The sequence below is a fragment of the Symphalangus syndactylus genome, chromosome 8 (assembly GCF_028878055.3).
Source record: "Symphalangus syndactylus isolate Jambi chromosome 8, NHGRI_mSymSyn1-v2.1_pri, whole genome shotgun sequence".
NCBI lineage: Eukaryota > Metazoa > Chordata > Mammalia > Primates > Hylobatidae > Symphalangus > Symphalangus syndactylus.
Window position 1 is genome coordinate 132,497,921 of NC_072430.2, and position 141,837 is coordinate 132,639,757.

The window sequence follows — 141,837 nt, forward strand, 5'->3', positions numbered from 1 at the left end:
CTGAGGGTGAGTACAAGAAGCATTCAGTGGGTAGGAGCCAGGGTTGCTAAACTCACTAGAATGCAACGGATGGTTCTGCACAATGAAGAATTGTCCCGCCCCAAATGCCAATCACGCCACCATTGAGCAATACTGGATGAAGAGGAGTGTATGCAAGTGGGGGCAGGGGTGGAGTAGCTGCAGATTAAGTAAAACTGTTACCTCAACTACTTGAGGTGGTTTGGGCTTGACCATGGAGCCCTTGGGAAACCACTGTAAAGGTCAAAATACATGTTGTTTCTGCACGGCAGAGGAAAGGGAGGTGGGGTGGATGGAAAGCAGAGGTACCAGCGACAGCTGCAATGAGGAGGCTGAGAAATGGTGAACCTCAGTCACAGCCACGGCAAAAAAAAAAAAAAAAAGAAAGGCAGTAGAGGTGGGATTGTGAAGCCTGGGACTTATCCCAGACACCCCTTCTCTCCTCCCCATCAGTCACTGTTGGAACAGCACAGCCAAAGCAAGGCATTGCCGGGCGGCAGCAGATTTGTCTCGTTGCTGGAAGGCCTCAGCAGGTAGGGCTTGTAGAGACAGGAAAGGAGAAAATTTTGTTAGCACTCTGAAGCTGTCTGAATCTTTTGAGGCCAGGACGACTAATAAGTATTAAGTGAGTTTCTGAAGACTGAAATCTCCAGGCTGGAATGCCAATTTATTAATCAACAATGAAAGCATCCAAGTGTCAAGTATATGGACATGAGCACATGGCTAGATTAGGGAAGCAAGCTACCTGAGCAGTCAAATTGGAATCACAAAGCTGGTTTGTTAAAGCTGGGATCATAGGGCAGGGCCTCAGCTATGTAATTTGAATATTTAATGCTCTAGTTTTCACTGGATTAAATATGATCTTGGATTAGGGATGCCACTCCCAATTCACAGCTCTCTCTCTCTCTCTTTTTTTTTTTCATTTTGGAAAAAAGCCTTTCTATTTATTGTTTAATTGAAGTATAATTTATATGCAGTAAGATACACAAATCTTTTTTTTTTTTTTGAGATGGACTCTTGCTCTGCCACCCAGGCTGAAGTGCAGTGGCATGATCTTGACTCACTGCACTGCACCTTCTGCCTCCTGGGTTCAAGCAATTCTCCTGCCTCAGCCTCCTGAGTAGCTGGGATTACAGGCATCCACCACCATGCCTGGCTAACTTTTGTATTTTTAGTAGAGACAGGGTTTCTCCATGTTGGTCAGGCTGGTCTCGAACTCATGACCTCATGATCTGCCCAACTCGGCCTCCCAAAGTGTTGGCACTACAGGTGTGAGCCCCTGCACCTGGCCCAGATACACAATTCCTAATTGTGCAGCTTAATAAATTTTTGCATATGCATCTACCTGTGAAACAACCCTGCCTCCTTCAAGACAGTAAATGTTTTCAACACAGCAGAGGAAGGCGCTCTCATGTTCCCGTCCATTTGTACAACCCAAGGGTAGCAGCTGTTCTGGCCTGTTTCACAATAGATTAATTTGCCTTTTCTTGATTTCATGTATATGGAACTATCCAGCATGTACTTTTTGGTTTTTGACTTCTTTTAATAGAATCTTCTGTCTCTGAACTTATTTTTAATGCCATGTATAGTACATGAATTCACTCTCATTCTTAGGTTCAAGCAATAGTGATATGGTGAAGGTCTCCTTTAAACTTTCATCAAGCCCCTTGACTCTCCGAGGTGACACCACAGGATGCCTTTGCTCTCCCCTGGGCTAAGTAGCCCTTTCTGTTTGTACAGTCTTCTTGAGAACCACTGCTAGTTTATGTAAGAGTCTAGTCCTGTCTCCTAAATACACTCTAACTATCTGAATGATTCTGAGGTTTTTGGTCATATATTTTCCAAAAGTCTCTTGTGTAAGACTGCTGATGTCTGGCCATAGCCATAGGCCCTATGTGTGGATTTGACTTGCTGTATTCTCAGAGTTGTCTCTAAGTTCTTCGGTGCCTCCCTGGTCCTTTCCATTAGTGTCATCTTAAGAGGTAAGTAAGATAAGGATGGAATAATATCTTGCCCCTGGCAATCTGTAGGTCATTGGTAACTGTAGGAGTATTCAGTGAGGTAGTGTAGGAGAGAGAATCCCAATGACAGTGGGTTGAAGAATGAATGGTGACAAGTAGTTTGGCAACGAAGGTAAGAGGAAATAAAAGCTAGAAGGGGAGCCTTTTATCTTTAGATGGAAAAGTCTTGAAAGAGTCAGGGAGAGGAGAGAGAGAGAGAGAGAGAGAATGAGAGAGAGATTGAAGATATTATAAAGAGTTGAAGATTCTGAAAGAGTAACAAATGGTACCTCAACTTCTCTCAAAAGGCAGGTTTCCAGAACACAGTTCAGTTGAGTCATCTCTTCCTTTGGAACAAAGTTCACTCAAGAAAGAGTGGGAGTAGGTGGGGAGAATTTTGCAATTTGGGATGAAGTTGACAGACTTTGAATCTGGTGGTCTTGCTTTTCTTGGTGAAAGACTAGTCACCTTTTGAGAGTGATGAGTGAGCTTTGACATGAAAGGATAAGCTTTGAGATAGTCAGTAGAGGACACAGGGTACACTCAAAGTTGTTCCACAGTGTTGGGGTTCACTGAGGTTGGAGATAACTAAGCTGCTGTGATTTCCATTGGCACACACCAGGTGGCCTGCTGCAGTTTGGGTGTAAGAATAGACAGTGGTGACTAGTTGGACTAATTTAGGGTCAGGCTTTGCACCTAGGCACAGTACAAGGACAAGAGGGCAAGAGAGTCAATGATAGAGGTACAGAGAGGGGTTAAAGTGCTGAACCATGCAGTCTAGACTAGAGACAGGAGATGAGGTCCAAAGGTATCTGAGACACTGAGAGAATATGGGGAGGCCCTCAGATAAAAGACCTCAATGTGGTCAAAGAGCAGGAGAATGGGAGGGCCGGAGGGGCTGGAGCAGCTCCAGGAGCCAAAGTCCAAGTGTGTGACTATGGGTGTGCAACTCAAGTGGTGGGGTAGCAGGGTGATGATTGGAAGGCTACCAGGATGGATGAGTCATTCCCATTGATTTTCCCTCTACTTTTTCCTTTAAAAAAAAAAAAATAGAGATGGGGTCTCACTATGTTGCCCAGGCTGGTCTTGAACTCCTGGGCTCAAGCATCCTCCTGCCTCAGCCTCCCAAAGAGCTGGGATTACAGGCATGAGCCACCATGCCCTGCTTCCCTCCACTTTTTATTATGGAAAATACAAAAGTGGAGAGAATCATATCAAAAGCCCCCATGTATCCATCATCTGGATTCAACTGACTAATGGCCAATCTTGTTACATCTACACCACCCAATGCACTTCTTCCCATCTATCCCCCTGGATTACTTTGAAGCAATTTCTAGATATTAAATTATTTTGTTTATAAGTATTTCTCCCTCTCTCTCTATATATGTACATATATATACATATATATATGAACTTTAAAAAACATACAGTTTCACTCATATGGATTTAAAAATCAACACTAATTCTCTAATATCACCCAATGTCCAGTCAGTGTTCAAATTTCCCTGCTTGCTTTAAAAAAAAATTGTTTTAAAAAACATTATTTGCATCCATCTTTTCTTTAAATGAAGATATAAAGATGTAGATGAAGGTGTAAATGAAGATCCAAAAGAGGTCCACACACTTCATTTGTTTGGCTTGTTTTTTTTTTTTACTTTTAATCTGAGAGCTCCTCACCACCACCCCCCATCTCCTTTCCTTTTCCTTTGCAATTTATGCTTTGGAGAAACCAAGACATTTGTTCTGTGGTTTCCCACCTTGTGGGTTTTGTTAATTGCATTCCTGTGGTGTTTAGCATGTTCTTTGGCCCTACTTAGAAATAGAGGCTGGGTTGGATTGGAATTTACTATGCAAGGGCACTGATGTCATCAACAGGAATGAAAGGGAACACTGAGCTGAAGAACTGATCAAGGCCATTAACTGACAGCCAGCGGGAGGGGAAGTGGATGGTCTAATGACATCCATATGCTTCAAAGAAGATGACGGGAAAGGTGTGTAGGAATGAGAAAGTGCCATAATGGAAGCACAAGAATACTGGTCTCTACCCATTCCTGGCCATGTGGTGGGAGAGGAGTGAGAGAGGAGCCCCTTCATCTTGAGAAGACCCCAGGGAGAAGTAGTGTTCTTGCCATAAAATCAGATTTCAGATGAAGCTGGGAGATGGAGAAGTGGAAGATGGAAGGACAGAGAAGTTGCTTTACAACAGAAAAAAGTTTCCATTGAAGGTCATGGGGGGCATTGTGGAGTTGAGTTGGAGGCACAAAGGAGAATTGGGATGGAAGCACTAGCAGTACGAGAAAGAAAAGATGAATGCAGAGATTTGGGTAGTAATCATGTTATTAATAATATTTAGATTATTTAAGCATTTGTATGTTAATATTACCTGCTAAGATTGCCAATGTACCTCATTGGAATATGAGCTCTGAACTCTATTTTTATGCCTGTTCTTGGATAAAGAAACCAAGGCTCAGGAGAATTAAGAAACTTACTCAAGGTCACACAGTCTTTAGAGATACAACGGAGTCTAGAGTTGGTCTCAGGGCTCCCTCCTGGCCTCTGGCAAAAGATATTTTTGTGTCAAGGAGACAGCAGCACTTCCGGTGCCTGATGCTCAGCCTTGGGGCTGTTTATTTGCAATCTTCTTGTACATCGGTTTGCTCTGCTGTTCTAGAAGGTACCATCAAAGTATTAGAGCATTTTAGACTTTTTTTTTTTTTTTGGATCAAAAAGGCTTCCAAATAAAAAGTTTGTTTTTCCAAGGAGTAAACTTCAATTGTGATGTGGACACCTTCTTCCCTAGCAGTGCCAGACATATATCATGCTGTGGTACTTCTTTTTCTTGCTACATCTCTTCACAGTTTATTGGATAAAAGTAATGTTTTCCACTCATTCACTCATTTATTCATTCAACCAAGAGATGTTTATTGAACACTTACTATGTGCCAGGTGCTGCGGCGGTCACTGGGGATAAACAAGACAACCTTGCTGCTTTCATGTGCCTCATGGTTTAGAAGTGGGGACACACAACACATACCACCAAATAAATGTATGAAATGTGAGGACAATAAAGTTGGGAAAAGGGACAGAGAGTGGGGATGGAGAACTTCATATCTGTGTAGAGCCTGACACAATTTCCTGCCTTTCTCTCAGAAACAAAGCCTCCATCTTCCCCTTGGCTTACAAAGGACTCTGGATAGGGTAAGGAAGACAGGTCTGATTAAACCTGTCCAAGAGTGTAGTCTTTATTTATTTATTTATTTATTTTTTGAGATAGAGTCTCGCTCCATCAGCCAGGCTGGAGTGCAGTTTCCAATCACTTTGTTATTTTTTTATTTTCCTTTACTGGTTTGACCTCTTTTGCCTGACCTTTAAACACCAAGCATCTTTACACTTCAAGTCTAAAGATTCTTCTCCTCTCACCTTACATTCTTTCCCTATATAAATTCTCAGTGCCATGGCTTTTGTGTTGTTGTTGTTGAGACAGAGTCTCCCTCTGTCACCCAGGCTGGAGTGCAGTGGTGCGATCTTGGCTCACTGCAACCTCCACTTCCCAGGTTCAAACGATTCTCCTGCCTCAGCCTCCCCAGCAGCTGGGATTACAGGCACGCATCACCACGTCTGGCTAATTTTTGTATTTTTAGTAGAAATGGGATTTCACCACGTTGGCCAGACTGGTCTCGAACTCCTGACCTCAAGTGATCCATCTGCCATGGCCTCCCAAAGTGCTGGAATTATAGGTGTGAGCCACCGTGCCCGGCCCAAGAGTGTAGTCTTAGTTTTTGGAGACAACATAGGTCTGTGGAAGACTGTTGCACTAGGCCTTGCTCTACTCTGACTAAAAGGGTAGCTCATAAGTTAGAACCCCTAAGATTATAAAATTTTCTTCACTGAGCTTACCCAGTGTCAAGACTCCAGCCGGGGCCAACTCAAGTTAGGAAAACTTGAATATGCATTCAAACTGTGATTTGGGGATTGCATTAGCACACAGCATCATTGACATTCCTCGAGTCTGGTGATTCTTCGAATTTGTGTTCTTTCTGTGGCTCTGACTCAATTAAAACAAATAAACTATGTCTAGGAATAAATACGATACAATGATGTAGTTACAGAAAATCCTGCCCATTCTCCAGAATAGTACAACACAATGTGTATTCCTTTCGTTGTTGACATCAAGGCACTTCTAGCAAGAAATGCTCACAAGTTGGAAAAGCTGGTGTACATTTTTTTTTCATTTTTCTTGTTTCTGGCCCCCCTCCCTTCACCTGAAAAAACAATAATTTTAAGCGATTGTTAAAATTCAATAATCTAAAATCTTAAATTTAGGTGAATTAAAGTTTAAATTCTTAATTTGAAGAAATTCACCTAAGTTCCAGGTGATGAGGAAAGTATTGAATGTAGATTCATTCAGACTCAGGCCACAATGGGCTTAGTGCTTCACAGGCTTAAATCCAGGGAGGAAAAGACCTGCTTAGTACTGAGAGTTGAAATTTAGAAGCAGATCCATGTACACAAAGGACCTAAAGACTAAGGAGCCATGAAGAGCAAATGGGGGCTCATGCTGGGTCCTTTGGGATTTATTGCATGTATTCATACACTATTTTTTTTTGGAGATGGAGTCTCCGTCTGCTGCCCAGGCTAGAGTATAGTGGCACGATCTCAGCTCACTGCAACCTCTGCCTCCCAGGTTCAAGCGATTCTCTTGCCTCAGCTTCCCGAGTAGCTGGGATCACAGGCATGTGCCACCCTGCCCGGCTAATTTTTGTATTTTTAGTAGAGATGGGATTTTGCCATGTTGGCCAGGCTGGTCTTGAACTCCTGACCTCAAGTGATCCACCTGCCTCGGCCTCCCAAAATGGTGGGATTACGGCCACGGGCCACCTCGCCCGGCCAATTTATTTCTAACATTGTTCACCAAAACCATGTTTTTACACATTTCTCTCTTTTCTTATGTGAATTACTCCAGAAATTTTTCCACATCAATCTTAGCCCAATTTTGGGGGTAGAACTGTTTATCAAGTCGCGTAGTCCTGGAAAAACTTCTGAATTAATGAACATCCCATCTCACCTGAATTATTTGGCAGCAATTGCTTCACATCTCAAGCCAAAGGGTGACGCACGTCTTTCTCCCTGAAAAACACACAGGGCATCCCTGTGTCCCCCTGCACCGCCCTCTGTAACAGCAGAGGCTCTTTGTCCTGTTTTGCAGCAGTTCTGTGGCATTCCCTGGGCATGTTGTCAAACGCAAGTAGAAAGGGCACGTGGTGTCTGTCTCCTTCAATGCAGCCAAGTCTGAGGAGGTCACAGTGCTTGCCTCCACCCTCTTTTGTCACCTCGTTTCTTGGCTCCCTGGGTTTGGCATGTTGGGTGCAGTCCCATTTGGCCCGGATGCTGTTTCACTTGTTGAAATGATACCATTTCCTCAGTTTCCACCCTCAGGGCTCCCAGGGCAGGGCTTGCCCTTGCCACTTGCCTCTTCCTGCCACCACCATTCTGCTCAGCTTGGCAGAGCTGATTCGTCTAGGCCTGACTTGACTTGCCCCTCCTCCCTGCCCTACCATAAAAATCAGCCGCACTTTCTGTTTGGTGAAACCTGCCTGCCAATGATCCAGTGTGGGTGAAAACATCAGCTTGAAAAAATGGGTGTTTTCTGTTTTGTCTCTCTCCCCCATCCGTCCGTCCTTCCTTCCTTCCTTCCTTCCTTCCTTCCTTCCTTCCTTCCTTCCCTCCCTCCTTCCTTCCTTCCTTCCTTCTACCTTCCTTTCCTTTTTCTTTTCTTGTCTTTTCTCCTTCCTCTCACTCTCCCTCCCTTCCTTCTCCCTCTCTCTCTTTCTAGACAAACTATGAGTATTTCCTCCCCAAACCTCTCCCTGAGGTTGAGACTCCTCTGTCTGTCTGTCTCTCTCTCTGTCTGTTGTCTGCCAGTCCATCTGTCTCTCTCCACTTACCAATGATTCAGGTTCGAAACCACAAAGTCATCTGGCTCCGTCCTCACCCTTAGTCTTCCACCCCCACCACTGGTCAGGCCCTCACCTGGCTGGCTACGGTTGGCAACAGTTTTCCTCCCTACTCTTTGTTTCCATTCTCACTGCCCTCATCTTTCTGTGGCTTTCACCTCTGAAGAGGTTTTCTAGCCTTTTCTCTCTTCTTATTTGAACATGTCTTGCCAAATTTATGCCACAATATTGATTTTATCATTCTCAGGATTCTAAATTGCTTCTGGATACCCATTATCTATCAAGTCCTCAGCTTGGGGTGCAGGGCCTTCCATGATCCAGTTCTCATCCTGCCTCTTAGAGTGATTTATGTGTTTCACATACTCCAGGCAAGCTGGCTTCTTTACCATGGCGTGGGCATACTTTGGCATTTTCTGTCCACACATCTTCATACATAACTTCACCAAGAATGCTGCCCAATCTCCATCTAGATTAAGGTCCAGCTTGAGTGGTTGTGCTCCTACATGGACCACTTCTGTATCAGCCAAAGCTCCTCCCTCATCCATCTGAGCGTCGGTAGCATGTTGCATTTCTCCCACTGATGGAGCACGTACCTTCTCCCGTGCACTGTACTTCCTCCATGAGCTTTCTTTCCACAATGCTGTGGTTTTCTTTGGGTGAAGAACATTGCATAGCTTCTACCTCTTTGCATTTCTGGCAGTGCCTAACATGAAGCCTTGCAGCTAGAAGGTGCTTTTGGGATGATTTGGAATGGCTAGAAAAACTACTTGATAATTCCCAGGGGAAACCAGTGCTCTTATACACAATTGGTAGAAGTATAATTCAGTAGGAATTTTCTAAAGACACATTTTCAGGATGCATCAAAAGCCTTAAAAATATGTATCTATTTCACAGTATAGTATTTCTATTTCCTGTGAATTCATTCTAAGGAAATAATTGCATAAGAGCATAAATATGTGTGGATAAAGATGCTCATAGCAGGGCCGGGCATGGTGGCTCACACCTGTAATCCCAGCACTTTGGGAGGCCAAGGTGGGTGGATCACCTGAGGTCAGGAGTTCGAGACCAGTCTGGCCAACATGGTGAAAACCTGTTTCTACTAAAAATACAAAAATTAGCCAGGTTTGGTGGTGGTCTCCTGTAATCCCAGCTACTGGGGAGGCTGAAGCAGGAGAAATGCTTGAACCTGGGAGGAGGAGGTTGCAGTGAGCCAAGATCGTGCCATTGCACTCAAGTTTTGGCGACAAGAGCAAAGCTCCATCTCAAAAAAAATAAATGAATAAATAAATAAATACATAAAATAAAATAGTACTATCTAAAATTTTGATGTAATATCTAGACTTAGTAAAATTCTAGGATGCCTAAAGAAATATTTTTAAATCTAAGAGGACAGGAATGTTTCAATCTCAGAGAAAACTGAAGCACCAGGGACAGTTTTAACAAGGTACGTACCACATGCCATTTCTCTTTCTTCATATCCTTTAATTAAAAAAAAAATTTAGGCTTATCCTGGTGGCATTAAAAGAAATTAGATGACTACCATTTCTATTAGCACCTTGGGAGAAAAATGTCTCCTATGTTTCACAAGCCACCTGGCTTCATCTCTTAATTAGATTTTGTCCGGGACTATGATCCTGAAATAGTGTTTCTCCATATTGCTTGTTAAAAATAAAAATTTCTGAAGATTCTGACTTAGTAGGCATAGAGTCCAAGAATCTGTACTTCTACAAGTGCCAGACTGATTCTCATGGTTAGGTGAGTTTGCTTTCTGGTCAAAGTTCATGAGACAGGAAACAGGCCTGCTTATCTCTGTGAAGGTTAGGATCAGCCTGAAGAGGTCCTCTCTGGATGGATCCTTGAAGCTGGAAAGTTGATTAAGAGGGAGTTTGCAGGGAAAATGTTGTTTTTTTCCTTCAAAAACTGGCCTTCCTCATCTGAAGGACATGGGTGAGCTTTCTCTCTCTACACCATGGGACCAGGTCATTTCCCATTCCAACATGGTGCTGTGTTGATAGACATGCCCACCCTGGGGACCAGGAGGAGGGGAGAGACAGTAGGTGGAACAAGCACCCAGGCTAACATGTTCAGCAAGAGGTGAGGTCCAGGTCTAAGTACAGGTCAACTTGGCTGTAAAGTCCATGCCTTAAGAATTCCGAGCAGAATGAGATAATCAGACCATTGGTAGCATTTCAGGTACACTGTAATATGCCCAGAATGTAAGCTCCCTGATAACAGAGACCCTGCTCACCACTGAATCCCAGGCTGGACAGAGTGTCTGTCACATGCTAGAAACCCTGTAAATATCTGATAAGTTAATGATCTTGAGGTCACTTGCCCAAATACAACACAATACGTTTGATTTTCTTTATGTATTTCAAGTCGCTAAATTAAGTTTTTCTTTTCTTCTATGAGCTCACTAGTCCTTATAGACAATCACTGCAAATAAAGACTAGTGAGAACTGGTAGTATCGGGTCCACCTTTTACCCTAAACTCTGAGATCCTGATATACTACTTATCAAATGCAGAGTCTCTATGAAATTATTAACCATGAACTTGCTTCTGAACAGACCCAGATGGGTTTCAAAATGTATCTCATGTGCATTTATTAAATACTAATGTCAATTCTCCACCTTGAAAATCAGGTCAGAACATTTCTGACATTCAGTCTTACAATTTTCAAACAACTCAATGTCATTGATACCCAGAAGAGAGGTGAGGAATTGAAAGCAATCTGGGCACAGCTGTGGTCCACTTCTGCAATCAACAGAAAGCAGCACTCCCTCAGCGTTCTTGTCAGAGTCAGAATATTAGGAGTGGATGGGCATTCATTCTCGATTATTTCTCAGGCTTTTAAAGGTGATGTTGGAGGAAACTTTGCCCCTCTGCCTTCATTTTCTGATTCAAGTACCTTGTACACATTTCCACAAACACTTGCCTCTTTCAAAATTACAGATTTTTGTTACTTTTTCATTATTTTGCTTTTCTTGTTCATCTTTGATCAACTCTCCAACTGTTTGCACGTTAGTGCAGGATCAACAGAAGGGATTAGGTTAGGGAACACCTCAAGGTAAGATTTCAGGAAAAATTAAAGAATGATTAAGTAGGATAGTGAACACAGATTGGCATTTATTTGAAAAGAGCTCTATATGCCCCATTAAATACAGTGTTTATTGTTCAACCAGCGACTGACTAAAAGATACAGGTGAAAGGCCTCCGAATTCACTTTTTTTCAATGTCTTTTCTTTCTTTCTTTCTTTTTTTTCCTTTTTTTTTTTTTTTTTTGTTTTGTTTTTTTAGGCGTAGTCTCACTCTGTCACCCAGGCTGGAGTGCAGTGGCATGATCTTAGCTCACTGCAACCTCTGCCTCCCGGGTTCAAGTGATTCCTCCCTCTGTCTCCCAAGTAGCTGGGATTACAAGCACTCACCACCACACTCAGCTAATTTTTATATTTTTAGTAGAGACAGGGTTTCACCAGGTTGGCCAGCTGGCCTTTAGCTCCTCACCTCAGGCGATCTGCCCACCTTGGCCTCCCAAAGTGGTGGGATTACAGGCTTGAGCCATCAGGCCTGGCCCAATGTCTTTATTTTCGGACTATGCCTTCCACTGTAGGTTTTGAGTGGAATGTGTTTTGAGTTACTAAAAATATCTTTAAAGAGCTTAGTTGTATATCACATACTATTATAAGTTCACTATATATTTTGTAAAGCAAAATGTGTATTTTTAAGTCACAGTTTAATCTGTGAATTTACTTTGTTATGTAGTTTTGAAAGAAGTGATTTCATTTTTTTCTGCAAAGGTGGCTTTCCTTAGTAGACTGTCCCTGCCAGGCTAATAAATTACTGCAGATAATAATTTGTAATCTGTAGGAGAGGAAAGTTGGGAAATAACAAAATGTCAGCCTTGAGAGTCTTGCATCAGATTGGGTTTCATGACGTCTATGAGACTTGACACCTTTAAGTCTTACATATGAGTCCACGCCCTTCCGTGCTAGGTAGGTTGCATCGTTATCACCTGGGGATTTAAAAATGTATTCCAGACTCCACCTTGAGAGGATCTTATCCTATAGGTCTGGGGTGGAGTCAGGAAATCAATTTTTTTTCTAAGTGTCCAAGGGTGGTTTGATATTCCAGGTTTTGGTATCCTTGCCTAAGTGTAAGTTCCTGTCATTTCAAAATATTATTATTATTACTGTTATTATTATTATTTTGAGACGGAGTTTCACTCTTGTTGCCCTAGTTGGAGTGCAATGGCACGATCTCGGGTCACTGCAACCTCCGCCTGCCGGGTTCAAGTGATTCTTCTGCCTCAGCCTCCCAAGTAGCTGAGATTACAGGCATCTATCACCACGCCTGGCTAATTATTGTATTTTTAGTAGAGATGGGGTTTCATCATGTTGGCCAGGCTGGTCTCGAGCTCCTACTTCAGGTGATCTGCCTGCCTTGGCCTCCCAAAGTGCTGGGGTTACAGGCATGAGCCACCATGCCTGGCCCAAAATATTATTTTTTTAAGATATTTATTTCTTAGATTCATAGAGCTTTATCAGAGTTCAGAGTGGAAAATGAAAATCACTGCAAGTAATTTAATCAAGAAGGGATTTAATACAGGAAATCTGGCCATAGAAAATTACTGGAAGGGCTGAAAGGATTGGTTCATAATTGGTCCTCTGGGAATAATTATAGAAACAGAAAGAAGTGACCCACCATGAGAGCTATGCTGGAATTAAGAATATTGATTGGAGTCGGCCAGGCGTGGTGTCTCACGCCTATAATCCCAGCACTTTGGGAGGCCAAGGCAGGTGGAGCACCAGGTCAGGAGTTTGAGACCATCCTGGTCAACATGGTGAAACCCCGTCTCTACTAAAAATACAAAGAATTAGCCGGCCATGGTGGCGCGTGCCTCTAATCCCAGCTACTTGGGAGGCTGAGGCAGGAGAATCGCTTGAACCCAGGAGGCAGAGGTTGCAGTGAACCGAGATTGCACCACTGCACTCCAGCCTGGGCGACAGTGTGAGACTCCGTCTCAAAAAAAATATTGATTGGAGTCACCAACTGCTGGGCTGACAATGTGACCACCACTTCACCCACACCTAGACTACTAAGAAACTAGAGACTGGACCCCCTATAGCTACAATCCGGGGATTAGAAAGCCTCATCAAGAAGCCCCGACAGCTTGTTACCCTTGAAGTTGGTGAAGGATATGCAATGCTTGCAGAAACACTTCATGATCTATGAATTTTCCACATAGCAAAGACCAGAAAAAATAGATGTAAAGATGACCCTAGCCTGGCATAGTGGCTTATGCCTGTAATGATAGCACTTTGAGAGGGTGAGGCAGGGGGATTGCTTGAGGCTAGGAGTTTGAGACCAGCCTGGGCAACATAGGAAGACCCTGTCTCTACAAAAAATTTAAAAAATTAGGCTGGGTGCAGTGGCTCATGCCTGTAATCCCAGCACTTTGGGAAGCCAAGGCAGGTGGATTGCTTGAGCTCAGAAATTTGAGACCAGCCTGGGTAATGTGGGGAAATCCCATGTCTACATAAAATACAAAACTTAGCTGGGTATGGTGGTGCATACCAGTAGTCCCAGCTATTTGGGAGGCTGAGATGGGAGGATCGCTTGAGCCCGGGAAGTGGAGATTGCAGTGAGCAGAGATCATGTCACTGCACTCCAGCCTAGGCAACAGAGCAAGACACTGTCTCAAAAAATTAAAAAAAAAAAAATTAGCCAGGCATGGTGGTGCATGCCTGTGGTCACAGCTTCTCAAGAGATTCAGATGGGAGGATCGCTTGAGCTTGGAAGTTTGAGGCTGCAATGAGCCATGGTCATGCCATTTCACTCTAGCCTGGGTGACAGAGCAAGATCCTGTCTCAAAAGCAAAAACAAAACAAGACCCTTCCTCATTTCTGCATTACAAATCTTGTACTAGTTCATCTAATAGGCAGACCCCATTCACATCCAGCACTCTAGCTGAAAGGCAGTTTTCAAAAACGTTGCTTTTAACTTTCTAACCTCTCCAGTTAGAAAAAAAAGGTTAACTGGAAGCTGAGTGAGCCAATCTATGATATCCATCACACTGAGAGAAAAAAGAAAGCTTTGGTACAAAAGGCATTTTTATGGGTCAGGCGCAGTGGCTCACGCCTGTAATCCTAGCACTTTGGGACGCTGAGGAGGGTGGATCACTTGAGGTCAGGAGATCAAGACCAGCCTGGCCAACATGGTGAAACCCCATCTCTACTAAAAGCACAAAAATTAGCCGGGTGTGGTGGCACATGCCTGTAATCCCAGCTACTCAGGAGGCTGACGCAGGAGAATCGCTTGAACCCAGGAGGGGGAGATTGCAGTGAGCCGAGATTGTGCCACCACTGCACTCCAGCCTGGGCAACAGAGCAAAAAAAAAAAAAAAAAAGGACATTTTTATGAAGAAGAACAAGTCATTTGTTTGGCTGTTGTGGGTAATGTGAATAGGAGTGTGTCAGGAGTCTTCCAATGGAAGTTAGGATTTGATCCTAAGCCACTGAAAGAAGAATAACATGATCAGATCTTTTTTTTGAAAACTAATTTTGGCAGCAAGTCATAGGATAGATTAGAAAAGACTAGTACTAGAAGTCAGATACCCTTGTGTTACTCATGGTGAACAGAACCATGGTTTTGTTTACTTTATTCAAATATTTAATAATTTTATTTTAAATTCATTTTGATTTGATATTGCCCTGTTTTCAAAACACACTCTCTGTTATGAGCTTATAAAAGATGATCTTATTCATTACTCTCCTTTTTGTTAAAACATTTTATTATAAAAGATTTTCAAACATACAAATAAATTGAAAGGCTAGTACGATGAGCCTTTACTAGTTACCCACCCACTAGTTTCAACAGTTGTTTTACCATATTGTTCTCTTGCTCTTGCTCAGTCTCTCTCTGTCTGAACTTTTGAGCTGAAGTATTCAAAGTAAGTTGCAGACACAATGCGATCTCACTTCTAAGAATTTAGCATGGGTCTCCTACAGAAACTCTCCTCCATCATCAATGTCAATATCACACCTAATAAAGTTACCAATCATTCTTTAATACATCTGTTGTCCAATCCATATTACAATTCCTTGAATTGTGTTCCACATGTCTTTTTTGGCTGTTCTTTCTCCCTTCCAAATTAGGTTCTAATAAAAGATTTTTAAATTTAATTAATTAAAATTAATTTAATTAATTATTTTTTTTTTGTAGAGATGGGGTTTCATCATGTTACCCAGGCTGGTCTCAAACTCCTGGGCTCAAGCAATCCTCCCTCCTTTGCCTCCCAAAGTGCTGGGATTACAGGCGTGAGCCACTGAGCCACTGTGCCTGGCCAGTTATACCTCTTTTAATCTAGAAATTTCACCAGATTTCTCCAGTTAACTTTTTTTTTTTTTTTTTGAGACCAAGTTGAGGTCTGTCATCCAGGCTGGAGTGTAGTGGCATGATCTTAGCTCACTGCAGCCTCTGTCTTGTGGGTTCAAGCCATTCTCCTGGCTCAGCCTCCTGAGTAGCTGGGATTACAGGTGAGCACCACCACGCCTTGGTAATTTTTGTATTTTTGGTAGAGACGGGATTTCACCATGTTGGCCAGGTTGGTCTTGAACTCCTGACCTCAAGTGATTCACCTCCCTTGGCCTCCCAAAGTGTTGGAACTTACAGGCACGAATCACCGCGCCCAGCCCACATTGACTTTTTGAAGAGTTATGTGGGCCAGCCATGGTGGCTCACGCCTGTAATCCCAGTACTTTAAGAAGCCAAAGCAGGAGGATTGTTTGAAGCTAGGAGTTCAAGACCAGCCTGAGCAACATAGTGAGATTCCTGTCTGTACAAAAAAAAAAAAGAAAAAAACATTAAAAAAAGAATTATTTGTTACATTTTACATTCTGCATTTGGTGGTTGCTTCCGTTAATTTAATATTTTCTCTGACCTCCACATTTTCTTCAAACTGGAAGTTAAGTCTAAAAGCTGAGTAAATTTGGGTAAAATTGACATAATTTTATAGGTGACGTTTGGATTACATGCTTCACAAGGCAAATAATGGTAGTTTGTTGCATAATTAGTGAAGCGAATTTGATCACTTGGTGATCATCGCAGGATGCCAGCCAGATCTCTCCATTGTAAGGGAGGGTCTTCTCAATGCAAATAATAAGTAATCCATAGGGTGACATTTTGACATCATGCCAATATCCTGTTCCCCGTTATGATTTTGAATAGTAATATTTTTCAATCCATGGATGATCCTTGCCTGAGTCAATTACTTTTTTGATGGTTTTAAAAAATCTCTTATTATTCCTTCTGCATTGATTAGCTATAATTCCTCTGTAAAAATGAGCTTTTCCTCAGTCTCTGAGGATAGAGTTAGAAAAATGTAACAAATTTTCAGAGTAAGGATTTGATGTGACAGACAACTGTCAGTGACAGCAAATGTGTTTCCCTTCCTCTTTCTATATGGTATGGATTTTTATTTATTCAAGGTTCTGCAATCACTTACTGTTGTGAAGACCATGTTACCATGTTACCTCCCCCTTCCTTACACCTTATAGAAAAATTAACTCAAGATGGATTAAGGACTCAAACCTAAGTTAGGGTTAGCACTAAGGTTAGAGTTAGGGTTAGGGTTAGGGTTTGTGGAGCCCATGTTAACCCAAATGTAGCTCCTGTGCCCTTTTGACATGTCCCCACTAGTTTTTGAGCATTTCTGGCTTTCTGTAACAAGATGTCTCAGGCTTGCCTTTGGCCTTCTCTACCTCAGACCTGGAATCAACTATTTCTCCAAGAAGCCATGGCTATGTTGTGGATGGCAGGTGATGGCATATAGAAACCAAAATCTGAATTCTGAGGTACTCATTGCAAACAGGTGTTATAGCTCCTAATTATCCATAAGGGAAGAACTAGGAAATATATTGTGAAAATGTGTTAGTTTATATTGATATTTCCAATAACATTTAATGTTACAGAGTTTTAACGTAATTTCTTGGATTTTAGTTTCACATTTACTGATTTGCATATGTTGAACCAGCCTTGCATCCCAGGGATGAAGCAGACTTGACCATGGTGGATAAGCTTTTTGATGTGCTGCTGGATTCAGTTTGCCAGTATTTTATTGAGGGGTTTTGCATTGATGTTTGTCATGGATATTGGCCTGAAATTTTTTTTATTGTATCTCTGCCAGGTTTTGGTATCAGGATGATGCTGGCCTCAAAAAATGAGGCAGGGAGGATTCCCTCTTTTTCTATTGTCTGGAATAGTTTCAGAAGAAATGGTACCAGTTCCTTTTTGTACCTCTGATAGAATTCGGCTGTGAATCCATCTGGTCATGGGCATTTTTTGGTTGGTATACTATTAATTACTGCCTAAATTTCAGAACTTGTTATTGGTCTAATCAGGGATTCGACTTCTTCCTTGTTTAGTCTTGGGAGAGTGTATGTGTCCAGGAATTTATCCATTTCTTCTAGATTTTCTAGTTTATTTGTGAAGTGTTTATAGTATTCTCTGATGGTAGTTTGTATTTGTGTGGGATCAGTGGTGATATCCCCTTTATCATTTTTTATTGTGTCTATTTGATTCTTCTCTCTTTTCTTCTTTATTAGTCTGGCTAGTAGTGGTCTATCTATTTAGTTAGTGTTTTCAAAAAATCAGCTCCTGAATTCATTGATTTTTTGAAGGGTTTTCTGTGTTTCTATCTCCTTTAGTCCTGCTCTGATCTTAGTTATTTCTTGTCTTCTGCTAGCTTTTGAATTTGTTTGCTCTTGCTTCTCTAGTTCTTTTCATTGTGATGTTAGGGTGTTGATTTTAGATCTTTCACACTTTATCCTATGGGCATTTAGTGCTATAAATTTCTCTCTAAACACTGCTTTAGCTGTGTCCCAGACATTCTGGTACATTGTGTCTTTGTTCTAATTGGTTTCAAATAACTTATTTATTTCTGCCTTAATTTCATTATTTATCCAGTAGTTATTCAGGAGCAGGCTGTTCAGTTTCCATGTAGTTGTGTGGTTTTGAGTGAGTTTCTTAATCCTGAGTTCTAATTTGATTGCACTGTGGTCTGAGAGACTGTTATGATTTCCATTATTTTGCATTTTCTGAGGAGTGTTTTACTTCCAATTATGTGGTCAATTTTAGAATAAGTACGATGTGTTGCCAAGAAGAATTTATATTCTGTTGGTTTGGGGTGGGGAGTTCTGTAGATGTCTATTAGGGTCCGCTTGGTGCAGAGCTGAGTTCAAGTACTGAATATCCTTGTTAATTTTCTGTCTTGTCGATCTGTCTAATATTGACAGTGGGGTGTTAAAGTCTCCCACTATTATTGTGTGGGAGTCTAAGTCTCTTTGTAGGCCTCTAAGAACTTGCTTTATGAATCTTGGTGCTCCTGTATTGGGTGCATATATATTTAGGATAGTTAGCTCTACTTGTTGCATTGATCCCTTTACCATTATGTAATGCCCTTCTTTGTCTGTTTTGACCTTTGTTGGTTTAAAGTCTGTTTTATCAGAGACTAGGATTGCAACCCCTGCTATTTTTTTTGCTTTCCATTTGCTTGGTAAATATTCCTCCATCCCTTTATTTTGAGCCTATGTGTGTTTGCACGTGAGATGGGTCTCCTGAATACAGCATACCAATGGGTATTGACTCTTTATCCAATTTGCCAGTCCATGTCTTTTAATTGGGGCATTTAGCCCATTTACATTTAAGGTTAATATTGTTATGTGGGAATTTGATCCTGTCATTATGATTCTAGATGATTATTTTGCCTGTTAGTTGATGCAGTTTCTTCATAGTCACAATGGTCTTTACAATTTGGTATGTTTTTGCAGTGGCTGGTGCTGGTTTTTCCTTTCTATGTTTTAGTGCTTCTTTAAGGAGCTATTATAAGGCAGGCCTGGTGGTGACAAAATCTCTCAGCATTTGCTTGTCTGTAAATGATTTTATTTCTCCTTTGCTTATGGAGCTTAGTTTGGCTGGATATGAAATTCTGGGTTGGAAATTCTTTTCTTTAACAATGTTGCATATTGGCCCCCACTCTCTTCTGGCTTGTAGGGTTTTTGCAGAGAGGTCCACTGTTAGTCTCATGGGCTTCCCTTTGTGGGTAACCTGACCTTTCTCTCTGGCTGCCCTTAACATTTTTTCCTTCATTTCAACCTTGGTGCATCTGAGAATTATGTGTCTTGGGGTTGCTCTTCTCAAGGAGTATCTCTGTGGTGTTCTCTGTATTTCCTGAATTTGAATATTGGCCTGTTTTGCTAGGCTGAGGAAATTATCATGGATAATATCCTTAAGAGTGTTTTCCAACTGGGTTCCATTCTCCCAGTCACTGTCAGGTACACCAATCAAACATAGGTTTGGTCTTTTCACATAGTCCCATATTTCTTGGAGGCTTTGTTTGTTCCTTTTCATTCTTTTTTCTCTAATCTTGTCTTCATGCTTTATTTCATTAAGTTGATCTTCAATCTCTGATATACTTTATTTTGCTTGATTGATTCAGCTATTGATACTTGTATATGCTTCACGAAGTTCTTGTGCTGTGTTTTTCAGCTCCATCAGGTCGTTTATGTTCTTCTCTAAACTGGTTATTCTAGTTTGCAATTCCTATTACCTTTTTTCAAGGTTCTTAACTTCTTTACATTGGGGTAGAACATGCCCCTTTAGCTTGGAGGAGTTTGTTATTACTCACCTTCTGAAGCCTACTGCTGTCAATTCATCAGTCTCCTTCTCTGTCCAATTTTGTTCCCTTGCTGGCGAGGAGTTGTGATCCTTTGGAGAAGAAGAGGCATTCTGGTTTTTGGAATTTTCAGCCTTTCTGCGCTGGTTTTTCCTCATCTTCTTGGATTTATCTACCTTTGGTCTTTGATGTTGGTGACCTTTGGATGGGGATTTTGAGTGAACATCCTTTTTGTTGATGTTGATGCTATTCCTTTCTGTTTGTTAGTTTTCCTTCTAACAGTCAGGCCCCTCTGCTGCAGGTCTGCTGGGGTTTGCTGGAGGTCCACTCCAGACCCTGTTTGCCAAGGTATCACCAGCAGAGGCTGCAGAACAGCAAAGATTGCTGTCTGTTCCTTCCTCTGGAAACTTCTTCCCAGAATGGCACCCACCAGATGCCAACCAGAGCTCTCCTGTATGAGTTGTCTGTCAACTCCTGCTGGGAGGTGTCTCCCAGTCAGGAGGCATGGGGGTCAGGGACCCACTTGAGGAGACAGGCTATCCCTTATTAGAGCTCAAGCGCTGTGCCAGAAGATCCACTGCTCTCTTCAGAGCCAGCAGGCAGGAACATTTAAGTCTGCTGAAGCTGCACCCACAGGTGCCCCTTCTCCCAGGTGCTCTGTCCCAGGGAGATAGGAGTTTTATCTACGAGCCCCTGACTGGGGCTGCTGCCTTTCTTTCAGAGATGCCCTGCTCAGAGAGGAGGAATCTAGAGAGGTAGTCTGGCTACAGAGGCTTTGCGGAGCTGTGGTGGGCTCTGCCCAGTTTGAACTTCCCAGAAGCTTTGTTTTCACTGTGAGGGGAAAACTGCCTACTCAAGCCTCAGTAATGGTGCACGCCCCTCCCCCCACCAAGCTCGAGTGTCCCAGGTTGACTTCAGACTGCTGTGCTGGCAGCAAGAATTTCAAGCCAGTGGATCTTAGCTTGCTGGGCTCTGTGGTGCTGGGATCCACTGAGCAAGACCACTTGGCTCCCTGGCTTCAGCCCCTTCTCCAGGGGAGTAAATGGTTCTGTCTCGCTGGCATTCCAGGCACAACTGGGGTATGAAAACAAACCCCTACAGCTAGCTTGGTGTCTGCCCAAAGGGCCGCCCAATTTTGTGCTTGAAACCCAGGGCCCTGGTGGTGTAGGCATCCAAGGGAATCTCCTGGTCTGCAGGTTGCGAAGGCTGTGGGAAAAGCGTAGTATCTGGGCCGGAATGTACCATTTCTCACGGCATAGTCCTCAGGGCTTCCCTTGATAAGGAGAGGGAGTTCCCTGACCCCTTGCACTTCCTGGGTGAGGCAATGCCCCACCCTGGTTTGGCTTGCCCTCTGTGGGCTACACCCACTGTCTAACCAGTCCCGATGAGATGAGCTGGGTACCGTAGTTGGAAATGCAGAAATCACCCACCTTCTGTGTTGATCTCACTGGGAGCTGCAGACTGGAGCTGTTCCTATTCGGCCATCTTGCTGTCCACCCTATCCCACTAAGTTATTACAAAGCATTGTGTTAAAAAAAGGACTTTAAGTAACTTTTTTTCTCTATGGTATAGTATCATCTTGACAAATAATCAGGTTCATTTCTTTCCTTTTCACTTTAATTTTTGATTTGTTTTCCTAACATTTTATTGTACACATTTTAAAACATATAGAAATATTGAAACAGCTGTATAGTGAACACGCCCCCCCAACTAACCAGACACTGTGATTAATATGTGTAATTCCAATTCACTTCATCTCCTAATTCTATCCATCATCAACCCAACATATTTTTTGAAACAGTTCAAAATAAGTTGCAGATATAGTGTTCTCTACCTCTCTCTATTTCAAACTTCCTATCATTAACTATGGTTCAATATTTGTTTATCACGCTTAAGGTAATCAACATAAAATGTAATGCATAAATCTTAAGTGTACCATTCCATAAATTTTGACAAATGCATACACTTGTCAAAGTGCAAATCCAAACCCCAAAGATACATAGTGTTATCGTCACCCTAGAAAGTTCTCTCACACCTTTTTTCGTCAATAGTTAACATCAACCCCAAAAGCAAACATTGTTATTAATTTTTCCACCATAGATTAGTTCTAAAACTTGATATAAATGGAATCACACAGTGATATGGTTTAGATCTGTGTCCCCACCAAAACTCATGTCAAATTGTAATCCCCAATGTTGGAGGTGGGGCCTGGTGGGAGGTGGTTGAATTATGGGGATGGATTTCTCATGAGTGGCTTAGCACCATCTTCCAGGTGTCGTTCTCATAATAGTGAGTGAATTCTCATGAGATCTGATTATTAAAACATGTGCAGCACCTCCTGCCTTGCTCTCTTTTTCCTGCTCCTGCCACGTAAGATGTGCCTTTTCCCCCTTCACCTTCTGCCATGACTATAAGTTTCCTGAAGTCTCCTCAGAAGCTGAGCAGATGTCAGCATCATGGTTCTTATATAGCCTGTGGAACTATAAGCCAAGTAAGCCTCTTTAATTTATAAATTACCTAGTCTCAAGTATTTCTTTACAGCAATGCAAGAACCAACTAAAACATACAGTATGTGATTTCTTTCACTTGGCATGATTTTTAGATTCATCTATGTTGTAACATGTATGTAGCCCATTTTGTTTATTTCTTTTTTTAGCAGTACTACTAATTGAATAGTGTATTTCCTATTTTATTATTGAATAGTGGTTCATTGTATAGATATACCACAGTTTGTTCATTCATTCACCTCTTGATGGACATCCACGCTATTTTCAATTTTGGATTATTATGAATAAAGCTGTTGTTGACCAATAAAAAGCTGAACTTTGTAAAATATTTGAAGAAGTTTATTCTGAACCAAATATGTAGCACTATGGCTCAGAACACAGCCTCAAGAGGTCCTGAGAACATGAGCTCAAGGTATTGGGTTACCACTTGGTTTTATATCTTTCAGGGAGACAGAAGTTACAGGGAAAGATGTAAATCAATACATGTAAGATATACATTGATTTGGCCCAGAAAGGTGGGATATCTTGAAGAGGGTAGCTATGGGTCACAGGTGGAGTCAATGATTTTCTGAGTGACAATTGGTTGAAAAGGTTAAGCTTTGCCTGAAGAGTTAAAGTTAGCAGAAAGAAATGCTTAAGATAAGGGGGAAGCGAAGGTTCTTATTATGTAGGTGAAGCTTCCAGGTAGCAGGCTTCAGAGAAAATAGATGATAACTGTCTCTTATTAGACCTTAAAAGATGTCAGTCTCTTAGTTAAGTCTCTCCTGAATAAGGAAAAGACCTGGAAAGGGAAGGGAATTCTCTACAAAATGCAAATTTTCCCCATAAAAGATGGTTTGGCAGGGCCATTTCAATATATGTCAAAGAAATATATTTTGGGATAAAATACTTTGATTTCCTTCAGGGCCTGCTATACTTCGTGTGATGCTGTATCGGGGGTAGGTTGGAGTACAGTATCTCATTGCTACAAATAGTCTGTTTTGTCAGTCTTAGGATCTCTGTTTTAATATTAATGCTGGTCAATTTTGCTTAAACTTCAACAACATGGGGTATAATGAGGTACGTTTGACCTCCCTTCCCCTCATAGCCTGAAATAGCTTTTAGGTTTTCTTTAGGATCCCCTTGGCCAATCAGGAGAGAGGGTCCATTAAGTCAGATGGGGGGCTTAGAATTTCATTTTTGTCTTACACTGTTATGAACACACTTGTACAAATCTTTTTGTAGACATATATTTTTATTTCTCTTTGGTACATTAGAAGCAGAATTGCTGGGTCGGTGATAAATGTATGTTTAGTTTTATAAGAAAGCGATGGACCTTTTTCCTAAATGGTTGTAACGTTTCAAATTCCCACCAACCATACATAGGTGTTAGAGTTACTCCACGTACTTGCCAACATTTAGTGCTGTTGTTTTTAAATTTTTTAAAGCCATTTTAGTAAATGTGTAGTGGGTTTTTTGTTTAATTCCTTGAATATGTAAAACATTATTGAAACCACCTTTGTAAAAATTATGACAATGAGAAAAGTATGACATAGGACAATTATGACAGTGAAAGAGGTCTGACCTAACTGACCCCATCTTACCTTTAACCTCTAAGCTGCCTTTGTTCATGCCTGGGCATAGGCTGAGCTAACTATAAGAAGAATTTAGTTTATAGTTTAACTTTAAAACAAAGATGAAAATAGTCCTACCCCAAAACAAAGCCCTTTCTTGCTTGGGGACCAGACTGCCTTTGTAAAACTAATAAATTAGCCACAAGTTTAGAAATTACGGCCCAGGAGTCATGCAGCCAGAGGCCACCAGATTCCTAACCTCCTCAATTGCTCCTATAGATAACATTACTATTGTAAGACCTAAGACGATTGGTGTTCAAAGAATTTTTATGACTGCATTCTGATGAACCAGCTGTTGCCACCCAGAATGGTAAACTGGCTCATCTGGTCTTGTGCCCCCAACCCAGGAACTGACTCAAAGCAAGAGGATGGCTTTCTATGATTTCATCCCTGGCCCAACCAATCAGCATTCCACATTCCCTAGCCTCTGTTTGCCAAACTATCTTTAAAAAAAAATCCTAGCCTCTGGTCCATGTGTGGTGGAGAATGTCTGTAGTCCTAACACTTTGGGAGGCCAAAGAGGGGTGGATCACTTGAGCTCAGGAGTTTGAGACAAGCCTGGGCAACATGGTGAAACCCCATGTCTACAAAAAATACAAAAATCAGCCAGGCGTGGTGGCATGCATCTGTAGTCCCAGCTACTTGGGAGGCTGGAGTGGGAGGATTGCTTGAGCCCAGGAGGTTGAGATTGCAGTGAGCCGTGATCATGCCACTGGACTCCCGTCTGGGAGACAGAGCAAGACCCTGTCTAAAAACAAAAAACAAAAACAAAAAAATACAAAAACAGAAACAAAAAAAACCTGGCCCCTGAATTTTCAAGGAGGCTGAACTTAGTAATAATAAAACTCTGGTCTCCTGTTTAGCCGGCTCTGTGTGTATTAAACTCTCTATTGCAATTCTCCTGTCTTGATAAATTGATTCTATCTGGGCAAGAAGAACCCATAGGGCGGTTACATTGTGATCTTTCTCTGATTAAAATAAAAGTTTTACTTTCTCATTACTTCTGGGCCTTAGTATCAATCACTCAATCACATAAACTAAAGCCTGCATGTGATTTTGGATATTATCTAATTTATCTAATTTTACAAGTGAAGAAATTGATGTACAGGGAGCTTGTTCAAGTATACACCAAGAAGGCTATAGCATGGGAAACCTCCTAGCCCCAGCTCATTGCTCTTTCTACTCAACAAAGTCCTTGTCATTTAATGATGTGTTTTCCCCCTTTGCTGATGACAGCCTCTTCTTGCAAAACATCCTTTATTTCTGACTTCAAAAAAAAACATGGCTGACCAAGAAGGCAAATTTAAGATACATATATATATATATTTTTTTTTTTGAATCAGGGTCTTGCACTGTCACACAGACTGGTGTGTGGTGGTGTGATCATGGCTCACTGCAGCCTTGACCACCTGGGCTCAAGCAATCCTCCTACTTTGGTCTCCTGAATAGCTGGGAACACAACCACACACCACCACACCTGGTGGCTAACTTTTCTATTTTTTGTAGATACAGTATCTCTCTATGTTTTCCAGGCTGCTCTTGAACTCCTGGCCTCAAGAAATCCTCTTGCCTCAGCCTCCCAAAATGCTAGGATTACAGGTGTGAGCCACTATGCCCAACCAAATGAGATTTTTTTTTTTTTTTTTTGAGATGGAGTCTCGCTCTGTCACCCAGGCTGGAGTGCAGTGGCATGATCTCAACTCACCTGGGAGGCAACCTCTGCCTCCAAGATTCAAGCAATTCTCCTGCCTCAGCCTCCTGAGTAGCTGGGACTATAGGCGCACACCACCATGACCATGCCCAACTAATTTTAGACACAAGGTTTCACTATGTTGGCCAGGCTGGTTTGCAGTGGCATGATCTCAACTGAACCTGGGAGGCAACCTCTGCCTCTCAGGTTCAAGCAATTCTCCTGCCTCAGCCTCCCAAGTAGCTGGGACTATAGGCGCACACCACCATGACCATGCCCAACTAATTTTAGAGACAAGGTTTCACCATGTTGGCCAGGCTTGTTTTGAACTCCTGACCTCAAGTGATCTACCTGCCTCAGCCTCCCAAAGTGCTGAGATTACAGGTGTGAGCCACATGCCCGGCCTTAAAATGCGATCATTTTGAATACAGTTTTAATCTTTTTTTGTTCTATTGACTGATGACTATAACTCTCTAACAAGGATTTATCCATCATTTAGGAAATGGTTTCATGAAGTTGGCAGGGACTGATAACTGGGTGAGATGAAGCCCCGGGGGGTTCTTTCCTTCCTGTGTGTCAAACATTGTTTTTTGAAGTGTAACAACAATTTACACAGATTTTCTGATGACTAATATTCTCTTTTCTTATAAACTTGTTAAAAATTCTTTATAAAGAGAAATAATTTTCTAATAGACCTGTGTTCTATTTGAAGAACCCTTTCAAATGTACATTGTTTAAGGGAAAAAGTTTTAAAGGCCGAAGAGATTTAAAGATGAGAATTTTAAGCCACCTTATCACAGAGGTGATATTTTTAGTAGAAAGGGATTTCACAGTATTGGCCAGGCTGGTCTTGAACTCCTGACCTCAGGTGATCCACCCACCTCGGCCTCCAGAAGTGCTGGGATTACAGATGTCAGTCACTATGCCTGGCCTATATTGCTATGTTTCTTATGGAAACATAAGCTCACCTTATGGAAACATAGCTCACCTTATTACAGAGACCCTAACCAAATGGCATTAAAAAAAAAAGTAGAGCATTACCTCATACACTCAATTAACATCTGAATTCAGGGAAACATTCACTTGTAGGTGGGGAAATTTTTATTAGTAAAACTTCACTGACATTAAAAAAAAATCCTGGAACATGTGTTTATAAGTTTCAGCTTTCTGTGCATGAAGACCTTCACTTCATCTCATTCCTAGTAAATGATCTCCAGAAAAGTATGAAGACACAGTGCTAGGTGTGTCCAAATGTGTCTTCTTTGACATCTTTTAATAAAAATCCATACATAATGACTTGTAATTTTACAAACTTTACTAGGCATCTATTTATTTATTAGAGGTGAGGGTTTAAGGATATGTTCCATAAGAAACATAGCAATATAGGCCAGGCATAGTGACTGACACCTGTAATCCCAGCACTTCCGGAGGCCGAGGTGGGTGGATTACCTGAGGTCAGGAGTTCAAGACCAGCCTGGCCAATATGGTGAAATCCCGTTTCTACTAAAAATACAAAAAAATTAGCCGGGCGTGGTGGCAAGTGCCTGGAATCCCAGGTACTCAGGGCGCTGAGGCAGGAGAATCGCTTGAACCCGGGAGGTAGAGGTTGCAGGGAGCTGAGACTGCGCCATTGCACTCGAGCCTGGGCAGCAGGAGTGAAACTCCATCTCAAAAAAAAAAAAAAAAAATTTCCAGAGTTGGTGTTGTTCACATGCACTTGACCATAAATCCCCCTAAGATGGATCCTTGGAAAATTTTAGACTTGGACTAAGTCTATAATGATTCATAAACATAAGGGAATTTTATAAAATAAACGAGAGCATCTTCTACATGCCAGTCAGTCCTGTCGCTCCAGGTATATAGAGACGGAAAATACCATCTCTGCCCATCAGTTGAGCAAGGGTTTGGCAAGGCGATGGAGCAAAAGGAATTCCCTACACTGCTGGTGAGAAAGAAAACTGTGGTAACCCCACTGAAAAACAGTTTGTCTTAAAAAATTTTTTTGAAGACAGAGTCTCACTCTTCCCAGGCTGGAGTCCAGCAGTGTGATCACAACTCACTGAAGGCTCAAACTCCTGGGCTCAAATGGTCCTCCTACCTTAGCTTCCCAAGTAGCTGGGACTATAGGCACATGCCACCATGCCTGATTAATTTTTTTATTTTTATAATTTTTAGAGACAGGATCTCACTACGTTGCCAGGCTGGTCTTGAACTCCTGGGCTGAAGCAGTCCTCTCATTTCGGCTTCCCAAAGTGCTGGGATTACAGGTGTGAGCCACTGTGCCTGGCCCAGTGTGGCGTTTTCTACTAAAGCTGAACACATGCATACTCTGTGAGTCAGCAATTCTTTCTCATGCGTGCCCTTGAGTAATGCATGCATACATGTGCCAAGATTCTTGTAAACGAATGTTTTCTGAAGCATTGTTTATTGTGGCTCCAAACTGGGCCATCAACTTTAGAAAGAATAAATAAACTGTGGGGCATCACACACAATGGAAATCTAGACAGAAGAGAGAATAAACCACAGCTGAATGCAATAACATCCTGGAATCTTAAACATGGCATTGATTGAAAGGAAGACAAGAGAGAACACCTACAAGATGACCCTATTTCTATAAAATTCAACACCAGGAAAAATTAAACTTTATGTTTAAGCATGCATACAAAGGTAGTGAAACTATAAAGAAAAGTGAAGTGACTACCAGAAGGGAAAGGACAGTAGTTATTTCCAGGAGCATGTCAGCAGGGTATGGCTGAAACAAGACACATGAGGTTTCAGGGAGTGCTGATTTGCATGCGGGTTCACAGATTTTCAAAAAGTAATGATTCAATATTTTGTATATTTATTTTATGCGTTCTTCTATATGTTGCTATAACTGAAAACATTTTTAAAAGATCAAATTTACAATCCCACCTTGAATTTAGAGTGATAATGAACTTAAATGAGATTTGGCCAACAGGGCTAGGAAGGTGAGAATAAGTCCTCACTTCATGGATAAGTCTTAGAGGAAAAATAGGAAATTAGCAGAGAAGGAAAGAACTGTCTAGGTAGAGGCAAGACTCACGCTAAAGCCTTCTTTGTCTATTTCACCCCTTTGGCACTGCAATTCTTCCCTCTACTCCGGCCCTCCAGGTGAGTGTGAGGGTTTAAGAAATGGGGCCCCCAAGGCAGGTCAGAGGCCAGAATATGTCCTGTTTGTGTTTAGAAGATTTACTGGAGACTTTTTGGAAGCAAGAAAGTTTTTGTTGTGAAGTAAAAAGGAATATCTAAGATATCCCTCTGGCTGGGTGCGGTGGCTCACGCCTGTAATCCCAGCACTTTGGGAGGCCGAGGCGGGCGGATCATGAGGTCAGGAGATTGAGACCATCCTGGCTAACACGGTGAAACCCCGTTTCTACTAAAAATACAAAAAATTAGCTGGGCCAGGTGGCGGGTACCTGTAGTTCCAGCTACTCAGGAGGCTGAGGCAGGAGAATGGCGTGAACCAGGGAGGCGGAGCTTGCAGTGAGCCGAGGTCTTGCCACTGCACTCCAGTCTGGGCGACAGAGCGAGACTCTGTCTCAAAAACAAAACAAAACAAAACAAAAAAAAGATATCCCTCCTTCTCCCTTAAAACGAGGAAATACAAACTAACGGAAAAACCAAGGAAGATGTAAAGAAAAGAAGAGAAAACTAAGGAAAACTTGAGAAAATTGAGGCACAGATACAAAGGGGAAGAGAGAGAAGGGAATGAGTCAGGAGAGAAACAGAGAAAAGAGATTAAAGACATAAACAGATAAAAATATAGGGAAGCATCGCAGTGTGAAAGGGAAGAAATAAGCAAAGGAGACTTTGGAAGCTGCGTTCTTAAGATCTCTCTTAGATGAAAAAGGGGAGAGATAAATGAGAGAAAAGTAAAAACGTTTTAGCAGAAAAAAGAGAAATGATCAGAAATGTTTAACAGAAACATGAAAATTAGAAGTTCATGGGGCAAAAATAAAATGTGGCTTATTTTTATTTCTCTTTCTTAAAAGAGCAAACATTTGCAGGAAATCAAAAGGGCTCAAATTTCAAAGATCAACAAAACCAAGTGATGGGAAAAACCTTTATAAGAGAAAAAAGAATGGCATAAGAGGAATCTTAATAGTTTGATCATTTAAACAGGCTAAGGTAAATACTCACGCGAAAGAACCAAAAACTTTGTAAGAGTTATGATGCCAGAGAAAATAAGGAAGAAGAAAAAAATAAACACTGTTAGGTTTTCTAACTTGCAAGTCTCTTTCCCTCTTACTCTGCTAAGAATAAAAGAAAAGGCGGAAGGAAGAGATGAAAAACACCACAAAGCCACCCCTTTTGGGTCATTGCAACTCATTAAAACAGGGAAAAACCAACTATTGCAGAAAGGAATGGTGAGCCTGGAGGGCTGTTAAAGTTATGAGTTCATTTTCCCTCGCCCCCTCAGGGTACCATACTCACTCGACTGGAAAGGCAAGTTTCACTCCAGCAAACGAAGCAGCAAGGAAGTGACTTCACAAAAATCTTCCTCTGCTCTAGGGTAATTTGGGCCTTTCATGATTTAACTCAGTCTACCACATCCACATCTTGACCTAGTTGAAAACTGGGTCAGACTATTTTTCTTGAACGGAAGCCTAAAAACCACCCTCCCTTAAATGAATTTATATTTTTGCACTATTTTCTATATTCAGTTTCTCTTTTACTTTTTTGGAGATGCTAACAAAAGTTACTCAAGCCAGTTAAAGACCCTGGACTCAGAATCCATAGACAGAGGAAAAGGAATCAGGGATTTCACAGGAAAGTCGGAAGATTTGCTTTCGGACCTTCTCCTGGTGGGGCCCTGGGTGTTAATTTAAGTCACAATCAGCCCATTTCAGTCATGACTTTCCTCCCTCTCTGAGCAATTATTGAGGCACAGAAGAACTCCATTTTGGCTCAAAGAGTTTGTAAACCAAAAATAAAATTTCAAGGCCCTGCCAACCATCTGAATGGACCCCTCTTCTCGGACAAGGGCATTCCAAAGTTGGTTCAAGCCATAATGTGAAGGGAGGGTGGGACATGCCACATTACACCCTCCTCCTTTTTGGAATTCAGGAAAAGCCAACCAGCATTAACATCGACACAGACCTTAAAGTCTGGTAAGAAATATTTACAATCTATTCTCTTGGAAGCCTGCTACTTAGAGGCTTCATCTGATTGATAAAACTTTGGTCTTCAAAACCCCTTATCGTCCTAAACCAGACACTCGTTTCTATTGATTCCAGGTCTTTAGATAATAAGTCTTTCAACCAATTGTCAATCAGAAAAATTTTAAATCTACCTATAACCTGGAAGCCCCACTGCTTCGAGTTATCCCAGCTTTCTGGACTGAATCAATGTACATCTTACATGTATTTGATTAATGTCTCCTGTCTCCCTTGAATTTGTACAACTAGGCTGTGCCTCGACCACCTTGGACACAAGTTCTCAAGATCTCCTGAGGGCTGTGTCACAGACCATTAGTCCCTCATATTTGGCTCAGAGTAAATCTCTTCAGATATTTTAGAGTTTGACTCTTTTCCTCAGCAATTTCTATGAGGCATGGAAGAAAGGCGTCAGGAGTTGAGGAAGAGAGGAGTGAGAAAAAAATGAGGTTTCCCAGTTAGGTTAGGGGCAGGGACTCCCAGGACACATTGAGGAGTTTGGGAGGATGATAAAAAGAGTGGCAATATGATTAAAGCAGATTAGAAGAAACAGGTGTGGCTGGTGGAGGGATGTGAGAGAAAACTGGCCAGAGTGGGAAGCAAATTGATTCTTGATGAGTAAATGCATCCTGGCCAAGACCATAAATACTCCCTAGAGCATGATTACTCATAATCTTTTCCCCATCTGGCTTGTTGGAATAGGTATAATCCCTAAGGAAGCTTGCCAGATAAAATAAAATAGAAGATGTCTCATTAACTTCAAATTTCAGATAAACAACATATTTTTTTAGTGCTATTATGTCCCAGGCAATATTTGGAGCCCACTTAAAAACAAACAAACAAAAAAACCCCATGTGCTGTCTAGCTGAAATTCAAAGCTACTGGGGTGTCCTATATTTGATTTGCTAAGTCTGGCAACTCTATCCCCAGGGCAATCTTGGGAGTCAAGAGAAAGTAGAGACCAAAGATGTTGCTGGGTCTCAGAGCTGCAAGAGAAGTGCACAGGTAGGCTGCCTAGATGTTAGGACTTCCGACTTCCAAAACTATAAACGTATAAATTTGTATTTTAAGCCACTAAAATGTGGTAATGTGTTACAGTGACAATAGGAAACGAATGCATAATCTAACACATTTTTTCCTCTTTCTCTTTCTTTGTCTACCCCATAGATATAGACAATGCTACACTTGGAAAGCAGAACTTTTTCTTCATTTTCAGAAAAGAAAACTGAGGACGTAATCACTATTTCCATTTGTAGAGTAACGCTCAGCATTCTTTCCTTGACACTGTCTACACACTTTCTTATATTTCTCTTTCTCTTCATCTAATTCTCTCCCTCTTCCCAATTCTTTCTAATCCTGTTTCCATTGCTTTTCTTTTCTCTATCAATTACCCAGCCATCATCATCATCCATCCATCCATCCATCCATCATCCTCTTCCCTGCTTTATTTTCGTTACTCTAAAAGAGTACTTTTCAAGTTCACTCATCCCCACTTCCCCAAAATACTTGACACATTTTATCCTTCATCCTTACTTTCATTATGTTATGTCACTAGTTATAGATCCATTTGAGTAAAGAAACTTTCCTTTTAAAAACACAATATTGGCCAGGTGCAGTGGCTCACGCCTGTAATCACAGCACTTTGGGAGGCCAAGGTGAGAGGAACACAAGGTCAAGAGATCAAGACCAACCTGGCCATTATGGTGAAACCTTGTCTCTACTAAAAATACAAAAATTAGCTGGGCATGGTGGTGCGCACCTGTAGTCCCATGTACTCGGGAGGCTGAGGCAGGAGAATCTCGAACCCAGGAGGGGGAGGTTGCAGTGATCTGAGATTGTGCCACTGCACTCCAGCCTGGAGACAGAGTGAGACTCCGTCTCAAACAAACAAACAAACAACAAAAATGCAATACCTCCTGTTTGGGTGTCAAATTTCAGCATGAGTCTGGGGCACTTGTTTAAAAGCCAGTGTTTGGGAGATACTAATTTTGTAGGTCTGTGTGGGGTTCAGGTGTTTGTACATTGGTTAAGCACTTTGAAAAGTGATATGCAGAGATCACCTGTTTGCAAGACTCTGGGATTTCACAGATTGTTTTTTAAAAAGTTGTGGGGGATGAACAGCACAGGGAGGTTGACTAACATACAGTTTCCAGTTCTTTATCAGAGCAAAGTCATTACAAACCAATGAAAAAGTAAATATGCCATCATTTCATTAAAGAAAGGACATTTTAACACCATAAATATGGGAAGAACAATTTTGTTATAATGAAAAACTCATCTTAAGAAAGCCCAGGAGGTAAAATCTTGTTGATATATAAATTTTTAAAGAGACTATATTAAGGAATTCAGACATTTTACCTTACTTGGGCTTATTTTTTGTTTCTTTATACAAGCTTGTCAATTTGCACATATATATTTGGTGCAGTGTGAAATGAAGTGACAATATCCTTCTTCCTGGATTTCATTTTTATCAGTTATTGTTAAAAATCTGTTCCCATATGCATATGTTGGCAGAAATAGAAACAACTTTCTTAAAGCTATTTCCCTCAATCTAAGATATTCTGAATAAAGATGAAGAAGGAACCCCGTGGTTTCAGCCATTTCTCCTGCTTTTCCTCATTCTCAGTAAAGATGAAAGCTGCTCTGGTAGGTGATTTGCCTGATTAGCAAGGAAAAGAGCCAGGGCTGGTCCCCAGGGAGCTTAGAGCTGAACATCTGAGGCTGGAGAAGAGAAGCCTGGCAAGAGAAACCTCACCTTAGATAGATACCACTCCATTGACTTCTGTTAGGGAGCCACTATTTTTTATTATGTTTGGAAAATGTGATGAAAATTTGCCAGCCAGTGGTTCTCTGGAGCACATCAGAATTGAAGCAGGGTTTTTCTCAACCCCTTCGTTGGGCTTGCAAGAGGGGTGACCTGCTCACTCGGCCTGCTGTGCTCAACCTCTTGTGGGAGAAGCACATGAGTGAGTCAGTGTAGGATCCAGCTGGCCACTTTGGGCACTGGAAGGAGCAGACTCCACGCGGGCCATGCAGTGACAGCCAAGTGGGTGTTCCTGCAACCCTAAAGTCCCGGAGGGCATGTTACAGTGCCCTCATCGCTCCACCAGTGAGAGCAAAGGGCCAGTGTGATGGCCTTTTTTGGGTACCTGCACTAGGTGGGTTCCAGGATCTTGTCTGGCATCCAAGGAGAATGAGGTTGCGTGGACACCTGAAGGATGGTGAAGGCAGAGAATTTTATTTAGTGACAGAAATGGGTCTCAGCAGAGAGAGAAGCTGGAGATGGGGCGGGACAGACAATAATCTCCCGAAGTCCAAAGTTAAGCCATCTCTCCTCTGAAGTCCAGGTGTCCCTCTGAAGTCAAGTCACCTTTCTCCAGTCAAGCCACTTCTCTCTTTCTACCAACTGAGTCTGGGGTTTTTATAGGCACAGGATCGGGGGTGGGGCAGGCTGTAGGTAGTTTTGGAAAAGGCAACGTTTGATTGGTAAAAAGACATTATTCAGAAAGAACCCATTGGGAGAGAGCAGGCAAACAGGGATAGAAGTTCTCACTTTGGGTGATGGGTTTCAGGCTTTTTGGCTCAAAGGTGGAGTTTCAGTGGGGTCTTGCCCCTGTCTGCCTAGAATTTATCTGCCTCCTGCCTCTAGCCAAATCACCTGTATTGCTTTTAAAACAGTTACTTGATTCTAACTCAGACCTAAAGGGTCTGAGTTTCTGGGAGGTTTGGCATGGGTATTTTATTTTTCCTAAACCACACAAATGACCTCACCTTTGTTAAGAATCTTGCCATGCATCAGTGGTTCTCACCCCTGGCTGCCTGTTACGTTTACTGGGAGAAGTGCCTGGGCCTTACTTAGGAATGCTTTGAATCGGAATATCTGGTTGGGGATGATGGGGCTGGACATCAGCGGTTTCTAAAAGCTCTCCAGATGACTCTACTTTGCACCTGGGGTAAAGAATTTCAGGGGAAATATGCTTGTATTCACATAATTGTGCATACAGTTTCAGGAGCTCAGTGTAAGGAATCCTGCACATGATAGTTTGAAGCCAGTAGTCAGCCAGTCTTTAGTGTGACTGAATAAATCACGGGGCTTCCTCAGGAGGCAGACCCAGGGCAATCATTGTAATACTAACTAATGCTTCTTGAGGACTTTCTGGGTCCCCAGCCCCATTTGAGGGGTTTTCACTTATTGCTATGTCTCTCAGGGACTTAAGAAGGTCAGCATTTTTATTATCCTCATTTTACAGGAGAGGGAATGAAGGTCAAATCAATTGTCTGGATTCATGCCCCTGAGTAATGACCTAACCTGGCTCAGCACTTATCCCCTTAACCAGAACGCTGGGCAGGAGGAAGAAGAGCTTGGCTGGGAAAGGGTTTGGAGGGGATTGTTGAGAAGGGAAGTTAATGGAAAAGCTCCCAGCATGTTGGCAAGTAAGGGTGAGTCAGCTTTGCTAAGTGCAGAAGCTGTTGGAAAGGCACTTGGGAACATCCCTGGGTGGGAAGGAGAGTTGGTGCATGAAGTTTGTTTGATCAAAGACAAACTTCCTTGTCCTATTTCAAAAACTCCCCAGAGCTTTGTACCCAGAGGAGAGGATGAAGACTGTTTTTCAGTGTGAGGCATGAGGCATGTAAACTGTAAAGTGCTCTTCAGTGGCGAGCTCTTCTTATTACCATGTGGCCACTCAAAGAAAAGTCATTTGAATCGAAGGTATAGTATTACACCTGCAGTCTCTAGAATGAGGGAAGTCATGGCCCCTTTCCTTTGTGTTGTTCCGACCACACCAAGAGAAGGAGCCATGCTTTGAAAGGAGAAAAGAAGATCAGGAAAATGCTCTTACAGGATGGAGTCATAAAGATGAAGGCACTGGAAACTGTGGTGTCAGGAACCAGTGGGGTTTCGAGGTGATCTTGAAGGTCATGTAAAGCTGCTTCCCTGGGCTGTCCTGTAGAAGAGAAGTTAGGTATGCCAGGTACAGTTCCAACGGCCAGACTGGTAGGTAGAGGCAGGAGGTTTTATCTTATTAGAAGAAAGCTACCTGTCTCCAACTGTCTTGAGAAGTGTATTGTTTTTTACCAGAAAGAAACAAGATAGGGTGAACATTGGCTGCAAAGAGAGTGTACCTTTCAAGGTCTTTGTAACTAACATTCAGTAGTTCTATGATGATTCCTCAACCTCACTCAGTTATGGAACAAGAGTTTATTGGTTTATTGGCGTTGTGCTGAGCTTGAGTGATGCAGTGGTGAATTCGTTGACTTGGCAAGTAAAGGAGACAGAGAAATAAACAACTCCATTCCTATACTTACTCCAAGACCTAGGTGTTGAGTTCAGATTCTTTAGCACTGTGTTTCCTACTTATATTTTATTTTATTTTTCTGAGACAGGATCTGGCTCTGTCACCCAGGCTGGAGTGCAATGGCGCTGTCTTGGCTCACTGAAACCCTGCCTCCTGGGCTCAAACGATCCTCCCACCTCAGCCTCCCAAGTAGCTGGGACCACAGATGTGCACCACCACACTCAGTTAATTTTTATGTTTTTTGTAGATATGTGGTTTTTCCATGTTCCCCAGGCTGGTCTCAAGCACCTGGGCTCAAGCAATCCTCCCTCCTCGGCCTCCCAAAGTGCTGGAATTACAGTCATGAGCCACTGTGCTCAGCCTTCTATTTATATTTTAGAGTTCTCTCTCTCTCTTTTATTTTTATGTCCCTTTTTCTTTACATTTAGTATCTTCTTTTCCTCTTCTGAAGCCATCTGTCTCTTAGTTATTTTTTCTTGTATCTCCTATTCTTTCACATATTCCATTCCTATTACCATTAATATATGGGTGTACTCTACTTATACAGGTATATATCTAAATATCTGTTCATTGTTTCTATATTCCTGGTTACAATAGAAAAATCAAATCAGTATAGTCTGCAAATATTTAAGCATCACACATAACTTTCATCAAACCCATGACATATTTCAATAAAAGAGAAAATAATCACTTCTCTCCTCCAAACCAGTTCTCTGAAAGGAGAACTTCCTTCCTCCACCTTAGTCATGGGAAGTACTGAGAAGTTTATACCAGAAAATACATCTAACATTGTATATTTTGTTACTGGATAATGAATAGCTTTCTTGTTCTGCCTAGGGTTATCAGGTGCCAAACATTTCTAGAACAGTAGCCTCAGTAGGACGGCCAACCCTGACAATTCATTGTTTAAAAAGTGGGGGTTTCCACTGTGAAAAGACAATTTGGATTTTTTTCTTTTCATGTCTATAGGTTAAAATCATGCGTGAATTTTGATAATAAGCATTTCAATATAGTTCTGCTTTACCATGAAAGTAGAGAGCATGTAACAACATATTTTAGGAACATTAACTTGAATACAAAAAAAAAAAAAAAAATCCCTGTAGGCAATAACACTTCCTGCTTCAAGAGAGAAATAAATCAAGATAGTAGTGGAAGCAGGAGCCTGCATATGAACACAGCTCTATTACCTGTAAACTATGTGTAGGTACGTTTAACCATATGTTTAAACAGTGATACAGTCCAGAAGTTTTAATATGATATTGGCCCTGTATTCTAAAGGAGGATTTTGCCCAGATAACTTTCTACCTCCAAAAGAAGTCAGACCCCAGTTAGGATAAGATTTTCCCTGGCTTTCTGCCCTGCTAGATAATAGAAATTCTTTTCTTATCATTCCTGTAACATTGCACACTTTTTACTCATTGTATCCCTGAAAAAGATATGGTCCATTGTCTGACTGCCAAAGAGATCATCAATTGTTAAGGGATAGGGAAATGACATTTCATGATTTGTGCCAGGTACTTTACAAGGTGGTTTACACTTATTTCTTGGGATAATTCTTCTAGGTACAGATAAACATTTTACACATGGAGTACTGAGGCTTGGCTCTGAGAAGGTCAGTAAATTGTCCACATTCTCATAGGGATTAGGTAGCAGAGTAGGAATTCGAACTCCCACCTTTCTGATCCTAACGCCTTTTTTTTTTTTTTTTTTTTTTTTTTGTATTTTTAGTAGAGATGGGGTTTTACCATGTTGGCCAGGCTGGTCTCAAACTCCTGATCTCAGGTCATCCGCTCGCCTCGGCCTCCCAGAATGCTGGGATTACACGTGTGAGCCACCACTCCTGGCCTCCTAACACTCTTGAACTTTTCATCACAGCGAAGAACATAGCCCAGATTTGGGTTTAAACACCCTGCTCCCATTCTTTCTCACAGCTCAGAGAGGGCTTGGGTGGGAAGGTCACATAAAAAACTTGAGCTGGAAGGATGCCTCAGAAATGCAATCTTTGGTTTCTCAGCCTCCAGCTTGCAGTGGGGCCAAGTCCAAGGGGGTTGGGATGGAGCTGATGAAGCCAAAGTCCAATTCTTGCCATAGACCAAAGCTTTGACCACTTGACACCCATGCGTCCCCATCTTCTCACACTTAAACTTTCAAACCACAATAGCAACAAAAAATGCTCTCATGATGGCAATAAAACCATCCCTCATGCAAATGAGAATACTTTTTTCCCAAAGCAGGGACCACAAATGTCATCAGTTGCAGCGTTCATCTCTGGGGGTTAGTCCTTTTTTCTTTAGTTTAACCACAGTCCTGTATGGTTTTACTATAACCTATGGACAAAATTATGAAGTTAACACCCACCAAAAAGCCTTATGTAAAATCGTGTTGCAGGACTTTTCCTTAATTCAACTAAAGATGGGGTTCTTCGTCCCACGGCCGTGAAAATTTAGGCTCGCAGACAATTTGAATGGTAAGTAAGACAGGGTTTTATGGCCGGGTGTGGTGGCTCACACCTGTAATCCCAGCACTTTGGGAGGCTGAGGTGGGCAGATCACCTGAGGACAGGAGTTCAAGACCAGCCTGGCCAACAGACTGTCTGTGTCTCTACTGAAAATACAAAAATTAGCTGGGCATGAGGATGAGTGCCTGCAATCCCAGCTACTCAGGAGGCTGAGGCAGGATAATCACTTGAACCTGGGAGGTGGAGGTTGCAGTGAGCCAAGATCGCACCATTACACTCCAGACTGGGCGACAGAACAAGACTCCATCTCAAAAAAAAAACAAACAAACCCAAAAACCCAGAGTTTTAGTAGGTAAAAAAGTTAGAAAAGATGGAAACAGGAACTCTCAGCTAGGCCAGGGTCCCTGTTAGCAGCCTTCCTGCTCAGCCTTTCGAATCCCAGTTTCCACACAGGAAGAGGACGGGCCAGGCTCCTCCCTGCTGCAAACAGCATGAACTTGTGTGGCTCCTCCCAGTGTGCAGGCCGGTTGGAGAGGTGGGAGATTCTCTGGGGACCCTCTCCCATTTGGCTGCCTCAATAGTAGAAAAATGGGAGAGAGAAAAAAGACACAGCGTGGAAAGAAGAAATAAGTTTGCTGTAATGATGAACAGTGTTCATTTCCACAACTGATCGTGAGGTTTATTTGGTATTTATTGTGTCTATTTCCTCCTCCGCTGCCAATTCTGTGTTCTCTTTGCCTTCAGCAGGATAGGGTGTTTACTTAGGGGGGTCATCCAAACCTTCCTCTGTGAATGGCATGAACCCTAGGAACGTCCTTTTCATGTTGGTTCCCATGGTCTTCCACTGACTTTTACCACCTGACATGACAAGATTTCTGGTTTTGAAGAATATTCTCCCATCAACTGCATGATTTAACAGGAACTCCATTTCCCCTTGATAATCATTCTACTCTTCCCAGTCAATGTGGTAAATCCCTCCCTGGCTTTTTTTTTTTTTTTGGCCTGTTTATTCAGGGACAAAAGGAACCTGAAATGGCCAAAGGATAGTTTTTAGCTACGGGAACATGGGTGTGTCTAATGGTGGAACAATTTTGTTCTTGGAATCTCAGACATCTAAACAAGCAGAATCACAGTTGAATAGATCATGATCAGACTTTTTTGAGTAAATTACTGGGTGGAATGTGAAGAGATGCCACTCACATTCCCACCGTTGGCATCCAGAACAACGTGTTCTGACCAAAGGAGAGACAGCACCCAAGATGGTCGGGTGCTGGTTTAGAGCAAAAAAACCACATCAAGAACAACACACCCCACCATGCCCAGCTAATTTTTGTGTTTTCGTAGAGATGGGGTTTCGCAATGTTGATCAGGCTGGTCTCGAACTCCTGACCTTAAGTGATCCACCTGCCTCAGCCTCCCAAAGTGCTGGGATTACAGGCATGAGCCACTGCACCCGGCCAAGTGTTGCTTTTCCACTCGGCCCTGGAGCTGAGTGTTCCATAGGCCAGTGGCTCAGGCAAGGTATGTGGTAAGAGAAGAGAACCATTTGACTGCCTTGATTCTTGTGAGAAACAATATTGTTTGGATACCAGGATGATGGACAAGGCAGATTGTGTTGCAGGAGGGAGCACAGTAGGCAGATATGGAAAATTCTTTTTTTTTTTTTGAGATGGAGTCTTGCTCTGTCGCCCGTGCAGTAACACGATCTCGGCTTGCTGCAAGCTCCGCCTCCCGGGTTCACACCATTCTCCTGCCTCAGCCTCCCGAGTAGCTGGGACTACAGGTGCCCGCCACCATGCCCAGCTAATTTTTTGTATCTTTAGTAGAGACGGAGTTTCACCATATTAGCCAGGATGGTCTCGATCTCCTGACCTTGTGATCCACCCACCTCAGCCTCCCAAAGTGCTGGGATTACAGGCGTGAACCACTGCGCCCGGCCAGATAGGGAAAATTCTTATCTAGCATAAGTCTTTTTCACTGTGGGCAATTTTCTGTCCCCTTAGTGATAAGCAGTTCCAACATAATCAACCTTCTGGTGGGTGTCAGCCTGGTTCTCCAAGGATGGTAAAAGAATGGGCTGCAAGGTTGATTGCTGCTGCAGGCAATTTGGATACATAGCAGTACAATTGGCAAGCCAGCCCAGTGGCAATAGATAGGCCAGCCTTGGTGACAAGGAATCCTCTATGGGACATACCTTACCTTTATCCCAGCCTCTTACACCACTTTATTCATGAGCCCATTGAGCATAAACTGGGGTTGGTGGGGAGGAGGCTGACTGACAGCCAGTGTGGATTTATATATTTATTTATTTATTTTTATGAGACAGGGTCTCATTCTGTCGCTCAGGATGGATTGCAGTGGCACGATCTCGGCTCACTGCAGCCGCTGCCTCCTGGGTTCGAGTGATTCTCCTGCCTCAGCCTTCTGAGCAGCTTGGATTACAGGCACACGCCACCACCCCTGGCTAATTTTTGCATTTTTAGTAGAGACAGGGTTTCGGCATGTTGGTCAGGCTGGTCTTGAACTCCTGACCTCAGGTGATCCATCTGCCTTGGCCTCCTAAAGTGCTGGGATTACAGAGGTGACCCACTGAGCCCAGTTTCTAATCACTTCTTTTACTAATTAATGATTGGGTAGGACTCAGTGGTAGTTTTAACTAAAGTGACCGAAACAGGAAGTACGTTTTTCACATCATTAGTGGGCGAGAACAGATTCTGAGCAGAATTTTCAGGTGGGTCTGCCAAAATAACACTGCAGAGCTGTTCAACTAGGTCTGTAGCTGACTCTGCTGTGATCAGGGAGCAGGGAACTGGGACGCCAGCACACAGCTGATGGCTGTGGGACCACAATCTCGCTGGCATTCTGAATGGCTTGCACTCGGCTTGTCACCATCCATGACGCTAGAGCTCAGCTGCGGAGAGCTCTGTTAGAGCTGCTGCAGAAAGAACAGAGTACCCCCGTGATGACCAGGCCGAGCTTGCCTGCGGCAGCCCTGACTCCACCTGCCAAAGTTGCTTCTGCTTCCAGATGGCACAGGCATCACCTGGGTGTTGCCTGCTTGATGGGAATCAGGCCACACGTGGAACCTCGGCCCTGAAGCTGTCTGCGGTCTCCAGCAGGCACCAGGCCCGCTGGCAGGGGAATGAAACAGAACTGAGTGAGCCAACCCACCAAATCTGCCAATGTGGCCATGTCAGAGTTTTGGAAATAAAAGGACTTAGCTGATTAAACATGAGGAAAAAGGGAAAGGATGTTCAGAAGGGCTTTGAAGAAGAAAGAGATGGTTTAGGAAAAGGAGCAACTACATAGGCGGAGTTGGAGACAGAAACGTGGAACTAAAACATAAGAGAGAAAGAAAGAAAGAAAAAATACAGAAAGGCAGGAAAAAGCGAAAGGAGCTTCAAGACAAAAGGGAGTGCCAACAAAGTCCGAGAAAGAAAGAGGAGGTGGAGAGGATCTGGAATCCCCCTTTGGGAGAGTAGCCAAGGTTTGCGCAGCTACACCTTCCCCTCATTACCTACTACTGTTGCTCTTTTGAGATGCTGGGCCGTCTGTGAGATTTATGTCCTGGGAACAAAGTTAACAGCGGCAGTAACAAGCATAAAACCATAGGCTTTAAAAGTTTTTATCGTTTTAAGTATTTCCTGTATATATTTCCATTGAAAACAAGAAATAAGAACAAGCTGATCTTTCCCTTTCTGCATTAAAATGTCACTTTTCAGCAAGCACATATTCAGTTCAGTTGACACACACAAAGCCAAAATCCTGGCTGAGACACATTCAAGCTATTATCATCTTGGAATTTGTTAGACGTTACAGTAAGTCCTGCAGGGACCGTGTGGTGTTGAGTTGGCACAGACGCACTTCAGAGAAGCAGTAGTATAAACAGTTCTGTATTTGCAAAAGGAAATAAGAAAATAATTTAAAAAGTAAAAAATTTAGACCAAGGCAAGTAAAGTTGGCGAAATAAAGAACTATTTCAAAATGGCCATAAACAGAGAGGGCATATCAAGCTGTGCTCTTCTCTCAAAGCCTCAGTTTGTCATCTGTGAAATGGGAACAATGGTCCTTACTGCATAGAGTTTTTGTGAAGATTGAAGCAGATGATTTGGGTGATACAATTAACCCAGAGCCTGGTACAAAGTATGCATTCAATAAATGTTAATTATTATTATCATTGTTACCATTGCTAGCATGTTTGTGTGTCATGGCAAGGAGTTCTCTCTCTCTCTCTCTCTCTTTCTCGGAGTCTCACTCTGTCGCCCAGGCTGGAGTACAGTGGCGTGCAGTCTTGGCTCACTGCTACCTCTGCCTCCTGGGTTCAAGACATGTTCCTGCCTCAGTCTCCCAAGTAGCTGGGATTATAGGCGCCCCCCACCACACCCAGCTAATTTTTGTATTTTTAGTAGACACGGGGTTTCACCATGTTGCCCAGGCTGGTCTCAAACTCCTGACCTCAAGTGATCTGCCCGCCTCTGCCTCCCAAAATGCTGGGGTTACAGGCGTGAGCCACCGCGCCCAGCCAAGTTATTTCAAAGAGCAGTTTTAGGCAGCTAAAAGGAAGGAGTTTGCTCAATACTTAGGCTCTTTTGTCTGGCCTGGGCACTGGGCTCCCTCCCTCCTTCCCTCCCTTCCTTCATTTCTTCCTTCCTTCCTTTCTCTTTCTTTTCTGAATATTTTGTTTTATTTATTGTTTATTTTATTATAAAAAGTTTTATTTTTATTATTTGTAAAAATTTTTGTGGGTACATAGTAGGTATATATATTTACAGGGTACATGAGATATTTTGACACAGCATGCAATGTGAAATAAGCACATTTCAGATGTCTCTGAGGATTGGAAAAAAAAAGCACATCATGGAGAATGGGTTATCCATCCCCTGAAGCATTTATATTTTGAGTTACAAAAAACCCAATTACATTATTTAAGTTATTTTAAAATACACAATTAAGTTATTATTCACTGTAGTCGCCCTACGGAAAGAATGGAAATGCTCTTATAAAGCAGGAGTACACTGCTGCCCCCTACTGGCAGTGAGCTATTTAGCAGATAAATAACCTTGACGGAATTGCAACAATCCCTCGATGTGATATTTTATTTGGAATAGATGGTTAGATATATTTTGCATATCAACATGTATTCCAGAGTTAAACAATTTAGTTATAGAGGTGGTTAATTTCGTTATGATAATGTTCAAAGAAAAAAGATTTTAGGTGCCTAGAAATTGGGTATACAGCCCACTGTATACATTCACATCATTTGTTTTATACAATAGCCCCATGAGGCAGATAGTATTATTATCCCCGTTTTGATTTGAGGAAATCGAGGCTCTAAAAGGGATCTGCTAGTAAGTGGCAGAACTGGCATTCAAACGTCAAGCTCCTCTGGCTCACATTTGTGTCCTTTCCAGGCCATCAGGCCTCCCTAAAGAGGACGAACTCATCAGCAATATCAAAAGTCTGACTCTTGGCAGGTCTGATGTAATTACACATTACACCATCTTTCCCTCACTTCACTTTCATTGAAAAGCAACTTGCAACCAAGTACACTAGAGGAGAGTATAAGCTCATGAGGGAGTGTGGAGAGGTGAAGGCTTTTTGTGAACAGGGCTAGTCTGAGGGGGCTTACAATGATCAGCTGCCCCCTGGGCACGTGTGCAGGGCTGGGGGGCCCACTGAGCAGTCTGGATAGCTCCCAAAGCCCTGCCAGTGAGTGAGGCAAAGCCTGGCCCTTGCTCAGCTTGGGTCTCCTGGCCGCTGGAATGCCCCCATTAGGCCTGGAGGTCCTGGCAGTGTGAAGGAACACCCTCCAACCCAGAGCTGATGCCTTTCTGTAATCTGCCCCAAGTCATGGCTTGTGCTAGCAGTGGCACCATATAAAGCATGGCAGGATGTCTTTACCTGTCTGCATGAAATTCACAAGGCTATCCAGGGCCTTTTTCTCAGGCAAGGCAGAGGGCACCAGTGATCTGATTCCAGTCAATCCCCAGTGCCACTACCACCAGGATATTTAGAGAATGACTCACTTAACAGGGTAGAAGGGAGAAGGAGGGAGACAATTAGTCACAGTTGGAGGTAGGAGGGCAGGAGAGAACTTCTTTGGAATTTTGGGATCCAAGAAGAAAGATAAATGACGCCAAGCTTCTTTGAGGTGATCCTGGAAATCCAGCAAGCCTCACAAAGCAGCTTTCATGCATTGCAGAAAGGGGTGGGCATTGAGTGGAAATGGCAGCCTGATGCAGGCTGGAGAGAGACGACTAATTTATCTGTCAAACTGGCAAGTTTACGTATTTAGAAGTTCACTGGATCCCAGAGTGTGGCATGGAAGTCACCAAGAACTATAGGTTCTTTAAGGCACCCAGGGCCAAGAGGAGAGACTCCAGAAGTGGCACACAGCAGACTGTCCTCTGGGGGCTGAAACAGGGTGCAGTGACACTTCAGCAAGGTGCTGTAGTGAGGTGGTAGGAGGCGCCCTGACAAGCTGAGGAGGGCATTATAATGCAAATGGAAGCATAGAATCAATGACAACCAAGGCTGATCATTTCAGACCTTTTCTCCAGCAATCTGCAAAGGGCTATTGTATCAGATCCTTCAGGAATTTAGAATAAACCCTATAAAGGAAGAAAAATAAAAAAAACAACACCGAATAGAATGGAGTTTTCAACACAAAATGAATGAACCATCACTAGGGTCCCGTGAGTTTACTTGAAAGTTGCCAGATGCAGTTGTTGACATAGGGATTGGAGGCAGGCATTGTATGGTGGGGACATTTTGGAGTGTGTGATGTGAATTCCACGCCCAGCACATACTGTTGCAGAAAATCAAATTGAGCACGTGGGCAAGGTGTTCTTCGTTGGGTGAGGCTTTAGAACAGCTGACATGAGAGGGCTTACTGGGTGGCAGGAATGACAAGAATCAAAGCCAGAGCAGGAATAAGTGAGTCGTGGTGCGTGAGTGCTGAAAGGAATGAGCAAAAATCATTTGCAGTTTAGTTACTGAGGATTAGGAGGGCAAATGATTTGCTTAAAGGTCATCGATGAAAGGGCAGGATTGGAACTTCTGTCTTCCAATGAGCAACCTGCTGTTTCATACCTTTCCACATTTATCTTTTTGTGAAAACACACAGACACACAGAGAGCACAAGATCATGGAACCATAGAAATGAAAGGAAAATTTTATCTTGTCCTGTCTCTCAGCCGACTTAGTATCGTGTTTTACAATCATCTTGGCAACTGGTCAAATTGCCTCAGTTAGAACACTTCCAGTGCTGGGAAATTCTCATACTTTTGGACACAGCTTAGTCTATTCATCCATTACTGGACAAACTGGCATGGAGCCAACATCTGCCTCCATGAATCTAACTCTCTTAGCCCTGCCCTCTAGTTCCGCACATAATCAATGACTTCCTTTTCTAACTCATAATGAAAGTGACTCACTAATCAAGGACCTATGGTGTGCCAGGCACAAAGGGTGGCATTATGCCCACCCCAGGGTCTCTGGTTCATGTTCCAGATATCCCTGGTCTTTCTGCACCTGTATTGTTCTTCTCTGGACTGTCTCTAACTTGGTAAGGTATAGAATCCATTCTTCCCTTCCAGATCCTCTAGGCCATTTATTTAAGAAGATAAATCTATTTGGGTCCACAGAGAAAGTAGTTATGTTTTTAAAAAATGTAAACTAATTTTAATATTTAAGCCAACTATGCTAATTGACATAATTAGCAAGGTATACTTGTCAAGGATCACACAAAAGATTCCAAATCGCAATTGGAGCAATTGTTGACCTAGATTATCAATTGAAATGGAAATGATATGTACATACCCTTTCCTTAGTTTCAAACAAATTTAGCATAATAATGCATATTATTATCATCACCGTCCCTAATTCTTTTTTTTTTTTTTTTTTGAGAGGGAGTCTCGCTCTGCCGCCCAGGCTGGAGTGCAGTGGTGCGATCTCGGCTCACTGCAAGCTCCGCCTCCTGGGTTCACACCATTCTCCTGCCTCAGCCTCTCCGAGTAGCTGGGACTACAGGCGCCCGCCACCAGGCCCGGCTAATTTTTTGTATTTTTAGTAGAGACGGGGTTTCACCGTGGTCTCGATCTCCTGACCTCGTGATCCGCCCGCCTCGGCCTCCCAAAGTGCTGGGATTACAAGCGTGAGCCACCGCGCCCGGCCCACCGTCCCTAATTCTTACAGAATGTTTCAAGTGAATCAGGCTCATAGTGACAACTCTATGAATTGGATACCATGGTGATTTCTAGCTTTTTGATGAGGAAACTAAAGCCCAGAGAGGTGATAGACCTTGCCCAAGATCCCATGTCTAGAAAACGGTAGGCTTCAAGTCAGGCATTCTGCTGTAATGCTTCAGTGGCAAAGCTGTTTATCAGCCTGCTATGTACTGGCATTGACCCATCAGCGAATGTAAATTTGGTCACACCTAGAGTTCTGTCTCCCACTGACCTACAATCATTTCTTCCTTTCTTTTTTTTTGTTTTGTTTTTTTTTTAGATGGAGTTTCACTCTTGTCACCCATGCTGAAGTACAATGGCGTGATCTCAGTTCACTGCAACCTCTGCCTCCTGGGTTTAAGCAATTCTCCTGCCTCAGCCTCCCAAGTAGCTGGGATTACAGGCACGTGCCACCACGCCTGGCTAATTTTGTATTTTTAGTAGAGACAAGGTTCCACCATGTTGGTCAGCCTGGTCTTGAACTCCTGACCTCAGGTGGTCCACTGCCTTGGCCTCCCAAAGTGATGGGATTACAGGCGTGAGCCACCGCACCTGGCAACTTACAATCATTTCAAACTCACCCGAAGTCTGATTCTTTCTGTGAATAACTCCCTTGCAATATTTTTCAGAATTAGATCTATAAGAGCAGCATGCCTGGTACTAGCAGGTCCTTTATACACATTTATTGAATGATACAAATTAGTGGCCCTAGCCCTGTTAGTTTTCAAGTGCCAGGTAAGATCAGATACTTTTGAGTCCTACTGTGGGGATGGAGGCAGGCAGAGGAAGAGGGTAAATGGCGATGTCTGGTCCATATGCCCCTACCCTGATGCAGTTCCTCTGCTCTGGGAACTGCTGTGACGAGGCCACCTTTAAACCCTGTGCACAGCAGACTGCTCCTGCCTGGCTCTGAGCATCTGTGTCTTCTCTTTCTAGGAGAGGATTTCATCTCTCTTTTTATCTGCTGCTCTCAGTGAGGCTCCAACACCAGTGATGCAGTCATCTCATTGAAGCTGGTTTTCTCCAGAAGCTGAGCCAAATGGAATCCACCCAGCCCAGCCGCAGCCAGAAGCCCTACTCCTCCCTTACCTTGCCCAGCCTCAAAAATACAGAATCTGGATCCCCCAGGCTGACTCCTTCCTCCTTCTCCTCCTCCTCCTCTTTCTCTCTCTCTCTCTGTAAATATAAATATATGTATGTGTAGATATACTACATCCATATATATATATATATTTTGAGACTGGGTCTGGCTCTGTCACCCAGGCTGGAGTGCAGTTGTGTGATCTCAGCTCACTGAACCACTGCCTCCTAGGCTCAAGCCATCCTCCCACCTCAGCCTCCTAAGTAGCTGGGACTACAGGTGAGTGCCATCACACTGGGCTAATTTTTGTATGTTTTGTAGAGACGGGGTTTCTCCCTGTTGCCCAGGCTGGTCTCAAACTCCTGAGCTTGGGCAGTCTTCCTGCCTTGGCCTCCCAAAGCGCTATGATTACAGGCATGAGCCACCAGACCCACCATACGTATTTTGATTTTAGAGACTACCTCCCTCCCCAACTCCCATCCTCCCAGGTACCTTCTGATTCCTCCCACAGCCTGATGTCCACTGTCCTCTCTCAGTGCATTGGAGCATCTGAAACCCAATTAGGTAGAGAATTCCAGCTTCTTCCCATGTTGTTTCTGGGTCTCATTTACATTCGAGGATGTGGCTGAACAACCAGTTTACTGTTCCTGACAATCAGGGAAGACTGCCTGGAATTCACACAAAGACCTGATCATTGGAGATGAAGCCCAGTTTCACTCACTTCGTTCTGTCCAAGCCAGTGTAAGCTATTAAGCTAGCACAGTGGCTCTCAAGCTTCATCATTTGTTAGAATCACCAGGAAAACACATTTAAATGTGAGTTGTTGGACCTCACCATCAGTGTTTCTGATTCAGTAGGTCGGGACTCGGGGGAGGCGAAAGTGTACGTTGCTGATGAATTCCTAAGTGATACTGACCCTGCTGGTCCAGGGACCATGCTTGGAGAACTGAAGTCTAGAGTGTTTTCACTGTATTAGCCTGGATTGGTTTAGGAGATTAAAATTACTGCTACTCATTATTTAGTTTCTGGTTGTTGAAGGCAGGTCCTGGTGGGAATGTCTTAGTTCAGGCTTCCATAACAAGTACCATTGACTGGGTGGCTGACAAACAATAGAAACTTCTTCCTTACAGTTCTGGAGGCTGGAAGTCTGAGATCAGGGTGCCAGCATGCCCTTTTATTTTGAAATAAATCAGTATGCATTTCCTAAGAACAAGGACATTGTCTTACATAACCAGTACAATGATGAAAATCAAGAAACTTAACATTGATAAAACACTATTATCTAAACCACAATCCCTATTAAGAGTTCATCCATTGTCTCAATGATGTCCTGTGTAAGTAATTATTATTCTGGTTCAGGATCTATCATCACTCAGTGCATTTAGTCATCCTCTTTAGATTTATTTAATCTCAAGTATTTCTTCAGACTTTTCTTTCCTTGACTGTCAACAGTTATTTTGTACAATTTCCTCAATTTGGTTTGCTCTGATGTTTCCTTATGATTTGAGTCAAGTAATTCATTTTGGGCAGGAATTCCAGAGAATTGCTGGTTTGTTTGTTTGTTTGTTTGTTTTTGTTTGTTTTTCCAGAGTCTTGCTCTGTCGCCAGGCTGGAGTGCAGTGGCACGATCTCGGCCCACTGCAACCTCCAACTCCCTGGTACAAGCAATTCTCCTGCCTCAGCCTCCCGAGTAGCTGAGATTACAGGCACATGCCACCACGCCCAGCTAATTTTTGTATTTTTAGTAGAGATGCGGTTTCACCATGTTGGCCAGGTTGGTCTCGATCTCCTGACCTCATGATCTGCCCACGTTGGCCTCCCAAAGTGCTAGGATTACAGGCATGAGCCACTGCACCCGGCTTTGCTGTGTTCTCTTCAGTGCATCGTAATACCAGGTAATATATGTCAGTTTGTCCCACTATTAGTGATGTCCTCCCTGACTCAAGTGAGCCTCTCACCTCAGCCTCCTGAGTAGCTGGGACTGTAGGCGCGTGAACCACACCCAGTTAATTAATTTTTTTGTAGAAACTGGATCTTGCCTTGTTGCCCAGGCTGGTCTTGAACTCCTGGGTTCAAGCAATCCTCCTAACTTGGCCTCCCAAAGTGTTGGGATTATAGGTAAGAGCCATCATGCCCCATCCAAAGGTCACGTTTTAAATGGGGGCCCTACCCAAAGATCACATTTTAAATGGCATGAGCACAAGCAATAACATAGGTGACCAAAATCTACCAAAGACTTTCTCATTTCTATAGAACAAACTCTTTGCCCCTCCCTCCATAAGTCCTTCCGGAGTGTCTTAATGGCTAGGAGAAAGTTTGAGCTGGGAGAGAGCTTGGATTTCATATGGTTCCCTGTTTTCCAAGTATGGGATGCTTACTACTGGTGAGAAAAAGACGATTGTTTTTTTTGCACGTTTATATTAGGTTAAATTGTGTCACTTAGTAGCAAAGGCTTTGTCATCTCAAGATCTTTTCAATCTTCTGAACACATCAAGTAGGAAGGCTCAGTTGAGTGCTATTCCATCTTGTAGCCTGTCTTAACAATCTCAAACAGTTGCTAATTTCCTTCCTTCCCTCCTCCCTCCCTCCGTGTCTCCCTCCTTCCTTCCTTTCTTCCTTTGTTTACAAAGAAAGGGATGGTTTTGGGTTCAGAGTCTTTGGCAGTATATAGTAATTAGCATATAGTAATATAGTAATATACAGTAGTATATAGTAATTCAACGCCTTTAGGTGAATATGTTTTCCATTTTTACTGTGCATACACATATATACAATGTATTTTAAAAATTGGCTTTACAATATGTAGTTTTATCACTTGGTTTACAACTAAATACATTGTGAACATTTTCTACAACAGTTAAAGAATTGCATAGCTTGGAGGAAACATAATTTATTAAGCAATCTTGTTGGGGACATTGAGGTATAATTTTTTTTTTTATAAGGAGACTTCATTCTTTTTACAACACCTCCAGGGAAAAAATGGGAGTCCTTGTCTCATATAGCTTTCTACAGATGATGGAAACTTGCCCTTCCATTTAGCCTTTTAACTTGCTTCTCTACACCCACCTAATCACCATCAAGTAACCCATTTTCTGTTTTCCAACCTCTCTCTCCCATTTGCTTCCTCTTTCCTACCCAGTCTCCCTGCATACATGCAGATGACTTCCATTCCTTCAGCCCTCTGATTCCTTCCCTTAAAGAGGCTTTCTTTCCTTTTAAAGAGACGATTTTAATTGATTTTTATCAACTCTACTCAAAACTGTATCCTAAGGTCCACATTAGGATTAGTCTTTAATAATCTGAAGATATAATTCCATTGTTTAAAAGAACATTTTAAGAAGACCTTGGTAGAATTACATGTATCAAGAAACACTGAACTTAGGGACAATGGAGACATGGCTGACTTTCTTTTGAAAAAAAAGTAGTTTTTGTGGCGAGGGTAGGGCAAAGAGGTAAGAAGTAGTTGGTACTATAAGGAAATGTTAGAGACCATTTTGGAAATGTATTCTTTATTTTAAGGCAACTAACAAATGATCATCTTTCAGTTAGGATATTGTAGCAGCAGCCTTTACTGGTCATGAAATTTGCATGATATCTAAAATTGTATTTCTGGAAATAGGTCAATGTCAATTAATAGTAACTTTGTATAGAAAGGCAGATGCCAGCTAGCATATAAAAGTGATGCATGCAGACGGTGGTAGTTCTGGAGTCCTGGGAGTCATGAGGTGCTCATCCATCACAAGGCCATCATAGCCAGGTAGAAATGCCTGAGGAAAGCAGCGGAGCTGGCCGTGCCAGCATTTACATATGGAAGAACACTTCTTGGGCAGCCGGGTGTCATGGGGCACACACCCACAGTTCTCTTTGCGTACGTCGTGCTCACAGTTCTGTCCATAGAAGGAGGGGAGGCAGGCACAAAAGGACCCCAGCATGCAGGTTCCCCCATTCAGGCAGCAGGTTCTGTTTAGCTCCTTACTGTCCTGTATCCCCATGGGGGGGCACAAGCTGGGAAGACCGAGGACGAATTGCAGGCTCCTCCTGGGGCTGAATGCTGTCATCTCTGAAGGCCAGGTCTCCGTCTCCCTGAGATGGACGCACAAGTTCCTGATGGCCCAGCCCTTAACAAGCAATTCAACGCCTTTAAAAAATTGTCTTTACTTTTACAGTTACTGGCTGTTTACTGAAAATTTCATATAATTTTAAATTTAGAAATAAAAACTTCACATATGGAATTAAATTTCATATAATTTTCAGTAAACATCCAGTAACTGTAAACGTAAAGGTAATTCTTAAAATTACATTTTACAAAGTGAAGTAAAATAAGCGAGACAATCTAGAGGCGTTTTAAGAACTTAAAGAAAACTTAGGTATGGATCTCTGGAGGAGGTAACGAGAGATATGGCTCATAGTTGTGCAGATAACACAGGAATTACTGAAGTTTGCGCAATTCCAATTGAGGCCAAATTCCTTAAAGGAAATGGACAAGCTGGCTGGCTGACTCTTTCTCTCCGCAGGCTTTCTGATGGAAACGTGGCAGGCAAACAATGATGCTGGCAAGAAATAGGACAGGCCGCATGAAGGCCTGGAGAGTTTTAAGCACAGGTTGAGAGCACAGGTGTAGGCTTTCTGGTGTAGGTTCCGACGCACCTGCCTTCCATTCCTGCCTCCACTATCCATTCAGGCTGCGACCTCTGGTAGTTCTCCACCTTCTCTAATTCTCAGTTACTTCATCCTTAAGAAGTGGTGCGTAACTCACACCTTGTTAGGCTTGTATGAGTATGTGTGCATACACCGTTTAGTGCAATGTATGGCACAGAGCCAAGAAATGCAGGATACTAAGTCGAGGTCATTTTTCTTTTGGGAGGACAAGGACAGGGCACGGGCTGGGGCCCCGGAGGGGTAACCAGCAGCGGGCTTTTCCTCCCAGCCTTCCTTTTGGGAAACCCAGTGTGCTAAAAAAGTGCATGCAGCCCAGGCTATGGCCTAGGCCGTCGGTTCCCGGCCATGCCTAGCTCCTCTGAGGTCGCCCTTAGTGAGGACACGAGGTGCCCTCACCTCGTTCACTCTAGACACCTCCAGAACACTCGCCCTCCCGCGCGCCGAAACTCCAAGTCACCACCAGCCGCCCGCGGAGCCAGACCTCCCGGCTCTGCGCCCCAGGACCGCTCGGTGCAACCTGCGCATGCGCACCCGCGTCCCGCAGCTGTTTAGCCGTTTCTATGGCTACGAAGCCCATGGGCCGGGGATAGGAGAGCAAGAAAATGAAGCTCAAGAGCCTCCTGCTCCGGTATTACCCGCCAGGTACGCGCCAGCCCCGGCCCCGTCATCCCCACGTGGGACCCTGGGCTCTCAGACTGGGAGGATTTGGGGCGGAGGAGGGCGCGGGGACTGAGGGGCGGCGGGTCCCCAGGTGGGACAGGAAGTCCGGCACTTCCCAACCTGTGCCCCTCATTCCTTCAGCTCCTGGACTCTTCCTTAAAGCATTAACAATTACTCTTTTAGTAATTTAAAGAGTTTAGCTTGACTGTGCATATCAGTCCGTCTGCATTTATTGAGTGCCTACTGCCTACACGCTTTGTGCTCTGTGCTATGGACCTTTAAAGAAGTTCATAGTCCTTGATTTCAATGAGTGAAGTAATTATGAAATAAATTACTTAACTATTACTTAGTAACATAAGCAATACATTAATTACCTAATCCTTGTCTAACTCTAATGTTAGGTGAGGACATGGTCACCTTTAAAGAATAGGTGACACCCATTGATCACCCAGCTTGCTAGGGACAGAAATAGGAGTGGGATTCTTGGGTTCTAATTCAAAACTCATCTTCTGAATTAGAAACATCTGCAAAAAAAAAAAAAGAGAAACATCTGCAAAACATGCCACAAGGCAGAAGATAACCAAATACACTTGCCCAATGAAGTTTGGATAGGAAGTGTCATAAAGATTTCAAAGGAGGGTAAGATACTTTGGACCGGTTTTGTTTAGAATAGCTTTATGAGGGGTGGGAGTTGAATTTAAGGTTGAATATCTCTCTTTTCCCCGCAACACATCCAACTGCTTGGTCAACACCTCCGATGAGGTATCACACAGAGATCTCATGATTTCTTTTTTCCAGTCCCATCCCAATCCTGCTGCTTTCTCAGACTGTGCCCTGCCAGTAGAAGGCATCATCACCCAGCCTGTTTTTTGCCAGAAACCTAGGTGGTCGCTTTTTGTTTCTCTCCTGTGATCATTCACTACCTCCCCTGCACCCCCACCACCTGGCATTCCTTTATCATTCTGCCAGCTCTAAGTCCAAAATATTCTGTGAATCCATCAGATTATCCCTCTTTCCGTAACACAGATTTCTTGGTCTAACATCACTTCCAGCTGCCAACCTAGTCCAAGCCTCCATTCCAGCCACCATTCCCTTTGGCTGGGCCACTCCAGTGGCTTTTTAACTGGATTCCTGGTTTTTACCCTCATCTCCCAAAATCCATCTACCACTAGGAGCCAGTGGGATCTGAATTCAAGATCTCCAATAGCTTCCTATCATGCTTAGAATACAATCCGCACCCTGTGGGATTTGGCTCATCCTGCGCTGTTGACTTCTAAAACTTCACTTGTCTACCCTCACTATATTTCTGACTTCTTTATCTTGTTCTTCTAAGACTTAAGAGAGGGCCTTTCACTCGTTCGTTTTTTGGACCCAGCTTTCCCTAGAGCTAGGAAAAGCTGCTTCCTTTTCTTCATTCAGTTTCAATCAATGTCAACTACCTGAAGAGACTTTCCCACCTATTCAAAGTAGCCTGCGCTGATTTTACTCTATGCCATAAAGTGCTTAAAAATTATATTTGTCATCATCCAAAACTCTACTTGTTTTGTTTCAAATGTCTGCCTCTTTCCCATTTAATGTAAACTTCGTGAGAACTAAGATCTTAGTGTTTTTTGATCATTGTAGCGTCCTCAGCTTCTAGAAGAGATTTGGTGACACAGAAGATCAGGAATGTTTGTTGAATGAATGTATGGATAAATGGATGTGTTTAATGAGAGGTCAGGTATAGCAATTACGGAGAATAAACACTGAAAATCTTAAGGGATGCTGCTTCTGCCTCCCTGGAAGACCGATCCTGGACAGCTACTTTCTCCAATGGGAAGTTGACATTTGTAGAAAAGACACTCATTTTCTCCCTCATAGAATTCCAGTTAAAATAATGTGAGAAAGCTATATACAGAGAGTATCTAGAGAAATGTATTTTATGTAATTAATTAATATAATTTTTGAGACAGAGTCTTGCTCTGTCACCCAGGTTGGAGTGCAGTGGCGCAATCCAACTCCACCTCTTGGATTCAAATGATTCTCATCCCTCAGCCTTCCAGGTAGCTGGAATAACAGGTGTGCACTACCAAGCCCAGCTAATTTTTGTATTTTTAGTAGAGACAGGGTTTCACCATGCTGGCCAGGCTGGTCTTGAATTCCTGACCCCAAGTGATCCACCTGTCTTGGCCTCCCAAAGTGCTGGGATTACAGGTGTGAGCCACTGCACCAGGCTGAGAGTATCTACGAAATTTAAATTAGGCATAGGTATATAGTATATACAAAATTTAAAATTAAGACTAATAGTCTGTTTCCTTTAAGTAATCCATAATTTTCTTTTGGCTCTTTTTGCCCGTAGGCCTGTGCTGGTTCCCATAGGTGTACCAATAAATGAAGCGCTTGCTTTCATCCCTTTGTTGTGGAGTGTAGGTTAAGAATATGGGCTCTGGGTTCAGAATAACTGATTCTCACCATATATGATAATAAAAAAACTTGGACAGTTTGTATTATTCTATCAAAGCATGGGTACATGGTGACAACAGCACCACTTCACAGGTCTACTAGACCCTTCCAGCTGCTTATCTTATTTGATTCTTTCTCTTCAGAGTAAAGAAAGCTTTTTGGAAGAATACTCTCCCCAAGTGCTGTCCTCCCTTCCTATCATGTTTTCACCCTGAAACTGCCCACTTTAAGATCTCCAATGACATTCACATTGCTAATCCACTGGCCAAGCCACAGTCCTTGCCTGCCTTGACCTGACAGCAGCATTCGACCACTCTGCTTTTCTTTGGCTTCCAGGACACATATTCTATTTTCCTTCCTGTCTCACTGTCACTTCTTCTGTGTCCATCTTGTTGGTTCCTCTTCTTCTTTTTGATTATTTAATGTTGGAGTGCCCCAGAGCCCCAACCTTGGACTTCTCCTTTCTGTCTACGCTCATATACTACGCAAGGTCATCCATTCTCGAGGCTTAAAAACTATCCTGAAGCTGGGCGCAGTGGCTCACGTCTATAATCCCAGCACTTTGGGAGGCTGAGGCGGGTGGATCACCTGAGGTCAGGAGTTCGAGACCAGCCTGCCCAACGTGGTGAAACCCCGTCTCTACTAAAAATACAAAACAATTAGCCAGGTGTGGTGGTGCGGGTCTGTAATCCCAGCTACTCAGGAGGCTGAGGCAGGAGAATCGCTTGAATCTGGGAGGTGGAGGTTGCAGTGAGCTGAGATCATGCCAATGCACTCCAGCCTGGGTGCCAGAGTGAGATTGTCTCAAAACAAACAAACAAACAAACAAAACCATCCCGCATAGTCCTGAGTACCTAACTGCCCACCCAACACATTCATTTAAATGTCCACCGTACATCCCATATGGGGGTCTCCCATGGTCTTCCCCATCTCAGCAAATTGCAGCTCCATTTCTCCACTTACTCATGCCCAACATTTTGGACTCTTCATTGTCTCCTCTCTCTCATCTCCACATCCACTAACACATCCTGCTAGTCCTGCCTCCAAAATATATGCAGAATCCAACAATTTGTACTACCTGACCACTACCATTCTTTTTAGCTTGAAAGCTTCCTTCCACCCTTGCCCCTCTTCAGTCTATATGGCAATGGGGTGGCTCTGTTAGAACATAAATATCACCATGTCACTCTTCTGCTCCAGCCCTCCAATGACTTCTCAGCTCGTTTAAAGTAAAAGGGCCATGATCCCCAAGGCCCTGCATAATCTCACCCCCTGTTGCTTCCCTGACCTCACCACTTTCGACTTTTCCCTCCAGCAACACTGCTCTCCTTGGTGTTCCTTGGATGGGGCAGAGGTGTCCCCACCCAGGGTCTGCAGTTGCTGTTCTTTCTGCCTCGAATAATCTACCCATGGACATTTGTATCGCTAGTGCCCCATATTTTTAAAGTCTTTCCTCAAAATTGTGTAAAGTGAAGACTTAGATGCTTCCTTTCTGAGCATTTCTATCTTCTTCCTATGATATTTCACAGCCCCTTTCCCTGGTTTGTCTTTTCTCCTTGGGGCTATCTTAATCCAACTCATCATTATTTTACTCATTTATTTGTTTATTCTTCCCCACGAGAATAAAAGATTGATGAAGGTAGAAACTTTGTCTATTTTGTTTACTCCTTATCTCTAGCACCCAGAGGAGAGCCTGGTGCATAAAATGACGTTAGTGTTTTTGTTGAATAAGTGAGTTTAATGAGATGATGTGTGTTAAGCAGAATGCCTCAAACTCTTCCTGAAATGTGAAAGGGCCAGATAAGTGATATTCAATCTACTTCAGCTCTAAAAGCCTAGGATTCTTTTTTTTTTTGAGATGGAGTCTAGCTCTGTCACCCAGGCTGTAGTGCAGTGGCGTGATCTTGGCTCACTGCAAGCTCCGCCTCCTGGGTTCACGCCATTCTCCTGCCTCAGCCTCTGGAGTAGCTGAGACTACAGGCGCCTGCCACTATGCCTGGCTATTTTTTTTTTTTTTTTTTGTATTTTTAGTAGAGACGGGGTTTCACCGTGTTAGCCAGGATGGTCTTGATCTCCTGACCTCGTGATTCGCCCACCTTGGCCTCCCAAAGTGCTGGGATTACAGGCGTGAGTCACCGCGCCCAGCCAAGCCTAGGATTCTTGTAGTGATCTTAGGCTCACGTGATTCTCTTGACTCATGTTTGCGACTATTGCTTTAATGCTTATCTTATAATGAGGTCATATTACTTAGCATGCTTGACATTTAATTTCTGAATTCCAATCTTTGGTGAGCCAAATCACATGCAAGTTTCCAAGATACTACTGAATAGCAGGTGGGTGTTTCAATAATAGCATTATCAGATAGGAAAAAATTATTCCACTGAATCATTCCCGTGCTACCTTTATCCCTTCTGCATATAGAGCAATTTTGTTTTGCCTCCTAATCCTCTAATTTTTGCCCTCCCACTTTCTTTTGAATAACTATAGGTCAGGGGCATTGTCTTGCTGCTATCTACTGAATTATCCCTCTCCCTACCTACATTCCCAAAGGCTAAATGTACATGTCAGTAACATGGCTAACCAAACATGGGACATTCCTTTTCATCTTGGTCACATTTATTAATTCATAAGCTCTTTGCTTTGGGAAGAGTGGGTGTTGACTATGCGCTTTTCAGCTAACTCAGTTATGACAATTTTTGTATTTCATTTATTGTGTGAAGTCCATAGTTCTTAGACCAGGAGAAGGAATTAAGTCAACATTAACTAAACTAGTTAACATTCTGAGCATTTTAAAGGTTTCTGTTGATTGAATATATAATCTAAGTAAAGAATATTAATATCATTTGAAGCATGCCCTTTTAACATATTGAAGAATTTGAGGCATAGAGGCTTCTTACCTAAGTGTTTTGGGAATTATGTTTATTGAAATGCACAATCAAGAGAAAATCAAGATTATTAAGATACTATGGGAAACCGTCACTGAAGAAAAGCATGTATTTCTGGCAGCATCTTTGTTTATTTATTTTTATTTTTGAGGCATAGTTTTGCTCTGTCAGCCAGGCTGGAGTACAGTGGCACAATCTTGGCTTACTGCAACCTCTGCCTCTGTCTCCCAAGTAGCTGAAGTTACAGGCATGTGCCATCACGCCCAACTAATTTTAGTATTTTTAGTAGATACGTGGTTTTACCATGTTGGCCAGGCTGGTCTCAAACTCCTGACCTCAAGTGATGCACCTGCCTTGGCCTCCAAAAGTGCTGGGATTATAGGCGTGAGCCACTGCTCCCGGACTCTTTGTTTTCTGTTTTTATTCTTCATGGCTCATATTACAGCCTTTTGCTCATATTGGAGCTCAGTCATCATGAGAGGGATGAACACATTGCCTAGATCAATGTTCCACAACCTTTTTGGCACCAGGGACTGGTTTCGTGAAGACAATTTTTCCACAGACCAGGGGGATGGTTTTGGGATGAAACTGTTTCACCTGAGATCATCAGGCATTAGTTAGATTCGCATAAAGAGTGTGCAGCCTAGATCCCTTGTATGCACAGTTCACCATAGGGTTCCTGCTGCTATGGGAATCTAATGCTGCTGCTGATCTGACAGGAAGCTGAATGAGCTCAGGCGGTAATGCTCACTCGCCCGCCGCTCACCTCCTGCTCTGTGGCCCAGGTCCTAACAGACCACAGACTGGTACCGGTCCAGGGCCCAGTGGGGTGGGGGGACCCCTGGCCTAGAGGTTTTGTCACAGCGAAGCCGTCAAATGTACATGTTTCAGTTTTGTACTTTATTTTCCAGATCCATTTGTACAGCATCCCAACGAATTTTTAGTAGTCAGCTTAAAGACTTTGAACTTTTTACTTTATTACAAACAAGTAGTGAATAAAGAAAGCAGACTTTTGTTCACTTATTTGCTAAAATGTTAAAAATGCATTTCCTTAGGGTATTAGATCATACTCTGTGGGCTGCCAAGTGCTAATTCTTTCCAACCTTTCTCTGAGTTACAGATTATTATTATATTGCTTATTCATTGTGTACATCATTTATTTACTCAAGCATTTATTTCCTCAATAATAAATAGCACATAGTAAATACCCTTATATATAATGCAAAAAAATCTAAAATTATAGTACAGAAAGAAACACTCCCTTGATGATAATGACACCTTGCATTGATTCACACTTTGTATGTTTAAAATATGTATCTTTCTTGAATTTTCAAATAGCTTTGTAGGGACCTTCAAGGGTTTATATTCTAATACTGTTGATCAGCTGGGCATGGTGGTCCCTGCCTTTAATCCCAGCACTTTGAGAAGCTGAGGCAGGAGGACGGTTTGAGCCCAAGAGTTGAAGACCAGCCTGAGAAACATAGTGAGATCTTGTTTCTACAAAAAATTAAACAATTAGCTGGGCATAGCGGCATGGGCCTATAGTCCTAGCCACTCAAGAAAATGAGGCAGGAGAATGGCATGGGTCCCCAGGAGTTCGAGACTACAGTGAGTGATGATTGTACAACTGCACTGCAGCCTGCGTAACAGAGCAAGACTCTGTCTCTAACAAAATAAAAAACAAAATATGTCGATCCCTATCATTTTTTCTATTTTCTTATTTTTCTCTTACTTTTTAAATTTAATTTTTTTTTTTTCGCCCAGGCTGGAGTGCAATGGCACAATCTCAGCTCATTGCAACGTCTGCCTCCTGGGTTCAAATGATTCTCGTGCCTTAGCTTCCCAAGTAGCTGGGATTACAGGCATGCCACCACACCTGGCTAATTTTTTCTATTTTTAGTAGAGACAGGGTTTCACCATGTTGGCCAGGCTGGTCTTGAACTCCTGGCCTCAAGTGATCTGCCCAATTCGGCCTCCCAAAGTGCTGGAATTACAGGCATGAGCCACCATGCCTGGCTTCTCTTACTTTTATAAAATATTTATGTATAGCTGAATAATGAAAAATACATCAAGGAATAGCTAAGATGAGCCTCACCCTCCTGAAGATGCGATCATGCCTTGAAAGGAGCCACTTGACACGTGACAGTGCCTGTGTCTTCAAGCTGCTGATGTTGAATATTATCAGTCTTTATAATCTTTGCTAATTTGATGGGTAAAACTTACATCTATTTTGTTTTGTATTTTTTCTTAATAATGAAGTTAGGGACTTTTTGTTTTGGTTTGTTTATTGATCATTGTCTGTCTTTATAACCTGACCACTCCTGACTTTTGTCCAATTTTCTTTTTAAAAATCATTTTTGGAGTTCTTTATATTAAGTTCTTAAAGCTTTGTGTTTATGGTTGAAACTTCTTTGCTGATTATTATTTGCCTTTAACTTTGTGGTATCTTTTATTGTACAGAGGTTTATAATTTATTTTAGACAAATTTGTCAATTTTTTCTTTTATAGCTATTGTATTTCATGTACTGACAAAGGTGATTATAGACACTGAGAGACAAATACATTATATTATCTAGAATATTTTATATTTTATTTTTAATATTAAAATTTGTAATCAACCTGGAATATTTTCATACATTGTATGTGGCAGAAATCTATTTTATTAACTTTTCCAAAAATCCAACTGATTATTACATCATTTATTGAACAATACATTCTTTCTCTATTAATTTGAAATATTATTACATCATTTATTGAACAATACATTCTTTATTAACTTGAAATATTACCTTCACTTTATTTTTAAATTTTGATGCATAGATGATTTTATTATACTGATCTAATTTTGTATCAAAACCACACTTTATTGTTTTATAGTTCATTGTAATATCTCGTAGAGTAAATTTTCACATTTCAAAAAGTAAAATCATAATTACATTAACTTCATAAATTTGACATCTTTACAGCGTTGGGTTTTCTCATCCAGAAATGTGTCTCCTCATTTATCACAATTTTCTTTTATATTCAATAGTACATTTAGGATTTGCACATTTCTTGTTAATTCTATATTTAGATATTCAGTAATTTTCTTTGCAATTATAAATGTGATCTTGCCATTAATTGTATCTTCAATGGATACAGTATCTCTTTCTTATCTTCTTCTAGTCTTAGCTTTTCATATTCTATTTATCTTTTGTAAGCACCTTAAATCTTTTTTATAACATGTGTCATACAGTTAGGTTTAAAAATATTTTAACAATGCTGTATGTAATGTCCATATTTTGCTGAAAAGTTTAATGTGACACGAACAGTTTTTTTTGTTTGTTTGTTTGTTTTTTACCCTAGGGAAATAAGTACTGGTTGGCTCTCCATAGAATCTTTCTTTTTTTCTTTTTAAGTTTGCATTTGATACTAGAGTTTGGTTTCAGGTCTTTGGTACAAAAGAACTACTTCTTGGGGGGAAAAAAACAAAACAAAATTATGCCAAACTATCCTCTAACTAGCATTTGCTTGCTGTGTTGTAGCGTTCTGGGCAGTTTCTTGAGTCACTAAAAGCATTTTTAATTACTTTTCTGTTCTAAAATCTTGCAGTTCATTACGCAACAGCTGCTTGGATTACCTGTTTAGGTTTCAGCACATCTGTGCAGCAAGACAGGGTTGAGAAAAATTCCTTCTGGGAGATCATAGCTGTGCAGCTGAGTAGGTAGTGATGTCCGACACTGAGGAAGAAACTCCAGAGGAGAAGCAGTGTTGGAGGAGAAGAGCCTGAACTCTTTGAGGTGATAGGGAGACATCTATGTATCTGGAACTCAGAGGAGATATAGACTGGAGATCTGCAATTAATAGTTAGCATGTTGATGGTAATTAAAGTCATGATACTGATGAATTTAATGTAAGGTGAGAAGAGAAGAATCTGTAGACCTGAAGTTTAAAGATGCTTAGTGTTTAAAGGTCAGGCAAAAGAGGACAAAGGAGAACAAAAAATAACAAAGTGATTGGAAAAAAGAGAAAGAAGAGATTTTATAAAAAGCCTAAAGAGGGTATATTTGAGGAAGGAGGACATATTGTTTATAGTGTTGATTATTTCTGAAAGGCCACATGCTGTAAGGACAGAGAATGTCCAATGCATTAAGCAATTTGAGGACAGTCTTCCCATCATCTACCAGTTAGTTCATGTATTCAACAAGCACTGCTAGAGCATTTTGAAAGATCATGAAGATACTAGATAAGGGCAGGCACTGTTGGTAGAGAAATGGAATCCAGAGAGGGATCTGAATGTGTTGCTCGTACTTGAACCTGAACACAAATCACAGGCCTGCTGTGCTTAAATCATGACTTGCCCTGAGAAGGGTCTTTTTGGGAATATAGGGAAGATATAACATGGATATATTTCCTTCTTCAAAGATGTTACAATCTCACTGGAAAGAGAAGGCATAAATGCAATTTAAGTAATACAAGGTGACCATGTAGCATATGCCACAAGGTAGCATTTGATTAATAGCTAGAAAATAAGCACTGTTCGTTGAGACTTTATGCCAGGTACTTAATATACATCTTATTTAATCTCAACCAGCAAACCTATAGGTTCATAGATGAGAAAATTGACATTTGCTAGATCGTGACATAAGTAAGGGGTTGAGGATCTACCTGATGCCAAGTATACACTTTTCAACTCTGCCACATTCTTTTATTTTATTTTATTTTATTTTATTTTATTTTTGAGATAGAGTTTCACTCTGTCGCCCAGGCTGGAGTGCAGTGGTGCAATCTTGTCTCACTGGAATCTCCGCCTCCTGGGTTCAAGCGATTCTCCTTCCTCAGCCTCCCAAGTGACTTGGATTACAGGTGCCTGCCATCATGCCAGCTAATTTCTGTATTTTTATTAGAGACGGTGTTTCAGCATGTTGGCCAGGCTGGTCTCAAACTCCTGACCTCAAGTGATCCACCTGCCTCGGCCTCCCAAAGTGGTGGGATTACAGGTGTGAGCCACTGCACTTGGCCTCTGCCACATTCTTTCTCAATGGCTCAGTGCTTTTGAAAAGTAAATAGAGTGTTTTGGCAACATTTCCTATTTTCCCTTGATCTGAAATACTGCCAGAATTATATCTGTTATATCAACCTATGGTCTATAGCAGTGATTCTCAAACTGTAGAGGGCTCCTGGGAACCCTTGAACACTTTCAGCAGGGTCTCAAGGTCAAACTTATTTTTCATAATAACAATAAGATGCTACTTCCTTTTCTATACCATGCTGACATCGTCACTAATGGTGCAGAAGCAATGGAAGGTGAAAGTGCTGGTGTCTTACTACAAATCAAGGCAGTGATGCCAAACGCTAATAGTGGTCACTGTATTTATTCTTCACTGACACACACTCACAATAGGAGAAAAACAAAAAAATTCCAACAGAACAACCTAGTTTTGCTTGAGGATTTCCTTGATGAAGCAGTAAAAATTATTAATGTAGCAAAATATTAACATAGGAGTGCATGTATTTTGAGTATTGCAGGTGATGAAATAGGAAGTACTAAGCAAGCACTTCTGCTCTACAGTGAAGTCTGATAGTTGTTGATATGGTTAGGCTTTGTGTCCTCACCCAAATCTCATCGTGAATTGTAATTCCCATAATCCCCATAATCCCTACAATCCCCACATGTCTAGGGAGAGACCAGGTGGAGGTAATTGAATCAGAAGGCGGTTCCCCCATGCTGTTCTCATGATAGTGAGTGAGTTCTCACGAGATCTGATGGTTTTATGATTGGTAGTTCCTCCTTCATTCATTCTCTTCCTGCCGCCTTGTGAAGAAGGTGCCTTGCTTCCTCTTTTCCTTCCACCATGATTGTAAGTTTCCTGAGGCCTCCCCAGCCATGAGGAACTGTGAGTCAATTAAACCTCTTTCTTTTATAAATTACCCAGTCTTGGGCAGTTCTTTATAGCAATATAAAAACAAACTAATACAGTTGTCTTAAGGAAAATATAGGTGGTTGCTTGAATTACGAGATGAGCCAACTTTTTTTCATGGAAAAGCATTTTTACTTGAAAGAGTGACTGAGAAACAACATGGTTTTCAGACTCAGACATTTTGGCAGACATTTTCTTGAAAATGAAGAATGTGAGCCCACAACTTTCAAGCAAAAATGTCAGCATTTCTTGCTAGTGATATATTTTAGCTTTCAAGCAAAAAGTATAAGTTCAGAAAACTTTTGTTTACCATCATAATCTTGACAGCTTACCAACAGTAAGAGTTTTCTTATGATAAAAATTGGTAGTGAAAGTGGTAAATGTTACTTTCTGATATTGTGTGATGAAATATGTCAACAGTTACAAGATATGCATAACTTAGTAGATCAGTATTTTTCAAATGTCCAGTGCATGATTATGCATGGATCATGCATGAGTAAAAGATCCATCGAAAGTATGAAATAGACCAATGAGGTTTAATGCAAGTATATGGAAAAGTTACTAATATGGTTTCAGATTCTATATTGCAACTAATTTTAAGAAGTTACCATTTGTTGAATTTTAATATAATATCAAAATTTGTTGAATTTAAATATAATATCAAAAAATGATATAAACAATGATATAAACAATGATACAAACAATGATATAAAAAGGCAATTATAATACTCCTTCATTTTTCAACTACATATCAGTGTCTGACTACATTCTTTTCTTATACTTTGTCTAAAACATTTAGCAACAGCTTGAATGCAGAAGCAGAGATGAGAATCCAGTGTCTTAAGCCAGATATTAGAGATTTGCGAAAGTATGAAACAGTGCTACTCTTCTTACTCTTTTTAGGGGCATGAAAATATAGTTATTTTTACAAAAACTTTATAAAAATAACATGCTATGAATTATTGTTGTTTTAAAACAACTTAATAAATATTTTAAAAATTTCTCAATTTTAGTTTTTAATATGGAAAAAAACTAAAAACTCTTTGGTGTCCTAAATGATTTTTAAGAGTGTAAGGTGATCCTGAAGCCAAATTTTTGAGATGTACTAGTTTATATCCACAGACAGAGGCAGTAGAGTAAGGTGGTTAGGAGGCTCTGTCCAGGTTTTATTAGCCCTGGGCTGTTCGGATGGAATATATTCTATGGATCCATCTTCAAGTTCACAGATTCTATTCTCTGTCATCTCTACTTTTGAACTCACCTAGCAAGTTTTTTATTTTCATTATCATATTTTTCAGTTCTATAATCCTCATTTGGTTTAATAAATATTTTCTGGGATTTTCCATTTTTTCATTTGTTTCAAGTGAAATTGTAAATGATTACTGAAGGATTTTTATAGTATCTTCTTTAAAGTCTTTGTCAGATGATTCCAACCTCTGATTCATCTTGGTATTGGTGTTTGTTGATTGTCCTTGGTATAATAGGTGATTTTTAAAAAATTATATCCTAGACATTTTGATTATTACGGGGATCCTTGATCCTATCTAAACCTTCTAATTTGGCGAAATCTGCTTAGATTTGGCATATGTGCTCTTGGGCTACTTTTGCGGGCGTTAGTTCCAACGGTGTCAGTGTAGTTCCCTAGGCCCTTGCAATGTTACTGTCCTTTGTTTTTTAGGGTACTGCTAAGGCTCCTGCTCAGTCACTGCTGGCGCCACCTGCAGGGGGCAGAAGGTGCTTCCCTAGTGGGCCTGCTGTCACTGAGTGACCTTCCTGGTCACTTCCCGGCCTGATTATGCTGCTGGCTGGAAGGCAGGGAGACGCAGGACTTTGCTGAGGCTGCCTCAGCGCCTGGTTGTGGAGTGAGGTATGAGACATCCCTGGATGTCACCGTTGCCCCTTTTGCAAGTGGATAGGACCATCCACCAATGGCCTGGCTGTGGAGTGGGGTCTGGGAGGTCCCAGGACTTTGTTGATGGGGCTGCAGCCAGATCCAACTGCCTGCTGGGGCCCAGCATGTGCAGTGGGAACTAGAACAGCCCCAAGCTTCCACTGGGGGATCAAACTGCTTGCAAGGGCCCCATTTGTGGGGCAGGGATTAGGGCCCTCTTGTCCTAGTTTTGGGGTGTGGGGTGCGGGGATAAAAAGAAAATCCAGGAATCTCACCATGTAGTCGTTCCTCAAGCCCTGAAACCTATAGCCAGTCTACCTTCTTCCATCCAACTTTCTATTATTTTACCATTGTCTGTTGGACAATTTCAAGGGTATTTAGTAATATTTAGAGGGAAGGACCGGGGAAAAGTGTGGCTACATGATCTTGTTTTGGAACTAGTTATCACTGCTTATTTTTTGTTAAAAAATTAAAAATTTTAAAAATAAAAATGGAAAAAACTGTGGCAAGGTAGGTTAACTTTTGACATAGTGGTCATCGTGTTTTATAACATGTTTGTTTATTTCTATAGGAATTATGTTGGAATATGAAAAACATGGAGAATTAAAGACTAAGTCCATAGATTTGCTTGATCTTGGTCCCAGGTAAGTAAGCTGTAGGCTTCAACAAGTAAATGTTCACTGGGCAGCCTTGACACACAGTGATGTGTGGATGAGCTGCGTAAACTGCAGATAATACATTATTTTAAAAAAATTGTTCTTCTGTGGTGTGTTAGTTTCTGTTTGTTTCAGGGAGTTGTACCTGAGGCTCTTGCTGAATGAAGAAGTGGGAAAAGGGTCATTGCTCTTTTCTTTTTTTCTAAGGTCTTAAAAAAATTAAACCTTTTAGTTTATAATCCGGGCACGGTGGCTCACGCTTGTAATCCCAGCACTTTGGGAGGCCGAGGCGGGCAGATCACGAGGTCAGGAGATCGAGACCACGGTGAAACCCCGTCTCTACTAAAAATACAAAAAATTAGCCGGGCGTGGTGGCAGGCGCCTGTAGTCCCAGCTACTCGGAGAGGCTGAGGCAGGAGAATGGCGTGAACCCGGGAGGCGGAGCTTGCAGTGAGCCGAGATTGCGCCACTGCACTCCAGCCTGGGCGAGAGAGCAAGACTCCGTCTCAAAAAAAAAAAAAAAAAAAGAAAGGCTGTGAAGGTAGAGTTTCCACACCAGATTCCCCTCATGTTAATATCTCAGATTAGTGAGGTACATTTATTAGGATTGATGAACCAGTTTGATACATAATTATTAGCTAAGGCCCACTTTATTCAGGTTTTCTTAGTTTTTCCCTAATTCCTTTCTTCTGTTCCAGGATTCCATCCAGAATCCCACATGACATTTAGCCATCGTGTGTCCTTAAGCTTCCCTAAGCTGCGACCGTTTCTCAGACTTCCCTTATTTTTGCTGACCTTTCTTTCTTTCTTTTTTTTCCCTTTTTTTTTTTTTTTTTGAGACAGAGTTTTGCTCTTGTTGCCCAGTCTGGAGTGCAGTGGCCCGATCTCGGCTCACTGCATCCTCCGCCTTCTGAGTTCAAGCGATTCTCTGCGCCCAGCCAGTGACCTTTACATTTTTGAGAAGTACTTGTTACTGAGTTTTAAGAATATTACTGAGCCTGTTATTTTCTTATTAAATACTTCATAGGGCTGACTGCATATGTTCCTCCTCATTAATTGTCATGGGGCAGAAGAGGGAGACCTAATCTCTATTACTGAAGCTTGGTATGAGCCCAGAGGAAACCGCTTGTGATGTAATAATGCCCGGAGTTCATTCTCTTTAGGAAATCTAACGCAAATAGCCGGGCGCGGTTGCTCACACTTGTAATTTCAGCACTTTAGGAGGCTGAGGCAGCAGGGTCACTTGAGGTCAGGAGTTCGAGACCAGCCTGGTCAACATGAGGAAACCCCATCTCTACTAAAAATGCAAAAATTAGCCAGGCATGGTGGTGCATGCCTGTAGTTCCAGCTATTCAGGAGGCTAAGGGAGGAGAATTGCTTGAACCCCGGAGGCAGAGGTTGCGGTGAGCTGAGACCGCGGCACTGTACTCCAACCTGGGCGACAAAGTGAGACTCTGTCTTCAAAAAAAAAAGAAAAGAAATCTCATACAAAACTCCACTTCAAGGCCAAGGCCAAGTGTGGTGGCTCACACCTGTAATCCCAGCATCTTGGGAGACCAAAGCAGGAGGATCACTTCAGGCTAGGAGTTTGAGACCAGCCCGGGCAACACAAAATAGCAAGACCCTGTCTTTGTAAACAAACAAACAAACAAAAATCCTACTTCAAGAGAGAGTCAGGTTAGTGATTATCCTGTGAGAGCCTAAGTTCAGATAAGGTGAAAATAATGTCAATGGGTGAAAAATCACGAAAGAAACAAAACAAAAATGTTGTGTTTTAGGTTTGTGGCCTGAGACTGTAAGCAAAGGAGCTTTCTTATATGGGCTGCTCTCTAGTTTTATAATGAGTCCACTTGGCATCATAGCTGATGAGAGAGGGGCTCTCTTCTTCCTGGAGTTGCCGCCACTTGCGAGGTTTGATGTTTCTGGGAGCACCTGTCTAGGGTGGGGATGGGGCATGGCTCAGAGGCTGATGGTCTATGGAGGGTCCAAGTCTTATTTCAGGTGCTTGGCACAAAGAAGGTAGTCAATAGATATATTTTTTTAATTTTTATTTATTTTTTTATTATTATACTTTAGGTTTCAGGGTACATGTGCACAATGTGCAGGTTTGTTACATATGTATCCATGTGCCATGTTGTTTTGCTGCACCCATTAACTCGTCATTTAGCATTAGGTGTATCTCCTAATGCTGTCCCTCCCCCCTCCCCCCACCCCACAACAGTCCCCAGAGTGTGATGTTCCCCTTCCTGTGTCCATGAGTTCTCATTGTTCAATTCCCACCTATGAGTGAGAACATGCGGTGTTTGGTTTTTTGTCCTTGCGATAGTTTACTGAGAATGATGTTTTCCAGTTTCATACATGTCCCTACAAAGGACATGAACTCATCATTTTTTATGGCTGCATAGTATTCCATGGTGTATATGTGCCACATTTTCTTAATCCAGTCTATCGTTGCTGGACATTTGGGTTGGTTCCAACTCTTTGCTATTGTGAATAGTGCCGCAGTAAACATACGTGTGCATGTATCTTTATAGCAGCATGATTTATAGTCCTTTGGGTATATACCCAGTAATGGGATGGCTGGGTCAAATGGTATTTCTAGTTCTAGATCCCTGAGGAATCGCCACACTGACTTCCACAATGGTTGAACTGGTTTACAGTCCCACCAACAGTGTAAAAGTGTTCCTATTTGTCCACATCCTCTCCAGCACCTGTTGTTTCCTGACTTTTTAATGATGGCCATTCTAACTGATGTGAGATGGTATCTCATTGTGGTTTTGATTTGCATTTCTCTGATGGCCAGTGATGATGAGCATTTTTTCATGTGTTTTTTGGCTGCATAAATGTCTTCTTTTGAGAAGTGTCTGTTCATGTCCTTTGCCCACTTTTTGATGGGGTTGTTTGTTTTTTTCTTGTAAATTTGTTTGAGTTCATTGTAGAGTCTGGATATTAGCCCTTTGTCAGATATTTTTTTAAAATCAAAGAATAAACAGTGGCACAGATAGTGTCATTGAATACAACAATCTTTGTTATTTTCAGGAAAGCTGAGGCCAAATATCAAACCCAACCTGTAATTTTTGCAAATGGAACATGTTATTGATTTGTGTGATTATGCTAGCATGCAGGAAGTTTCTTGGTGAGACATTCGTTTATTTAGTCAGCAATTATGTATATGTACCTTCGACACATACGTAAGAAATCTAATCTGGGTTAGATTCTATAAGAGGCTATAAAGATATTAATCATAATCCCTACACTTGATAGGCTTTTTGTCTAGTTTGAGAAACAACTTGTACAACATAGAACATCACACAAGTGGTACAGATAAGCTTCTATATGAGAGAATAACCTCTAGCTAGACATTCTGCAAAACCGCAGATTTTTATATCTAAAGAGTATGAATTATGAGGTGATTTCAAAAAGGACTTGCAGGCTGTGAATCCATGCACTCAACACTTTGAAGGTCTTCATATTAACTATAGTCACTCAATCGTGCTGTGCTTTCCTGAGGAGATATAAGGTGTAGCCACTCATAAACATGACCTTTCGGTGACATGAGAAAGTAAATAAATGTCTCAAAAAAGTGTGAATTTTATTTCTAGTTTTGTGCAAGAATCTGGAAGTATTGTGCCTGTAAAAACACTGGCACCATAGATGACATGCTGGAATTATTGCATGAAAATCCTGCAGGGTTGGAGCGTTTAGATTCTCTGGTCAATTTGGATCTTGCGAGGAAATCTATTTTTATACAAGTTGTTGAAAACTTTTCAAAGGGGCATTTTTACCCTTTTAATTGTTATGAAATTAATTATCTTTTTGACAATGGAATATCTCAGGGTTTATCCAAGTCATCATTACGGACGGTCCCCGGTTCATTTTTGTTCAAAATATTCACTCCTACTCTAATAGATTATGTTTCTTGAGAGCTGGGGCCATGTCTTTTACACGCCCAGTGCTAAAGCAATAGTACCAACTCAATAAATGTCAATTGAATGAGCGGGTTCCTAGCTCAGTGCCTTGCACAAAACTGGAGCTTAATGTTTGTTGATAAGGTGAAGAGGGGGATACTTATCAGGGGCCACTTTCATGGGAAGTGGATACTGAGACAGAGGTGGGTGAGTCAAAGGTTTATTGGGCAGTGACACTTGTGACAGTCCAGGACATGAAGCAGAAGCAAGATCAGAAGGAGGTGGGACAACAGAATCTCTGCCAATCTGGAGGATCTCAGGAGCAAAACTTGCCAGCTAGAGGAGTGCCTCACAGGGAGAAACGGCCAGGCTCTTGCTCTGCCCCTGCTCAGCTGTGGACAGAGAGCCACCAGAGAAGAGGCAGCCTTGGCCTGGAATGCCAAGGTACAGCCTGAAAGAGCTGCAGCTAGAAGCTGTCAGGCAACAAAGCTCCAACCCTGACTCTGGGCCTGAGTTCTTTCTTAAAGGTGGGGGAACCTGCATAGTGCATCTTCTAGACATGTGTGTGACATGATTTGTAAAATGGCTCTTTTTTGGATGCTTCATGGTGTATATACATTGATACCTTTTTTTGAACAAATAGTATTCTGTACCAGCAACATTTTTCAGAATTTCTATGAATTATTTGAATGCTAGAGAAAATTTGAATCTATCTGTATATTTTTCAGAGCAGTTATCTTTCAGGGAAACAATATTTTAGTCTATAATAAATATTAATATTAGTCTTATGATGCTTTAAATTTATGGTTAGGCGTTTTTCTCTTTTCTTAAAATACTTTAATCTTTCTGAACCTCAGTTTCTTCATCTCTAAAATAATTATGATAAAAGCATTACATTAGCAGATTGTTACAGGATTAAATAAGAGAACATATGTAAAGTGAAAAGTATGATGCTGGGAACATTCAATACATGTTCATTCAAAAGCAACAGGAAAGAAAGTAAAAGAGTTCATGTTCAGAACTAGTATGGACTAGGCCTTCCTAGGTGTCTTCAGTCGTTTTGTGCTGCTGTAACAAAAAAGACCTGAGACAGGGTTATTTATTTCTCATAGTTCTGACTGAGAAATCCAAGATCAAGGCCCCCACAGGTTTGGTGTCTGATGAGGGTTGCACTCTGCTTCCAGGAGGGCACCTTGATGCTGCGTCTTTACATGGCAGAGGGCAGACGGGCAAAAGGGATGAACTCCCTTTGTCAAGCCTTGTTATCAGGGCTTCTAATCCCATTCAGAAGGGCTCCAACATTGTGACTTAATTACCCATTCAGGCCGCACCTCTTAATGCTGTGACATTGGTGAACACGTTTCAATATGAATTTTAGAGTGTATGCAAACATTCAAACCACAACACTAGGTGAGAACATTAGACTCTTGGCACACCCTCCACGAAACAAGCCTCAGCTTTGGAAAAATGTGTTTTAGAAATTCCAAGCTTCTTGCTTTCCTGTCATCACCTATTTACTGATTTGTATGATCCTCCCCGCCCCACCCCCAGATATCTCTTGGGAAAGATAACGGTGTTTTTGACATTTTATAAATGTGCTTCATGAAGCAATACAATCAATTCTTCATGTAATAAAGGTATATGCAAATTTTGACATAAACGAAACTTTTTTTTGGTTGTATTTCAGTACTGATGTCAGTGCTTTAGTAGAAGAAATCCAGAAGGCAGAACCTCTACTCACAGCTTCACGAACAGAGCAAGTCAAACTTTTGATACAGAGGTTACAAGAGAAACTCGGCCAGCACAGCAATCACACATTCTATCTTTTTAAGGTAATGGATTTTAAAAAAATCAGATAGAAGAATTTCAGCGAAATGATTGCTATTTTATTAATTTTTCTTTCCCTAAAAATATTTTTTCATGAAAAATGCATGTCAGTGATTGATTGTAATGCCTCACATATGTTTGCTAAGATTGTCCCAATAATTATTTGTTAAATGAATGAGTGAAATCCAAAGCACTTATTTCTTGAGAGGTTAAATAAAGATTTCAGCTCTTCATATAATGATAAATTTAAAGGGTTATTATTATTAATATAGTTTTAAGTTATGGAATAACTAAAGCTTTTTTCTAGTTAAAGTAACATTAAGAAGTTGTGTTTTATGACAAATCAACATTTCATATTTTCTGCTTTCATGTGAACTAAACCATATTTCAGTAAATTATTTATTTGTATGACATATAATTTTAATGTGATGTAAATATGCTTTTTAAATAGTTTTTTGATGATAAATATAGCAAATATAGTCGTTTAGTACTTCAAGCAAAGCTTTTAATTTTCCTTTGTCATTATCTTAGAATTACTTCATATTACACTGCTTTTATCTTTTATGATTTAAATATAATTATGATAATAACATATAATTGTTAGTTATAGACTCACCTGGTATAAAATACCCAGGCATTCGTTTCTGGAAGAGGATGTTGTAGTCTTGTAACATTTCTTTGTCCAGTAGGTGGCACTGTTTAATTTCAAATATGAGCTGTATAACTAGCATGTCTCAATTTATTCTCCAAAGGGAACATTTTTGATAGTGAAAGTAGATGCTATTAATAGTTACATTTTGGTAACAGACATAACTGGGACTGTCCCAGCCCAGCCAATCACTCTTAATAGATTGTCCAATTTATGTATATGCATGCATTCAATAAATATTCATTAAACATTCACTGTATGTTAGATGTAGAGATTGAAAGAGAAAGAAGGCATATTCTGACACTAAAGGAGCTTCAGGACTCATAAAATCATAATACATTGTCAAATCTTTATTGAAACATATTTAGTGTATTGCCTATATACCCAGTTTATACATATATACAAAACCATATGCCATATGTAAAAGAAAATGTTACAAATTAGTGCTATCAATAAGATACCACAGAGCACTGTCTAAAGGTAAATCAGATATTGCCCATTTCTGATGTATAATTAAGACAAAATTGAATGTCTTCATTGGTTTGAACTTATAACTAACAAATTTAGTTTGGTTTGAGACTAAAAAATGGTGTTTTCTTTCACTGAAGGTTCTCAAAGCACATATATTGCCACTGACTAATGTTGCACTTAACAAATCGGGCTCATGGTAAGATTCTTTTTTTATGTCTAATTTTTAGCAATGAAACAAATTTCTGTGTTTATTTATCAAAGATTCCAGTTAGCTAAGTACATAATATATTCATTTTTCTGATTTCAGTACCCTCTTGGATACTGAGGAGAAATATAAGCCCTTTCTCCCACTCTTCTAATCTGAGTTTTCTGTCATATTGTGCTGCAGTGAATGGGAGGCACATTGGGTTCTCAGCAAATGTAGCTGCTGAAGGACTCAACTCAGGAATGAGTTGGGCAGGGTGGCCTCATGTCTAAGTTGATTGGTTGTGATCAGTCTATTCAGAGCAGACATTCTCCATCTGGGTCAGTGATTTGGGGTATGGCGAACAGCAACTTCAAGTCTGTTGAGAGCATGGCTGTGATCAGCTTGGGAGCTGACGTGCTAGGTAGGAGAGATGAAGGAGAAGTCTCCTCTTGACCTACAGACATAAAATAAACATAAAATAGACATAAAATAAGCAGTTTGCTAAGGGCTTCCATAATAAAGTAGCACAAACTGAGTGGCTTACACAACCAAAATGTATTGTGTCACAGTTGTGGAGGTTAGAGGTCAGATGTCAAGGTGTCATCAGGGTCAGTTTTTTCTGAGGCCATGGGAAAGAAGCTGTTCCACAGCTCCTGTAGCTTCTGGTGGTTTGCTGGCAATCTTTGGTGTGGAGAAGCATCACCCTGAGCTCTGTCCTCATCTTCACATGGTTTTCCCTGTGCGTGTCTGTGTCTATATGGCCCGTTCTTATAAGGATGTATTGAATTAGGGCCCATCCTACTGCGACATGATCTCATCCTAACTTAACTATTTTTTTTTTTTGAGGTGGAGTTTCACTCTTGTTGCTCAGGCTGGAGTGCAGTGGCGCAATCTCGGCTCACTGCAGCCTCCAGCTCCCTGGTTCAAGCGATTCTCCTGCCTCAGCCTCCTGAGTAGCTGGGATTACAGGTGCCCATCACCATGCCTGGCTAATTTTTTGTATTTTTAGCAGAGATGGGGTTTCTCCATGTTGGTCAGCCTGGTCTCAAACACCTGACCTCAGGTGATGTGCCCAACTTGGCCTCCGAAAGTGCTGGGATTATAGGCGTGAGCCACCACGCCCAGCCCTAACTTAATTATTAATAATTATATCCGCAATGACCTTATTTCCAAATAAATTCACATTCTAAGGTTCTGGGGGATTAGGACTTCAACATAAAAATTTTGAGGGCATATATTTCAACCCATAAAATTATCCACAGTATGTATGTGTATAGTTGCAAATGTGAGTTTGCATCTTTCCAAAAGTAGAGGAAGTCTGTGGCAGAAGATGGTAGAAGGAAAATACCTAGGAGAGAATCAAAGATACCTTGTCTTGTCAACCTGCCTGTTCAGTTGAGTTTTGCTATTAGACTTTTCTTCACATTTTCTTGTTGCCACTTGACATTCAGACAGGCTTTTCAATTTTGTAGATTGTTTTCTGTGCTGGGGAAATATATTTTTGTTATACTTTTGAAGCAATATTTTGATTTCAGAGATACTTTAGAGAGAAAGTCTCTTTCCTAATTGAATATTGAACGAATGATTAAGATGCTGCTATTTTACATTATACTCTATTCACTATTCCTGTAGGAGAATAGCTATGTTAAAGGAACCATTCATTTGTTTATTAAACAGAATATAGGCCAGGTGTGGTGGCACACGCCTGTAATCCCAGCACTTTGGGAGGCCGAGGTGGGCAGATCATCAGGTCAGGAGTTGGAGACCAGCCTGGCCAACACGGTGAAACCCTGTCTCTACTAAAAATAAAAAAAAAATTAGACAGGTGTGGTGGCATGCCTCTAATCCTAGCTACTTGGGAGGCTGAGGCGGGATAATCGCTTGAACCCCAGAGGCAGAGGTTGCAGTGAGCTGAGATGGCACCACTGTACTCCAGCCTGGGCGACAGAGCAAGACTCTGTCTTGGGGGTGGGGTGGGGGTTGGGGGGGAACAATGGAATATATCACAATTTAGACATTGTTCTCAATTTAACTTTTTGTTTTGCACAGATGATTTCCACTGTAAAAAGCATAATAGGCCAGGCGTGGTGTGTCACACCTGTAACCTCAGCGCTTTGGGAGGCTGAGGCGGGCGGGTCACCTAAGGTCAGTTGTTCAAGACCAGTCTGGCCAACATGGTGAAACCCCATCTCTACCAAAAACACACACAAAAATATAGCCAGGCGTGGTGGTAGGTGCCTGTAATCCCAGCTACTCAAAAGGCTGAGGCGGGAGAATTGCTTGAACCTGTGAGGCAGATGTTGCAGTGAGCCGAGACCACGCCATTGCACTCCAGCCTGAGTGACAGAGCGAGACTCTCTCTCAAACAAACAAACAAACAGCATAATAAATAGAGTTATTATCCTTCAGGTAAAACACGAAGTCTTTATTAACACACTGCCATTCTTCCCTGCAACGTGTTTATATTCCTTGTGTTAGCTTTATCACAGGAAGCTACGATTGGACGTGCAAGCTCTGGGAAACTGCGTCTGGAGAGGAGCTGAACACCTTGGAGGGCCACAAGAATGTGGTTTATGCCATAGCATTCAACAATCCTTACGGGTGTGTTCATCCCTTCACTTATTTGTTTATTAATTCATTTATTCATCCATCCATCTGCTTGGGGAGAAAGGGAAGAAGACAAGAGGTCTAAATTTATTGAGTGCTTGGTATGTGCTTTGGAAGCCTTTTAAATACCTCCTTCAAAGCTTAAAAGGGTCTTTGGGTTAGCTATCACTATCCTCATGTAGAATACAAGGTTTAAGGCTGGGTGCAGTGGCTCACGCCTGTAATCCCAGCACTTTGGGAGGCCGAGGCGGTGGATCACTTGAGCTCAGGAGTTTGAGACCAGCCTGGCCAACGTGGTGAAACCCCATCTCTACTAAAAATACAAAAATTAGCTGGGCTAATGTATGTAATGTATGGTGGCACATGCCTGTAGTCCCAGCTACTCAGGAGGCTGAGGCAGGGGAATCACTTGAACCCAGGAGGCAGCAGTTGCAGTGAGCTGAGATTGCACCATTGCACTCCAGTCTGGGCAACAGAGTGAGACTCTGTCTTTAAGAAAAAAAAAATAAGAATACAATGTTCAAGTATGCTTCCAAGGATCGCACGATAGTGAAGAGGAGAGCTGGAGTTCATGCTCAGGCAAGACTTGACTCTAAATCCTTGGGAGTTCCGACAGGCACTGCCCACTGATGTTCACAGCTCTGGGCTGGTGCCTCTGGGGGAATGTGACATACACACACAGCATGGTTTACTTCATTTAGAAGTTAATTTACAGTCTTGCCAGGCAGGAAAAAAATGTGTGTGGCAACATGCTAAATAACAGTACCAAGTACAACAGAAGTATTTTTAAACCAACCTCTAGATAATGGACAGGAGATTACCCAGTGTCCTCCATTCTTCCTCATGACACACTGCTGATTCCCATGGCACCCTGAACGTCTGTAGCAATGAAGATACCCACTGGAATGGGCACTCTCCTCCCACTGGTTAGGTTCTAAGCTGATCAAGAGTTAGTTGTATTTGTCAACCGATATGCTTATGTTGGTTGTACTTTCAATTGTAATTGTGTAACATAACGTGTAATTTAACTAAATATTACATAAACCAATAAAATATGAGTGTGAAAAGAAAGCTGGTCTTTTCTAGGGAAGCATAAATAAGGCAAATCTTTGAAAAATTGTTTCACAACTAAATGAAATTGTGGAAGAGATCAATGTTCAATTGGAAAGCACACTGTCAAAATCTAGAAAAATTCTGCACTCAGATTGTTCTGCACGTATGTTTAAGTTCTTTAAGTTCTCATTCCACTTGCAAGACAAGAAAACTAGATATTGTAGAGGTTTGATACGATTTCTGAAAGACAGATGGTGAACTCCACTTAGCTGACGCATAGTCAAAGAAAGACAGTGGCCTCTAGATTGGCAAATACATATATATTTATGTCTAGTGTAGTATACCTTTTTTAGACAGGCATGTATTTTTTCATGATTGCACATGCTAAATGAAGTTTTCCATAAATTAAGCTGGGTCTATAAATATGGTTCATTTACTATAGTGTTATGATGACTAGAACAAAAACAGTAAATGATTTAACAATTAAGACGAGAAAGTGATCACTGTGATTTCTCCTGGTGAAAGTCACAGTGTGGCTTTAGTGATGGTGTGAGCCGAAAGCAGATGCCAGAAGAATGGAGGGTGGTGAGCAGTGGAAAGAACACAGGGGGCAAAGAGACCTCAGCAGCTCAGTGTCTCCAGGAGGGGATTCATCAGGCACACTCAGTGGCCACTCTCTGTGTTGACTCAGTGGCCAGTCTCTGCAGCGACTCAGTGGCCAGTCTCTGAAGTGAGCATTTCATGTTGAGAAACAGAAGTATGTGAGGTCAGAGCATTCAGTGGAGTTTAAACTCTGTCTTATAGGACTGAGTTGCCATCAAGGGCTTGGGAACAAAAAGTGGAACAATGGAAGTGATGTTTTAAATAGAAGGATAGCTCTGGCAGAGATAAGAGGTCAGAAGGTTTGGATGTGAGAAGAAACAAGACACAAGGAGGTCATTTAGGATGCGGATATGACAATACACTCATGATACCATAATACACTCATGATACCATAATACACTCATTGCCTGGGTAGGGGCAGGAAGAATAGAGGAATTTCATAAAAATTTGATACACTTAGAATAGACATTTTATACTATAGTTAAAAAACTTGATATCCAGGTTGCCAATATAATATCTTTGAAAAATGTAATACCCTTTCGAAACATGCTAATTGTGATGGCACCAACTTAAATTGGTACATTAAAACGATTAAACGTTCCAATTAAGTTTTAGAAAATTTAACTTTGATCTATGCATTTTTATATGCCAGAGAATGACAGTTTTTATAATACCTTATTATACCAGCTTATGAAAAGATAAAGATTTTATTGAAATTATAAATGACACTATTTTACATCTGGTATAATTCCTACTTTCATTGCAATGCTATTTAAAGGATATTCTCTATAACATAATGCCATATCCTTTAATAGTCTACTTAACAAACATGATGTGTTTGGGTGTCTATCTGAGAATGAAGTTTGCTCTTGTTGGGGAGGTGAGGGATACTTTTTGACTCTTCAACTGAATTCTACCAAGAGCCCCTGATGAAAAACCCACTTGTCCAATCAGTTATCATCGCCTGATGATTTATGTATGCGTGAATGCAGTGTTTCCCATTGCACTTTGGGGTCATTGGGGTTTCAGTAGCATAAATTCAACACAGTCACCAAAGAATAAGAGGGAGTGTGTGTGTGTGTGTGTGTGTGTGTGTGTGTGTGTGTGTGTATGAGAGAAAGAGAGAAAAGAAAAACTTCAACCAATTTACTGTTTATCTGCTTTATACCTTAGGGCAGGAGTAAGCTTTGATTCAATAAAGTAATTCTCAAACACATTGACATGAGAGATATCTTCTATAATGTGGTGTCATGTGGATATAGAGAACAGTTTGTGATAGAATAGGTATTAGTCAAGAAAAAACAGCAACTCCAGACTCATATATTTGAGGGTCAGGAAGGATGGAAAAATGAATTGAGGGAATTGATAAAGAATGTACATAGTGAGACCTCATCTCTACACACACACACACAAAAATTAGCCAAGCATGGTGACATGTGCCTGTAGTCCCAGCTACTCGGGAGGCTGCGGTGGGAGGATTGCTTCAGCTTTGGAGGTTGAGGTTGCAGTGAGCTGAGATCGCACCACTGAATTCCAGCCTGGGTGACAGAATAAAATTCTGTCTCAAAGGAAAAAAAAAAAAAAAGCACAGGGCTTTGAGCTTATCTTGAGCACATATTGGAAGACATCAGCAGCTGAAGTAAAATGCCCTGGGCTGGAAGCCAGAGGAGAAAGTCAGGTCAGATACTCTGTTAGCAAGCTTTGGGTGGGTGAGTGTTTGCCAGTACAAGCTGCCCTTGGAGCATTGACAAAGAGGGTGCCACTTTGCTTTAGTCTGAGAGATCACGTAGACACTATAGAAATATGGGTGTCCTGGGACAAGGGGGAGAATCAAGGCATCAGTGTTAGTCTGGATAAATATACATTTCTAGTCTGCTTTAGGATATATGTGTTGGGTCGTGAGATCTCTTACACTTTGGGAAAATGAGCTTGTACCGTAAATGATAATCCAATTGGGTGAACATCTTGAAGAGCTGGTATAAAAGACAGATGTAAGCCAGGGTTAAAAGAAAAGTTTTAGTTCCAAGATCAAAGGCCAAACAGGGTAATCTACTCTTGCTTGTTAGATGTTGATGATAGCCCTGCCCCCCCAGTCAATATGAGAAGCCTCTTAGTTGAAAGTGACTGAAGTCTTTGTATTTCCTTTCTAAGCCCTTACAACTGGAATAATATAGGCATTTCCTTTTTTTTTTTTTTTTTTTTTGAGACGGAGTCTCGCTCTGTCGCCCAGGCTGGAGGGCAGTGGCGCAATCTCGGCTCACGGCAAGCTCTGCCTCCCGGGTTCACGCCATTCTCCTGCCTCAGCCTCTCCGAGTAGCTGGGACTACAGGTGCCCGCCACCACGCCCGGCTAATTTTTTGTATTTTTAGTAGAGACGGGATTTCACCGTGGTCTCGATCTCCTAACCTCGTGATCCGCCCGCCTCGGCCTCCCAAAGTGCTGGGATTACAAGTGTGAGCCACCGCGCCTGGCCAGCATTTCCTTAAGAGGACAAGCACTGTCTAAATTCTCAAAACCTTATTAACTGTATTTTTAATGGGATTTATCGTTTTTCATTTTTCTTTTACATTCAGTGTTATTCTTTTCCATATACTTATTAACAGAATTTTTCTATGTTTACACAGTTCATACTATACATTATTTATTTTAATTTGTAAGTAATTTTCTAAACTAAACCTTTTGCTACATTCATTAAACTCATTTTAAAAATTGTTATAATCCCAAACAAATATACCTATAACTTTAATATAAAACCTTTAAAATTAGATGTGTAAATTGATACCACTCAAAAATTAGATTTTTATTTTATTATCCACTGAAACAAATTTAAGATTGCTTATAGCTTTAGAAGTGAAGTAAATTTTTTACTCATGTATTAATATCTCTTATCTTATTTCGGTTTATTTTATAATGTGTCTTTTTTTTTAATAATCCACATTTCTTTTAAATCTTAGTGACAAAATCGCCACTGGGTCCTTTGATAAAACTTGTAAACTCTGGAGTGTAGAAACAGGAAAATGTTACCATACCTTCAGGGGTCATACAGCAGAAATAGTGAGTATATTTAACAATTTATTTATTTTTTTATTTTATATATATATATATTTTTCCTTTGAGACGGAGTCTCGCTCTGTCACCCAGGCTGGAGTGCAGTGGTGCAATCTCGGCTCACTGCAAGCTCTGCCTCCTGGGTTCACGCTATTCTCCTGCCTCAGCCTCCCAAGTAGCTGGGACTACAGGCACCCACCACGACGCCCAGCTAATTTTTTGTATTTTTAGTACAGACGGGGTTTCACCCTATTATCCAGGATGGTCTCGATCTCTTGACCTCATGATCTGCCGGCCTTGGCCTCCCAAAGTGCTGGGATTACAGGCGGGAGCCACAGCGCCTGGCCTTATTATTATATTTTATGTTGCTATTTCTTTTTAGGATTCTATTATAAAAGTAATGGGGCTACTTTTATAATTAATTTTCAAATTCTACCCCATGCTTTTAGTCTGCCTATATTTATGTGGTGGTATCGATACAATTTAAAAATTACTCTAGTTAATATCTTGCAGATTCTATAAAGAATTGTACCCTGCATTGACTAAGTAGACACGTAATATGATAAATTTATAAATATAATAAGCAATCTTACTTTTTCTTTTTCATTGACTTTTCTTTAAAGTACTGACCCAATGAGGGTCAATTAAGTTATAAGAACAGTTTTTAAAATAATTTTTAAACTACTATGTGGAATAGTTAAATATTTAGGCCGATTGTTCTCTGTATATCATTAGAGCTCAAATTTGCCTAAATAGTCTGATACTCGAAACAGCTTTCACTATCGGGAAGCCCTTTTCCTTGACCAGTTCTGAGATGTATCTGATAACAATTAGTGCAATAATTGGCATTCCATAAGAACAGATGACAGTGCTGAAAAATAAACAGGCTGCTGCTCCTAATGATTAGTAATACCTTAAATGGTTTTAATCAAATATTTAAATAAGGAAAAATTGATCTGATTTTAACAAATCCCCAAGTTATGTTTTGGCCTGTTAATGGGGATCACCCCTTTCCCTCCATTTCTGGCCTTCATTAGGTAGAATGTTTCTTTAGATATTTAACTCACTTCCCTTGTTATACTTTGAAGTTACTCTTAAGTGGATAATACCAAAAGAGAATCCACAAATAGAAGGTACTCAGTTTACCAATGCAGTAGTAGTATAAAAATAATAGAGACTTTTAAGGGTCAAAGAGAGAAAAGGCTAAAGCAGGAAACAAAATATAACCACCTCTCCCATAATTTTCAGTGGGGAAATATAGCTCAGTACTTTTTGAATTGAACAGAGACATAAAAAGAATGTGCTAATAACTATTATTAGATGAAGAGGGAAATCGATAACAAAGAGTCGTGGGTCTTTTAACCTCAATATTCACTGGAAAAAAAAGATACCTGCTGTGAACCAGAAAAAGCAAACAAGAACATACAGGAGTGGAGGGAGGAAAAGCAAGCCACAGTGGCGACAGCTTTTGTGAATAGTTGGTGACAGCCAATCTGCCAGCAGTGTTCAAGTGCTAGCACCCACACCCACCCCTGGAACTTAGGAACAAGATACCTAGGACAGACTGTGGAATGCTTGGAATTATATCTTGAGGGTAAGGAAAGTACCTGGAGATGGGAAAGGGTCCTGTATCCTGCTTATTTATGTGCACCTTAAAACAAGAACAAAAACAAGCTGCTTGTTTTAGAAGTAAAATTTACTTACACTCATCCTAAAAATTCATGGTATATTCATCCATAAAGAACTCATGCTATGTTGAAGGTACTTTGCTAGTGACTGGGAATACTGCAGTGAAACATAACTGACCCTTTGACAGCACTTGCTGTTTGAGAGGCACTGTCATAAGCCCCTTTACATAGACAGGTATTAGCTTAGTTGTGCCTCATAGCAACCTTAAGAGGAAGGTATTTCCCCATTTTACAGAGTAGGGTACCGAGGCATTGAAAGCTTCAGTAACTTGCCCAAAGTCAAAGAAAAACATAATGTGTGTCCTTAAAGTGTGACCATTTTTCCACCCTCCTTTAGATTTTGGGTAATATTTTCTTTAGATATAATTCCTAGGGAGACATTCATCTTTTTCACAGTCAACAACGTCCATCCCATAAATATTTATTAAATATTGACCATGTGTGCAGGCCTGGCCTACATGCTTAGGGTACCTGAGAGAATCAGACACAATTCTAACAATTTAATAGAAGGAGTAAAAGCATCAATGGATAAGTTGAAAGATGTAAGTGTCAGAAGTGGATGGGGATTTCAGTGTGGACACAGAGGGAGCAGTGTGGCCTCCTGAGCCAAGGAAAGGTGTTCAGGAAACACTTCCCAGAGGGGTGGCATGTGCATTCCAGGCAGAGCGAGCAGCCCTGGAAAATGCCCAAAAGAGGTGTGCAACAGTGATGTGTTCCTGAAACTCAGGTGGCTCTGTGTGATCAGAGCAGAACTTCCTGACCCTCCATGTGGTGGCATGTGCAGAATATGTGAATGTGGATTTGCAGCACACTGAAGGGAGCTGCCTGCTGTGCATGGCCAGAGGTGATGGGCAAGGATCCCTGCTGCTGCCCAGCTGCCTGGGTTAAAAGTGTCCATGCCTTGGTACACTTATAGCCCATTCAAATTCAGATCACAGGGTGTGAGCAATTAAAGTAGGAGAGGCAGGCAAGGGCCATAGTATGCAGGAGGTTATAATACTATGCTAAGGAATTGGATTTTATTTTGTAGGTAATGCCATACTGTTGAGATTTTTTGGCTAGGAGATGGTACGATCAGCTGTGCTCTTTGGAAAGATTATTTTTGTGGCACTGTGAAAAAGAAATGGGAGGGTGGTAAAATCAGAGTTATCGGCCAGTTGGGGATCTTGCTGAAATCCAGGTGAAAAATGATGAAGGCCTGTTGTAAAGATAGATGAAGAGAATGTGAGTAGAAGTTTGTTACTAAGTAGTTATGAGGCATAAAAGAAAAGGGGAACCCAGGATGGATTCCCTGATTTTGTGCTTGCATGATGAGCAGTGCCATTCACCAATTCTGTGCATAAAAGAGGAGGAACAGGTTTGCATCGATATGACTTTTGTGTCTTAGATTGATATAAGCTGCCTGTATGATAGCCAGACAGAGGCATCCATTTAGCAGTTGGCTCTTTGGGGCTGGAACTGAGCAGTGAGGTCTGGGAAAAAGACTTGGATGCATGAGTCACTGGCATCTGGGTGGCAGTAGAAACCAATGAGCAATTGAAATTGCCCAGAGGAAAAGGTAGAGTATGGAGAGGGACTGACAGAATCTTGGGAAGATGGAGAAGAGAGAACTTCAAATGATACAAAAAAGAAGAAAGAGATGGAAACTAGAAAACAAAGGAGCCAGTGCTGCAGATGTCAGGGAGGTTAAGCGGGATGACCGGCCAAACCTGCATTGGACATTTAGCCAGAGTGGTTTCAGAAGAGTTGAAGAGTGAGCAGAAGATGGACAAAAATGATGGTAGACTGTTTCCCAAGAAATTTGGTTGTAAAGGAGGAAGAAGAGTAGTTAAGAGGGGTACATAAAATCAAGGGAGGATTTACTCAAACATATTTACAGGCCACTGAAAAGGATCTAGTCTAGAGGGAAGGAAAAGCTAGTGGGTGCATCTCCCTTAGGTGTGCAGGGAACAGGGTCTTAGAATGGGTGGAAGGATCCCTCTGCATCTGAGACTGAAGGGAAGCAAAGTAAGATCGAAGTGGAGAAGTTCCTACCTGACAGGAGAGTTTTCTCAGGGAAGTGGTAGGAGGCCATGTTGTCTGTTGAGGAGGGGTGAGGATGGAAGTAGAGGCAAGAATGGGGAATGGGAGAATGTATGGAGCCAGAGGCATTTTAAACAAAGTAGGGAATGGTGCTGAGGATTCTATTGAGGACAGAGGCATGAATGAGCAATACCAGTAACTTTCTGTGCAGTTCTCTTAAGCTACCTTGGCTGGGTGATGAGGCAGGGAGGTGAATGACTGGATAAAATCCTTGCCTGATAAAAGTTAATGTTAGGAGTTTGTATGAAAGGTGCATCAGATAGATAGGGACTAAGAGCGTCGAGGATACTGGCAGGAGTGATGCTTCCAGGGTGTCAGTTGAATGGGGAGGATGGAGCAGGAGAAAAGGCAGATGTCTCAATAAGATAAAAGATCTGGGGGAGCGGGGGGAAGGGAAATTGTGACCCTGGATTGGTGAATTGGTGCTGAGTCTTCTAGAGAAGATAATACCAAGGTCCATGGTGTGGCCATGGGAGAGACTAGTGAAGAGGTCTGGGGCATGGGTCTGGGGGAACTGGATGGATTGCCCACGTGAAGGCCACCTAAGACTTGGCATTGAGACTACAAGCCAGTAGTCTCTTGATGAGTGAGGGCCCATGATTGGAAGGACTGTGATGACAGCAGCAAGGAGAAGGAAAGCCAGATAGCACAGATCTTAAAGGAGGTGGGCTTCACTTTTGTTCTTGTTCTTCTGTGGTCTGGAAGTGGCAAAGGGAGCTAGTGCCTATCCAAGCCTGAGTTGGGTGCTGTGGGTGAACAAGCAGCCTCTTTTCAAGAGGAGGACTCTGAAGGACTCAACCTGGGGATAGCAGGTCACACATAACCTGATGTTTTGTACAAAGAATTAGACTGAATCTGCTAAGGTGATTGTGTCTGGAAGATTTTCTGTGTATAATTAACACTTTGAAACTCTATCTTCCTAAAATTTCTCCCATTTCATGTAATTTAGGTGTGTTTATCATTTAACCCTCAAAGCACGTTGGTGGCGACTGGAAGTATGGACACAACAGCCAAATTGTGGGACATTCAGAATGGCGAGGAGGTTTGCACCTTAAGAGTATGTCAATAATGTTAATAAGCCTGTTATTTGTGTTCCTTCTTATTTGTGTTTTTGCTGCAAAATGAGCTCTAAGTTGGATGTTGTTGAGTTGCTGGTTTTCAAACTGTAGAGGTGAAAGAGTGTTCCTACTGGTTTCCTGGCTCTTCCAAAAGACTTGGGTAGAGGTGCTGGGGAAGTCCAAGGAGCTTTTTATTTTAACTAACTTTAGTCTGCAAAACATATAAACTATAGCTTAGAACCCATCACCATCTCTCTGGCTAAAAGGAAAGCAGGTGGAGGCTGGTACTTTTGGAAGAGGCAGAACTGGAGAACCATGCCAAGAGAATCCTTAAAGCAATGACTGTGAGCACACTCTCCTCTGCCCACTGGTCTTTCAAGCATCCTGTGTCACAAAGTCTGAAATGACAGAGGGGCAAGTGACCAGAAGGGAAAAGGCCAAAGGGCTCTGCCCACAGAGTGAGTGCTGGTGGGGCGTGCTCTTGTGTGTCACCACCATGCGCCCAGCACCTCCCCGCCACCTGCCACTCTCCCCTTCCTCCCACCCTCCCCTTCCTCCCACCCCAGCCCGAGTCACCGCAGCAACAAAACTAGACTGACATTATGTTGTAATCAGCAGGAACAGCTGGATGGGAAATTCAGTATCCTTGTCCTTTCAAAATTATAAATACGTTTTTAAAAACATGATTTGTGTTCTCAGAAAGCTTTTTCTAAGAAAGTTAAAACATGGACTGAGAAGGAAAAAAGATCACCATTTTAAAATAAAAGTAATGGCTTTTCTTTCTTAAATCTGAGTATCTAGCATTATTAGTGTAAGTATACTCTTTCTGTTCTCAGTTCTTTTTTTTTTTTTTTTTTAAATCATTACTATCTCTTCTTTCAGGCAAATGTGCAGGGAAAGGCCCCCATTAATGCTGCACTTTCAACTAAAATGACTCCTTTTACAGAAGTGCCTAAGAGCACTCGATGGGAGGAGTCCTGCTTGGCGCACCTGTCTGCGCCAGAGAGTGCATTTGTTTTGCGTACTTAGAATTCGAATATTCAACTACATTTCATTTTGTCCTTTGAAATCAATCAGAAAAATCAAGTTATAATTCAACTTTTCTAATTTGTTATATTATTTAAAAATATACTTATGTTAATTTACTAAAATAATGAGGGAATCAAGGGATATATGTACTCCAACCAGGATCCCCTTATCAGAGTTCCAGAATCTGTTGTGGAGAGTGGTTTCTTCCCATTGTCTCACAGTTCAATTCACTAACACTAGACGGTAACCAGCTGAAAGTCAGGCCAAAGGCAGGAATTTGTCAATGGATTTCATGTCAAGTTATCCTAATAATTTCCTTTTTAAAAGTAATTAGTTTTATTTCATACACTGTTTACTTTTGCACACCATGTGTTATTAGCCCATGGAGTCCCCTGCTCTGTAGTGTTTCCAAGACAATGTAAAGGACGTCTTCTAGTTTCCCCAAATACAACCTCTTTCTTTTGGTTTTAATCAACATTATTAAGTTAAATGAACTAGCTGTAAGTCACTAATTTTTAGTAAACTCACAGAATTGTGCAGCCATTACCAAAACCTAGTTTTCAAACCTTTCCATCACCCCAAAAAGAACCCTTTACCCATGTGCAGACACTCCCCATCCTCACCCCAGCCAACCACTGACCTCCTTTCCTAGAGCTCGGCCTTCTCCAGCCTTTCCTTTTAGACTATGATATTGTACACTTGCAGAAATTGTTTTATCTGCAGGTATACTTGACAGTATCTGCTCTTTTTCTAGGGACATTCTGCTGAAATCATCTCCTTGTCATTTAACACCTCAGGAGACAGAATCATCACGGGGTCTTTTGATCATACAGTTGTAGTGTGGGACGCTGATACTGGAAGGTAATTCTTAGTTCTTAAGAATTGTTTTAACCTGGATCAGGAGGTTCAGAAAACCCTCTGTTATTTTTTAGTTTAAGCTACTATCTATTAACTCTGCTTTGGATTCCATGAAAATAGGGCATATTGAAAATTTAAATTAGTTCATTCTTTAATGATATTTCTGATTCACAAAATGTGTGCATTCTTTGAATTCTGAGCAAGTAATGACAAACAGCAACATAAAAGGAGAATGTTAGCAATAGTCTGGTTATATAGCTATTATTTATTCCATGGATAATCAAATTTCAATGGCTTGTCATTATGTTAGGCATGAATATCATGTATACATAAAAACTCTTAGTTAATTTCCCAAATTAATTTAGTCCAAGAACTTCAATTTCCTTCCTAATGATTTTTGGTCCTAGTTGCTAGGAAGTTAACTAAATTAGCATATTTGTGTTGGAAAACTCTACTCTTGGATTTGTCTGTGATTTAATAGAGGGGCTAATTATCAGGGGTGCTGACCAAGATGTATGCAACAAGAAATGACAGAGAAAGAAGGACCTTTCAGTTACTTAATGTGTAGTTTCTGAACAACCAGGGGTGCACTCATCTGGTGTAAGAATACTTCTTACGGCCTTTACTATTTGTTACCCATTTCTTTTTGAAATGTTGCCTTAGGTAGTATTATTTTGATAGTTTAAAATCTAAGTACATTTTTGTTGAAATGAAATTATTTATTTATTTATTTATTTATTTATTTATTTATTTAGTTTTTGAGATGGAGTCTCGCTCTGGCACCCAGGCTGGAGTGCAGTGGCACGATCTTGGCTCACTGCAAACTCCGCCTCCCAGGTTCACGCCATTCTCTTGCCTCAGCCTCCCGAGTAGCAGGGACTACAGGCACCTGCCACCATGCCTGGCTAATTTTTTGTATTTTTAGTAGAGACGGGGTTTCACTGTGTTAGCCAGGATGGTCTCGATCTCCTGATCTCATGGATCCACCCACCTCAGCCTCCCAGAGTGCTGGGGTTACAAGCGTGAGCCACCACGCCTGGCTGAAATGAAATTATTAGTAGCTTCTTTTTGAGCAATAGTAGAGCCATATTTGTTTTGTCATCAAATATATTATTTTGTAAAAACCAAAATTTAGATTAGCTTACACAGATGGGCTTGGCCTCATTATTCATCTGCATATACTGAAGTAAGATATCTTTCACTAGTTTTAATTATTTTTGTGTTGTAGGAAGGTACATATCTTAATTGGTCATTGTGCTGAGATTAGTGGTGCCTTATTCAGTTGGGATTCCTCTCTAATATTAACTGGCTCTATGGACAAAACCTGCATGGTGAGCTAAATAAATAAATATCTTTGCTTTATATTGTGTCTATACTCTTTACTGTGTCAGATATCCATTGTAATGTTAACAAATTTCAAAGGTGATATAAAATTAAGATATTAATTTACAAATAATAATTGGTAATTTTTAAAATTTCAAGTTTTGGATTTTCCAAATTTGAAGGAATTGTGATGTAGTAAAGCAATTTGAATTGCTTCAAGTATATTAAATATCTTATGTGAGAAGGCATTTTATTTTTATTTAATATCCCACTGTTCATTTATAGAACTTCAATCAGTAGAGTGACCCTCAAGGAGCTTCAAACACAGTGTTTCCTTGTCCCTAAGTTTCTGTACTTAAAAAATGGTTACTAAGAGATTATACTATGGAATTATCATTTGTTTATGTAACAAATATAATCTTATAATGTACTTTCCATTTTCTGACACTGTAGTTTTATATCAACCTCCTAATCATTTGATGTCCTTCCTATAAAAAGAGCAAAACTCTTCACCAACCAGTAAAGCATACACGTTGAGATATTTTTTCTTTCTTTAATGCAGTGGCATATTCTAAATGTCTGACTTTGGTTTTCTCTGTGACTAGAGTGTGAGTTGCTTGATGGTTGGCCGTGGTCTCTGGTCATGAATCAAAGTAAATCTAACTGAACATGCAAGAATTACACAAGTGATTTTTGTACAGTTATTTATCCAGCCATAGCATGTCATGAAGACCACTGGCCATCTTCACACTTTAGACAGAAAGTCATATAGTCTTTTCTTTTTGTTTTTTGTTTCTTTTAATCGTAGCTGTGGGATGCTACAAATGGAAAATGTGTGGCAACCTTAACAGGCCATGATGATGAAATACTAGACAGCTGCTTTGATTACACTGGAAAGCTTATTGCAACTGCTTCAGCTGATGGTAGGTGATCTGTTCATTCTTTTAATTTTTGGAGAGATTTATGCTTTGCTTGATAACCATGCATGATTCTACACTATGGGTCATTTCTTTGATGACCAGCTATGATAAAAACCATGTCTCATCTCTATGGTGACCATGTATGGCACAATAGTATGTCTGTATCATATAGCTGATAACCACATGTAATGTTATACAATGTCTGTGTCACCTCCTAGATAACGAGGTATATGAGGTCTTTGTCATCTTCTTAATATCTGTATATGATGCTATATTCTGGGTCATCTCCCTTATTATTATTATTATTTTGAGACGGTGTCTCACTCTGTTGCCCAGGCTGGAGTGCAGTGGTGCAATCTCGGCTCAACGCAACCTCTGCCTCCCAGGCTCAAGCAATTTTCCTGCCTCAGCCTCCCGAGTAGCTGGGAATACAGGCATGCACCACCATGCCTGGCTAATTTTTGTATTTTTAGTAGAGACGGGGTTTCTCCATGTTGGCCAGGCTTGTCTTGAACTCCTAACCTCAGGTGATCCACCTGCCTTGGCCTCCCAAAGTGCTGGGATTACAGATGTGAGCCACCGCGCCCAGCTTCCCTGATGATTACATATGATGTTACCCTATGTTGGCCTTGTCAACTTAATTGCCATCAATGGTGCTATAATCTCCTTTGTAACCACATGTGCTGTTCCACTATGTCTACTGCATCTTTGTGATAAGCATACATGATGCTATGCTATACACTGTCTCTTTGATTACCACTGTGATTCTACACTGTGTGTCATCTTATTGATAACCATATATGGTGCTATCCTAGGTGTGCTTCAATCCTGTGACAGTCACATGTGACACTACACTATATCTGTCATCTCCCTGTTGCTCATATGTGACATGATATTGTGTCTGTCTTATCACCTAAGGATCATGTCTATTTCTACACTGTATCTGCATCATCTTGTTGAAAGTTGCATATTATGCTACACTGTGTTTTCATCTACTCCTTTAAAACCACATTTGATGCTGGGCCATATCTGCATCGTATCCTTGATAATCATATATGATGCAAAACCATGATCATCTTGCTGACAAATATGTATGATACTAACACTCTGTCCACATCATCTCATTGAAGCCACAGGCAATGCTATATGATGTTTTTGTTATCTCAGTGACAACCATCTGTACTGGTGTACTATGCATGCATCATGTCCTGGATAACATTTTATGATACTGAACAAGAAGTCATTCCCATGACAACCATATATGGTGTTATATTATGTGTCATCTCTTTGACAACCATATGCGATGATTCATTGTGTCTGCACTATTTCCCTGGCAAGTATTTATGATGCTACTCTATGTCTGCAGCATATTCCTGACAAACATGTGTTAACACTATACAATTTCTACATTATCTCCCTGACAATTTCCTATTTTACACTAAACTATGTCTACACCATATCCTTGATAACCACATGGTACTATACTATGTCTCCATCATCCTATGTCTCCTTGGCAAGCATATGTGATGCTATACTAAGTCTATGTCATATCATGACATCACATACCATGCATGATGCTATTCTATGAGGCATAGAATATAAAGTATGAACTATGTGTCATCTTCCTGAAGATACAGATGATGCTAAACTACATCGATACCATCTACCTGATGACCACATATGAAGCTACACCAAGTCTATGTTATCTATCTGATGACCACATGATGCTGTATTTTATCTATGTCATGTATCTGACTACTATGTTTAATTTACACTGTGTTTTTATCCTCTTTATAATAATGTATGATACTATACTGTATCTTTATCCAATTATTTATAACCATGTATGATACTATTCCATATCTTAGTATTTCTTAGAAATCCATGTATGATGCTATAGTATTTATACCTCATTGCCCTGGCCAACATGTCTGCAGGGTCCACTATATCACATCACCACCTTTAGAAAGGTGGTGATATTATCTATCTATCTATCTATCTATCTATCTATCTATCTATCTATCATCTATCTATCTCCTATTGGTTCTGTTTTATACTATATATAATGTTATATATTTTTATATATTTATACATTTTTATAATTATATATTTATATGTATTACACTATATATACTATATATATAATTCTGTTTATACTATATGTAGTATATAACCAATAGAATATAAATATAGACACACATATATGGTATATAACCAATATTATATAAGTATACACACACACATATTTATATATGAAGGCTGAGAAGTCTTGTCATATGCCATGTGCAAGCTGGAGAATCAGGAAAGTCAGTGGTATAATTCAGTGTAAGTCTGAAAACCTAAAAACTTGGGGGGACCAATGGTGTAACTCTTAGTCTGAGGCCAAAAACTTGAGAGAGCTGAGGAGGGCACTGGTGTCAGTCTTGGAGTCTGGGGATCTGAGAACCAGGAGCTCTGATGACTGAGGGCCAGAGAAGATGGATGTCCCAGCTCCAGAAGAGAGAATTTCATCCTTCCTCCATCTGTGGTTGTATCTGGGTCCTCAGTGGATTGGATGATGCCTGCCCACATTGGTGAGGGTGGCTCTTCTTTACTCAGCCTAACACCCTCACAGACACCACCCAGAAACAATGTTTTACCAGCCACATGGGTATCCCTTAACACAGTCAAGTTGACACATAAAATTAACCATCACAGTGCCACACTGTCTGTGTATATCCTGTTACCCACATATGACACTATACTATATCTGCATCATCTCCCTGACAACCAAATACAACATCGTGATGTTTCCGAGGTATCCGAAAACATGTATTATGCCTACCTTATTCTTTGGTAGTCATATATGATGTACTATGACAATTTCCTTGATGATCATGTATGATGCTATATAATATACGCATCATGGCCAGGTGTGGTGGCTCATGCCTGTAATTTCAACACTTTGGGAGGCCAAGGTGGGAGGATTGCTTGAGGCCAGGAGTTTGAGACCAGCCTGGGCAACATAGTGAGACCCCATCTCTACAAAATATTAAAACAAAAATTAGCCAGGTGTGGTGGCGTGCACCTGTTGACCTAACTACTCAGTAAGCTGAGGAAAATAACTTGAGCCCAGGGGTTTAAGGTTACAATGAACTGTGAATGTGCCACTACACTCCAGTCTGAGTGACAGAGTGAGACCCTGTGTCCTTGATGAATATATTCGTTGATGAACACACACACACACACACACACACACACCCTTCATATTCTAGACAGCCATATGTGGTGTTACATTATTTGAAATGTATTGGACAATGATGTGTGATGTTATATTATTACTATATCACCCCTTTAACAACCCCATAAGATGCTATACGTTACTTTGTACTATTTCGGCATCATATTCATGATTACCATTTATTACACTAGGCTACAATTAATCTCCAGGACCAACAAATATGATACTACACTATGTCTGTGCCATTTGGAAAACAGGGTATGATGATACAATATTTTTGCATCACATCCCCGACTACTGTTTATGATGCTGCAGTATGTCTGCTTCATTTTCATGATAAACACCTGTGACATTACAACATATCTGTGTCAAATCCATGGTATCTTCATATGACACAAAATTATATGTCATCACCCAGATACTTTTTTTTCTGCATCCAATCATCCATGAGACCCTGATGTCTTGTATGACACTATGCTATGTGTCATCTCCCTGATAACGTATGACACCACCCTGTATCTGCATTGTCTCTCTGACAACCTAAGTAAGCTTACACTATTTTTTGAGCCGTATCCTTGACAATTGTATGTCTCATCATGTTTTTGACAATGGATGAAACTATACTATGCTTGCATATATTTAAGAATCATGTATAGTTATATATATACATGTATGTATATATATGCATGTATATACATATATACATGCATATATATATACACATACATATATGTGTATATATACATACATACATAATATGTGTATATATACATATATTTTATATATATGTATATATAAACATATATACATATATACATATATAAACATATAAACATATATACGTATATACATGTGTATATATACACACATGTATATATATAAAATTATACATGATTATGTATATTATATATATTACATTCTGAGATACTGGGAATTAGGATTTCAACATATGAATTTTAAAAGGACACAATTCAGCATATAATAGCATATATGAAATACTGTGTGCTGCTTCTGCCTGAAGACTGCATATTATTTTATGTTTTTATCATCTTCTTGAAACCACTTATATTACACTGTAACTTCATCATGCCCTTTACAAAGGGCTGTGCTATACCTTATGGGTGACATGGCCTAGTTATTTAAGGATGATGCTACAATATATTTACTTTGTCTCCCTGATGATCATTTTGTTTGTAAGAACATGTTTTCATCCTCTCCTTGGCAACGACTTATAATTTCTCCACTATGTCTGTGTCATTGCCTTGATAACCACATGTACTCTTTCTGTATCATCTTTATGACTACCACATATGATGCTGTATAACGTATGTGTTATATCCCTGACATCCACATGTGATGCTATCTTATCTCTTACCTCTCTGTAGGACCTTTATGAGATTACACTATGTCTATGTCATCTCCCTGATGGCCACAAATGGCAGCTACGTTACATATGTGCCATCTCTCTGACATATATGCCCCTATACTGTCTGGTTCATCTTTCTCATGACCATATATCCTGGTTCAGTATGTGTAGATCCTTTCATGACAACAATTTTTGGCTCTGTGCTGTGTCTGTGTGTCTATACTGTGCTACACTATGCTCTACTCTTCTACGCCATACCATACCATACTATACTGACTTATGTGTGTACATTGTCTTTTTTGGAACCAAGTATAATGTTACATTCTGCCTCATCTCCATGGTCAACATGTGTGATGTCATGCTGTATCTATGTCACCTTCTTTCTCGTTTTCTTTTTTTCTTTGAGACGGTGTCTCACTCTGTCGCCCAGGTCAGAGTGCAGTGGCACAATCTTGGCTCACTGCAACCTCTGCCTCCCAGGTTCAAGCGATTCTCCTGCCTCAGCCTCCCGAGTTATGTCACGTTCTTGGTAATCATGTTTGATGTCATTGGGTGTGTTATCTCTTTGATCACTGGATGTGATGCTAAACTGTGCCTGTGTCATCTGCTGTCAACAATATGTTATGCTACATGCTGTGTTCCTTATCTTCTTGATGATCATATATAATGCTGCACTGTCTAGTATGTCTGTTTCATATCACCGGAGGTCTGGACATTGCTACACTTTGTCTTCGTCATCTTGGTGATGACCACCTATTGTGCTTCGTTTATATTCTTCATTTCCTTGAAAACAAAAATGTTTTCCTATGTCTGTGTCACCTTGTTGAAAACCATACATAAGCTATACTGCTGTCATCCCCTACCTGTTAATCATGTAGGATGGTATATTCTGGGTTATCTCCTTGATGATCATCTAAAAAGCTGCCATGTGTCTACAATGATAAACATGATAATTGTGGATTGTGCTCTCATATGTTTGCATCTATATGTCTTAGACAACTATGTATGCTATAATATCACTCCAAATCTCCTTGGCAACCATATATGATGCCACATTTTGGATCCTATCACTGATGATCATGTTTGATGCCCCATCTCTGACAGCTATATGTTGTACAATATTATGACTGCTTATAGCATCATAAATGCTACAAAGGAGCTTGTAACATTTGACAAGCATGTATATTGCTAAACTATTTCTCTGTCATCTCCTTTACAATCGCAATCATATGTAAGTCTGTACTATATCTGAATCATCTCCTAGATAACAAAGTGACGTGCAATTTTAGGATTCATCTTTCAGAACCACGCATGAGAAGATCATCTTCTTGATGATGATTTGTGACACTATCCTTTGTTTGGGTCTTGATATCACCACATATTGTGTTAAAACGTGACCACAGAATATCCTTCATATCCACATGTGATGTTATACTATGTGTACTTCATTTCCTTAATAACTATAGATGATATTATACAAAGTTATTACCTTTATAACCATGTGTTATACCTCCCTATTTCTGAGTCATCACCTTGATAACCACATGTGACATTATACTGTGTATTTCATCATGTTGAAAATCACAGATAATGCTTTTCTCCTTGATAACCACATATGATGCCTGATTTTTTTTTTTTTTTTTTTTTTTTTTTTTTATTGTCAGAGAGAAATTTTATTGGGTCACCTCCACTGTGAAGTTGTCCCTGATTTTTCAAGCCTGGGTACTTTTTATTGTGAGTTTTCTCAAGGAGTCTGTTTTGTATATTTAAAGGTCCCTTAAGAAGACTTGGTGTTTATATACCTTTGATTTTACCACAGCTTCTGGCATCATGTCAATTGGAACTCACTATACTGGGGAGCCTTGCAGATTGATGGACACCAGTTTTTGCATTTGTACTCGATTTTTCCATCGTAATGTGACATGGTGGGATTTAGATGTTTTCTTTCATAATTTTGAAGGCCTTATAAAATACTAGAAATATATGTTTGTGGATAGCTGAGAAGTCACAATGTTTCACAGTCTCTTGCCTCATGGTATCCTTAGTACACACCTATATGACTCTCCTGCGGTCCTCACTATGACTTCTGGGTTATCATACAACCTTGGAGCATAGTCAGATTGGAATTTTATCACTGTTTGTTCATTAGAATTCCTGTTGAAATATGTCAACGGGGTCAAAAGAAAGTAGTTTATTATTTTTCTTTTTCCCTGTGAAAACTGGCTTAGAGACCTGTTCTTTCCATGTTTGGGAAGAAAGCTAAGGTGGGTCCCATAGTTTTTCTGGTTATTCTTACATAGCGAAGTGTCCTGAGCCACTTTCAACTGTAAGAAACCTGCCTATTTCAGTATAATAATCAAAACCTCAATTCATGAATCTTGGGGACTGATCTTTCAGCCCCAGGTGCATATGTTAGGGCCTGTTTGAATATTTGAATCCTGAAAATGGTAAGTGCATAGGTGTGTGGGTAGAAGTAGGCACCTAATTCTTTCTGCATCTGCACCCCAGTTGCCTGCTTATTCTCTTTCCCCTGGTGAGATCCCCACAGTGGGAAAGACTTAGGGAGAAGAACACACACTGGCATATTTGGCAAAGACGTAGTATGATCTGGGGGCTCTGAGATATGGAGGAAATCATGAACTGATGATGTTAGGAAGCACTTTTCCTTTCTTCAGATACCTTAGATTTATATTCCTGCCACATGCAATGCCTTCCCTGTGACTTATCACTTAGAGTCCTTCTCAATCCCTAGGCCTTTGTGAGCTTTACTTCTGTTGGGGTCTTTCTTCCTCTGCAGGCAGTTCTCTTGAGTGGCTTCCTTATGAAGTAATTATCAGGCCTCTCTTTTTCCCAGGATGACTTGTTGACCCTGGAAATCAAGATCCTTATATTTATATGGACCAGCTCCTTTGTGACATTTATGATGTCATAATGTAGGTTATTTCCATGAGGAAAACCCACAGAGCTACATTCATGCATGTCATCTCCTTGATATTCATGTATAATGCTATCCTGTGTGCCATTTTAAAATTCCCATATGTGATGGTACTCTACATGCACATCATCCCACTGATAACCATGTGATACTATACATGTGTCATCTCCGTGGCAGTATGTATGGTTCTAAAATCAATCTTTGTAGAATACTTGTACACCACATATATCCCTGCACTATGCGTATGTCATGCTCTTTATGGCCACTAAGATGCTACAGTGTCTCTGTCATCTCCCTGATCATCATGTATGACATTACAACATGTCTACACCTTCTACCAGAAGACAGTCATCCTATCTATCTATCTATCATCTATCTATCTGTCTATCTATCTATCATCATCATCACCATCATCATCTATCTAATTTATTGAGAGAGTCATATATCTGTAGCTCTCTCTCTCTCTCTCTCTACATTAGAAACTCTTGTTCCTAAAGGCCTTTATAATGCAACAATATTTCTATGGCATTTCTTTGATAAACACGTAGGACCTCACATCACATCTGTGTCTACCTCATTTGTTTGATAACCATGAGTGACGCTGTACTATGTCTGCACCACCTCCTTGATAAACAAATATGGTGCTATACTGTGTCTTCATCATCTGTGATCCTGTACTGAGGATTATCTTATATTTTGGGTCATTTCTCTGACCATAATATATGATGCTACAATATGTCTGCATCTTAAACTTGATAACCGTGGCTGGTGCTATAATGCTATATGCACCATCTCCTTGATAACCACCTATGATGCTATACTATGTATACCAAATCTCCTTTACAACCATTGATGATCTATGTTATTTGTCACCACTTTGATTACTACTTATGATTCTATGCTGAGCCATCATATTGATATCCGTATATGATGCCACTCTGTGTCATCTCTTTGAAAACCATATATGATGCTACACTCTGTGCACCTTATATCCAAGAAGATTACATATGATGTTACACTAGATTATGTCATCTCCCTTATGCCCACATTTGGCATTATATTGTCTGCTTCATCTCACTGATGATCACTTATGAGGATACATGATGTCTACTTCACTGTCTGCATTAACATGTATTGTGCTATGTCTTCTCAGAGTCATCACCTTGAAAACCACCTATGGTGCTACATGTTTTCATCACCATCTTGAAATTTATGTTGGATTCAATATGATATCTGTCTTAGATAATGTTGCACTAATATATGTCATCCCTTTAATCACATGATATGTTTGCATCATTGATAATCATATATATTTTTAGGCTATAGGCCACCATGACAACTACATATCATTTTATACTATGTCTGTATCATCTTTTAACATACTACATATGTTGCTACATTATGACTTTTTCACCTCCTTGAGAGCCTTGTATGATACTGCTGTATCCTATCTATCTATCTATCTATCTATCTATCTATCTATCTATCTCCCTGATGGCTAAACTCCCTGATGACAGTGATGCTACCTCATGTCTGCATCATACCCTTGACAAAAACATATGGTGCCACACTCTGTCTGCATCATAATTTTATTAAGTATGTGTTATGGTATAGTATTACTGTAGCACACTTTGATAAATATATGATGCTCTGCTTTTATTCATGTCATGTAGTGATGTAAACTATATCTGCATCCTTTCCTTGGTGATGATATATGATGCTATACTATGATTTTATTATTTCCACAATATTCTCAAATGACAATCTATTGTGGGTCATCTTTTTGATGGTAATGTGTGGTGTTACTCTATGTATGTGTCATCAACTTAAGTACCATGTATATGCTATTCTATATTTGCCTGTTTTTTCTTGATATCCATAAAGCATGCTATTTTATGGGTCAGTTTCCTGATGACCATGTTTGATGCTGGAAGATGTCTGCATTATCTCTTTGAACAACAAGTGGGATTAATACTATAACTATGTTCCTTTCTGCGATGACCCTGTGTGATGCTAAACTATTTCTGTGATACCTCCTTGACAATAACCTCTGATAATCATCTCCTTGAGAATGATGTGTGATGCTGTAACATATCCTGTCTGTAGTAAATCCTATGATACCAGACTCTATTTGGGTCTTCTTAATAACACTGAATATATCTACTATGTTTCATCTCACTACTCCCGGTTATTATGCTACAATATAATTGTCTCTGTCAATCATATGTGATGCTATCTTATGTGTCATATCCTTAATAGCCATATATAATGCTACACTATATCTACTTCCTCTTCTTGATAACCACATGCAATGTTATACTATTGTCTGTATCATGTCCTTGAAAATTCCTTATGATATTATGCTGTAGTTCATCTCATTAGGACAATTTATAATGCTACAATGTTTGTGCCATTATCTTGAAAGTTACATATGATTATACAGTATTTCTGCATATTTTCATGATAGCTATTTTATCAGTCACATATTTCTCAAAAACATCTGTGATATTTAAATCTTTGTGTTTCCCTGACAACCATATATGATGCAACATTATGTCTTCATTGTCTTACTGAGACCCTGTGTGACTATTATGCTGAAAATAATATACTGCTACACTATATCTAATATGTAATCATCTCCTTGACAACCACTTATGGTTACATACTATGTCTGCATTGTTTTTAACAGCAGTACATTAATTTATACTATGTTTACATCAATTTTAAAATAATTATGCCTATATTATGAGTAATCTTACTGATGACAGTATTTGATGCTGCAAGATATGTGTTATCACTTTGACAACTATATGTGGTGCCACACTATGTGCAAAATCTGCTTGAGAATATGATGCTGTTATGACTGCATTATCTCTTTGATAACTATGTATGATTAAACAAAGGTCATTCTCTTTGATAGTCACATATTGTGAATGTCAATGTGCATGTCATCTACTTGAAAACCAAGTATGATACTATACTATTTCTCTGCCATCTCCTTGATAACCTTGTAGAGTGCTGTACTATTTTGCATCATCTTCTAGACAATTACACATGATAATCATGGATATGTGTCATATCCATGATGGCCATGTATACTATATTATTTGGGTATAATCTTCTGTAGTCCACATATGACCCTATGTGATGTCTCCATTATTTTCTTGGTGATCATATATGATGCTACACTACGTCTTTTTCATCTCCTTGAACTTGACGATGATCACATATCAGGCTATACTATGTCTGCATTATCTCCTGTAAATCCTCATATGATGTACAGCATGTCTACGTTAACATCTTGACTCCTGTGTAGATACTACTATACATCTGGATCATCTTATTAATGATCATGTATGATGCTACACTGTGTATGTGTCAGCTCCGTAATTCTGACCTATGTCTGTATAATCTCCTTGTCAACAATGTATGACACTACACTATATCTGCATCATCTCCTTGATAACCACATTTGACCCTACACTACGTTTCTGTCATCTCTGACCACATGTGACACTAAGCTATGTCTGTGTTATCTCTCTCATGACCATGCATGACACTACTCTGTCTGTCTGTCTATCTATCTATCTATCTATCTATCTATCTATCTATCTATCTATCTACTTTTTCTTCTTCATTGGAATTATTCTGAAGCCTGACTTTTTTGTTTCTTTAGTTGTATCCCTAGCTGTAAAAAAATTACAGTGTTGCAGGCCATATTATTTCTGAGTTTTCTCAAGTTTAGAAATATAGTTTTATAAAATTTAGAATGTAGATCTATGCAGGACATTCTCTTTCGTGTTATTGACTCTGAGACCAAATTGGTCACTTCACTTTAAGGGTTTTGAAATGTCCAACTGAATTTCAAGTTATATATTTTTTCATTACATTAATTCTAAAATGGCAGGTTTTATCATTTTTTGTACTTCCTCATGAAGTTGACATTGTCAGAAAGATAAGTAAAAAATTATTATGATATTTTACTTTTCTCTGGATGCAAATCAAGTACCTACAATTTTGTATCCTTGCTGTATTTTACTACTATGTAATGCTATAATTAGAAATGTAAAAAAGCAGTCTTCATCCGGCAAGGCAAATTGTAACTTTTCTTGTGACAAAAATTTTACTACTCATGTTTTTCTCTTTCAATACTTATTTAACTTATTCATCCTTTACTTATAAGGAAATGTTCGTAGTGCTTATTCCATCCATTTCTCCATCCATCCATCCATCCATCCATCCATCCATCCATCCATCATCCATCCATCCATCCATCCATCCATCCATCCATCCATCCATACTACAGCTATTTATTGAATGGCTAATATATGCTTGGCACTTCTGGTGCTGGAGGCAGAGCAGGAACAAAGCATTCTATTAGCTTTTTCTATAGAAATTGTTTTTGAAGCCTGTTTTTTACCTGTTGAGTAACGGCTGATGTTCCTTCTTCGATGTTCCTTATGTACCTTGCAGAAACTCAGACTCACACCTAGTGTATCATGCTGGTCTTGCTGCTTCTTTCATCATCTGCCTCCTGAAACTTGCTCTAATTCCTCTTTTTCTCTTAAAGTTTTTTCTTTCTGGATTCCTGTTTCTTGCTCTCTTTTCTACCTTGGAATACATTATTTCTTCTAATAAGCTCAGGGCTAGCGAGGAGCTCCCTCTCACCCTCTCCTACAGTGGGACCAGCAGGAATTTAGAGTATTAAGTATCTGGCTCTCACCACAGGCAAGAAGATGAACTTAGCACAGAGCTCGTGTGTCAGGAGGATATATATTTATACAATGCAAAGTCTTTTATCCAAAGTTCTGTATTTAAGATGAATTTATATATATCCCCACCCCTCTCAAAAAGGAACAGCAAGAATTTTCAGTGCTGCCACAAGAAAATGCATTGCCAAACTGGAAGGCCATGAAGGTGAAATTTCAAAGGTGAGTTGCTTTCTCATTTGGAGGAGTTTATTTATTTTCAAAAAATAAAGAGCAGGGCCCAGGTGCAGTGCCTCATACCTATAATCCCAGCACTTTGAGAGGAAGAGGTGAGAAGATTGCTTGAGGCCAGGAATTCAAGGCCAGCCTGGACAACATAGGGATACATCATCTCTACAAAAAACAAAAAAAGTCAGCTGCACATGGTGTCATGCACCTGTAGTCCCACCTACTCTGGAGGCCGAGGAAGGAGGATTGTAGTCCCACCTACTCTGGAGGCCGAGGAAGGAGGATTGTTTGAGCCCAGGAGGTCAAGGCTGCAGTGAGATGTGATTGCACCACTGTATTCCAGCCTGGGTGACAGAGCAAGACTCTATCTAAAAAAAAAAAAAAAAAAAATGCATGCTCAGTATAAATAGGTCTATTGAAATTGACGTACTAAGATTTGTTCCATTGTCTCATTTATTTTTCTAGAAATCACTTACCTAAAGACTTTATTTTTAACTGTGCCCTCAAACTTAGCATAATAAATGATTTCTAAAACCTCTTAAAAAGTATGGAACAACATTCGCCTCCACTGTCAGCAAAAGATTTAGTTAGCTGAAAATACTTAATACAGCAATTTAAGGAGTGTGTAAACTGCTTTTCCTGGTTCCAGTAAACCCATAAGTTTATGTTGTGCGAAAAATATGCTGTGCAGCAAGTATCAAGTGTTCTGTAAGTTAGATGCAACTGAGGAAGCAGTTCCTGGACATATGTAAAATTATAATTAAAATTAAATTATAAAATTATCCATTTTGAAACTACAAAGCTGTATTTTAGGATTTTGTATAAACTTCCCCCAAAGGATCATTCACAGAGCAGGCCCACCCAGTCAGTGATCTGAAGTTTAGATGTGTCGTCAGAACTTCGTAGAGTAGGCTAGGACTTGGTGGCTCTCACCTCCCAGCTCCGCCCAATCCCTTGGTTCCCTGTCTGAGATCAGATTTGTTCCTGCTTCGTAAAATATCAGCTTGATGATTTTAGGTTTCTAAAGGCTCCATCTAGACCCTGGAACTCCGCCCCATGCTGTACTCTTGGCTTTTCTGCCTCTGCACCTACAGCTGGTGATCATTGCCCTCTGGCTGGTCAGTGGTGGTCTCCAGGGCATGCAGACTATGGCCTCTTCAGAAGCTGGGAGGCTTACAGATGGCAGGAGGGGATGGAAAAGTGGGGTGTGTGGGGCAGGATGAGGAGGAAGCCTGGCCCACATTTCTGAGTGTCTGGCTAGGTAGCTATTGATACATCTGGTGTGTCCCCTCCACAAGTAAACATCTGTTTTCATGAATGAGTGAATATAAAGAATTCTCTAGTGCTATTTTATTAAATTTTATGCTTTTTAAGTGAACATATTCTTATTGAATTGGCATCTGGTAAGGGCATTTCTATGGGGTGCAAAGCTAAACTATTCACTCATTCAGCAAACATTTTAGAGAGTGTCAACTGTGCTGGGCATTGCACAGCCACTGGTAACAGAGTGATAAAAACAGATATGGCCCTGCCCTCCTCAAACCTTCAGTCATTGAGGAGATGGCCCGAATCTCTGTCTTCTGGTGATTAGAGAGGGATGTAAGTGTGATGCCCAAAGGGATGCAGGACTAGCAGGTTCCTTTGATGGTCACTCAGATGCCAATTGGCAACACCTGGCACATGGGAGGCACAAAAGCGTATTTATGGAAAATGCTATACTTGGAGTGGCAATAGATGAGAACATCCTTTCTTGTAGGTTCTACATTCACTTATTCTATGGCACAGATTAGAGAAGGATCTGTGTGCTTTTTTAAATTATTTATTTATTTTTATTTTTTATTATATTTTTTTGAGATGGAGTCTTGCTCTGTCACCCAGGCTGGAGAGCAGTGGCATGATCTCAGCTCACTGCAACCTCCATCTCCCAGGTTCAAGCGATTCTCCTGCCTCAGCCTCCCCAGTAGCTGGAATTACAGGTGTGCGCCACCATCCATGCCCAGCTAAATTTGTATTTTTAGTAGAGACGGGGTTTCGCCATGTTAGCCAGGTGGTCTTGAACTCCTGACCTCAGGTGATCCACCTTCTTCGGCCTCCCAAAGTGCTGGGATTATCGGCCTGAGCCACCGCCCCTGGCCCGGATCTGTGTGCTTTGGACCACAAAGATGACACCAGGGTTTGGCTATGAAGGATCCTGACTCGTGTGTTCATCCACCCCAGGGCCCTGAGTCTTTGCACAGAGAAGGGCATCGTGCATCTTTGGAAAGAAGCTGGGTGGGGAATACTCAAATTATAAGGATGCTTTGGTCTTTATTCTTAGAAATGTGAGGAGTAGGCAATTAAATTTTCTCTCTGGATTTTAATTTCCATATACTAGTCCCTGCAATATTTTTTTCCATGAGGAAGAAATTGTTCTATGCAAGAATAAATACCAGACTAGGAAGGTGACATGTGCTTAGTAATGTCCTTTTTTTTTTTTTTTTTTGTGCTGATAAGAAATGTTTTGGGAACCATTACACAAAGCGTGATCATTTTTCTTTGTCTTTTGCAGATTTCTTTCAACCCTCAAGGGAACCGTCTTCTAACTGGCAGCTCTGACAAAACGGCTAGAATCTGGGATGCTCAGACCGGCCAGTGCCTCCAGGTTCTTGAGGGGCACACTGGTGAAATCTTTTCATGTGCTTTCAACTATACAGGCAACATAGTCATTACAGGTATGGAAGACATCAACACCATAGACTCATTTTTTCTTGATTGGCTGTTAGAGTTCCCAAGCTGAATACTAACAGGAGTTCATCCCCATTCCCTACCTCTTTTCTGGAGTCACTAGCTCATCTTGGCCTGCCCTCATATTTTCATTATTTAATTTTAGTTTTATGAGGACCCGCAGGAGTGAGCTCTGCCATTGACTGTAGTAAGGCTTTGTGAACTTTGAATTTTATTTGCTCTAGGTAAGGTAACAATTTGATAGCCTGCCTTATGGGTTACTAAATTTCCCCAGGTGTTTTCTATCAATTGAATGGTTAATATTTAGTCAGCCAGGCGCATTGGCTTATGCTGACAATCTCAGTGCTTTGAGAGGCTGAGGCAGAAAGAATGCTTGAGGCCAGCCTGGGCAACATAGTGAGACCCAGTCTCTACAAAAAGTAGAGCATTAGCTGGGCATGGTGGCATGCACCTGTCATCCCAGCTACTCAGGAGGCTGAGGCTGGAGGAGCACTCGAGCCAAGGAGCTGGAGGCTTCAGTGAGCTATGATCAGGCCACTGCACTCCAGTCTGGGTGACAGAGGAAGACCCTGTCTCAAGAAAAAAATTCAGTTTATGTCAATAAGTGTTAGTAACCCAAACAACTAACGTCTGGGGGGAAAAGAACATATATTAACCATTTTTCAACCTTAACAGTTTATGGTGAATTAATAATATTAGCAACATTTCATAAGGAAAGGGTAGTTTAGATTGTGGAAAGGGGAGAAAAATGACAAGATGATGGTATCATGTTAGTGCAGTGCCTCGAGGGGAGGCCTTGGCAGGGAGTGGGTGCCACAATAGTGTGGAGTAGGATGCCCTAAGTGAGCACAGAAGACCGGATCTGCCTAAGTACCAGTGATTCTCATTGCGTTGAGCAAATTTAAAAATTACTGGTCTAGTAAGTTAAATGCCACAGGCACAAGGCTGGCTTTACATATTGGCTAATTAGGTGGTTTCCTTGTCAGATAACTTCAGGGGTGCTGAGAATTATCTCCCCTTACCATCTAAAATGCCTCCCCAGTCTACTTAATCATGGACAGTTTCCAAAATCACAGGGCTTATGATCTTCAAAATCTTCGGGCTTATGATTTTCAAGTGTTAACTAAGATGCAGGTACTCTGAAAGCACTGGGAAAGTAAGCCATATATTTTTGTTGTGAACACAATATCAAATCCTTCTCCTTGATGAGAAAAGAGGTGAGGGGCTATGATGGAGGGCACAGGGCGCTCCTGCAGGGAGTGAGGAAGAAGGAAGACCAGCCTTTCCTAGTCCACATGGCCTCATATGAGGCTGGCTCTGCAGTACCTCTTCCCTCAACCAGTTTTCACAGAAGACCCTGGAGAGTTTAGCAAAATAATTTTTGTTGCTGTGCCTTGCTTTGGTGCCAGCACATACATTTCTGAGCGCTTCTAAGATACCACTGATTAATTTAGTGTATCCCAAAGCACCAAAGTGCTTAACATTGGCTCACTAGACAACAGAGCTTATTAGAATGGGGCGACACTTTTCTCTTGACATCGATAGAGCAATCACTTTATTTGAAAGAATCTACTCTATTTTCTGAGTGGACCCCAGTGTGATAAACTGCAGGCATTTTGTAGTGGGCTGCCTGAGGCTGGGTTTAGAATCACAAAGTAAATGGCTAGCATGACCTTTACATTTGTTAAAACATGAAGTGTCATTTTGTGGGATATGGTTTTTATAGGCTTTCCTAGTTCCTAAGGCACTCACACTTCTTATACTGATGTTATGTGCCTGGTCCCTGAAGGTGAGAAAACCAGTAGTGCCCGCTGATGATGAGAAAAGCCCCCTAAAATTTGGAAATGTTCCAAAGTGGTATGTCCTGCCTTCTCCTAAGCTTATCACCCAAACCTGGAGATAATCAAAGTTACTGTATTTCCACTGGGTGGTGATGTTTGAGGGGACAGCAGAGGGGATGGCTGAGGTGGCTGCATTCTCAAGTTCTCTCCCATTCTAAGAAGCCATGAATCTTGCTAGTGTAAGTAAGCAGGATGTGTACCTGCTAATTTACAGCTAGCTGGTATGGTGAAAAAAAAAAAAATCACTACTTCAAAAATGTCTGAGTTGCTCAGAGACTTTGCAGCTAGGCGTGGAGAACCTAGCCCATTTAGCACATTGTTAATTACCAATGGCCCAGAAAATGTCAACTTGTAGAAAGAGAGAATGAGGTGAATGAAATGAAGAAAAAAATAACTCAGTGAAATGTGTTTTATTAGGCAGCAAGGATAATACCTGTAGGATATGGCGTTGACTGAAGGAAGCTGGTCAGTGAGCAGCCTTGCTAGCAAAAACGCTAATCAAGAACTGGAACTTCACAGACAGCAGCTCTTTTAATATTTCTTATACTTTCTCTTTTTCTACACGTCAACTATTTATACAACTGTCCTTTCTTTCACGGATACGACCATTAAACATGACAAAGTTATGCCACTCCAATATTATCATTTGATGGCGATGGCAGGACACAGCATAATGTTTGGCTAATGCCACCAGTTATTTCAGTTGTGTTTGTTTTTTAAAAGCATTGTGATACTGAAAAAGGAGACCAGAGTAACTTAACAACGTGTCTCCTGGATTTTACTTTGAAGCCTATTGTTATAATTTCTGTTGAATAAAGTGTTTGGAGGAAATTCCTTGTACATCTGTATTTATGATGTATGCTTTTAGGGTGAAGTAAGAGAAATAATATAGATCTTATTTAATAGCAAATATCTTCTGTATTGATACACTGAAAAAAATTTTGGCAGGTTCATTTGTAAGGAAAAGTTAAACAGAATATTCGGACTATTACATTTAAAAATCTGGGTGGGGCCGGGCACCATGGCTCACACCTGTAATCCCAGTGCCTTGGGAGGCTGAGTCAGGTGGATCACTTGAGGTCAGGAGTTTGAGACCAGCCTGGTCAACAGGGTGAAACCATATCTCTACCAAAAATACAAAAAAAAAAAAAAAAAAAAAAATCAGGCGGGTGTGGCAGTGGGGGCCTGTAGTCCCAGCTACTCGGGAGGCTGGGGCAGGAGAATCACATGAACCCAGGAGGTAGAGGTTGCAGTGAGCTGAGATCACACCACTACACTGCAGGCTGGGTGACAGAGCGAGACTCCATCTCACACATACACTAAATAAATAAATAAATAAATAAATAAATAAAATCTGGATGGAAAACGATCGAAGTATGAGAGAAAATGATCAAACACCTACCTAAATACTGCTGAAATATTTTAAAATGTTTTTTAAAAGCTTGATTTGTGTAAAAGTACCCAAATGCATATTAAAATTAATGTTAAAAGAGAAGTACAAGCACTAATAAGGCCTGAATCTGAAGCAAGAGAATGCCTGAAAATCTTATAAAATCATTTTTTAGAAAGAGCTTCATCGATATGTAATCAATATATAAAATATTGCATATATTTAATGTATACATTTTCATGAGTTTGGACATATATGATGCCATCATCAAAATCAAGGTACTAAATATACTCATCACCTTCAACCATTTCCTTGTGTTGTTTTGTGATTTTTGTTGTTTGTTGGTACAAGCACTTTACGTGAGCTCTGTCCTTTTAGCATATTTCAAGGTGTATAATACTTTATTGTCAACTATAGGTACTGTGGTGTACAGCAAATCCCCAGAAAGTGTTCTAGAACTCATTTTCTTAATAATGAGAATAATACCAATATGACTGAGTGCTTACCATGTGCCAGTAATGCCCAACCACTTTATGTAGAACATCTCATTTAATCTTCCTAACAACTGTTATGAAGTAGATACAAGCCCTGATTTAAAAACGAGGAAAGTGAGTCCCTGAGAAGTTAAGTATTTGCCAAGGGCATCTGGATATTAGGTGGTGATGTTGGTTTTAGAAACCAGGGATGCTGGCTCCATTACACCGTGTTCTTAAGTAGAAAAGATTTAATATGGGAGAGGAGAATCAGATGTAAAGGTAGGATGAATTGAAGTGAGAATTACTTCTTGGATTATCTATAGATATTAACCCTCAAGAAGAAAAAAATAAAACAAGCACAGGCCGGGTGTGCTGGCTCACACCTGTAATCCCAGCACTTTGCAAGGCCGAAGTCAGAAGATTCCTTGAGCCCAGGAGTTCAAGACCAGTCTGGGAATCATAGTAAGACCCCATCTCTACAAAAAATTAAAAAATTAGCCATGTTTGATTGTGCAGGCTCGTAGTCCCAGCTACTTGGGAGGCTGAGGTAAGAGGATTGCTTGAGCCTGGGAGGTTGAGGCTACAGTGAGTTGTTATTACTCCACTGCACTCTGGCCTGGGCAACAGAGTGACACCCTGCCTCAAAAAAAAAATAAATAAATAAAGGAAAAAAATTGAGTAAACAAACATAAAAGAAAATAAACCAAACCTTTGTTGAGACTGTTGGGAAGAGGAGGTTCCAACATCATGAAGCCAAGAACTTAGATTGGAGAAAACTTTGCCAAAATTTGGCTGCTTCTTTTTTTTCTAAAAGCAAACCTCTTAAGCTTTATTAGTTTTTTCAGCTTTATTGAGGTATAATTGACACATAAAAATGGTATTATTCAAGGTATAAAATGTGATATTTTGATATCACAAAATGAAATAATTACCACAGTCAAACTGCTAATTAACAAATCCATTTTCCCCCCTGTGGAGAGAATACTTAAGATCTACTCTCCTAGCAAATTTCAAATATTCTTTATTTTTAACTATAGTCATCAAGCTGTACATTAGATCTCTGAAACTAATTCATCTTGAAACTGCAAGTTTGTACCCTTTGACCAACATCTCCCCATTTTCCCCACTCCTTGACCCCAGTAACCACCCTTCTAGTCCGTTTCTACTGAGTTTTACTTTTAAAAATTCCATATGTGAGATAATACGGTATTTGTTTTTCTTTGTTGGGCTTATTTCACTTTGTCCTCTAGGTCGTCCATGTTGTTGTATATGAAAGGATTTTCTCCTTTGTCCAGGCTAAATAATATTACATATATCTTTATACAGGTTTACCTCATTTAATTGCAATTCATTTTATCGCACTTCTCAGATATTACATGTTTTAAACAAATTTAAGGTTTGTGACAACCCTGCCTGGGGCAAGTCTGTTAGTGCCATTTTTTCCGATAGCCTGTGCTCACTTTGTGTCTCTGTGTCACTTTTTGGTAATTCTCACAATGTTTCAAACTGTTGTATCTGTTATGGTGATCTGTGATCAGTATTCTTTGATGTTACTATTAGAATTGTTTTCGGGCACCATGAATCATGCCCATATAAAACAGCAAACTTAATAAATGTTGTGTGTGTTCTGACTCCCCCACCAACCAGCCATTTCTCATCTCTTTCTCTTTCCTTGGACCTCTCCATTTCCTGAGATGCAACAATATTGAAATTAGGCCAATTAATAACCTTACAATGGCATCTAAGTGTTCACGTGAACAGAAGAGTCACATGTTTCTCACTTTAAATCAAAAGCTATAAATGATGAAACTTAATGAGGAAGGCATATTGAAAGCCAAAACAGGCTGAAAGCTAGGCCTCTTATGCCAAATAGCCAACTTGTGAATGAAAGGGAAAAGTTCTTGAAGGAAATTAAAAGTACTTCTCCAATGAACACATGAATGATAACAAAGCAAAACAGCCTTATTGCTGATATGGAGAAAGTTTTAGTGGTCTGGACAAAAGATCAAACAAGCCACAATATTTCCTTTAGCCAAAGCCTAATCTAGAGCAAGGTACTAACCATCTTCAATTTTATTAGTGTTGAGAGAGGTGAGGAAGGTACAGAAGCAAAGTTTCAAGCTAGCAGAAGTTGGTACATGAAGTTTAAGGAAAGAAACTGCTTCCATACGTAAAAGTGCAAGGTGAGCAGCAAATGCTTCAGAAAGTCATCCAGAAAGTCTAGCTAAGATCATTAATGAAGGTGGCTACATTGAATAAAAGAGTTTCAATGTAAATGCATATCCTTTCATTAGAACAAAATGCCATTTAGGACTTTCATAGCTAGAGAGGAGAGGTCAGTGCCTCACTTCAAAGCTTCAAAGGATAGCTAACTCTATTGCTAGGGGATAAGACGGCTGGCGACTTTAGTTGAGGCCAGTGCTCATTTACCATTCCTGAAATCCTAGGTCCTTTAAGAATTAGGTGAAATCAACTCTGTCTGTGCTCTATAAATGGAATAACAAAGCCTGGATGACAGCACTTCTGTTTATAGCATAGTTTACTGAATATTTTAAGTCTACTGTTGAGACCTACTGCTCAGCAATAAAAAAGATTTTTTTTTTCAAAAGTATTACTGCTCATTGGAAATTCACCTGGTCATCCAAGAGCCCTGATGGAGATGAACAGGGGGATTAGTTTTGCTTTCATGCTTGCTAACACGACATTCATTCTGTAGCCTATAGATCAAGGAGTAATTTTGACTCTCAAGTCTAGTTATTTAAGAAGTACATTTTGTAAGGTTATACCTGCCATAAATTGTGATTCCTCTGATGGATCTTGGCAAGGTAGATTGGAAACTTTCTAAAAGGGTTTTACCATTCTAGTTGCCATTAAGAACATTCATGATTCATCTTGAATGATGAATCATTTTGAAGAGGTCAAAACATCAACATTAACAAAGGTTTGGAATAAGTTGATTTCAATCCTCATGGATGACTGAGAGGTTCAAGAGATGTGGTTCAAAATAGCAAAAGAACTAGAACTAGAATTAGAAGGTGTGACTGAAATGCTACAATAAAACTTGAATGGACAAGGAGTTGCTTCTTCCAGATATACAGAGTGGTTTCTTGAGATGGAATCTATTCCTGGTGAAGATGCTGTGAACATTGTTGAAATGACAACAAAGGATTTAGAATATTATATAAACTTAGTTGATAAAGCAGCAGAAGGGTTTGAGAGGATTGACTTTAATTTTAAAAGAAGTTTACTGTGGGTAAAATGCTATCAAACAGCATCACATGCTACAGAGAAATCTTTCATGAAAGGAACAGTCAATTGATGCAGCAACCTTTATTGCCGTCTTATTTTAAGAAATTGCCACAGGCATCTGAACTGAACTTGCAGTATCTCCAAGGTCTGCCTGCATCTATATTATACATCTACACACCTGTGTTCATTGCAGCATTATTCACAATTGTCAGGATATGGAAACAACCTCCTAAGTGTTCATTGATGAACATATGAATAAATAAAATGTGATATATATATATATGATAAAGATATATACATATATGTGTATTAGATTTTCTTACATTACATTGTCAGATAAAGATACATATATACATATATATTACATTTTCTTTATTGATATAGACATATATGTATCACTATATCTATATAGATATATAGATATCACATATTATTTATCTGTCATCCATCCATTCATGCTTAGGTGGTTTCCATGTCTTGGTTATTGTGAATAATGCAGCTGTGAACATGGGAGTTCACACACCTCTTTGAGATACTGATTTTATTTCCTGCAGATATATATCTAGAAGTGGGATTGCTGGATCATATGGTAGTTCTATTTTCAATTCTTTGAGGTTTTTTCATACTATTTTCCATAATGGCTGCACTACAACTCCTTATCTTACATATGTTTTGCAAATATTTTCTCCCATTCTATGGTTGCCTTTTCTTTCTGTTGATTATTTTCTTATTTGTGCAGAATATTTTTAGTTTGATGTAATCTTATTTGCTTTTTTTTTGCTTTTACTTACTGCCTGTGCTTTTGCTGTCATGACCAAAAAAAAAAAAAATTCTTTGCCAAAACCAACTCTGTGGAGCTCTCCCCATGTTTCCTTCTAGGATTTTTTTACAGTTTCAGGCCTTATATTTAAATCTCTAATCCATTTTGAGTTGATTCTTGAGTATGATGTAAGATAAGGATCTAATTTCTTTTGTTCTATGTGGATATCCAGTTTTTTCAGCATCATTTATTAAAGAGACTATCCTTTTCCCATTGTGGTTACTTGTTTTAAAACTCCAAAAACAAAAAAAAACAGAAGCAGATGCTGACTCTTGCCTACCTAACTCTTTGATTGCTTTAGGGAAGGGTGATACTGTTTTGTTACATCATTCGAAAGGGTCAGCCAATGTATGATAGTCGAGATCCAACATCCCATAGACCAATTTAGGTGTAGGAAGGCATTGGCCAGAAAATGGCTTATTTCTGTAGTTTTTATATGTTGAAGAAGTCTTTCTTAATATTTATTATGATTTTCAGATATTCCAACCTACTTAAAATAAGTGTTTGAATACTTACAATCATAAGAAAAGTGATAACATACCCACTTTATTTTCATTTGCAGGAAAAGGCATTGAAGAGTTGTAGTGCAGTATGTGTGGGGTCTGGAAGTCAGATTGCCTGCATGTGGATTCTGATTCCAGCTCTTAATCAATGGGCAAGTTACCTGATCACTCCTCTGTGTCTCAATTTCCTTACATAAAAAGTGATAATAATAGTTCTCTTCTTTAGGATTAGGAATACCTGGCACAGGCTGGGTGTGGTGGCTCACACCTGTAATCCCAGCGTTTTGGGAGGCTGAGGCAGGAGGATCACTTGAGCCCAGGAGTTTGAGACCAGCCTGGGCAACAAAGTGAGACCCTGTCTCAAAAAAAAAAAATGGAATATCTGGCACATAATAAACATAGTACTCAACACTTACTATTATTATTATTTGAGACAGGGTCTTACTCTCTTGCCCAGGCTGGAGTGCAGGGGTGTGATCTGTAACCTCTGCCTCCAGAGCTTAAGCAATCCTCCCACCTCAGCCTCCCAAGTAGCTGGGACTATAGACACATGCCATCACGCCCGGCTAATTTTTTGTTATTTTTTGTAGAGATGAGTGCTGGCCATATTGCCCAGGATGATCTTGAACTCCTGGGCTCAAGCAATCTGCCCACTTCAGCCTCCCAAATTGCTAAGATTACAGGTGTGAGCCCCTGTACTGGCCAACATTTACCATTATTTTTATGAATAAGAACTTAGTCATCTTATTTAAACACATTTCTCCAGAAAGAACACGGTATTATTTCCTCAGAAGTCATACTTAAGATATAACTGACTTTAATGTGTTATAGGTATTGTAAGGAGAATTATCTAGATCAATTTTTTATCAATTAGAAATAAAAGTTAAGGTTCTTAGAGTATTATCCTTTTAAAGGTTCTGTATTGAACAGAGGAACTGAGAAGTAAAGAAATCATCAATACAGACTATTATGATCTAATCCATCTTCTTCATATGTTTAGTTTTCTTATATGAGCCTATGAAAGAAAGAGGATTATTCTTATAAAAAGAGAGTTTCTAACAGCTCATATATAAAAATATATTAGCTCATGATTTAGCATAATTCCCATTTTAAAATTAAAATAAACACACTTTTGAACTAAACAATGCTTTTTATACGTGTATGTCTCACATTGCCATTTAAAAGCACACCGATCATCTTTAAATTAGAAGTAAATTTATCTTCTGTGTTTTCACTGCTACTGTTACTCTAAAACAATTTATCTTTTTAAGTTTCCAAAGGAGTAAAATTTGAAGTTAAAAAAAAAACTGTTATCTTACCAAGATTACTTTATATTTTGCTGAATTCAAATTTGCTGTTGTCTTGGTTAGAAATGCTTTTGTTGCAAGCAACAGAATACTTGCCATGATTAAATACCACGATTAATACCATGATTAAAACAAGGTCAGTCCCGAAGGTGACTGTGCGATGGCACGAGGGCTCAAGGACCCAGAGTTTGGTGACTTTCCACTTTTTCAAACTTAGCATGTTGGCTTCTGTCCTCCTGAGTAACCTTCCTGCTTGCAATATTGAGGACACAGCTTTATTAGCTTAAGCATCTTGCCATCTATTTTAATCTCATCATAGCTAAAAGAGAACTACTTACTCCCCTCCGCATTCCTTCCGTTTTCTGTATCATCTCAGCAATGCTATTTCTGTTAACAACAGAATTATCATTCTCTTTTTCCTTTATTTTCTCTATCTGGCCCCCAAATCATAAAGATTTCCCTCAATTAAAAAATGCTAGTTACGCAGTCTTATTCCATTTTAATCTAGAATCTAGAATCTCATTATCACCCTGGCACTAGAAACTTAAACAATCCTCTAGCTAATTGCCAGAGCTTCCTCCTGCCCTACCAGGTTACTTCTTTCTAATATAATCAGAAAAAATTCCAAATATCTGTATATTTTACAATTTACGAGACTTTTGGATAAACTAGTTCATTTAATAATAGGAACAAAGTAGGAATTCTTAGAGCTTTAATTTAAGCTGAAAACACATGTTTAGGAGGTGGTATAACTTTGAGTCTTTTATCCCTTTTTACTACCCGCCCCCACCTTCTTCTCCTTGCCTTTCCTCTGGAACACCCTGGTCTACATAAGAAATTCCTAGTATGAATATCGATTCAGCATATGAAGGGGAAGTGATACAGTTGTGAATGCTGCACATCAGAGCAAAACCACCACTTTCTCTCTAGTCCGAAATTTTCTCTCGTGCTTTGTAGTTTCAGGTTGTGTTACTTAGAAGCTTAAAAATGAGTATGTGGGTACTTGTGGCCATGCAAACAATGGGAATTCCAGAAAGGCTCTATGAGAGCTGTAAATACCATGAAGGTGAAGATTGCTCTTTGTCATACCCTTTGGGAAATGTTGGATGGACTGCTTTGAAAAAAGTTGCCTTTGCTACTATTTTCTTGGGACTATAAGATCTTAAGTAATCACCACAACAGGCCAGATGTTCATGTATTTCACTTAACAACAAAGCGAATACTTTTTACTGCTCTCACTAATGAAAACTAGAAAATGTCACTGTTTTAAAAGTGCATAACTTTGCACATTTTTGTTAGTTCTCTTACTCAGCAGGTGTCAGTGTTCATCTTCCAGCAGATAAGTAAGCGCTGGCTTCTTTTCTTGCAGCTACTCATGAAGAATATAGAGTAAGTTTTGTATTGTGTCCCTTACAGATCAGGTTTATGGGTGGATACATAACAATGCTCAGATTGTGGTACAGTTAAACTTAGGACCACGCTGGCAGATTGGGGCAAATGACATGTCTTCTTAATCCTGATGCACTGTAGAGACATCTTCTAATCTATTTGTGAGGACAGACCAATAAGGCGAGTAAGTGATAGTTTCATTTTTCTTCAAAGGCCCCTCTGTTGAAAGCCATATTATGATCATTTATTTTACAGGACTGCTGTTCAAATTAAAACATGAGAACACCCTGGGAAATACTTTTACCCTTAATATATTTTTTAAAGTATTTGATGAATTCCCTCTAATTTTTCTTATAAAAATGCTTTATCATCTCAAGTACTGGGAGGAGGATTTCAAGACTTGTCAGTTGCTCTTAATTAATGATATTTACATCTTCCTCCTCATGAACAACGATTTCCATTGCTGTGTAGAACGGAGGAGGCTTCTTAAGCTACTTAGAGGTTTAGAGATTTACAAAGGGGAAAAGTTACTATAAAGCTGGATTGATTCAGAGTCATGACTACCACATGTGTTCAGGGAATTCAACACTCAATTATGTCTTTTAATGTTAATATCTGATCAGAGTATGACATGGATTATTTTTGTTTTAATAAAGTTTATTGTGTTTTCAGTGGATTCAGTGTGTAATAATTGTAAGTACTTTGAATTTGATTACTTTTACATGACTATAAACCTAAAGGGTCAAACTGATTTGTGTTTGGTTGTCAAAGACAAAAGTAAATCTGAGACCAGACAGGGAAACCATCTGCTGTCACTTGCGTTTCACAGGCGATCAGAGGTTCAGAGGAGAATCCGTTTTATTGAGTAAAAGGAGGAAATGTGAGGCAGCCTCTCATTAACAAGCGTTCTATGAAGACAGGAGCTTTGGAAGTGGGGTGACTTTCTAATTGGTCTTCAGGTACATTTGGCAGTTTCTTTAAGGATTGCTCAGTGCTATGGGTGGAAGGTTTTCTGTGGTGGCCACTTCCTGGAATAAGTGGAGGTCAATGGTGCTTTGTTGATATCAAACTGTCACAATGGTTTTTATTTGAGAGGAGGGGTGGCTGCCATGACAGCCCATTTCTCATGAGTGACAGTATTTTGGTGATTGAAAATACCGACTCTGGAATCAGAATGCCTGTTTTAATATCCTGCTCCACCACTTTTTGGTTCTGAGACCTCGAGAATTCAGTTTGTGACTCAGTTTTCTCACCTACAAAATGACCTTCCCTTTCTCCATTGAGAATGTGCCATTTCGAGGCCGGAATCAGTTCTGTCTGTGTGACAGGAGGGAAGATCTTGCATGCACTGCCCTTCCTGCAAAGTGCAAGGGCAGCTCCTCTGCCTGTCTGAAGACCATTCATTGCTGCTGCAGCAGAGCCTTTCTCTCTCCAATGTGCTTCTGAATCACTCAGGTTTTACTGACTCCCTTAGGGAAAGCAGGTGGTCTATATTTAGAATAGCGTTAGCTGCTTTCCCAAGAATTTGAGCTAATACTTAATGAGTATTAGTCCAAACCTTTTTGTAGCATTGGCTATATGTACATTTCAGATAATCTCTTGCTGTCTATAAGATCTTCCTCTTAGAGTTGGTTTGAAAGAAGAGGATAAAAATAGGAGAATGTGGATATATATATATATCTATATATATCTGAAAGCGAATTTCTTTAGAGGGAAGTGTTGACTGCTGCAAAATACACATTATAACATTCAAAGATAATTTGTTTGTAAATGAATCATGTTAGCATATTTAACCTTCAATTTTGAAGGTTAAATGAGTGAAGTATGTCATCTCAGGTGTTCATATAGCTCACTATCTAAAGAAGTTCAAGTTTCCCATTCTTATATTCCCAGGCATCTGTGAGCTGATCCTAATCTGCATTTCTGGCCCCATCTTCCCTACTCCTGTATATCCCAGATGTTATAGGTTGAGTTGTGTCCCTCCTAAAATTCATCTGTTGAAGTCCTCACCCCCAGTACCTCACAATGTAATTATTAGAAGACAGGGTCTTTAAAGAGGTAATTAAGTTAAAATGAGACCACCGGGGATGGGGCGGGTCCTAATGCAATATGACTGGCATTTTTTTTTTAAATCCATCCCCTCAAGCATTTATTTATTTATTTATTTTACTTTAAGTTCTGGGATACATGTGCTGAACATGCAGGTTTGTTACGTAGGTGTACATGTGCCAAGGTAGTTTCCTGCCCCTATCAACCCGTCATCTAGGTTTTAAGCCCCGCATGCATCAGACATTTGTTCTAATGCTCTCCCTCCCCTTTTCCCCCATCCCCGCCAACAGGCCCCAGTGTGTGATGCTCTCCTCCCTGCGTCCATGTGTTCTCATTGTTCAACTCCCACTTTTGAGCAAGAACATGCGGTGTTCAGTTTTCTGTTCCTGTGTTTGTTTGCTGAGGATGATGGCTTCAAGCTTCATCCATGTCCCTGCAAAGGACCGGAACTCATTATTTTTTATGGCTGCATAGTATTCCATGGTGTATATGTGCCATATTTTCTTTATCCAATGACTGGTGTTCTCATAAGAAAAGAAGGAAACATGAGGCAGGCAAATGCATAGAGGAAAGAGCATGTGAGGACACAGTGGGAAGGTGCCATCTGCCAGCCAGGGAGCGAGACCTCAGAAGAAACGGGAGCACCTTAATCTTGGACTTCTAGCCTCCAAAACTGTGAGTAAACAAGTTGTTTAAGCCACACAGTCTGGTATTTTGTTATGGCGGCCCTAGTAAACTAATACAGCAGATAGACTACTCACTAGGTCTCAAAAATGTGCCATGCTTTCCTTTCTCTGTGATTTTACTTTTACCTAACTACTCTAAAATTCCTTTTCCTATCCCTACAACTGGACAATTTTACCCCCTCATACTTTAGAATTTGCTGCAGATATCATTATTTTCTTGTACTCTTTTCTGAGTTTCTCCCGACTCTTGCCCTCCACGATGGAAAAGACAGGCTTCCCAGATTCCATTCATGCATGCCTATTAATTATCCTGTTGCAAATGTAGACTAGGGTTTTCAGAACTTGGGCTGGAGATGGAAAAGGTGAAGGAACCATGGGTCATTGGAGGTAACTGTGGTTTGTTTTTAGAATGAAAAAGGCTTACATCTGACTGAGAAGATGGTCCTAGGGGAAAGAGAAATGAAGAATCAGAAGAAAATTGGTATTTGCTGAAGCCAGTTGCTTAAGGAGGAAGAAGAGGGATGAAAGAGCAGACAGAGGGGGAGGTTGACATTATAAGGAGAAACAGCTCCTGTTCTGAGACTGGAGGAGAGGATGTGAGGAAGACAATGGTCTTGCTAAATTTTCTTTGTTTTTATTTCTAAAATCATTAAGAGCATGAGCTCCGGAGTGTGAGACAAACTCACCCAAATCCAAAGGATGGACTCAGAGACCCGGAGAACAGCGTGAGACTTTTAATGAGGATCTTACAAGTTCGGGTGTCTGATAGGCAGGCACACCCAGCACAGTTTCCACAAGCAATTTAACCCCTAGTGCACAGGTCCCTCCCGTGGTTCCTCCTAGGCTGAGCACTATGGGGTAACAATCTTCCCAGATGTCACCTATTAATTGTTGCACAGGGGCTTCAGGTGTTTTTTTTTAGGGTTGTCTTGCTGCATTTTGTTGCAGCCCACAATGCATTGCAATCCTAGTTAGCTCAGGAGCATTTCAAGTATTTGACTTATGACCCAAGTAGCTGGGCAGGCTGATAACAGGTAAAACGAGCTATTTTGCAGGCTAGTAAACTTTCATCTTAGACTAAACTTCTTTGGTTTGGGTAAAGGCAAGTAAGTTGCTGTGCGGGGAGCGGGAGGCTGACGAGCAGGCATCGGCTATCCAAGCAGGGGCCCAGTATACTCTGTTTCTTCTGTAGTTTGCTGACCTAAGCCAATTCAAGGCACTTTGTCTTGGAAATGGACCATTGTATACATTATTTCATTCAGGAGCTGGACTCCTGAATCCCATTACCCTTAATGCTGGATCTGTGACTTGGATGGCTTTGTTTTTTTTTGAGATGGAGTCTCACTTTTTTGCCCAGGCCGGACTGGCCGGACTGCAGTGGCGCGATCTTGGCTCACTGCAAGCTCCGCCTCCCGGGTTCATGCCATTCTCCTGCCTCAGCCTCCCGAGTAGCTGGGACTACAGGCGCCCACCACCATGCCCGGCTAATTTTTTGTGTTTTTAGTAGAGATGAGGTTTCACCGTGTTAGCCAGGATGGTCTCGATCTCCTGACCTCAGCCTCCCAAAGGAGAGATTACAGGCCCAAAGGCCTGCCTCAGCCTCCCAAAGTGCTGGGATTATAGGCATGAGCCACTGCACCTGGCCTAGATGGCTTTTTATTTGATTCAGCGTTAGTGTTTCCATGTCTACAATAGGTACAAATCCTCACTATCATCAAAGGATCAAATGGATAACACATGAATTTCAGTGCTCACGTTCTGTCTGTTCAGACATGACTCTAGCGTGGTCTTGTTTTTGGTCTTGATGTCCATCATGATCACAGAGTAGCCTTGTTTACGTTGATGTTCTGTGAAGCTGTGCTCAACTGGAAAACACCAGGCCTGGCTCTGAGTTTCAGGCCAGTAGCAACACCAAGACCTGAATAATTAATGCCTGATGACTTTGCTTTCTGGTGATGTCTGCTGAGAGTGAGGTGTTTTTTGCGAAGAGAATAGTCACTGAAGAGAATCATAGAGGGCTGATAGGCAGCATCAGAGGTGCAGCCAAAGTTGGAGTTGATGGAGTTACTGTAGCGATCAGCATTCCGATTGTGTGATTCTCTCCCATGGGGCTAGGTGTGCAGCACTGGTGTGGAGAAGACACATCCTAACACCGGCCCTGGGCTGGGGGTTTACAAAGGGATCAGGACAAAGGACAGGAGTTCAGAGTTGAAAGTGCCAGGGAGCACAGATCTGTTGGTTCCCTGTGAGGAATGGGCTATTCCATGAATAAAGACAATATGAAAAGACTAACCACCAAGAAAACAGAAGACTAGATATCTTTTAGAGAATGTTCTGAGCTCTGCTGGGTGATGGGAAGATCGTTGGCTGGAAAGAGCCTAGGCCATTGGAAATAAGGAGGTTGGGGAAAAATGGAAAGTCTTGCAAGAAGGTCCGGGCAAATAGACTTTGAATTCTCCTTGAGACTCTGTGGATTTGTCAAACCTCCTGCTTTTTCCAAGACAGGATGCAGGTGAAGTGACAAGTGCTTCTATCTCTGTCCACTGGGATCACCACCTTTTCCTGTTCAGATAGATAAAATTTTCTCATATTCCATTTTAAAAATCTATTCCACCTCAAGTGCCTTTTGGCACTGCTTTAGCAGTTTGCTGTGTGGGCTGTAAAGCAGCTTTGCTGCTGCCCCAATGTTTCATAGAGACGTTTATGATGGAGCACTTTGTTTTTAACTTATCTCCCCAGGGCTGTGGCACAAGTTCACGGAGGCGAGAAGAGGTCAGGAAAAATGTGGCTAGTACACATCCACAGTGTTCACAACAGTCTGCCTCCTCTGTCGGGGACTCATTGTCTTTGGCATAAGCCTCATAGGGCCTGGAGGCTGCTGCTGGACCTCAGTAATGTCCAGAAAGACCTGCAACCTCAGGAGTGTTATTGTCCCTTTTCAGTCTGGTCCCACCACCAGGAGACGAAGCTTCTCTTCTTACTGGGAGCTTCTCCAAAATGTGGCATGTTAGAGTGCTCTAAATAGTGAATTAATTGATTGATTGATGGAATAAATACATGAATGAATTAGTACTAACATGGCTCATGACTTTAGCATTGATTTTCAAACTCAGCTTTATGGAGCCTCAGCTATTTTGTTAAAGCTCAGTCAGTGAGGAGCTGAGTACACGGAATCCTGTCTTCCACATTGCGCTTTAGCCAGCGGAGTGCCATTAAAAACACTTTTTTTTGTTTTTGATTTTAGCCTCCAAATAAAACGCATTTGAAGAAAAATTTTTTGAATCTTCAGATAGATAGATAGATAGTTAAATAGATAGATAGATAGTTAAATAGATAGATAGCAAGAAACCACTGGCTGAAAGAATGAAGTTCTGCATTTAATTGTGCAAAATCTGGTCATGATCTATTCTTCCACACTTGTTTTCCCTCACTTGCTCACATGAATTCTTTGTTTAGTTTATCTTGTACGATGTGTCCAGATATGCCCTTTCTAATCTCTACACTTTTGTTCCCCCACTCTCTATCCTTTAACCCCAGGTCATATTATAAGTCTTCCCTGATCTCCATGGCCAGATGTGCTCACTCCTTATGCTGAATTCCAATACCATTTATTGTGTCTCAAGGCCCGCCCTTTATGTTGCATGTTTTACCTCTTCAACCAGATTGATCCTCCTTCCCTTCCCCTTCCTTCCTTCCTTCCTTCCTTCCTTCCTTCCTTCCTTCCTTCCTTCCTTCCTTCCTTCCTTCCTTCTGGCTTTACTCTTTGCTTTAGATGGAATACTCTCAGGAAGTGAGAATAATTTTATGTGATTGGGTGTCTTCATAAATTATCCATAGAGAAAGCAAACTAGACCAAGGTTAAAGTTGTAATTGGTACAGGAGCAGCTGTCACTCATACCAGCCAGGAGAGGGGGCTGTTTGGTCATTTTTATGGCTTGGACAATGCTCATGTTGTGTCTGTTCAGATGGCTGTACGGTGATTTTTTTGCTTTGTTTTGTCTTTTGTCTTGGCCCACATCATGATCACAGAGTAGCCTTGTTTGTGTTGATGTTCACTGGGTGCCTGTTATGGGCCAGGCATGTTGCTAGGTACTGGGATTCATAAAAAGGAAGACAGACACCTCTCCCTGACGGTTTACAATTTAGTGAGGGTGGGGGAGTATATCAATCGAGGTTCAAACAATGAACAGAGTAAGTAGAAAACATAAAGAGATTTACTGTAAGGAATTGTCTTCCAGGATTGTGAGGCTGACTAGGCAAGTCTGAAATTCTTAGGGAAGGCCATCAGGATAAGTGTCAGCTGAAACTTTTGTCCACAGGCGGAATATCTCATTCTCCTGAGAGGCTTTTATTCTTCTCTTTAGATCTTTCAGTTGAGTGAATCAGGGCCATTCAGACTATGTAACATAATTGCCCTTACCTAAAGTCAGCTGATTATGGATTTTAATCACCTCTACAAAATACCTTCATAAGACCCAGTACAGTGGCTCATGCCTGTAATCATAATATTTTGGGAGGCCAAGGTGGGAGAAATCTGCTGTTAATCAGATAGGTTTTCCTTTATAGGTTACCTGATGCTTTGCCTCATAGCTCTTAAGATTCTTTCCTTTGTCTTGACTTTAGATAACCTGATGACAATGTGCCTAGGCGATGATCTTTTTGTGATGAATTTCCCAGGTGTTCTTTGAGCTTCTTATATTTGGATGTCTAGAGCTCTAGCAAGGCCGGGGAAAGTTTTTTCGATTGTTCCCCCAAATACGTTTTCCAAACTTGTAAATTTTCTCCGGAATGCTGATCTTTCTCAGGAATGCCAATTATTCTCAGATTTGGTCATTTAACATAATCCCAAACTTCCTGGGGGTTTGTTCATTTTCAAAATTCTTTTTTCTTGTCTTTGTTGGATTGGGTTATTTCAAAAACCTTGTCTTTGAGCTCTGAAGTTCTTTCTTGTGCTTGTTCAATTCTATTGCTGAGACTCTCCAGTATGTTTTGCATTTCTCTAAGTGTGCCCTTTATTTCCTGAAGTTGTGATTGTTTTTTATTTATGCTATCTGTTTCACCGAAGATTTCTCCCGTCATGTCTTGTATCATTTATTTGATTTCCTTAAGTTGGACTTCACCTTTCTCTGGTGCCTGCTTGAATAGCTTAATAATTGACCTTCTGAATTCTTTTTCTGGCAATTCAGATTTTTCATCTTGGTTTGGATCCATTTCTGGTGAGCTAGTGTGACTTTTTGGGGTGTTAAAGAACCTTCTCTTGTCATATTACCAGAATTGTTTTCCTGGTTCCTTCTCATTTGGGTAGGCTATGTCAGAGGGGAGATCTGGAGCTCAAGGCTGCTGTTCAGACTCTTTTGTGCCACGGGTACTCCCTTGATGTAATACTCTCCCTCTTTTCCTAGGGATATGGCTTCCTGAGAGCCAAACTGTAGTGATTGTTATTTCTCTTCTGAATCTAGCCAGCAAGCAGGGCTACCAGGCTCTGGGCTGGTACTGGGGGTGTCTGCACAGAGTCCTGTGAGGTGAACTGTGTTCAGTTCTCTCAGCTGTGGATATAAGCACAGCATTTGAGATTTCTCCTGGATCCTGCAGGAGCAATCCACTTCCTTCAAAAGGTCTGTGGATTCTCTTGGCTTTTCTGGGATACTCCTGCAGTAGTTTTTGGAGCAAAAGCCCACAATGCTAGTCTCCACATTCTGCTTGTCCATCCAGAGTGGGAGCTGCACTTTACTACTGCCTCCTATCTGCCATTTTTTTTTCAATCACGTGTCAGTTGGGAAATGTGTTTCTATTTTCCTTTGGATAACTGGAAGCTAACTAAAGTTAAATTTAATTTTTAATTTAATGTTTAATATTAAGACTACTTAAAAGACTTATCCCAGGAGCTTAATGCAATTATTAAAGTCATTGAATCTGAAACTAGGGAACTTTGAAAAATACCAATGCCTGGGCTCCACTGTGGACCAATTAAATCAGAATCTCTGACAGTTAGGGCCCTGACCTTGGTATTTTGAAAATGTTCCCAGGTGATTCTGGTATAGCCAAAGTTGAGAATAAATGCTCTAAATATATTTGAATTTTTTGGTTTTCCTGTTTTATACATGTTTTGATATTGAAATGATCATTCCATCATCTTTGGAAATAAATGCCTTCATAAATTGGAAATAACTATTTCGGTAAAAGTAAATACATGTTATTAAAGCCACTGAGACACTTGAAATCACCTTCCTAGACTGTAAGCACATGGAGGGCAGATACCACGTGTTACTTAGACATTCATTAGGATAGGCAAGGTTTGCTATAGAAACAAACAAACAAACAAACACAAAATACACAAATTGCTCCCCTCTCAATTCTTAGATGATTAACAAAACAGAAGTTTATTTCTCACTTCGTAAAGTAAGTCTGCTGTGACTCTAGGTGACTCATCAGGGCACCAGTTCTCTGTGGATGACTCATATGCTGCTCCACATCAACATATGGTCTCAGGGTCACTGAGACAAGGGCGGAGAGGTTGTAGAGTTCAGAACTGACAACTGACACATGACACTTCTCTTCAGTTTTTTTGGTCACCTGGCCATACATAACTTCAAAAAATGGGGGAAAGGGCTGTGCACAGTGGCTCAAGCCTGTAATCCCAAAACTTTGGGATATCAAGGTGGGAGGATCACTTGAGTCCAGGAGTTCAAGACCAGTCTGGGCAACATAGTGAGACCTTGTCTCTACAAAAAAAAAAAAAAGAAAAAAATTAGCGAGGCAGGTGGCATGTGCCTGTAGCTCAGCTATTCAGGAGAGGGGTGAGGATTACATGGGCCCAGGAGTTTGAGCCTGCAGTGAGCTATGATTGTGCCACTGCACTTCAATCTGGGCAACAGAGTGAGAACTTGTCTCTATAAAAAAGGCGGGGAGGAATGTAATCCTTTGAGTACATGGAAGTTGAAGAAAAATAGATACTGATGAACATTAGTAATATCTAGTCTGGTTTTATATTTCTGCACCTAACCCAATAACTCTCATAGTGTGAGAGCTTACTAGATATTCAGGAATCCACATTAAGTTATCCCTCTCATCCTTACAGGATAAGTTCCAATCACCAGTGGATGCCTGAAACCTATATATATAATATTGAGCCCTACATATACTATGTTTTTCCTGTACATACATACTATGATGAAGTTAAATTTATAAATTAGGCACAATAAGAGACTAACAATGATAATTAATAATAAAATAGAACAGTTAGAAAAGCTATCACAATATACTATAATAAAAATTATGTGAATGTGATCTCTCTTTTCCCTCAGCTACTAAGTGACTGAGGGCAGGTAGTGTCTACAGCCATGTGCTGGTCAAAGGGATGATTCACTTCCCAAATGGGACAGAGTGGGATGGCATAAGATTTCATCATGCTACTCAGAATGGAAAGCAATTAAAAATATATAAATTGTTTATTTCTGGAACTTTTTACTGATTATTTTTGGGTCCTTGGTTACTCAAGGACCACAGTTGACCTTGAGTAACAAAACTACAGAAAGTGAAATTGTGGATAAGGGGAAACTACTGTACCATATTTTCTTCACTGTTAGAGATTATACATCATTGTGTGCATTCATGCATGTGTGTGCATGTGTGTTTTTCTCTCCATGCAGGTGCATCTCAGCATATTGGCTCTGCGAGTCTATAGCTCTGCAGATTTGCTACCTCTGGGAGTGGAAGAGCAGAGCTGGGATTCCCATACCTATAGCTATGAGATCCAAGGTGACCTCAACCACAATGATAGTGCCACTGAAGAGAAGCTCCCTTGACACCACAGACACTCCAACTACTCATTGATCCTCACTCACGTTTTCAGACTTTTCTCATTTATACTCAATAAAAAAGCAAATAGAACTTCCAGAGTATTTAAATGACTGGGGACAACAGCCTTGCCAAGTAGACACATAAAACTGACCCACCTTGGGAAGAACAGTGAACACATTATTCAAAAATATCATAATAAGTTTCAGGGAGGAGACAAATAATTCTATTTTCTATAGACAAAAAGGAATCATTTTGCAACAAACCCAGATAAGTTCTGTCATGAGTCAGTAATGTAGTTCCCGGATTGCTCCCCTGGTCAGATGCACACCACTGGCAAGTGCTGTCTCTGCATCCCCAGATCTGCATAGCTCTGGAGAATGGTGGCTTGACTAGAAAGGGAAAGACAGGCTGTCCCGATGTCAAGGCTTCTCAAGAAACTTACCAGTGACCTGCCAAGCTTCTGCACTTCCCAATCCCAGCTGTTCAGGTATCATCACCTCAAAAGGAAGGTTCACTTGACAGAGACTTCCACAGGACAAACTCACCAGAAACCCTCTTTCCTGAGACAAATTAGAATGAGAACATTTTCATAGTAGAGAGAAAATGAGGACAGACTCATATTCATTCAGACACTAAATTTTCATTGGAAATACCCTGTTTGTATTTAGGTTTTATAAAATTCCCAGTTGAAAAACTATATTGTGATCCAAGTCGTTCCAACCATGTTGTAAAAATTGTCCAGTAACTAAACTGGTACCAAATAATCATTTTTCTTTAATAGTCACACCCACATTGACAGGCCTGGTATATCTTTTTTTAGAAGAATTGATTTTTTTTTTTTTGAGACAGAGTCTTGCTCTGCCGCCCAGGTTGGAGTACAGTGGTGCGATCTTGGCTTACTGCAATCTCTGCCTCCCAGGTTCAAGCTAATCTCCTGCCTCAACCTCCAAGTGGCTGGGATTACAGGCACCCACCACCACTCCCAGCTAATTTTCATATTTTTAGTAGAGATGGGGTTTCTCCATGTTGGCCAGGCTGATCTTGAACTCCTGACCTCAAGTGACTTGCCCACCTTGGCCTCCCAAAGTGTTGGGATTACAGGCCTGAGCCACTGCGCCCAGCCAGAATTGATTTGACCTTAAAGCAAAAGCATCTGTTTCAAAACTACATTTATTCAAGTTAAATAAATTCATTAATTCTTGTGTCAACTCAATATGATTAACATCAAATTAATAAAGTGAAAATGTTAATTCTGTAGTCACACCAGCCACATTTTGGGTACTCAATAACCATAGGTCACCAGTGGCCACCATTTTGGACAGCATGGATATAGAAGATATAATACCACTTCTGCATAATGCAGTCAGATATATTTATAGCTGTAACTCTAGCCACATCAAGGCAATGGCCAAGGTCAGGGCAGTGAACAGCATTTGCTTTTCCTCTACCTAGCTTGTAAGTCTTATACTTTATGGGCATATTTGTGATCACCTGATGTGTTCTTGCCTGCTGCACAGATAAGCCCAATTCACTGAGACAGTGTGATTGCAGTAAAGAAAGAGTTTAGGCCAAGTGCAGTGGCTCATGCCTGTAATCCCAGCACTTTGGGAGGCCAAGGTGGGTGGATCATGAGGTCAGGAGATCGAGATCAGCCTGGCCAATATGGTGAAACCTCGTATCTATTAAAAATACAAAAATTAGCCAGGTGTGGTGGCATGTGCCTGCAGTCCCAGCTACTCGGGAGGCTGAGTCAGAAGAATCACCTGAACTCGGGAGTCAGAGGTTGCAGTGAGCTGAGATCGTGCCACTGAACTCCAGCCTGGGCAACAAAGTGAGACTCTGCCTCAAAAAAAAAAAAAAAAAAAAAGTTTAATTAACTTTAGGCTGGTCAAGCAGAAAGGCTGGATTTATTACTCAAATCAGTCTCCCTGAGAACTCAGAGGCTCGGTTTTTATGATTTGGTGGGTAAGGGGCTAGGGAATGGGTGCTGCTGATTGGTGATGAAATTTTAGGGGTATGGGAAATGGTCCTTGTGTACTGAATCCGCTTCTGGGTAGAGGTGGGCACAGCACCAGTTGAGTCACGAGTCACAGGTCCGGGTGGGGTCCATCAGTTGTCAGAATGCACAAGTCTGAACAACATCTCAAAAGACCAACTTTAAGTTCTGCAATAGTGATGTTATCTATAGGAGCAATTGAGGAAGTCACAAATCTTGTGACCTATGGCCAAAACTCCTGAGCGATAAGGGTTTATAGAAACTATGCTTGGCTGGGCATCGTGGCTCATGCCTGTAATCCCAGCACTTTGGGTAGCTGAGGCAGCAGGATCAATCGAGCCCAAGAGTTCAAGACCAGCCTGGGTAACATAATGAGACCCCATCTGTTAAAAAAAAAAAAGAAAAAGAAAAGAAAAGAAAAAGAAAATAAAAGAAGAGAAAAAAAAGAGAAAAGGAAACTACACTGACATTTTAGCAAAATCCAGGCCCCTCCAATAATCCTAATCTTTTAGCTTTTCATTAGTAAGGAGGGGTTAGGTTTAGGGAGGGACTATTATCACCCTTGCTTCAAAATTAAATTATAAACTAAATTCTTTCCATGGTTAGCTTGACCTACATCCTACACACAGGAATGAGTGAGGACAGCCAGCTTGCAAGGGTAGAAGTAAGATAGAGTCGGCCATGCTAACTTTCTCTCATTATAGTCTTTGCAAAGGTGGGTCATACTGACTCCAATTGATTGACTGCCAGACTAGACTCCTTGCTAGTCCAGGGCCTTGGACATATCACCCAAGGCCTTTCTGTGAAAGACACTCAAATATTTCTTCAATGATTTCTAATTTTATCCATTACTTATTTGTAGCTTCAGAAATAACCTTTGAATCTTAACTTGTTTCACCTTGAGTGAATTTTGTTTCTATACCTCTTCAAAGAAAAGGAAGATTGAAGGGCTCTTTAACTCCTCCATTAACTCCTGCAATGTGAATTTGATATACTCTCTTTTGCATGAATTCAGCTTTGTGATTTCTGAAATGGTATCACCTGAAAACCACTTAAGACAAGACCAATGAAATGTTATAGGCAATATTTGAACCTAGGACTGACTGTTTTTTTTTTTTGGCTCTGCTCATGTCTCTTCCAATTCTAAAATTTTATGATTTAATACTTTTGGAAATGTGTCAAAGAGAGACTTAGTGTAATTCAAAATAAATTTCAAATCTGAGGTGTCTTGTTTTCCTTTTAGATATTTAGCCTGACAAATATAAAATTTTGAATCTTAAATATAATTTTCATGTTTTGCTCTATCAAAAACATAATAGCAAAATAACAGGTAGACATGCATTTCTCAAAGGAAACTGCCCTAAATTACTTCAGCAATCACTTTTGATAAATCTTTAGCCACCTGTGTATATTATTAAAAGATCAACCAGCAGGAAAGGTATAATTTTATCTGGGTGGAAGTCTTTAGTTTTAAGGTAACGAAGACAGGTGAATAACAGCATTTTCAGATACAGCCTATTCTGAACAATGAGCTTTGACAGAACCCTGCTAGAAATTTATTCTTTGCGCTTGAGTCTTCTGATGAAAGTTTCCAGCTTGAAGCAATGGATTCAGGTACTATATTATTTATGCTTCTGATGTAATTCTAAATGGACCTTTTTAAATCAAGAGCTAGCACATCTTCATAGGAAATGTCAAACTTGTACACACCACCCCCCCCATACCATCTAATTATAAAATTGAACATCATCAAAGAGAAGAAAAGAAGATAAAAGAGTTTCTTTAGTACTTAACAGATGAGCCATTTGACCAGTCTCTGTGTATTATAGTTTTTTGTTTACAAGAATGCTTTTCAGTGGAGCAGGGACCTTGTTTATATTTGGTGTTCCCAGGATGCTTGGGTACAGTGATACTTAATAAGTGCTTTTCTAACAAAGTGGCATTCAAGTTAAAGCTCAGTCAGGCCGCCAAATTCCCCTTCCAAGCATTAAGCTATACTTACAGTGCACTTAAAGGATATTTTATGTGGAATTATAAAAGTTAACACTTCTGGCCAGGTGCAGTGGCTCACGCCTGTAATCCCAGCACTTTGGGAGGCTGAGGCAGGCGAATCATTTGAGGTCAGGAGTTTGAGACCAGCCTGGCCAACATGGTGAAACCCCGTCTCTACTAAAAATTCAAAAAATAAGTTAGCTGGGCATGGTGGCAGGTGCCTGTAATCCCAGCTACTGGGAGGCTGAGGCAGGAGAATCACTTGAACCCAGGAGGCGGAGGTTGCAGTGAGCCGAGGTCGTGCCACTGCACTCCAGCCTGGGCAACTAAGCAAGACTCTGTCTCAAAAAAAAAAAAAAAAAGTTAACGTTCTATTCTTCTTTTATCTGGGTCTAACTATCTTTAGACTTTGTCTCTTTATTTATAATGAGATCTGGATAAGAGGCACATACAAATCACACTTTCTCTTTTATTGCCAGAAAAGGATCTTCAGATGTTAGGCTTCAACTCTAACATGTTTTTCTCCTTCACTGAAACAATTGATGAGAGTTGAAATGACTACTGAATAAGTATTCTCATAAGGGCCTGTTGCTTTCCATGAAAGAAAATATATTTGCAGACCTGTGAGCACCAAGGGATTGTGGTCAGGGGAAGGCTAAAGCTTTCTTCCTCCAGCAACGGATTGCTTAAAGCCCCTTTAGACAAACATAAAAGACTCATAAAGTCAGTACGTTTCACTTCAAGCACAGCTTTTTCCTACTAAGCTGCTCCTACTATATGGAAATTCTGGGGATGTCAATGTTTGTATGCCCAACTGAGTATCTGTTATAAGATACACTTTTCCCAAGCCCCCACATTAATAATTTCTGACGTATAAAAAATTAAGAGTTCAGATTTAATTGAGGACATTTAGGAAGGCTAATTTGAGAGTGTATAATATGGTTAAGCTTTGTGGCCCCACCCAAATCTCATCTTGACTTGTAATCCTGATAACCCCCACAGTCCCCATGTGTCAAGGGAGAGACCAGGTGGAGGTAATTGAATCATGGGGGTGGTTTCCCCCACGCTGTTCTCATGATAGTGAGTGAGTTCTCACGAGATCTGATGGTTTTATAAGAGGCTCTGACCCCTTTACTTGGCACTTTTCCTTCCTGACACCTTGTGGAGACAGTGCCTTGCTTCTTTGCCTTCTGTCATGATCATAAGTTTCCTGAGGCCTCCCAAGCCATGCTTAACTGTGAGTCCATTAAACCTTTTTCCTTTATAATTATCCAGTCTCAGACCGTTCTTCATATCAGCATAAAAACAGACTAACACAGTAAATTGGTACTGAGGTAGTGGGGTGCTGCTGTAAGGATACCCAAAAATGTGGAAGCAACTTTGGAACTGGGTAACAGGCAGAGGTTGGAACAGTTTGGAGGGCTAGAAGAAGACAGAAAGATGTGGGAAAGTTTGAAACCTCCTGGAGACATGTTGAATGGCTTTGACCAAAATGCTGATAATGATATGGACAATGAAATCTAGGCTGAGGTAGTCTCAGATGGAGATGAGGGACTTGTTGGGAACTGAAGTAAAGGTCACCCTTGCTATGCTTCAGCAAAGAGACTGGTGGCATTTTGCTCTTGCCCTGGAGATGTGTGGAACTTTGAACTTGAGAGAGATGATTTAAGGTATCTAGGGGAAGAAATTTCTAAGCAGTAAAGCATTCAACAGGTGACTTGGATGCTATCAAAAGCATTCAGCTTTATTTATTGACAAAGATATGATTTGGAATTGAAACTCATGTTTAAAAGGGAAGTAGAGCATAAAAATTCAGAAAATTTGCAGCCTGACAATGAAGTACAAAAGAAAAACCCATTTTCTGAGGAGAAATTCAAGCCTGCTGTAGAAATTTGCATAAGCAAGGAGGAGCCAAATGTTAATTGCCAAGACAAAGGGGAAATGTCTCCAGGGCATGTCAGAGATCTTTGCAGAAGTCCCTCCCATCACAGTCCTGGAGGGCTGGAAGGAAAAAATGGTTTTATAGGTGGGGCCCAGGGCCCCCCTACTCTGTGCAGCCTAGTGACTTGTCACCCTGTATCCCAGCTACTTTAGTCATGGCTAAAAGGGTCCAAGGCACAGCTCAGGCCATGGCTTCAGAGGTGTGCTGCAGGGGTGGAGCCCTCATGAAGAACCTCTGCTAGGGCAGTGTGGAAGGGAAATGTGGGGTGTAGGCCCACACACAGAATCCCTGCTGGGACACTGCCTAGTGGAGCTGTGAGAAGAGGGCCACCATCCTTCAGACTCCAGATGGTAGATCCACTGACAGCTTGCTCTGTGCACCTGGAAAAGCCACAGACACTCAATGCTAGCTTGTGAAAGCAGCCAAAAAGGGGGCTGTACCCTGCAAAGCCACAGGGGTGGAGCTGCCCAAGGCCATGGGAGCCCACCTCTTGCATTAGTGTGACCTCGAAGTGAGATGTAGAGTCAAAGGAGATCATTTCAGAGCTTTAACATTTGACTACCCCACTGGATTTCGGACTTGCCTGTAGCCCCTTTGTTTTGGTCAATTAGTCCTATTTGGAACAGCTGTATTTACCCAATGCCTGTAGCCCCATTGTATCTAGGAGGTAACTAACTTGCTTTTGATTTTACAGGCTCATAGGTGGAGGAGATTTGCCTCATCTCAGATGAGACTTTGCATTTGGACTTTTGGGTTAATGCTGGAATGAATTAAGACTTTAAGGCCAGGTGTGGTGGGTAAGGCCTGTAATCCCAGCACTTTGGGAGGCCAAGGCAGGCAGATTACTTGAGTCAGGAATCAAGACAAGCCTGGCCCAACATGGTGAAACCCCATCCCTACAAAAATACAAAAAATTAGCTGGGCATGGTGGTGCATGCTTGTAATCCCAGCTGCTTGGGAGGCTGAGGCAGGAGAATCACTTGCAACTAGGAGGCAGATGTTGCAGTGAGCCAAGATCATGCCACTGCACTCCAGCCTGGGCAACAGAGCAAAACTCCATCTCAAAAAAACAAACAAACAAAAAAACAAAAAAAATCTTTGGAGGACTGTTGGGAAGGCATGATTGGTTTTGAAATGTGAAAGGGACATGAGATTTGGGAGGGTCCAGGGGCAGGTGGAATGAAATGGTTAGGCTTTCTGTCCCCACCCAAACCTCAGGGGGGTTGTTTCCCCCATGCAGTTCTCTGATAGTGAGCTCTCATGAGATCTGATAGTTTTGTAATAGGCTCTTCCCTCCTTTGCTCAGCACCCCTTCCTGCTGCCTTGTGAAGAAGGTGCCTTGCTTTCTTTTTGCCTTCTGCCATAATCGTAAGTTTCCTGAGACCTATCCAGCCATGCTGAACTGTGAGTCAATGAAACCTCTTGCCTTTATAAATTACCCAGTCTTGGGCAGTTCTTTATTGCAGTATGAATATGGACTTTTCATTACCTAAAGTGGATTCCAATTTAAAACTTACCATGTTGATGCTGAATACTCATTTCCAGTGATGCTAGGTAAGCATCAGAATGTGGTTACTGCTGGGATAAATAAGTGCACTGTAGTTCTAGGAAGATATGCTTTGTGGAGCATATTTTCACAAGTAATTATTAATAAGTATGTCCAAACTGGTCAGGGTGAAAATATAGGAGAGCATTACATTTGCATTTTAGCATTTATGTCTTTTCTAAATAATAAAAATTTATTATTTATGCTTACCACATTTATATTAAAAAAGATTTAGCAGGAGGGAGGTGAGGGTTGAAAAATTACCTGTTGGGTACAATGTTCATTACTGGGGTGACAGGTACACTAAAAGTCCAGGCTCCATCACTACACAATATATGCATGTAAGAAACCTGCACTTGTACCCCCTACATCTGCTTTTAAAAAAATAATCTGAGAATAATCTACTTTGAGAATAGGAGAGAATTATCCTTTTCCTTTTTCATTAAATTAGAACAAAATTTATTAGTTAATTATCTCAGGTCTGTTTGCTTCAACTTTGGAATGGTGTAACCAAATAAATCAATGCTCCTGGCCTGTTGCACTGGTTTTCTAAAAATGGAGTGAAGAGAAGTAAGAGGACTTACATTTCTATTGCTTTAATTTTTTATGCAATAGTGATATTGATTTTTTAGAGCATGTCTCCTCAAAATAGTCCAGATTTTCTGTCATTACAATCCTAATTGTAGAAAACTTAGAGTTTAAACATCTTTTTAAGTTTTTGATTCTGAGTGATACGGTTTAGCTGTGTCCCCACCAAAATCTCATCTTGAATTCCCAAGTGTTGTGGAAGGGACCTGGTGGGATGTAACTGAATCACGGGGACAAGTCTTTCCTGTGCTGTTCTCGTGATTGTGAATAAGTCGCATGAGATCTGATGGTTTTAAAAAGAGAAGTTCTCCTGCACAAGTTTTCTCTCTTTGCCTGCTGCCATCCATGTAAGATATGACTTGCTCCTCCTTGCCTTCCATCATGATTGAGGCTTCCCCAGCCATGTGAAACTGTAAGTCCAATTAAACCTCTTTTTTTTTTTTTTGTAAATTGCCCAGTCTTGGGTATGTCTTTATCAGCAGCATGAAAACAGGCTAATACACTGAGGAAAGGGAGAAGTAAAGATATTTACATTTGCCATTAAATGTCTAATATGTGGGAAGTGGTTTGTAAAGGTTATCACTTTTAAACTTCGCAAACTCTCTGGAATTTAAGAACCTAGCTAACCAACCCTAAATACCCCAACTAGTCATGACAGAGCACAGATTTGAACCCTGAAATGTCTGCTTTAAAATCTTGTACACTTTCCAATACACTGTACTACCTCCACTAGTTAAGAATTACCCCTCATGTTGAAATTTAATATAGATGGCCTTGAGATGCCAAAAATGAGATATCTATAACTATGTCTATATCTATAGTTTTTTAGTGTTTAATACATTTTTTCTTCTTAATCTTACAACTTCTTGAGGATAGAGTCAATGTTTCATGCTCTTTATATCTGCTGCAAACGTTGGTTAGACTTGTCAGCACAGTGCCTTGATGGTATCTGATAGACTAATTGCTTACAGTTCATTGTTAATCCCCAGGCTTCTTCATTTCCTTGGTTCAAATAAGGTCAATATTAATAATAATTGCTCAAATTCCACTGCCTTCTTATCTTCACTTGTATTCTGAAGGATCTCAATTTAAAATCTCTCCTAATGATTTCTAGGGGCCCCTGGAGATGTTTCATGTCAATGCAGAGTTTAGTTAAGATGTTTAGTTCTAGACTGTCTTGACTATGTCCTTGGACTGAACCTGAGAAATACCACTCACTCTGTGATATGGTTTGGCTCTGTGTCCCCACCTAAATCTCATCTTGAATTGTACTCCTATAATTCCCATGTTGTGGGAGGGGCCGAGTGGAAGGTAATTGAGTCATGGGGACTGGTCTTTCCCATGCTATTCTTGTAATAGCAAATAAGTCTCATGAGATCTGATAGTTTTAAAAAGGGGAGTTTCCTTGCACAAGATCTCTCTTCTCTTATCTGCTGCCATGTGAGACGTGCCTTTCACCTTCTGCTGTGATTGTGAGACCTCTCCAGCCACATGCAACTCTAAGTCCATTAAAACCTCTTTTTCTTCCCAGTCTCAGGTATGTCTTTTTCAGCAGTGTGAAAACTGACTAATACACTCTGCAAATCATTCAGTCACCTGGTATTTTTAATTTTTTTTTTTCCTTTTTGATCCACCACTAAGAGTCAGGGCAGCCAGTATTTGCATGTGTGTTTTTTCTTTTTCTTTTATTTTATTTTTGAGACAAAGTCTCACTCTGTCACCCAGGCTGGAGTGCAGTGGCACGATCTCAGCTCACTGAAACCTCTGGCTCATGGGTTAAAGCAATTCTCCTGTCTCAGTTTCTGGAGTAGCTGGGATTACAGACAAGCATCATCACACCCAGCTAATTTTTGTATTTTTAGTAGCGATGGGGTTTCACCATGTTTGCCAGGCTAGTCTCGAATTCCTGACCTCAAGTGATCCACCCATCTCGGCCTCCCACAGTGCTGGGATTACAAGCATGAGACACTATGCCCAGCTGCAGCCAGTATTTTTTAATGCCTCCATAGGGTACCAGTTACTGGGCATGGGTAAAGGGCAGGTTTTCCAGAGTTTCCAAAGCTGCAAGTCCTGATGATAAGTGGCCTTTTCCTTATACTCCTGTGTCTCATGAAACATGAATGTAGCTTCTTCAGCTTTTATCTACAACCTGCCCTCTTCAGGGCTTAAATACCTGTTTGTGAGAGGTAGGGTAAGGAGCAAGTATTTTACTATCCTCTATAAATTCCTCACTCCTTGCAAATCATCTCCACTAAAACTTCACCATTGCATCAGGTACTCTCAGACATGCTTCAGTCTCTAGGTACCTTGGTATCTAGGTTTTAGATATCTAGTATATTAGATCTAGGTATCCAGGTATGTAGATATCTAATGTATTGCAAAGGAAAGGTTTCAACATGTTTGACTTGGGGCACCATATCTTTTTTTTATTTTTTTTATTTTATTATTATACTTTAGGTTTTAGGGTACGTGTGCACAATGTGCCGGTTTGTTACATATGTATCCATGTGTCATGTTGGTTTTCTGCACCCATTAACTCGTCATTTAGCATTAGGTATATCTCCTAATGCTGTACCTCCCCCTTCCCCCAACCCCACAACAGTCCCCGGAGTGTGATGTTCCCCTTCCTGTGTCCATGAGTTCTCATTGTTCAATTCCCACCTATGAGTGAGAACATGCGGTGTTTGGTTTTTTGTCCTTGCGATAGTTTACTGAGAATGATGTTTTCCAGTTTCATCCGTGTCCCTACAAAGGACATGAACTCATCCTTTTTTATGGCTGCATAGTATTCCATGGTGTATATGTGCCACATTTTCTTAATCCAGTCTATCGTTGTTGGACATTTGGGTTGGTTCCAACTCTTTGCTATTGTGAATAAACATACGTGTGCATGTGTCTTTATAGCAGCATGATTTATAGTCCTTTGGGTATATACCCAGTAATAGGATGGCTGGGTCAAATGGTATTTCTAGTTCTAGATCCCTGAGGAATCGCCACACTGACTTCCACAATGGTTGAACTAGTTTACAGTCCCACCAACAGTGTAAAAGTGTTCTATTTCTCCACATCCTCTCCAGCACCTGTTGTTTCCTGACTTTTTAATGATGGCCATTCTAACTGGTGTGAGATGGTATCTCATTGTGGTTTTGATTTGCATTTCTCTGATGGCCAGTGATGATGAGCATTTTTTCATGTGTTTTTTGGCTGCATAAATGTCTTCTTTTGACAAGTGTCTGTTCATGTCCTTCGCCCACTTTTTGATGGGGTTGTTTGTTTTTTCTTGTCAATTTGTTTGAGTTCATTGCAGATTCTGGATATTAGCCCTTTGTCAGATGAGTAGGTTGCAAAAATTTTCTCCCATTCTGTAGGCTGCCTGTTCACTCTGATGGTAGTTTCTTGTGCTGTGCAGAAGCTCTTTAGTTTAATTAGATCCCATTTGTCAATTTTGGCTTTTGTTGCCATTGCTTTTGGTGTTTTAAACATGAAGTCCTTGCCCACACCTATGTCCTGAATGGTATTGCCTAGGTTTTCTTCTAGGGTTTTTATGGTTTTAGGTCTAACATGTAAGTCTTTAATCCATCTTGAATTAATTTTTATATAACGTGTAAGAAAGGGATCCAGTTTCAGCTTTCTACATATGGCTAGCCAGTTTTCCCAGCACCATTTATTAAATAGGGAATCCTTTCCCCATTGCTTGTTTTTGTCAGGTTTGTCAAAGATCAGATAGTTGTAGATATGCAGCATTATTTCTGAGGGCTCTGTTCTGTTCCATTGATCTTTGTCTCTGTTGTGGTACCAGTACCATGCTGTTTTGGTTACTGTGGCCTTGTAGTATAGTTTGAAGTCAGGTAGGGTGATGCCTCCAGCTTTGTTCTTTTGGCTTAAGATTGACTTGGCGATGCGGGCTCTTTTTTGGTTCCATATGAACTTTAAAGTAGTCTTTTCCAATTCTGTGAAGAAAGTCATTGGTAGCTTGATGGGGATGGCATTGAATCTATAAATTACCTTGGGCAGTATGGCCATTTTCACGATATTGATTCTTCCTACCCATGAGCATGGAATGTTCTTCCATTTGTTTGTATCCTCTTTTATTTCCTTGAGCAGTGGTTTGTAGTTCTCCTTGAAGAGGTCCTTCACATCCCTTGTAAGTTGGATTCCTAGGTATTTGATTCTGTTTGAAGCAATTGTGAATGGGAGTTCACTCATGATTTGGCTCTCTGTTTGTCTGTGATTGGTGTACAAGAATGCTTGTGATTTTTGTACATTGATTTTGTATCCTGAGACTTTGCTGAATTTGCTAATCGGCTTAAGGAGATTTTGGGCTGAGACAATGGGGTTTTCTAGATATACAATCATGTCATCTGCAAACAGGGACAATTTGACTTCCTCTTTTCCTAATTGAATGCCCTTTATTTCCTTCTCCTGCCTGATTGCCCTGGCCAGAACTTCTGGCACTATGTTGAATAGGAGTGGTGAGAGAGGGCATCCCTGTCTTGTGCCAGTTTTCAAAGGGAATGCTTCCAATTTTTGCCCATTCAGTGTGATATTGGCTGTGGGTTTGTCATAGATAGCTCTTATTATTTTGAGATACATCCCATCAATACCTAATTTATTGAGAGTTTTTAGCATGAAGTGTTGTTGAATTTTGTCAAAGGCCTTTTCTGCATCTATTGAGATAATCATGTGGTTTTTGTCTTTAGTTCTGTTTATATGCTTGATTACATTTATTGATTTGCGTATGTTGAACCAGCCTTGCATCCCAGGGATGAAGCCCACTTGATCATGGTGTATAAGCTTTTTGATGTGCTGCTGGATTCAATTTGCCAGTATTTTATTGAGGATTTTTGCATCAATGTTCATCAAGGATATTGGTCTAAAATTCTCTTTTTTGGTTATGTCTCTGCCAGGCTTTGGTATCTGGACGATGCCGGCCTCATAAAATGTGTTAGGGAGGATTCCCTCTTTTTCTATCAATTGGAATAATTTCAGAAGGAATGGTACCAGTTCCTCCTTGTACCTCTGGTAGAATTCGGCTGTGAATCCATCAGGTCCTGGACTCTTTTTGGTTGGTAAGTTATTGATTATTGCCACAATTTCAGAACCTGTTATTGGTCTATTCAGAGATTCAACTTCTCCCTGGTTTAGTCTTGGGAGGGTGTATTTGTCGAGGAATTTATCCATTTCTTCTAGATTTTCTAGTTTATTTGCATAGAGGTGTTTGTAGTATTCTCTGATGGCAGATTGTATTTCTGTGGGATTGGTGGTGATAACCCCTTTTTCATTTTTTATTGCATCTATTTGATTCTTCTCTCTTTTCTTCATTAGTCTTGCTAGCGGTCTATCAATTTTGTTGATCTTTTCAAAAAACCAGCTCCTGGATTCATTAATTTTTTGAAGGGTTTTTTGTGTCTCTATTTCCTTCAGTTCTGCTCTGATCTTAGTTATTTCTTGCCTTCTGCTAGCTTTTGAATGTGTTTGCTCTTGCTTTTCTAGTTCTTTTAATTGTGATGTTAGGGTGTCAATTTTGGATCTTTCCTGCTTTCTCTTGTGGGCATTTAGTGCTATAAATTTCCCTCTACACACTGCTTTGAATGTGTCCCAGAGATTCTGGTATGTTGTGTCTTTGTTCTCGTTGGTTTCAAAGAACATCTTTATTTCTGCCTTCATTTTGTTATGTACCCAGTAGTCATTCAGGAGCCGGTTGTTCAGTTTCCATGTAGTTGATTGTTTTTAAGTGAATTTCTTAATCCTGAGTTCTAGTTTGATTGCACTGTGGTCTGAGAGACAGTTTGTTATAATTTCTGTTCTTTCACATTTGCTGAGGAAAGCTTTACTTCCAGCTATGTGGTCAATTTTGGAATAGGTGTGGTGTGGTGCTGAAAAAAATGTATATTCTGTTGATTTGGGGTGGAGAGTTCTGTAGATGTCTATTAGGTCCACTTTGTGCAGAGCTGAGTTCAATTCCTGGATATCCTTGTTAACTTTCTGTCTCATTGATCTGTCTAATGTTGACAGTGGGGTGTTAAAATCTCCCATTATTATTGTGTGGGGGTTTAAGTCCCTTTGTAGGTCACTCAGGACTTGCTTTATGAATCTGGGTGCTCCTGTGTTGGGTGAATATATATTTAGGATAGTTAGCTCTTCTTGTTGAATTGATCTCTTTACCATTATGTAATGGCCTTCTTTGTCTCTTTTGATCTTTGTTGGTTTAAAGTCTATTTTATCAGAGACTAGGATTGCAACCCCTGCCTCTTTTTGTTTTCCATCTGCTTGATAGATCTTCCTCCATCCCTTTATTTTGAGTCTATGTGTGTCTCTGCACGTGAGATGGGTTTCCTGAATACAGCACACTGATGGGTCTTTACTCCTTATCCTGTTTGCCAGTCTGTGTCTTTTAATTGGAGCATTTAGCCCATTTACATTTTAAGTTAATATTGTTATGTGTGAATTTGCTCCTGTCATTATGATGTTAGTTGGTTATTTTGCTCGTTAGTTGCTATAGTTTCTTCCTAGACTCGATGGTGTTTACAATTTGGCATGTTTTTGCAGTGGCTTGTACCGCTTGTTCCTTTCCATGTTTAGTGCTCCCTTCATGAGCTCTTTTAGGGCAGGCCTGGTGGTGACAAAATCACTCAGCATTTGCTTGTCTGTAAAGTATTTTATTTCTCCTTCACTTATGAAGCTTAGTTTGGCTGGATATGAAATTCTGGGTTGAAAATTCTTTTCTTTAAGAATGTTGAATATTGGCCCCTACTCTCTTCTGGCTTGTAGAGTTTCTGCTGAGAGATCAGCTGTTAGTCTGATGGGCTTCCCTTTGTGGGTAACCTGACCTTTCTCTCTGGCTGCCCTTAACATTTTTTCCTTCATTTCAACTTTGGTGAATCTGACAATTATGTGTCTTGGAGTTGCTCTTCTCAAGGAGTATCTTTGTGGCATTCTCTGTATTTCCTGAATCTGAATGTTGGCCTGCCTTGCTAGATTG

The 141,837-nt window shown here is 40.7% G+C and overlaps 1 protein-coding gene and 1 pseudogene across 3 annotated transcripts; one reads left to right on the forward strand and one right to left on the reverse strand.

Moving 5' to 3' along the window:
* Nucleotides 1-51,325: 51,325 nt before the first annotated feature.
* Nucleotides 51,326-52,931, reverse strand: LOC129488823 (protein Cripto-like; annotated as a pseudogene).
* DAW1 (dynein assembly factor with WD repeats 1) lies at nt 52,868-107,962 on the forward strand. 3 transcript variants are annotated; one of them, XM_055287871.1, is made up of 13 exons: nt 52,868-52,996; nt 66,704-66,776; nt 72,384-72,528; nt 73,781-73,839; nt 76,309-76,431; nt 81,048-81,147; nt 85,861-85,968; nt 87,753-87,859; nt 89,085-89,187; nt 89,988-90,102; nt 102,475-102,551; nt 105,106-105,268; nt 107,540-107,962. In XM_055287871.1, exons 1-13 carry the CDS (start codon nt 52,957-52,959, stop codon nt 107,572-107,574), a joined length of 1,248 nt encoding a protein of 415 aa, XP_055143846.1. In that variant the 5' UTR covers nt 52,868-52,956; the 3' UTR covers nt 107,575-107,962. The 3 variants fall into 3 exon arrangements, 2 of the variants coding, with proteins under 2 accessions (XP_055143846.1, XP_055143847.1); XM_055287872.1 differs by having other exon boundaries at nt 85,861-85,953; XR_008659276.1 differs by lacking the exon at nt 102,475-102,551.
* The last annotated feature ends 33,875 nt before the right edge of the window (nt 107,963-141,837 follow it).

Bases quoted from the DNA above. Each gene is read 5' to 3' on its own strand.
- DAW1 (XM_055287871.1), top strand. From the start codon at position 52,957: ATGAAGCTCAAGAGCCTCCTGCTCCGGTATTACCCGCCAG. The intron at 81,148-85,860 runs GTGAGTATATTT...CATGTAATTTAG, and splicing joins GGGGTCATACAGCAGAAATA to GTGTGTTTATCATTTAACCC. The intron at 89,188-89,987 runs GTGAGCTAAATA...TTTTAATCGTAG, and splicing joins CTATGGACAAAACCTGCATG to CTGTGGGATGCTACAAATGG.